This window comes from Syngnathus scovelli, chromosome 1 (genome assembly GCF_024217435.2).
Source record: "Syngnathus scovelli strain Florida chromosome 1, RoL_Ssco_1.2, whole genome shotgun sequence".
NCBI lineage: Eukaryota > Metazoa > Chordata > Actinopteri > Syngnathiformes > Syngnathidae > Syngnathus > Syngnathus scovelli.
The window spans coordinates 21,778,433-21,901,469 of NC_090847.1; the positions used below are offsets into that span (position 1 = coordinate 21,778,433).

At 41.6% G+C, this 123,037-nt stretch overlaps 2 protein-coding genes across 2 annotated transcripts in view; one reads left to right on the forward strand and one right to left on the reverse strand.

Moving 5' to 3' along the window:
• LOC125986536 (C-type lectin domain family 4 member F) overlaps positions 1-2,280 on the reverse strand; it is a 4,420-nt gene extending 2,140 nt beyond the window's left edge. Inside the window, exons 1-4 of the mRNA XM_049750165.2 lie at positions 1,598-2,280; positions 1,108-1,197; positions 429-530; positions 1-345 (exon numbers count right to left, since the gene is read on the reverse strand). The exon at positions 1-345 is cut by the window's left edge and continues 1,149 nt beyond it. Of these exons, the coding sequence (XP_049606122.1) occupies positions 1-345; positions 429-530; positions 1,108-1,180 (520 nt within the window). The 5' untranslated portion in view covers positions 1,181-1,197; positions 1,598-2,280. The remainder of the gene's footprint in view (positions 346-428; positions 531-1,107; positions 1,198-1,597) is intronic.
• Positions 2,281-10,627: 8,347 nt separating this feature from the next.
• fat4 (FAT atypical cadherin 4) lies at positions 10,628-90,035 on the forward strand. Its single transcript, XM_049750061.2, has 17 exons — positions 10,628-16,073; positions 48,582-48,713; positions 53,610-53,871; positions 54,481-54,831; positions 57,750-58,672; positions 59,930-60,104; positions 69,903-70,083; positions 71,811-72,061; positions 72,588-76,937; positions 78,296-78,400; positions 78,543-78,850; positions 81,021-81,106; positions 82,310-82,489; positions 82,790-82,914; positions 84,799-85,016; positions 85,780-86,041; positions 87,105-90,035. The coding sequence occupies exons 1-17, from the start codon at positions 10,992-10,994 to the stop codon at positions 89,006-89,008; spliced, it is 14,895 nt and encodes a 4,964-aa protein (XP_049606018.1). The 5' UTR covers positions 10,628-10,991; the 3' UTR covers positions 89,009-90,035.
• Positions 90,036-123,037: the final 33,002 nt, after the last annotated feature.

A 123,037-nucleotide genomic window follows, 5' to 3' on the forward strand; every position in this document is an offset into this window, starting at 1 on the left:
GGGTATGTAACACAGCATTCTCTCTATTTAGGAGACTGTAATTGGTCTGCAACTTATTATGCTCCTGCTTCACACTCTGGAAATTGGCCCTCAACTCATCTCTTTCGTCAGTCAAAACCACTTTGCTGCCGAGAAGGTGATCTCTGTCTGATGCCAAAGAATCGTAGTTGGTCTGCAACTGGTCTTTGTCACTTGTCAGGTTCTTTAACATCACTTCAAGCGTGTTCATATCGACATGGGCTCTGTCAGTGGGAGAGCTATTCTTGTAGAGATGGTGATCTGTCTCTTGAGCCTGGTGGTTGGATTTACCTTGGCTCTCTGTTGAAAAACCAGGCAATACCTCATCTGTGAAAATAGATTCAAAGTGTTGAAATCAGTGAAAACAATGTCCCTTACACTCATGCTTGCACATTTTGAGGGTGACGTACAGTTGATAAATTGTCCAATGTTACCGGCCAGTAGGACAGCGCACAGCAAACCAAGACACACAGTGACGCATCTGGATGACTTTTTTCTTTGTTGTAAGTTCACTGAATTAATTGAAAGGAAAGATATTGTGAGTTTACACCGTGTCACGGACGGAAATGGAACTGGGTGACCAAATGCAGCTTAGACCAGGGTTTATTGAGGGAAAACGTAGTTGGAAGGGAGGATGAGGGGAACAAACCAACAGAACCGACAAACTAACATAACTTAACGGAGACAGAATGACAGGGGTGACTGACAGACCAACTTGGAGAGGGACTAACCGAACCGAAAGACAAACCGACGAGACTGCAGGCGAGAGACGAGAACAATCCGACGGGGGAGTGAGGGGCAGACAGGACTTAAATACACGACAGGTAACAAGAGGCAGGTAACTGTGATTACATTGCTTGTGAGGTAACACAGGAGGGGCGACGCGTACAGAAACCATGGTAAGAAAACAACCAGGGACGAGTCGTGACACACCGAGGTTGGGCTATTGTTAAATCTTTTTCACTAAATATAGATAAATAAATGAATGAATAAATAAATACATATATAAATACAAAATACAATAGAAATAAATAAATAAAGAAATACTGTGTTGAACTGATTAATTTGTTGATTATTATTGTACATTACCTTCAGTGACGAGCCCCTGTATCGTTAAGTTCTTTGTTAAATAGCCGCATTCATCAAGTTCCATAGAATCCATGTTAATCTGTATTTTTTCTAGTTCAAAAAGGAGAAATCCATAGATTGATACAAAAAAAAGAATGTAGTCAGTTGTCACAGTTTTCAAACATTACTGACTGATTTTGTGATAATGGTATGATATGTCCTATTTAGTGACCATTGTAAAAAAAAGGTTGTAAACATTTTAAAATATAATAAAACCAATCAGTTTATTTAGCCTGAAAATTAAGACATATTTACTTTTTTTCACCTCCCTCCTTAAAAAAAAAAAAAAAACTCCACTTTTGAATGCAATAGTTTTTTTATGCAACAATATATTTATTAATGTTGCTGTTTCCTACTATTTCTTGTTTCACAATTACGGAATTGACACTTCATGTTTTACAATAGCTAATTTATGTCAGTGTACCATGATAAAGCCATGAAACGTCCTTACCTTAGATCCGTCTTGATAAAAAACTAGAAAGTTTTAGGAGTTCTGCTTTTACATTAAATCAGCAAGATTTTTTTTTTTTTTGCACCACAGGAATCATGAGTTTATCTGGGCTCTGATTGGCTGGATATGAACACATTTATATTGACTGTCCACAACAGTCCATGTAACTATGGTTCAATGACTTCTGGTCATCATTTCTAAGAAACACTTGAGTTTCTTTTTCCTTTCTTGACTCGATCAAGTCTTTCGCTTCCCTTTTTACCACACTTCAAATCTTTGCTCAGGTCAAGTGGAAAAAAAGTACTTGTTTCCCACAGATGAGCTACCATAGTCAGCTTTAACAGTCAACGTGTTACTCCAAGTGAATTATTTATTTTCAACAGTGAAGACAGAAACTTTGACAGAAACTCAAGATTCAGCAATAAAAAAATGATTTTGCAATAAAATCTACATTCTAGTACAAAAATTACAATAGCCAAGGTTCCTCTGAAATATTAATACTCTAGTCTACACTGTTTACGTATCCGTCCCACAGGCCATAGTTTGCCCATGTCTGGTGTAGAACATTGAGTGCGTTTGGAAATTAAATGGAGTGTCAGAGTGAATTTTCAAACAGGCCCAAAATGAAGTGAGAGTGCGAAGACAAATGGAGTCCAATAAGTTTTGAGGGTGGTGTTGAGATTTAACAGCCGGCTGTGTGGATCCTGGCAAAAAGACAAATAGGATTAAGTCACAGTTCATTACCAGATAGTGGAAGAAGCAGAATGTTTTAAATGCGGCAAGATGAGCCTCACTCCAGCACAGTAAATCAAATGTGGATCAAGGAGGAAACAGGCGTCGTGTTTTGAGTCGGACTTCAATCATCCCTTGATTGCAAACAGCCAACAACATGATTTAGTTTTCTTTGCAGGCCGCAATTAGACGCAGAAACATGTTCAGAGAAATATTCAAGTCTGAAGAAGATGGTTAAATGTTCCCTTTGGAACTAGGTTTATGATGTCTGTATCATTTCTATACAAAATTGTATTGATGAAGTACAAGAGGGATCCTCCTAGCGGCGATCTATTGTCTTATTTTATCCCCGAATTTGATATATTGTATAAAAGCTGGGTGATATGATGGAAATAGCAATAATTTGTGCGGGGAAATGACGAATAATGAACATGCATAGATAGCTAGGTATTCTTACTCCTTCAAATTACACAAGACGCAAAATAAATATTTTTGTATAGCAGTTTGTGAGTCTAAATTTGCATTGTCACCTCATCCAAACACATTGAAATGCAAGAATGAGAATCACAGATCTTTAAGTTATACTACGAATTGAACGTGAGAGACGGTTCAAAACGCTCTGATTGGCTGGATATGATCGGGACAACTTAGAACATTGTAGTATATTATACTGAATATATTTAATGTTTTGCATCTTGATTTTGACTTTTGAGAGCTGCGTAATAAATGTTTGTAACATCTCCGTTCCTTTAATCAGTTTCTGTCTCTTGATTCTTATTTGAAAATTGTTGGCTATCTACATCTTCTGAGTTTACATTTAAAAAATTTGTATTGCAGCACTACTAAATTTTTTTTTTTTTTTTTTTTTAGCTGCTACGGGTCTGTTTGTCCCCTCACAATAGTGTGTTGTGTTTTTCATAATAAAAAAATCCATTGTCATAATAAAGGCTATTTTATACATACCACAATAACAAAATATATCATGACATAATGATAGTCTTCTCAAATCTGAATATGGTTAATAACTGTTTGGTTGATTTTCTATTCCAAAACTCAAAAATAACTCTTATATTCCTATAGTTCTGGATATTATGTAATCTGCGTAGTCCCTCAAATTTCTCAACTTAGTTTTTTCATCACACGCTGCTCCTACTAATAAGGCTTTGGAAACTGCTTTTTGAACTGAAGGAGGACCCATAGAGTGCTGTTAGAACTCATAAAGGTTCTACGTGTTGTGATGATCATGTGACTCATGCGTCGTTCGCCTCCACACACCAAGGCTTTGTTCACCACATTCCTCCACTTTGATTGACACCTGTTGTCACTGAGTCACAGGTACAGGCCTGGTCTTAACATTCCCGCCACCTGCAGTCTCCAACACCCTTCAACACCCCCGCTCAGCTGGCTTTACAAAGAGGCTGTGGCGGTTAACAATACAACAGTTTCAAGTCAATGAACCAAATCTGCTTTGAGTCTTTTGTGTTTCTAGCAAGTCTGCTCCATCAAGTCAGTGAACCAAATCATCTGAGTCTGCAGTTTTTGTGTTAAATCTACGTACTTGAGTCAGTAACCCAATTTAACTTAATCTTTTCGATTTCTGGGGGTCCACTTGCTTGAATGTGTTGCCTGATTGAACTGAATCATTTGAGTCATCCATGATTCTTGTAACTTTGCTAAATCGAGTCAGTTAAGTAAATTTCGGCAGTGTTACTGGTGGGTCAGGTACTTCAAGCCAGTTTCCCGAGTCAACAGAATCAGTGGTGTTGAGGATGTTAACTCGAGTCAGTCACATGATTACACTGAATCATCGGGCTTTCCGGTAAATCAGCTAACTTGAGTCATTCACCCAAATCAACAAAATCATTTGCGTCTTTGGGGTTTGCAGGTGTGTCCACTAGTTGTTCAGATTTCTGATTCAACTGAATCAACTGAGTCAGCAGTGTTTCTTTCGACTCCACTAACTAGTTAGTCACCTGATTCAAGTGAATCACTGATTTCGCTGTTTCAAATGAGTCCACTTAAACGGATCAGTATACCAAATTAGACTTTGCTAACTCACCTTGTGTATTGTGATCTCATCAGGACCACGATTGTTTTAAGTCACGATGAGTCTAGTCATCTAAGGTAACTAACTGTTCAATGCCCAAGATTCACACCAGAATTCTTAATATTTGAATCACGGATGTAAATATTTGGGGTGCTGAATCCTTAGTTTGATTCAGTTACTTAATTGCTACAGTTCTCAGTTACTCCCCACCAAAATTATTCGGCCCGGACGTCTGTTAGCTTGGATTCTGCTGCCAAAGTAAGTGAACATGATTTTCACACTCCCACAATTACAGGGCTGGGAGACATAGCCAGATATGTTTCTCTTCAACCAGGCCATGCGCAGTCCACAACTTTTGGATTCCCAAGACAGGTTCAACAAGGGGCGTCCATTGGCTTTGCAAATACACAGCATCATTGGCAAAGATCTCACGTGTTGGAGAAAGTCAGAATTACCATGAAATTTGCTTACTAACTTATTCAACCAATCATAACGATATGATTGGTTGAATGAGGCGGCAGGTGGTGATGGAGGTGGGTGGCACAGCAGTAACCTGAGGGCCTTGGTTCTCAAAGCGGCCCCACCAAACGCTCCATCTGACTCATGATGAGACTGCCTCAAGGAGATCAAACACTAATCTCTCGCTCATCACGGAGGCCTAAACAACCCCCGTAAGCCTCTCTTTTAATTATCCCAAAACACACTGACAGTTACCACAGCACAGTTTTCTCGTGAGTCATTTCATAGAGCGGCGGCCGACTGTTTCGGCTTCTGGCCTAAAGGCTTCCCTCCACGGTGGCCCTGAACTGGACTGACAGAGGAATCATGTTGGTGGGTGGGCGAGAACACAATTTCAAACATCCAAGGTCGTTATTTCATCGGAGGGGCTGAATAGTTTCTTATGTGAATGTCCCACGATGAGCAGGAGTGGAAAGGCTTGAATAGATAAACTGTGTGACTAAAGATTGTTGGTTCTCTATGGGGAAGCCAACACCTTCAGCGTCTAAAAGTTTTAATACATTGGTTTTGGTATACAATTGTATTGCCCAACTTCACAAGCAAGGAAACCTTTGTTTTAATTTTCTTTTGTTTTGTGTTGCGTTTCAGATATCGTATTTTCCGCACTATAAGGCGCACTGGATTAAAAGGCGCACCTTCAATGAGTGGCCCATTTTAAAACTTTGTTCATATATAAGGCGCACCGGATTATAAGGCGCATAGAATAAATAACTCAACCTTGCTCAAACGTTAATGCAATCACAATATAGTAACACTCGAAATAGTGAAAACAATAACAATATATCAATAACTCAACGTTGCTCAAATGTTAATATCACACAACACCCAAAATAAACACGTAAAGCTTACTTTAATAAGTTAGTCCTCATCCACAAATCCGTATTGGTCCATATATAAGGCGCATTATAAGGTGCACTGTCGGCTTTTGAGAAAATTGGAGGTTTTCAGGTGCGCCTTATAGTGCGGAAAATACGGTTCTAATAATGAGGGCCACAGTTTCCGAGCGAATCAATCAATCAATCTGAGTTTATTTTTGCACAAATATTTCTCCTTCTCTCGTACAAAGAATTTGTATTTTTGCCACCTCATGCTGTTTGTAGCAGATGTACGAACCATTCCCTCCACGTGAGCCTTGTTAAAATCACTCGCATGTCCTCCGGCGTCGCACATCACGTGTATGAAACGGCGACCCCAGGTTATTACGAGTGTGTCAACGTGCAGAGAGCGCCTTCTGCGTCAGCCAAGCGTGGCGCATCGATCCGAAAAAGCTGGAAAACAAAAGATGAAACGTGATCGTGCCATCTTGATGGCATAGATACGGTAAGAGCGATGTTGCGACGGAGCGGGACACTTAATACCTTATCATGCTTGGCGGAGGGGGACATTCATCCCTGGGAATGCGGGAGTGATAAAAGTGGATTTATGGCCCATTACGAACGCTGCAGGCACACACTGTTGAAACATTATTTGCTTTTCATTGTTCATACATGCAGTAGGTTGCCAGCTCGTTTCGACTCATACACTTTTGCGCAGGGGAGTAATGAACCTTTAACTTAAAAATGAAGTGCACCTAATTATGATTGGTTATGTCTCATCCTAATAGAAGGGAAAGCCAGTGAAAGCAAAAGATTTTCCTGTCAGTGTCCAGTGGGAACTACCTTCCCTGTTTTTGAAAAACTTTACCCACAAAGTCTTGCTAAAGTAGGGCTGACGTCAGTGAAGTCACTTGAGACTGATCTGGATTCGAGTGCAATTTGAGTCGTGGGAGTTCATGCCCTGAACGGGGATAGAATTGGTACAGTCCCGTTCACTCGTTCAATTTACTCTAGAGTCTCCCTGTCTGTACTTTTTACTTATTTATCTCAATGTAGACATTATATGAAGATTACAAAAGGACATTCTGGAGAATTCCAATCTGAATTCTTTGGATGATAGAGAGATGAACTTCACAGGCCTTGAGATTCCATGTTAAGTCTTCTTGAGAGTGAGGTACCAAACTGGAAAACACAAAACGGAACAAGGCAGCAGCAGCACATGGTCTCCTCAGGGTTCTATTAAAAAGTCAAAATGAAGACAAGAGCTACTAAACTCCAGAGTGGAAAGCATGCAAAACAGATTAGTTCAGTGTTGGAAACTGCACAAATCGCGACCTCGGTAGAATGACCCCCCCCCCTCATCCCCAATCTTCTTTCCTAATGGAGCTGAGTGTGAAGGTTCTGTCAGAGCTTATAAGGAGATGGACGTTTTCTTTCAAAGCGGGTCTCCCCATAAGAAGGCTTTTTCCAAACATAGCTTGAGGCTCGAGTGCAGATTCTGATTTATGCTTCCTTTAGACGCTTCGCAATCAACGAGGGATTCGATACCGTAAACGCATCTGATGTTGAGTTTGACTTAATGCGTGCCTCGGGGATTCGCCTGCACCTCTACTTACCATTCGTGACACACGATCGCTAGATTGAGCGAGTCCACTCGGTTCCTTTGGCCCCAAGTCAGAGATTTTCTTTTACACGTATATTTAATGGCACGACGGTTGCACTTTGACAGCGATTATCTTGACAAACATGACATGATAATCGCAGCACCGGAGAAGATGTTTAAAATTTGACGGCTGAATGTAAAGAAATGATTTACATGCTTACAAGCCATCAATTTTCAGTAATGCATGTTTGTATTTCTGGGAAGTGTCCTAGGAGCTTTGATGATGAGGATCTTCAAACCTTTGGGAATTATTGTTAAACAAGCACACTGATGGTTCATTATTAGCCATCTATATACAGCCTTTATATCCTGTCTTCATATCTCCTCTCGGACTATTTGTCCCTTGATCCATCTTTCTCTCCATCATATTTCCAGTCTTCATTTGTCCATTCATAAATAAGACCTTTGAAATTCAACTTAAAAGTTAAAAGCAAATAAAACTATCATAAAACATCCAAATCTATTTTTAACCTAGTCCGTTCACCGAGTGACCTTTATCTGTCTGTCAAGTCATCTGTCTTTGTATCTGTCCCTCTGTCCATCAGGATACTTATGTGACCATTAGCAAAAAGGCACATTTTAAAAACTTTACAGTGCGGTCCAGTCACGACCTTCTTTGTTTTATTTACGTTTAACATTTGTTCTGTTCATGACTTCAAACTGTACAAAGACCGAGATGCAAACGGAAATGATGACGCTACGAGCGAGGATGTTTAAAACAATGCAACCGTGACACCTATCCGTCGTTGTTGGTATTACACTCAAGCGTTCTCGTTACGGTACCTTAGTCTAAAAACTTAACTATTATGTTATGTTGTTGAAATGTTCTTAACCAATTTACAGACCCTTTACAATGAATTATATCTTTATTTGTAATTGATCTATTAAAAAGAAACAAACAATGTTAAAAATACTTGAAAAATTGGTTGAATCAATGAATTAAAGATGTTCAATATAGAATCATATTTTGAACTTAATATTTTATAAATTAATTTATTTGAAATAAAATACATTTACTGTATATTATTTTTTTCTATCGATGACGAATCGGCCAGTAAGGCAATACTAGTGTTATTATTATTGTAATGATCATTTATTTATTTATTTATTTATTTATTTATTTATTTATTTATTTATTTATTTGATTGATTGTTGATAATCCCGCTTTTCAGGTTCATTTTCATACTGTACAAAACATTAAATCAGAACATAAATGGAAAAGGGTATTTTGATAATTTATTTAGCCTTTAAAATGAATAGTACTGTTAGAAAAGAACTCTGGCACTTGAGCGAGGAAGCTTGAGCTATGCCGTTATAATTTATGTTGGGAAAATAAACACATTTACAAAAATCACGACACACACACGCACACACATACACACACACGAAAGCACATTGAGAAAACCAAAACAAATATATAAAACAAAAGACTATTTATAAATAAATGAGGGCCATATGAGCACATTTCGGTAGCACCGCTGATCAGTGATAAATATCAATCATTGAAAAATTGGTCTCCATAACTTTCCGAGTGTGCAAAGACGGATTGACTGCTTACCAAAGTTACAACTGTAAAGGGAAAACCGACTAAAATAGGTCTGCACTCTTGTCTGGAAAAGATTTTTAGACTTTATTTACAGACCTGTTCCATCTGTTTTTATCGTTGATCCAACTTGTGGTCGTGGACCATCTATTTGTGTCTTTATTACTGCTTAATCATGTGTATTCGGGTCCTTGTTTCACTTGTTGGACCATCAACGCCATTGTTAATCCTTTTCCTGGATTCATTTTTATTATTTGTTCTCTACTGTTTCAAGTTTTTTTTTTCCTGTTCCTGACCTGTTCATTTGGGTCTTTTTTTTTCCTGTTCTCATGAACTGTTTGTGAAGGCTGTTTACTGATGTTGTCCTAAAATGATGCTTATTCCAAATAAAACAACACAAGCAGTCACTCCAGCAAAAGTGACCTGCCTTCCTGCTTGCGAGCTGGCCGGCTTAGTATCCGACTAATTCTTCTCACGTGTCCTGTGGGACATAATCTGCTTTGACGCTCTTGCCATCTTGTCTCTCTTCTTGCCTGTTTCAGTTCATCCTTAATTCAATTACTGGAGTTGACTCATGTCCTACTTTGCATCCAGATAGAAAGTGAGCTATCTCAACGCGGCACTAAAAACATTGGTAGCATTAGTACTAACACTACTATCATTGGTAACTTTAGTAACCTTGGTAACAGCAGTAACTGAGAGCATTAGTCATAACAATGAATTGTTATTTATACTTTTAATTTTTTTTTTTAAATTTCATCTCATTTGCATTCATTATTCATTTGGATTGTTGATCCTGTTCCTGGACAATCCATTTTTTAAAATGTATTATTATTTTTTTACATTTCTTCCTGTTCCTTCACCATTCATTCATTTTTTCTTGTTTCAGATGATTGCAAGTTAACTTTGAGATCAATTTATTAGCAATGTGACATACATTTAAATGTAACGATGGATTAAAGTTTTTAGTTTTCAATTCTTTTTTTACATTTTGATCATTAATAAAAACATATTTTCACCTTGATTTACATTTTTTATACCTGAAATACATCTCGATGTGATTTAACTGTTGCTGTAGCACGTTGTAACCGCTTAGTGGTGCTACTGATCAATTTTTAGAAGTGCCCCATGATCATCTAACCCTGCGTTTGTCATGGAAAATGTATTTTATTACTGGCGTTAAAAATATAAATAAATAAATAAATAAATAAATAAATAAATAAATAAATAAATAAATATTGGACAGATGGATGGTTTCAAGCTGTTACATCAAATTAACCAACCAATTATGTCGTTTTTCTTTGCACATGATAATTGCATTTAAAAAAATGCAACGTATTTTCTTTCATATTGTAAATTGTTAAAATGTGTGATTATTAGCAACATTCTTATCTTTGTTTCCTGCTTTAATCTTTTGAAAAGTTATTTATTTTGCGTTTTGTGAGTTTCAAAACACTTTACACTTTTAAAAGGCGTAATAATGAGTTGTATGAGGGGTGTAATAACCAGCGTGCAGCATGATTGACAGCTCCTGCAGTAGCAAGAACAGCGTGTGTGTGCGTGCGTTTATACGTGAGCGTGTCAGTGCGCGTGTGCATGTAACAATGGAAAGTGACGGAGGCGGTGCGAGCGCGCTCAGCTCCGTCCAATAGGATTGTCGCTGGGAGGGAGCTTGCCCCGACTCCAGCTTTGTTCTAACTTTTTCTAGTGTGACTTTGCCGAGTAGCGGCGCAATGTTGAGTGCAAGCGCAAGTGGTCCGTTATTCTTTTCCCTCCAGGGCAGTGCGCCGCTCCTCGCTCCTCTGATCCACTTTTACGCACGGATACTTTGAGTGACATTTTGACGCACCTTTTTGGAGGGGATAAAGGGAGGTGGGGAACTTTCTTGTATGTTGCAGGAATGCTTTTCACCATCCCGTGGATGTTGCATTGATGAGGAGCACACATCACTGCAGGAGTTGAGTGCTCAAAAGAACATCACCATTGAAAGTTAAGTTTCCACTTTCCTCGAGTTTGGATTATAATAATGGTCTAGTGTGGATGCTTCAAGCTGCACCGGGCTGGCTGACCTGACCATGGCGCGGCTTCACTCGCTCCTGCTGCTGCTGTGGACTCTGTCACGCTACTCGGCGTCCATGCAAGTCCGCCAAGAGTTCCGCGTGCTGGAGGAGCAGCCCGCGGGGAGCTACGTGGGTCAGATAGAGACCCGCGCTGGTTTCACGTACCGCTTCAGCGAGAGCCACAGACTTTTCGCCATCAATGGCAGCACTGGGGTGATTTCCACTTCGTCGGTGGTGGACAGGGAGCTGCTGCAGAGCGATGTCATCAACGTGGTGGTGCTCTCCAGCCAGCCGACCTACCCCACGGAAGTCAGGATCGTGGTGTTGGATATTAACGACAACGCACCTGTGTTCCCGGACGCATCCATCATGGTGTCCTTCAAGGAGGACGCCAGCAGCGGCCGCCAGGTCATCCTTGACACAGCCACCGACTCTGACATTGGGAGTAATGGCGTGGACCACACCACTTATAGAATCGTGAAGGGCAACCAACAGAGGAAATTCCGCTTGGATATTACTGTCAATCCCAGTGGTGAGGGAGCATTCTTGCACCTGGTGTCGACAGGGGGCCTGGACCGGGAGCTCACGCCCTCCTACCAGCTCCTGATCGAAGTGGAGGACAAGGGGGACCCGAAGAAATTTGGCTATCTCCAGGTGAACGTCACCATCCAGGATATTAACGACAACCCGCCTGTTTTTGAGCGTGAACAGTACCAAGCGAGTGTGTTTGAGGACGCCGCTGTCGGCTCCAGCGTCCTGCAGATCACTGCGTCCGATCAAGACGACGGGACCAATGCGGAGATCAGGTACTTCCTAGACGAGGGCACCCCCTTCCAAATCGACCCCAAAGATGGTACCGTTATCATAAAGCAAAGTTTGGATTATGAAAGTAAGAAGGAGTATTCGTTGACGATCCACGCGGTGGACAGTGGGGCGCCTTCGTTGTCTGGTAGGACGGAGGCCACCGTCAAATTGTTGGACGTGAACGATAATGATCCTGTGGTAAAATTCAGGTACTTCCCCACCACATCCAAGTTTGCATCTGTCGATGAAAATGCACAAATTGGCACAGTTGTAGCGCTGCTCACAGTGTCCGATTCCGACTCCCCCGCTGCCAATGGAAACATCTCTGTGTCCATCCTAGGTGGTAATGAGCAAAGGCACTTTGACGTGCACACATCCCCTGTGCCCAATCTGAGTTTGATCAAAGTGGCCAGCGTGTTGGACAGGGAGCGAATTTCCTCGTACAACCTAACTGTGTCAGTGTCGGACAATGGCAAGCCGCTGGCGCGCTCATCTTTTGCTAGTCTTGTAATATTCGTCAATGACATCAATGACCACCCGCCGATATTCCAGGAGGCGCTGTACAGAGTTGATATCAGCGAAGATATCCCCAAAGGCAGCTACATAAAAGGGGTCTCTGCAACAGATGGCGACTCTGGGCAGAATGCCAACCTGCGCTACTCGCTGGTGTCTGGAAACGCTTTGGGCTGGTTCTCCATCAGCGAAAACAGCGGCCTTGTTACCAGCTCCGCTTTGTTGGATAGGGAAGTTGCGTCCCAAGTTGTGCTTAACATTAGCGCCAAAGACCAGGGGCTTCAGCCCAGGATTTCCTACACTAAACTCATCGTGAGCATCACTGATGTGAATGATCAAGTGCCCACATTCACACAGAGTATGTATCACGTTTCCTTGGTGGAGCACGCCCCCGCTGGCACTGAGCTGCTCATGCTTTCAGCCTCCGATGACGACCTGGGCGAGAACGGGACAGTGCGTTTCTCATTTGATAGCGAAACGGCGCCTGGCATTCGCGAGCTGTTTCGCCTGGACGCCGCGTCGGGGCGTTTGAGCACAGCCGCAGAGCTAGACAGAGAGGATGAGGCCTCCTACTTGCTCCACATCCAAGCAGCAGACACAGGCACGCCCCCGTTGCACTCTGTTGGAAAAGTCAACATCACCCTGAGGGATATCAATGACAACAGGCCCGTTTTTTACCCTGTGCAGTATTTTGCAAATGTGAAGGAGAACGAGCCCCCGGGGACTTACGCCACTGTGGTTTCCGCCTCAGACCCTGACTTGGGAAACAACGGCACAGTTAAATACATCATAACGGCAGGCGACACCTCCAAATTTCACATTAACAGCAACACAGGTAAAATCACCACGCTGGCATCGTTGGATAGAGAAGTGAAAACCACTTATCAGCTGCAAGTGACGGCTGCAGATGGCGGTGGGCTGCGCTCGCACGCCCACGCTATTGTCACTGTGACTGTCATAGACACGCAAGATAATCCACCTATCTTTAGCCAGAGAGTTTACAGCTTTGTCATGTTTGAGAACGTGGGCACGGGAACTGTCATAGGGACTGTGTCGGCCACCACTCTAGATCTGAACTCTAATATTTCTTATCTTATCACCTCGGGGGACCAGAGGGGGCTTTTTGCCGTAAACGCAGCAGGTCAAATCACAGCATCCAGTCAGATAGATCGAGAAGAGCAGGGTTTCTATCACCTGAAGATCGTAGCCAGAGCAGGTGAGATCACCGGTGAAGCCTTTGTCAACATCACAGTTAAAGACTTGAATGATAATGCCCCCCACTTTATTCACTCTGTGGAGCATGTGAGCGCCGTGGAGAACTGGAGCACAGGTCACGTAATATTCCAAGCCAAGGCATCTGATCCGGATGAAGGCGCCAATGGTGTGGTGGTCTACAGCCTCAAGCAAAACCCCAGAGGTCTGTTTCACATTCACGAGAAGCACGGCCTCATCACCCTGACTGGACCTCTGGAGGTCACCACCTCGTCCTACGAGATCGAGGTCTTGGCGTCGGACACGGGGGTTCCCCGGCACACCTCCAGTTTGGTGCTCATGGTCAGCGTTTACGACGTCAACGACAACTCCCCTGTGTTCGGCCAGTTCTCCTACGACGTCGCCATCCTGGAGTCAGAGCCTGTCAACAGCCGCTTCTTCAAGGTGGAGGCCACCGACAAAGACTCGGGTCTCAACGGGGAGATCATGTACGACATCATTGGTGGCAACACTGGGGACATCTTTGGCATTTTCCCAGATGGGCAACTGTACATTAAAGCAGAGCTGGACCGGGAGCTGCAGGACAGGTATAACTTGGTGCTTGTAGCGACAGACCGTGCCGTGGAACCGTTAAGTGCCACCGTCAATGTCAGCGTGACCCTAGACGACGTCAATGACAACCGCCCCCTGTTTAACAGCACCAATTACGTCTTTCACTTTGAAGAGGAACAGGCGAGGGGCTCGCTGGTGGGCTTGGTCCACGCCGAGGATAAGGACTTTGGGCCAAACAGTGACATCAGATACTCGTTTGAGACTTCGCAGCCCAACTTCGAGCTGAACGCAATCACAGGGGAGTTGACGAGCACACTGCGATTGGACCGCGAGTCGCTCGTGAGACAACGAGGCGCCGCTGCCTTCAGCTTCGTTGTCATCTCGGCTGACCAGGGTCTCCCTAAACCCCTCAGAGACCAGGCCAAAGTTCAGGTTTACATACGAGACATCAATGACAACGCACCCAAGTTCACCAAAGACATTTACCAGGCCTCCATCTCTGAGTCGGCGCAGAACATGACCCAGCTGCTGCGCGTCTCAGCTTCTGATGTCGACGAAAACAACAATGGACTGGTCCATTACCGCATCGCTGAGGGGAATGAAGAGGGACAGTTTTCCATTGATGGCAGCTCAGGACAAATTACGTTAGTTGGCAAGCTGGATTATGAATCGACAGCTTCCTATTCTCTGAAAATAATCGCTGTTGATGCTGGCGTCGTGCCTTTATCCTCTTCCTGTATGCTTAGCGTGAAAGTGCTGGATGAGAATGACAACTCCCCGACTTTCCCCAAATCTTCACTGTCTGTGGACGTGCAGGAAAACATGAGGATCGGTGAGCTGGTGGCCTCAGTGACGGCAAGTGACGCTGACTCGGGCCCAAATGCCGATATAACGTACAGCATCACCGCCACAAACAACCACGGCACGTTCAGCATCAGTCCCAACACGGGCAGCATCTTCCTGTTCAAAAAGCTTGACTACGAAACGCAGTCGTTTTATAAGCTCAACGTCACGGCCAGGGACAACGGCCGTCCCCAGCGCTCCTCTTCAGTTCCTGTGATCATTCATGTGAGGGATTTCAATGACAACCCCCCCATTTTTACCCCCGGGGACATCTTCAAATCCATCCCAGAGAATCTACCCATCTCGGCCTCTGTCATGACCATCACAGCTCACGATACGGATGCGGACATCAACGGACAGTTGGAGTACTCCATTGTTCAGCAGGTCCCAAGGGGAGGCCACTTCAGCATTGACCCAATCTCCGGTCTCATCTACACCGCCAAGGAGGTGGATAGGGAGTTTTCAAACTTGTTCGAATTGACAGTAAAGGCCACTGACCAAGCTGTGCCATTTGAATACAGACGTTTTGCTCTTAAAAATGTCACAATATGGGTCACGGACATCAATGACAACATCCCCACTTTTGTGTCCCAGAATGCCCTGGTGGCTGAGCCTAACATTGTAATCGGCTCCATCCTGACAACAGTTGTGGCCTTTGACCCCGACGAGGGGGAAAACGGGGAAGTCGAGTACGAGCTGGTGGAGGGCGACTCGGACACATTCATCATGGACCGCTACAGCGGCGACATCCGCCTCGCTTCGCAGCTTGTGCCCTCTCGCCTCGTGTACACACTCACCGTGTCGGCCACCGACCACGGCAGCGAGCGCAAGACCTCCAGGACCGACATGACTATCATCCTCCAGGGCCTGGATGGCCCCGTGTTCACACAGCCCAAGTACATCACCATCCTCAAGGAGGGCCAGCCACCCGGCACCAACGTCATTTCCCTGGACGCGGCCAGTCCGAGAGCTTCCGGCGGGAAAGTGGAGTACTTCATCGTGGCGGTGCGCAGCGGTGGGAAAGCCGCAGGACGCCTCTTCACTATCGGACGCCACACCGGAGTCATACAGACGGCGGCGGAGCTCGACAGGGAGAAGGGCTCTGACCTCTACCTGGTGGACGTGTACGCCATTGAGACGGACGCCAAGCAGCCCAGAACGCAGCGAGCCGAGGTGAGTACACCACAAGCACTATTTTTTTATCAGCTCTATTTGTTGTGAGGGTTCATGAACTCATGCACTGCCATCTGTCTGACATATTAATGAGATCAAGACGCACACTGGAATCGGAGGAAGGCGACACACACACAGTCCAAGTCACACACACCAAAGAGGCCACTTAATGCATTTGTCCGCTCAATTATTCACATTCTACACGCAGCTTTTTGGTTAAATATACATTTTGTTGGTCGCCCTATAAGACGACCATGTTCTCTGCCATCGGTGTCACCTTATTTCCAAATAGGGATACGACTGATGAAAAACAAGTCCCAGTAGAACAAGGGTGGGCAAACTTGTGCCACATTTGATTTTTAAAAAGTACGGTTCGGGCTAACTATTTCATGGATGAGGTATAAAAGTAAAATGCCAATGTAATAATAATAATAATATTAAATAAAACAATAATAATTCAAATAAAATGTTCACTTTTTTTCATTTAGTTAGTTGTAATAAATATACATCATAAATAAATGAATAATACATAAGTATATTTTACTGACCAATTTAAGGATAAATGGCAAAATGAACACAAAAGACTACATACGTAACTCTTAATGTAATTGCATAGTGTGCATGTGTGTGTGTGTGTGCACCAGTTTTACTTTTGAGCCTTGGGGTTGTTTTGGCACTGGGGGTGGTCCCGGCTGGTTTCGTGATATGACTGAGAAGTTCTCCACAGGCAATAAGTGACCATTAAAATCGGACGACCTCTTAAGCCTTGCTGAGACTGTGCCGAGGGCAGAGAGGGTGAAACCAAAGCTTTGGCCTGGTGTTTGTGTTCATGACGCACCTTCTTGAGGCAATTGTGCGTCAGAATGAGAGACGATATGAGACGATATGTTGTTGCAATGCTCTGTTTTGAATCATTGGTGATCAATCTAACAATGTGTTTATTATTGCGGTTATAGTGTGACAGCTGGTTCTAATATTTACTGTATTTTGCGATACGAAGGCGGTCAAAATATTAGAAACAGCTGCTGGTATGATGCAGACTTATTGTCAAACCATAACTCCTCGGTGGTAGGTGACACTAATGGACCCAGCCTGGCATCCAAACAGTTGTAGTTGATGTCACAACAATTAGTGCGAGCATATTACAGGCTAACATGCTAGCTAATCAGCCTATGTGAGGGTTTGTGCATCACTTGAAATGTACAATAAAAATCAGATAAAAGCATTAATATAATGTAATCCAGCCTTGGTTTGCTGAATGTTTTGCTTAGGCCAGTTCAGAAATATCAAGTGTTCCTTCCTTCCCTTCGCCCTCAGGCCTTCCCGCTTTGCACACTCTGGGCTCTTAATGAGACGTCATTCCCAGACTTTCAAATTGGAGGTGCTTGAACTTCATCACCCCTGCTCGGCACGCCGAGATGACTTTACCTTATCCCGGCTCATCTGACCACATTACGAGAAGCGTGAGATCCAATAAAATGTCCGAGTATGTAGTTCACATGTGGAAATGTGCTCCGAATTTTTTATTTTTTTTGTCCCGCAGTTTTTTTTTTTTTGCAGTGTAAACCGTCCGACTTAGACTAATGTTTTTCCAGCGCAAATGTTTATATGGCAGATACTTGCTAACAATTGGAGAGAGTGGTGGTTGGGAGTCGAGTTGAGGGGTGATGACCTTGTCGCGTTTCCCTTCATTGATTGGTCACATAACGGGAAGTTGCTTGTAAACCTGCAGTACAAACTTTCTTTCCTTATTAAGTGTGTGCTCGGATTTGTCATTGTGGGTCCGTACATGACGTACTGAACAAATTGAAAAAAAGTTGGATGCAATGAGCGCTTGATTTACTTGCGCTATTTTTCCGAAGAATGGAATTTCATGTTGAATCCGAGTCTTTGTGCTGCTTCCTGGCAGGGCAGTTGCCTTCTTGGCTGTAATGTATCCATTGTTGCGGAATGCTTTGTCATAGTGTTACGAAGGATGTTTTTTTAAATTTGTTTTTATTTCGATCCAAGTCGACAGTCATCGCATCCTGAAATGCTGCGGTGGAAGGAATCGTGTCTTTTCGTTTGTTTGGATTTTGAACCTCCCCATAAAAATGAATGGAAATCATCCTTGCCATTTGTCATCTTCAAAGCCATCAATTAACTGCACAGTCAATATTTCAAAGGGGGACATACAGTATTGTGCGAAATGTATTGTATACAAATAGATGAGTCTCTGGAGTGCATTTCCAGCCATCAAGTGGGAAAGGGAAAAAAAACCAAGTAAATCTTTTGTTTGCTGATTGTATCTGAAAATTGCTTTGGTAGTTTTGTTCGAGTGCTGTTGATCTACACAGTATGGATGAGGAGGGATGAACATGTTTTGCTCTAGAGTGAATCTCAATGAGACTCTAATAGCACCATAAAAATTTGTCAAAGACTTCCAGCAACAATTTTGAAATTTGAACCTCCTACCAAAGTGATTTTTATCTACTGAACTTTGAACATAATAAAAAGCGAAAGTCTTGCAAAACACCAAGAACAAATCTAATCACATAATTTTTTGCGTAACTTTCCTTGTGAATTGATTCCCAGAATTTCAGTCATATTTTGAATGTTCTGACGTCGGGTCGACTTCTAATTTTAGTGTTGCAAAAAGCCAAAGACTGGGTTGCTCCTTTTGAACTGAGGTCTTGCATGACATCATGAATTAAGCTCGTTTAAATATTTCTTGCAACTTTAGAGGTGCACGATTTTCCCCAAAGAGGAAGAAGAGAGATGAATATCGGGTTATTTTCACTTCCTACTTTGTTCCACTTTGGCTGAAAAAGAACAAAGCACAAAATAACCCTCATTTGACTGACTTTTAACTTTAAGCAACTCATCAAGTGGACAAGTGTTTAAAATGAGGGAAAATTTGACTATGTGGATCATTTCCAATATTTTCCAGCATTCTGCGTCTGCACACACTTTCATATCCTGACATTCAGGCCTTTCCAATTCCACTGCTACTGATGTTTTTCCCCCCCTAACTAAATCTCGATCAAGTGGCACATCAGCTCGTGTCCCTCCTGCTCTGTAAGTCATTGTTCGCCTCCAAAGTAAACACAGCCAGGCTTTCCTTTTTGCCTCTGTAGATAAACAATCCAGCAGCAGCAGCGGCATTTTTTTTCTTTCCTTTGTTATGTTTTGGTCAGTGCCAACAGCGTCTCGACTTGGCAGATCTATGAGTAAAAAGAACATAGATAGATGTAGAACTTTTGGATGGACGCTCAGGCCTGGGTTTGAGCTGTGAGCTTGCTTGAAGAGGCAAAGAAAAGACTCTTGGAGTTGTGGGTTTAAAGGGGAAAGGGTGTGTGTGTGTGAGTGTGTGTGTGTACGTGTGTGAGGGAGGAGGTGGAGCGTGGCATGGAAACATTTTAGTGCCAGATGCAGACTGCGTTGCAAGGGATTGTGGGAGAAAAAGACAAAGCTAGCTTGCTATTTTTGTGTCATTATAGTCATTTTAATGCCTCTTTGCTTTGATGCTTAAATTCCTAGTACAGTAAAAAAGAAATGTGACAAACCACAGAGAATATTGTTGCAGTCCAACCTTGCCAAATTTCAACGATTACAAAAATTGCCAAGCGTAAAACGCAGCTTGTTGGAAAATTGCTGTGGACGTGTCCACTGAATGTGCTGCAATTATACCCAACTCAACTGTCAATCAAATACCAAAACTACAACCTGAAAAATGGATGCTACTTGGTAATATCAGTTTGCCGTGGAGCTTGCAGCAGCTAGTTGATTTGCTGGAGTAGCGAACTTTATAAAAAAGTGTCGTCATACCCCGGCGATGATTGATTAAAAAAATCCTACCTGCACATTACCATTCCCGACTTCTCATAATCAAGTTGGCCGCGCTCGAGTGAAAGCGAAGCTTGGTAACTTTAAATTACTCTTCTTGTTCTGATTGCAGAAACAAAGAGAAAAATCTCCTCGCTGCTTTTTTGATCAGAGTGCAGACCACAAGAGAAAGAAAGAAAAAAAAAACAAGGAACTCCCAGTGGAGATGAATTCTGTTTGTAAGAGGCAGGAACTTGCAGACTCTTTTACTGCCACTAAATGACGCGTGACAATCAAAAGTCACACAGGGAGAAAAATGCAGTGCTGAGCACGCATGTGTGTTATTTTAACCGCGGTTTAGCCCGCATTGACTCAGTTTGAGAAGCAGAGAGGCAACGAATTCAAACGTCACCTTGAATTCCACTCGGAATTGCTAGCCAAAGGAGCATTAGCGGCCAATCTTGATAATTATGTAATGTTGTTAACGGAAAGTTTTTTTTTCTTAATTAAAACGGGTAAAAGAAAGAAATAGAAATATTTGATTTGGATAAAGAGGTACTAAATATTGTTTTGCATCCATTTATCATTCCCCAAAAAAAAAGTCTTTTATTTTCCAGTTCACAAACGAAATGAGACCTCTTAATGAGACTTTCTTAATTGAGCTGTGCAGGTTATTATTAAGAAGCAGTAAAATAATTTGAAATGATGTCTTTACTTCTATTTCTTTTGTTTTTCTGACAAAAAAAACTTGCATTTCAACACTGAGGGGTGTGTAGACATTTTAGATCCACCGCAGGTGCAAATTTTTAGCATGATTAGAAGGGCCAGTCCAGAATGTACTGTGACAGCAATAAAAAAAAATGCACGGCTTCTTAATTTTACATTTAATGACTGAGGCAGGCCCTTAAAAAGTCACTTTTGCTAAATCCACCCCCCTTAAATAACAAGGAGTCATGTCATTGTTGTTTTTTTGCACGAGTTCAAGCCGTGGTCAAACGTGAGTGCCTTTCTGGCTGCGGTGGAACACGCGTGTTTATTCACATTTTACAGCCATTGTCTCATAAAATGGACGACCAGAGCCACTCCCCTTTACCGCGTTCATCCAACATGACCACCTAGCAGGACGCCACATGCCTCGCGACATCGGCATCCAGATTAATGCGTGAATTACACACACACATGTAGAAAACACGCTCCAGTACTGCAATTAGACCGTGAATTACAGCGCAGGCCTGCGCAGTTTCTTCTCCTCCAGTTCGTCTTATACGAGCCTTCTGAGGGACATCGTGTTTTAGTTTAAACTGCACTTCCATTGGACAAAGAACACAAAAACGCTCCACTTAGTTTGCCATCAGCACTTTCCACGGAGAGAGTGAGGTCAAACAGTCATTTTTTAAGGTCGTAAAAAAAAGTTCTCCACAAACTTATCATCCCCTGCATCTTCAATAACTGACTTGCTTTTTTTATTGTCTGCCAACCCCCCCATGTTGGATGATTGATGCCATCATGCCATTAATACAAATTAGTTGTTTATCATTATTTGATCTATTTAGTCATTTTTAAACAATATATATTTTGGGGAATTTTTAATATTTATGTTTAAAAACTGCATTTTTTTGCATTTTTCTTCCACGCAGCGACTTCCGTACCCATGCAACAATTCAAGTTCTAACTTTTTCCCAAAAATATAGTATATTCATATTTAGTTTATAATTATTGATAATGTAGGAGGAGCCAGTTGGTAGCTGGGAGGCCACATAGCACTAGAGAAGATCGACTGGCACCACAGGAGTGAGAGTCCATGTTATTGTATCACCCTTCCTCCCTCCTTTGCTCTTGTTTTATGAGTTTTCCAGAAGCCCCCCCCCCCCCCCCCCCCCAAAAAAAAAGCTCCCCCCCCACCCCGCTAGTACGACTCGCTCTCTTATGATTTAGCATGCACACGCAACTTGTGCTTTGTTTTCTCCTGTGTTGTTGTCATGGTTTTACTTTTTTTCTTCTTCCAGCTGTTTTCAATTGAAAAATGGGGAATGCACTATATATACAAAAGTTTTGGGTCACTTACAACAGATAATCTGGAAATTATTAATATGGAAATATTGATCTTTCTGTCTGTGTATTTTTCTGTCTGCCTGTCTGTCCGCCCGTCCCCCCCCCCCCCCACCCCTCACTTCTCTCTATCTTGCTTCCTCTCTTGCCAGTCTTTTATTTATAAGTCATTCAGAATCTGTGCAAAGCTTCCCAAATGTCACAACCCGCCGTTACGCTGTAGGCAGTTTCGATTGTTAATGATATAGCAGTACGTTTGCGTGAGCCAGCCAGTGTGGAAAGTGGAAACTGTAGAACCATTTAAGCAGAAATCGAGCTGTATCAAAGAAGCTGCTTTTTTTTTTTTAAGTGGCTTCCAAGCCAGCCGCATTGAGATCAATCAGTCCAATCAGACATGTGTGAAACTTAAGATTCCGCTTGAACTTTTCCACGCGACACCCGCCGTTGACTTTGCACGAGGAGGCGGGTGCGATGGGCCTGGGGCTTCAACCGTGCCAGCTGTGCTCATATGGAACCAGTTTGATTTCCCGCCCCCAGCCCACACCAACCCTCGACCCCACACCCCCTCACGTCTGTCAAAATGTGCCGTCCGGCCTTTTCGCTATCTTGTGGTCTCGCAGCACACTCGGGATCGACGATCTCCCTGCTCGTTGCCCCCTTGAGGCGCGGGTGATTAAGGGGGCAAGCGTTGAAATATGAAGTGGGGCTGATGCTCCTCAAGCGCAGCGCACATCTGCAAATGTTTGGTGGCTTCGGCGCAACAATCCCAAGAATTTACACGCAATTGTTGACACTTTGTTGGAAATTCTTGAAATGGGCTCCTCTTCTCAGGGCAGGAGGGAATGCTAGGCCCCTTCACACTGCCTGTTAGAAATAAAAATTATGTTTATTTTAGAAACATTAACTTTCCTTGTAATTTCTGAAAGGGCACTTTTTGAGAAAAAAAAAGAAAAACATTTTTCTATAGAAATGTATGGGTATTAACTATTTACAAATTTGTTTTGACACAAATGAATCCATAACATTTCTGACCTTATTTTTATGCTTTGGGGATTATTAAATTCCAACAAATAAGCTATGACAAAAAACTGCATCTATATTCAAAATGTAAACAAAGAAACAAAAAGGGAAAATTCGGGAAGAGGATGAAATAAGATCCTTGATCATAATAAAAGCTCTCCGCTTGCAAATCATACGTTGGCTTCCCCTCATTAAAGTTGCTTATTTGACTAAATCAGATTCATATCATTCATTAGGCCATTGTTGATTTTGTTTGTTTGTTGTTGTTTTGCTTTCCCCTCTCAGAAGCGTCTTTGATTCATTCTCGCAGCCAAATTAGTGGATTGGACAATTCCCAGGATGCTTCATTTGGGATGTATATGATTAGGACCCGCCTGAAAGATCAGAGGCGGTGTAGACACCAAAATAGCCCCCACCCACCCGTCCAACCACCCAACCTTGTTTGCCATCCTTTTCTCAGCCTCGTCCTATCTTTCTTGACTGTTATTAGTTCCGATCATAAGACCGACCCCCCTCGTGGACTTTGTGGAAATGAGGGCTTTCGAAATCTTTAGGGACGGTTGGAGCAGAGGGAGGAGACCCCCCTTTTGCCGAGACTCTATTTAGCAGAGATTACATCGTCAGCGGGTTGGCGGCTGTAAAATTTGCCGCAGAGGACTCAAAAGGGTCCTTTTCAAACCTCGCCATTGTGTGACAGGGATTATTCTTTGGGTTGTTATCCCATTACGTTGGAATAGTGGCGATTTTCTGCCGAGGAACTGTGTGCCAGAATGATTTGCAAAGGCTAGTTTGCTAGCATACCTTCACTTGGCGCGCCTTTTGTCAAAGAACGCAGGAGTTGATTTGTCAAAAGATACGACTGTATCAACTTCCTTTTCAGCACCAGTGCACCAGCAACAATGCGCTCGTTTTTCAAGAAAATATATGTACAAAAAATATATACATAGTATATGAAATATATCCTCCCAAAAAAGATGAATATTTAATTTTTCATGGTAGTATATGTATGAGAAAAAATTGGCATAAAAACATTTTCACAAAATATTTTTAACAACTATCAAGAAAAAGTCGCACATACTTCTAGTACAATTAGTACATCTCGTACATACATCTGACATTTTCGCCCAAAATGAATAAACGGAAATCAGCACTTTTTCTATTCTGGTTCGTCTAATCTGCAGCCAGGCTTGAAAGAATGACTCTATTACGAGACGTTTCCACAAGAACTCAGCCCAATGCAAGATTCTTGGAATATTTATGGTATTAATTTCTTCCCCGACGTCTCGCGCCTTTCTCGTTGTGCAACGTTAGACATCAACAAGGCTTTTCAAAGTAATGCTCTTAACTACTCATGTAGTTTTTTTTCCTTCTCTGTGCATTTTGCCCAAACACTAAGACCTTGTGTCTTTCACTTCTGATTAGTGACACTTTAATAAAGTCGTTTAAAGTTCAGTCGAGTGAATTTTCTACCTTTTCGAGTGTTTCTATGGACACGGGGGAAACGACCCGCATTCAGTCCAGCGCGCCATCTTTTAAATGCAAATGCTTTAAAAGTAACTGTGTGATTTCGTCTATGGGGGGTGGGGGGTGTCTGCCGACTTGGCGTGGAGACAGTGTTTTCCTTTTTAAATATAAAAGGCGAGCGCGGCTGTTTTTCTTTTCTTGCTGTCTTGATCTGACAGCAATTGACTGAGGCAGTCCTCTAGGCGTGACAAAAGCTTGGCAAAATCTTTACATTGCCTTTCCCTTTCCCGGACTTTTTCTTTCGATGGGCCAAGATGGACAAAGCCTGTCTTCTCTTCCACTTGATTGGGTCAGAAGGCGGGAGTTTAATGTTTAGTCCCAGCATTCCCAGCGTCAGCCCTCACGCTCCCGCCTCTTCGTGCCGTTCAGTAAAGGCCGGAAAAGCTATGTCGAATCGACCACAATCGGTTCATTAGAGATGGAATTTTAGACCGGGATATGGCGAAATGAGTTCTCCATTACCTTCGTTCCTGTAGCTGACTTCACGTTGGGCTTTTCTTGACAGCAAACTGAAAGACTGCAACCAAGCAGTACAAATCATTTCAATCAATTCCGCACAATCGACATAATTCGTAATGCTCGGTTACCTGATTATTATGCCACATTATTTGGCATTTAAAAAAAAAAAGTCCTTAGTGATCTCATTAATTTTCATTTATAGGCAGAACTTTACTAATTCATACAAATCTATGAAGAAGAATGTGAGAGACAAGCCAGAAGAGTAGTTGGCAGTAAGTCACATAAAAGTCCCAATTAAGTCTTGAATCTCAACCTACAAGTTTGAGCCTCGGGTCTGCTAAATTTCAAATAAGTCAGTCAAGACATTACTTGGTTTGCACGTCAAACTGTAAGTCAAGTTTCCAGCATAAAATATATTTGCAAGTTAGACAATTTGCACTCAGTACCTCTACTTTTTGCTGTAGTAGAGCATTACCAATCAGATCATTTTTAATGGTCTGAAACCAATTTTTTTTGTCTTAAATTTAACAGCTTAGTTAATGTTGAATCCGTTATTAGTAAGCTCAGCAATGAAGTTAACGTAGCTTGCCTATCCTTGCCGGAATTGTAATTGAAATGAACATGTCTTATATCTATTTGAAGATGTGACAAAATAACATTTCGAGTTTTAGCTGTCACCCTCTTTCCATGTTCATTGATTTGATGTTCCTGGGAAGGCTGATTGGGCTATTCAGGGTCTTGATAGGTGTTGTATTGACAGGAGGGGAAGAAGGGTCGGCTTGGGGGTGTGCACGCCGCCTTCATTGTGCCCTTCAGTGGAAAAACAAGAGCGCTCCTGGGAGACAAAGACGTGAAAAGGAACAGTAGCCCCTGTGTCCAACCCCCCACCTCCCACCCCGGCCACTGACTGCTGCTGCTGGGAGGCTTGCGTCCTCCATTGGGGTCTCAAGTGCAGTTCCCACCCTCTTTCAACCCCCCCCCCCCCCCCCTTTCCAACAATTCTCTTGCTGCTTTTTCATTCTGTCAAGTGGCAGCAGAGGTGTTGCCGTTTCGTTCTCTGACCCTTCAAACAACAACCCCCCACGTCTCTGGGTCCCATCACCTCTGAGTGTGGCGCTTGTGTTTGTGCTCTTCATTTGGACATGAGTGCTCTTCACTTGTGTGTCAACATAAAGAGACTCACTAGTGACTACTAGTGGCTTTCGACCGTCCTGCCGCCATCAACTTGACATGATGTCAGTTGGTTGATAGCTACAGTACACTCTTGCTCGCTACAGGGTCGAGATTCTGGATTCTAATCCAACGACTGTATGGAAATTTCTATCTACTGGCTTTCGAAATCCCTCGTGTCAGTGAAGACTAGAATGTCAGTGCAGATGCTTGTTTGTGTATATGTGCTTTGTGATTGACTGAGGACCAGTCTCTCACCCAAAGGCAGCCATTATAGGTTCCAGCAACACCGGGATCCTAATTAGGATAATTGCCGTTGGAAATGGATGGATGGAAAAAGTCATCTGGTGGGAAAGATAAAATCCACCGTGCATGTATCCAATGAACTGAAAACTAGAGTAGTCATGATTTAGTTATCTGTTCTTTCCGACATGTCTCTCTTAAAAGGTTATCAAGCCTCTCTTATCGAGGCGCTTTCTTTGATCCTCGTTCGGTTTGCCTCTTGATAAGTATTGTACGTGGGCTGCATGTGGGGAGACTTTTAGTATGTTTAAAGGGCTGTTTTTGGTCGTATGCCACAAATAGTGACTTATACATTGATACAGATTGCCAAAAATACATCAAAACCATGATTCAGCACCCTGAAAAGCAAAAGTGCAGAACAGGCAGTCAGTCAAGCAAAGAATCTCAGGATAAAATCAATCTATGGTCTTGAGGACAGATTAAGGAGAAAATGAAATGATTTAGTTACAAAATGCAGGCCTTTCAGAGGGGGTTGAACAATGTAGGTTTTACCCAAGCCAGCCAACATTTTTTTTCTCAGATAGTCACGCAAGTAGATGTCATGGCCCAATTCATAGCCTGATGTTTGATTCCTTTCGAAGCCAAAGAAAACTAGACTTTTGCCATAATCTTGTACCATAAACCAAAACAGCAGCACCTACTGAGGCAAGTAAACAGTCTTCCAGACAAATTAGTCTTTCTTACTTTTTTTTCCAAACTCATCCTTAAGATGGGGAGGGAGGGGGGTGTTCAAGCCTTGTCGGTTTTACGACCAGCAAGAAGAATTACAACATCAGGGGCTGCACTTTAACCTACACCGACTTGCCGTCTAACCTTCTGAGAGCACTTTTTTGACCTTTAACCTTCGAGTTCTTTGCTCTAACCCAGGAAATTGCTGCCTCCACTAGGGTCTTCTCGGCGTTTGCCTGAGAGTCTCATAATGAGAACACAATGAGAGTCAAATGCTCTTAAATCAAGGTTGTGAATCCCTTTAAATGAATTTTTGGTTTTCAAGGCACTGGACCATTTCGACTGTCTTCAAAGAGGTTCGGTTAGTGTCTCAATTGCCGCTCGCATTCTTTCTCTTGGTGACCTCAGTAAGTTGGCTTACTTTGCAGAGGGACTCCATCCTCATCCTGCAAGAACCCCCCCCCCCTCAACCCGCCTCTCAGTCTAATGCTGCCTTCTTTTGAAGTGTGGATTTTCCGGAGAAGAAGTGCTCATTCGCCCCTCCCCGGCAACCCACACCAAAATCTTCTCATTGATGTATCAAGGCCCTTCGCTTTCGTACTGAGGGGGGGATGCAGACCCTCAATTTTGGGGCGTGAGCTCTTTATCGTAATATACTGTATCAGGGAGTGCTTCCCTCCTGGTATGTGGGGATTGAAAGGCATGGTCATGTGCTGAACTGATTAAGAAGTTGGTGGTGACCCGAGGTTAAACCCCACCAGAGAGAGAGCGAGAAAGCAAGAGCAAGGGAAGTTGGGTAGAAATACAAAAAAAGTGGTAAAATGGGTCACACAAACGTTTCAGAATATATCCTTGAAAAGTTCCCCAGAAAGCCAGTCCAAGGATAAAGCTCAGCCGCTTCTGCCAAGGAAAGCGGACGTCCTGAGAAAGTCAAGATAACCCCATTAAAGGGAACCTCCTCTCAATTGTCACCTGGGCTGACTGGAGTAAAGACACTTAACTTTTTTATCAAGTTCCATTCATCACGCATGACCTCACGCTTGTCTTCGGACCCGCCTTGTGAGCTAAAGCACTTTTTTTTGTAGGCGGTTGATGAAAAATGTGTTACTTCATTTTGTTTAGTAGATTTACTGTATTTCCTTAAATAGTGGTTGCCCGCCAAATAAACACCTACATTTTCCCATCAGGGGAAAAGAAAGGGCAGTAATAGAATTTGTTCTGCACAGTGACATTACAAAAATGCTAGGCCAATTTGTACTCTGTTGCTAACCAAAACAGCAGCACTTATCAATGCATGTAAAACATGTGGAGTCAGTAGACTGAGAATTTTGAGCCTCCTGATCTATGTTAGGTGTATAGACACAATTATTGGTGACATTTAGCCTTCCCGTAGACTCTTGATAATCAGTGCCTTGGAAGTAGTCTCTTAAAGAGCCTTTGTGAGTCTTGAGATGTCGTAACAAGGAAGCAGAGGTGGCGGTGCCTTGTGACCTTATCGAACCCAAACGGCAGGTCGGCACACATGAGATGTCTCAATGCTATCTTTCTTTGGATGCTCTGTCACTCAGCACTTCCTGAAATAAAAGCGTGCAAAATTCAGCTAAGTTGAATTAATGAGCAAATTCTTACCCCTGGGCACTTTCCCCCATTGTTTGCTGAAGGGAGTGTTTCCACTGGAGCCCTTTTGGCCTGGCTCGGGGCTTGCCAAGATTTCTTAGGCCCAGCCAGGTAATTCCCAGGCTTTTCCTCTTGTTTGGCTAAGAGCGAAAAAATCGAGCCCACCCATTCTACCCATCAGCCCATTTTAAAGTCATTAGGTCGTTGTAAAATAATAATAGAGGCGGTTGCATGCAATAGGTAAGGGAAAGTTCGCATTGTGGATCGATATGTTGGTGTACACTGTGCGTGTCTTTCAGCTGTAATGGTAGACACATGACACCGCGACGGTGGACTTCAAACTTCCACAGGTTTCAAGCCTTATCTCAGATTCGATGAGGTCTTCCTGTTTGGGTCTTGTGATCAACGAGACGGTACATTAAGAATATTTCAGTCTGACTTCGGACAGTTTCTGACATTTGTTTTGGAGCCTGACAACAGAAATAAGATGAAAACAGTATGGGGCATAACAGTACCCCAAAAAACGCGGTTTGATACATGTTTTTAAAATTATAGTATGATAAGGTAGTGTTTTGTGTTGAGTCACAGCCCACCACCATCAATCGTCACATTTGGGCATAATGCCGTTTCAAAGGTTTCACTAGTCAGGATGTCTGTCCGCTAGTCAGAGGCTGAGCTGTACTGTGTTTGTCTGCGGGTTCAACACATATCTTATGTACCTCAAATAATAGGTTCCATGTGGGAACTCTGTATGCCTCCATACCATCTCCTTCTAATAAATCTGAATACATGTGCCATTACAGCCCTACTTCATATGGATTCTATATCAGTGTGTGTGAGTGTGAGAGCTTTGTCCTTTGTGGGACTTAGTTGGGATCTTCTGTAAAGCCTAGTGTGACATTGAGTCCAGGCCTTTTTAGGATTTCTCCAGGGCCTAATAGGCAACTGTGATAATTCTGAGGGTTGAGGCTATCCCGGTGGTCTCCCCCATTGGTGTCTTGAAATATCTATATTGGTAATTAACACTCAAATTATCTTCCCTTCAATCAACAACAAGACACTGTTGCTCCTAATAGGCTGTTAAAAGATAGGTGCATTCACTAAAGTTGTGGTTACTAACTGACCTTAAAAGCCATACACACTCAAAGTCACAGTTACCGCAGTAAAATATTACAATGGAAAATATTTAATAGCTCAAACGCAACCTGCCATGTATGGGAGTCATTATTTTAAAGCAAAAGTCATTTCTATTTAAGGCAGTTCTTTTGTTCCGACAAGTGAATTTTTTTTTCGATGTTACCTGCTGTCAGTTTCAACTGTGTCTCCAGTCTTCCTCAGATGCACAAGAACTGCCTTATTTTGTTTTCATAAAGTGTAGTATGTGAAGGTTATGTTTAATTGTCTCTAGGATTGTGTAAAGGGATTTGGAAAATTACTTTCTCTTGAAAAAAACAAACAGACAATACTCTTAAATATTCTTATCTCAACAAAGTAGATGGTTTTGTAAAGATTAAAATGAGTTTTTCTTGATTTTTTTTAGTATCATTTCTCACAAAAAGGCAACATTGCATTAGGTCTACATATGGAATTTAAGTTTAATTGGCATTAGTTCTGTGAGAAGAAAAATCCAATATAAGGAGTCCCTGGGCTCAAAATTTTGAGAACCCCTGCACTGAAGCAGATCAGCAAGTAGAGATAATGTCACTTGTCAATATAAGACTGAGTGTTTATTTTCCATTTGTGCAAGATAATAAACTTGCAGCTGGAGTTTGAGGTTTGCAGCTGGTTGAAGTTTTCAGATACAGCAATATACATTTCAACACCTCCGGACACGCTGAGTGATGTGTGAGGCCTCAGGAATTTGGTGTGGGATTCCGTGTAGCCTCTGCTCGGACGGGGCATTAATGCCATTTTAATTTGGACTAATTCACCGTGAGGTTAACGCAGCTTTGCTTGCGCAATCATAGCAAAGCATCGCACTTGCACGCGTCTCGGAGCTCTCGCTCATCTGTCAATTTACGTCCTTATTAGGCTCCCACTGCGGGCTCCTTTGCAAGTCTGGCTTATCGAACAAAATGCATATTTGTACAACATTTTCTGCAGGACCATAGTTGGATACTGGTGAATCTGTGTTTTTTGTAACGCCTTCTAACAGGATGACGACACCCATTAAAATGTAACCTAATGTATTTATTATTCATAATTGAACCCAGAATTTTATTTAAAAAATCAAATTTCTACTTAGGGTTTGCATATTAAAGAGGAATTCATCAATTACAATTTTCTACATTTTGTAGGCTCAGGACAGAACATATCAAATTTAAACAACCACAATATTAAAATTATTTTTTACTTCAAGGATCTTACATTCACAATTAAATAAATATAAATGATCACTGTACTGAAACGATAGTGCAAGTAATAACCAAATTATTATGTTCATTTGAAATATTGAGAAATAATAAGAAAATTGAAATGATAAAGCACCTGAAAGGCATTACATAATTAAAATAAAATGACTCAAATTAATTCATTTAGAATTGAAGAAAAAAACGATAAAAATTAAATTTATTTGTAACATTACATTATTGAAATATACGCATATTTTTATATCAGTGGAAGCAATGTTTAAATGTTAATGAATAAATCATAATTGAAATAATAATAATAATAATAATGTAAGCAATCAAAATGAATAAATAAAATGCTATTTAAAAATATTTTTTCTTTAATATACCTAATCCATTTGAAGTTTACAATACTTTATGCCTGCAAATAAATTTCTAAATCAAAATATATCAGGGGTCCGTAAACTAATTCCAATGATGTTCCCAACTTCTTCCAGCAGCTAACATATTTTGGCAACTTCAAAAAAAAAAAAGTCAATGTGCATACTGATGCATGTGATGAGCGCCCCTCCTTCCCTTCCTTTTCTGTTCATCCCCAATAGAAAACAGGCGGCAATGATGGGGAATGTGTATGGTGGGCAGCAACCAGGGCCGACAAATAAAGGCCGATCCCGTGAATGGCGAGGTTCTGCTTCCCGTGGCTCTGTTTGCAGCGCCGACCCCGGAGGCCGCAGCCCCTCCGCCCGGGGGGTTGTCAGTTACTGATGGCGCTGTTGTTTGCAGCGTGAAGGCTGGGGGGATGCGGGCGGACCGAACTGAAGAAGGTCCACCGCAACTTGTTAAAAAGCGTGAATTAATGAAGTGGCCGAGCTGGGAACTTCCTAAAAAAAAAAGACGGCTACTTCCTTTGCATCTCTAAGGCCTCTCCCAAACTTCTTTTTATTCTTTTGCCATACCCCCTCCTGCCCTCCTCACTACTCTTCAATCCCGCCGGTTGCCCAGATCCTAAAAAAGTCCTTTAATCCTTGGGATTTCGGCATAGTAGGGAACAGGGACTGATAAACCGCCAGAATAGGGAGAGAAACAAAGTGCGATATGTAAATGGGAGCAGTAATCACGAAAAATGGAGATAAATGTGTATCGGAATGTTTGTGTTCCCCTTCCAAAGTACGATATGGGGTCCGTTTTTAAAGACACAGGCCAAAATCTAAGAATAAAATTAAACAAAAGCTCAACATAACTTGAGTCATTTGCTTTTCAATATTTGCCTGCCAAAGCAATAAAGGTTTTGCTTGGTGTCTAGGAACTTTGTTGAAGTGAGTTGCGGAGTTTCATGTAGTCATTGTATTATAATACGTTAAAGGACTTTTGAACACAAACGGTGAAGCAACAAATATAGACAAACAAAACAATACTCTGCGTCTCTGTAATATACTGCCCCCTATTGTGCGTGATAGTTTGAGAGACAAGTGTGTATTTGCAAAAAAATATTCTCACCTATTTGTTAAAAATTCAACTGTATATTTTTGTGCCGTTTCAAAATGGCACCAAAGTCCAGGTTCATAGCAGAATGGTAATCGGTATCAAGGAAGTAGATATGCTATATATGTGTGAATTTGAGAGCCCTTAGCTTAACATAATACATATTGTTCTGGTTTTAGTGTGTTAATAAAGAAAATGATGCAGATATTAAAGCATCCTTTTTTTTTTCTTTGAAAAAATGCCACCCACGTCTCATGTTTCATTGTATGTCCTCGTCTTTAAATATTTTTTTTCATTTTGTTTGAGTCGGCAAAACTGCTTGAGCAGCACGACGTCGTCCCCCCACGGTGCGGCAGGCTCCATTTTTACTGCCTCTCTATATTTATGAAAGCCTCTCAGATTTAGCGGCCGGCTTATTAGTTTTACGTTACTTACGACGTCTTGTCTCTCTGCGCGCCGCTGATTTAGAGACGCGGGTGGAAGACGCGCTAACACTTTTATAGAACCGTAAAGCGGCGCAGTGATGCTGATGGATGGCGGTGGGAGCGCCTTACGTCTGGCGTTGCACGCTGGGGGTCAAACCCGGACACTCCATCAGCCAGCAAGTTTATCCTCCCTCGGGTGAACTTTAAAAAATGTGCGCTTGCTTTTTTTTTTTTTAACAAGTGTGTAGTCTCTTAAAACAGGTTTTCGCAAACATTTTGAGACCCCTTACAGTGTAAAGATGTTTCCAAGGACCCCCTGATAATCCTAATGCTGATTAAACATAACTACCACGTGTACCCAGAAATGCCATGAAAAAGTTGCTCACTCTGAAGGAAGAAAGTGATTTAGTGATGTTAATGAACGTATATAATGTTAGAGAAGTGCTGCAGTTTGAGAACCATTCTCTTAAAGGCCGCATTGGACCCATACTTGTTGATTTAATGCTCGTACATACAGACCCCCGCCCCTGCTTGTGAGAAGATTCTCATAGGATCCAAGCATGCTGACACTCCAGCTTTCATTTCGGGGCAAGTACGTCAATTTTATGGAGACGGATTGGCCTTTAGGCCAAGGGGCCTCACCTAGACCTGGCTCGTCTCAAAGCCTTGCGTCGCCTCCTTCCCCACACCCGCCGTCAATCTCTCAGTCGCGGCCGCTTTGCAGATAACGCTGACTTGGCTTATGTGGTAAAAGTCCCTCATGCTTATACTTTGCTTTTAATCGGTTATGAAAAGTACAAGAGTTGAGATTGGAAGGACTAAAGTGAATACATATACTGACAATTCGGCCAAATGTGAGCATTTTTCACCACTTCTGATTAAAGTTAGCAATGGCCCCGTTATTGACCGTCTCTGGATAATATTTAACTTGGACGAAGACTATCGAAGATCGTTGGTGTCTAAAGAGTCACCCTAATTCAAACCTGAACCCTCTCTGTAATACTAAGCCAACCAACCTACCCAAAACCTTGCTCTGATCATAACAGACCTTAGCCTATGCATTATCCTCAACATGCATACCGATAATCGGACATAATTTCAGTCCGATTCCTTCGTTCAGCAAGAATTTTTTGATTGATAGGTAAAAAATTAACCTGTTGGATTATTCAATACCCTTTTGTGTGGTGTGTGTTCTGTTTGGAAAATCTTTTTTTGTATGCCGTTTGTGTCCCTTTATGGCTGCCCTAGGTCCCCATAAACATGAGTGGCTGGGCGCTGTTTGTGTTTATATTTTATTAGGTTTCATTCATGTAATTCCTCTATGGGAGCTTTGAGAACAAATTCTCCCTATTGGTACAGATGAAGCCTTGACCAGAAAATCTTTCATCAGCTTTATGCTTTCTATGCCAGTGGACCATAATTCATATTTCTTCAATATAAAATGGACGCTCGCTTGGAATAACATTCACAATAAAATGCTCTCTCCAGAATGTGTCCTTCCTAAATTTCCATGAGAGATTTTTCCATATGGAGCTCCCCTTGGGCGGAGCACTTCTTCTTTTTGGAGAGGGCGCAGGATGACACTCTCCAACAAATTGAGTATGAAAAAAAAAAAATCTGCTTTTCTTCAAGTGGAAAGTGGATGTGCACAGTATGTTGTCATCCATGGCCTATTAACATTTCCATGCCAATTATGTCCCTTTTACTACCAGACAGATGAACAAAAGCTGCTTGAAAAATGACGATCAAATTTGCAATATAGCTAGAGGGTATTACAAATAAGAAATTAATCGGCATCACAAAATGGATTGTTTTCCACTTTTGAGGTTCCATTGCAAAGTCAAATGAAATCACTTTGTCATCATCTACATTACGTGGCTGCTTTTAAATTGGTGCAGCCAAACATAAAAAAAATAAATAAAAAATGTCTCCATCAGTTAGTGAGGACCAAAGGAGTTGCCACGCAAAATGTTCCATAGGAACATGGAAACTTCTCTATCGTCTTAAGATCAGAGCTTTTCTTGTGTTTTCCACTCAGAGTGGGATCGCGTTTTCTGCTCTTCTGCAGGAAAGTGGACTCGATACGACCCTGTGATAGTATCGACTTGGTGCTATGGCGTCTGCAGCTTCCGCTAAACCCTCGCCAAAATTACCCCTGTGCTATTTAACTGTCGTTTGTTCCTGTAGCGCCACGGTACATTCGAGTGTTTCCATCCAAAACAAACTCTGAGATATGATACAATCATATCACAAAATATCTACGCAATATAGGAACAAAAATTAAAACCCAAAATATGTAAGGGACCAGTGGAGAAAATATCAGACTTTGAATTCAGATGTGGGCTTCACAACACCCTATCTTTACAAAGTGATATCGATATGTGGTATCGGCACATTGGACCAATCCTTCACGCTGTAGAAGTAAACCTTTTAATATCACCTCAGCTTCCTCAGAATAAAAAAACAGGGTGGGCGAAGACTGACCCAATGCAGTCAAAGCCCTGTAAAATGACCATTTCCAAGAATCGAGTCTATTATCTGGAACAAAGACGTGGGAATCTACAGGTAGGGAAACACTACTAAAGCGTCTTGCTTAGAGTTGCGGGGGGTGGAGGAAGCGACAAAGCTAGCGCCCCTTTATGAAATTAAGCAATTAGGTCTGCCAGGCTTGTGAGATAGAGACAAGAAAGAACCTTCTCTTTTTTTTTCCCCCTCTCCTGTTTTCCATACAGACGCACACTGCCCGCGCTCCCGAAGCCCAGCATGGATTAATCACGGCGTCTGGCCGAATGAATGGCCGCTTCACATGGCCGAGGCCTGTTAGTCACTATTAACTAGTTTGACAATAAAACTCACGCCGCACAGTCTACTCGCTCCCCCTCGGCCTGCCCTTGCCACTTTGTCCTCCGGCTATTCTTGTTCATTGTTTAAGCATATTTGTCGATTTCCCCCGGTTTGAGTTTGGGCGCGAAATACGACCGTAGGTAACCGAACTGTTCGTAATACGAAGAGCGATGCAGTAGAAATAAGATCTGTTTTTTCTAATGTCAATGTGTTTTTTGTCTTTCTGTTTGTTTCATCCATTTGAGCTGCGGAAGTAGTGAATGAGCATAAGCAGAAGAAAAGTTCGAAGGCCATTAGAGCCCAATTGCACACTTGTTGTTTTTGGAGCTGCTTGAGTCAAACGATTTTGCGGGTAAACTCAATCTGTTACAGGCACAAGAAACAAAGAGAAAACAACAATGCGTGTTCGTGCAGAGTTGGCGTTTGAGCGCATTTTGTACCGCCTAGTTCCAATTGAAGTTTCACGTCCAGCAAATAGTTTCTAGATGGCCAGAGAATATTTGTCTATGTGGCAACAACACAAAGAAATGATTTCAAATGATAAAGCTTGATTTTAATGTTCAGTGCGTCGTCTCTTTTCCCAAAAAGGTGCAGCCGAAATAAAGTAGTCCAAGTCTTGGACGGCCTTTAAAGCACTTAAACACGAGAATTTGTACTTTTTTTTAAATTATAATCAAAGTAATTTTCACCTCATTTTGTCGTAAATCAAGAAATAAGATTCATCTAACAATAAAACAAACAGAACTAGAAAAGTCTAGGCCTTTTGTTTTCAATCATGTATTTGGAAATAAAATGACAAAACTTGGTAAACGTACTTTTTTTAGATCCTTGCTGAAATTGGCCTGTTTTAAGCGGGCAGTCCATCTAATGCAAATGAGACACAAATTCCAACGTTTTGCAAGAGTCTAGCGGTAAATTTTGTCTGAAGGTTTTAATTGTCCAAACGTATTGCACTTCCGCGTTTAATAAATCTCTGCTCAGTGTTTCAGTCTCAGCTGGCCTTTGTCGTTGGCCTGTCTCACTGTTTATTCTTACTGCAGATCGCTTTCATACGGTGCCATCTCGGAGGCTCCTCACTTACACACGTCATGTGTTTTCTCTTTCTCTTCCAAGTGCTTTCCGCTATAAGCCGCTTCACGTCCTTTGAGCGAATCTTGTTTGGAAATGGCGAAATTTAAAATCTTTGTTGGCCCCCGCTGGCTCCTGACATCATGCTACGCTGATGAGCGAGGGGCTTAATTTGTCAAGTAAAAACAGTCTTTTGAAAGAAAAAAATAACAAGCCAGATGTCTTTTTCTCAAGAAAAGCAGTTCATTTCATCACATCTATTTTCCTGGCGCTGCTACGACAAACTTTATTTTTTTTCCAAAGATTTCTTGACATATTGCGTTTTCTTAAAAGTTGCTTCTCCGGCTAAGCTAACAAGGCTTGCTCGCGATTACAGTTGTTTAAGTCGATTGCTGTTTTGAATGACTTAACATTTGCCAACAAAGGCAGCTGTAGGCAGCTTTAGGCATTTCGTGTGAAATCTGTGTGCATTAGCTTCTTGGCTAGCATTCTTAGCTAAGTAGAGCATAAAGCATTGGGACACTGGACACCTCTCGAAGAGAATAGAGCTGCCAGTGTTGTGAAATGTCAGCTAGCCCATAAATCCCATCAATACACGCTCATAAAAGCCGATGGATGCAGTCACTCACTTCTAAATTCGGACACGTTACAGTTTTAATTAGTGTCAGTGGAGGTTTAATTGTGTCGCTCATACGTTTAACAACACTGCATGTATTGAGCAAATATCGTTAAAATAGGATCAGTTATATGCTTTATGTCAACTGGAACTTCTGGTTCAAGATTGGTTCAACAGTGGAGGTTATTGTTTGTGCATGGGAGGCGAGTTTCTAGCCATCCAGACAAAACTCTTTGGACGACTCTTTTTGCAGCATCGAGGCAAGTGTTAGCTTGTAGATTCTATTGTCCATAGAATTAACTGCTGAGCCAGTTTGAATAAAAAAAATCCCATCACATTAACGCTTCCTTTGCTATTTTCGCTGGTGTAAAAATCAACATTTCACCACTCCATATGTTCCCCTTCTCACTGACAGCATCTCTTCATTAACTTCCAGTATTTGTCAGCTGTAGCAACAATTCTCAAGAGCGTCCGAATGGTTTCCCCAGCTGTTGATGCATTAATTGCGGGAGGCCTTTCTCATTGGGGCATTGGATGCTCATAGATTATACGTTGGAAAGAAACACATCAACCTCATTTTGTGATAAATGGCCTCTTTTTCCAAACACAGCTGTATTAGTAAAAATGTGTGCTCCTCACATAAGTGCAACTATTCCATTTCAGGATAACAAAATGACTACAGTCTGAGAAACGAGACTTTTGCTAAGTTGCTATTTAAGTTGACATGCACAAACAGGCCTCAAGAATGCACGCTTGTACTTTGCAGTCCCCTCCTCATATACTTTATACTTAGCGGTCTTCTGTGGTATGCGCTAATAGTGAGAGGAATTTGCCACAGCTTTTGATGCCATTTGTTTGCGAGACTAATCCGCATCAAAAAGCGCCTCGCGTTGGAACCCTCGCAAACCCGTGCGTGATTTATGAGCTGAACTACAATAAACCCCAAGTTATTCATGTGTAAATGCTCTAAGTGAGAGGGGGTTCGATAATTTAGCGCCATAGCTAATAAATACATAACATCCTACATGTTTTTGTGGTATTGCATAAAATAGCTTGTATTTCTTTTTGGGGGGCTTAAACTGCATTTTGTACACTTCATTCGCATTCAGGTAGAGTGAGACACCAAAAAAAAAAAAAAAAAAAAAAAAAAAAAGTCCCGCTGCTGCATTGATGTCATGAACGTAAATGACAAAATCTTTTTCTCAGGCAGGATTGTCACCACGGAAACCTATGTACAGATTGTGAATAGGATGGCGTTTTTGGCAGCTTGCTAATCATTACCTTTCTTGTTAAAATTCCCCCCATGGATCAGAGCCGCCGTTTCCCACACAAACAAACAGACACGTGATTATCACAAAAATTAGGGGGAAAATAGTCTTCACAAGGCCTGAGGCGGTGCGTTTGACGACCCCATTCTGCGTCTGTCTGATCTTAATCTGGATTAGTTGGGTTTTTTTCTTCTCTGGATTAACAACTCAAGATTCAATTAAATATCACGCAGAGCAATTGGTTCGAATTGCATGAGTGTTCAAAAAAAAATAGAAAATACATTGTACAACTTTGATGTTCTGGTTGTGGGAACTCAGACCTTGGGAGCCATTTGAGTTGATTTCTTTCAATCAAACTTTTTGAAAACGACTCAGGAAAAATATATTGTACAATAAAAACAAATTACTCTAACTTGGTCAACAAACACATTCGAGCAACTGTCGTAGAAATGAAAATAGTGCTGTTAAGCAGATATCAATTTCAACATATTGTTTTCTCATTTTGACCAGGAATGATTTCAAATCAAATTAATTCAGCCATCAGATGTTACCAAGTATGAACAGAAAAATTGTGACTATGAGAATTTTAATGGAGACTCTTGCTATTAGAGTTGACTTCTTTCAATGTCAAATTGCAAACTGAGTTCATCTCGACCATTTGACCTTTTGCCACCTGTTGCAACACAATTAGCAGACTCGGAACTTCAAAATCAAATCACCTTGAATCTTTTAATATATGACTGCCAGATTGTGAAGCACTTTTATGCAGGCTCTTTCATTTTCAGCTTTGCTATTGAACTTTGACCATTTTAATATCAATGAGCCATCTTCCACAATACGACTTCTGATTTCCTCTTATTAAAAATTACTGAGCCCATTCAGCATCACAAAGAGACTCATAAGGACTCTTTCATTTTCAGTTCAGCTCATGTTGTAGCATTTACAATGTACTGCAAATTAGCGCATACATACTATTTATTGACAAATTATAAAATGAGGTATTGCCTTCAACCATTAAAAAACTATTTTTGTCTGTCAGCCATTGCCAAGTAAATAGTTATAATTTGACTAAAAGCAAACCAGACACATCATAAACTCTTTTTCAAAGGTCCTAAAGCATTTGTGGGTGAAATTTTCTCACCCATTGAGGAGGCCAATTAATTGTCAAAGGCCCCATGGAGGCTTCCGTGCCTCCCTTCCTTTCTTCTTTCGTTCTTTCTTTGCCTCGGTCTCCACGCTCATCCATAACACCTTAAAGCTTTCCTCCTGCCAGTGTTTGGAGGGTCAGCTCGTCAGGTCAAAAGTTTCGCATTGTGGGACGCACAAGGGTAGAAAGGCCGGTTTAACACAAGTGCGTTTGTTCAATGACCTCTGCTGGGGCTTTGACAAATATTTTATGGATCAGGGGAGTGAAATGAATGGGCAGGGGTTAAAGGCTACCACTGTAGGGATGGTGGTGTTGCTAACGTTTGACGGAAAACCAATAGGAGTTCTACAAAATTACTGTTTAGAGGGAAAACAATGAAAAGAGCAAATCCGAGTCATTCCGCTTTGAACACAAATAGAAAAATTGAATATTAGCAAAACATGTCAATTCCCTGCAGCCCTTACAAAACAAAAATTTCATTGGCGTACACACAAAACAAGGTGACTTCACATATAAAGACAAAAAAATTAGTATTAGTTACAAAATTAGTACAAAAAAGTATTGAAACTTATTTTCCACACATACCAATATTTGTCACTATTTGTGCTTTAATAAATGGTTAATTAAATGTTTTAGGAAGGCTTTCCTGTCACTCATTTACAGCCAAACTGAATGCTTGGGTAGAGCGAAATAATACTGTACGTGTCAGTCTATTAACATGGTATCAGCATCACAGTATCGGATCATATTTTTTAGTATGTGTACAGATATTGCAAAGTACTTAAAAACGGTCACATTGTGTGCTAAAAGCATAAACGTGACTGGTCGGTTATCTTTCAAGTGTAAGAGCAAGGCCTCATTGTGTAGCGTTCCTGCTCCTGCTTCCTGTTTGAACAGGAAATTCATCGCATTGAGGAAGTAATCAGTCCTCCCGTGACCTTCTCAAGAGCACCAGCACTCATTCTTTTTGGCTGCTTTTTAACGTGAACCCTTTGTGAAATAAAAACGTTTACTGAACTTTCTCCCCGTTTTGCCTACATGTTTTAAATTCGATTGCCACTAGCACACCAAAGCTGTCTGCAGGTGCTTTATTTCAGTAGTTTGTGGTGAGACTGGGAGCTTAAGTGTTTTTCACAGGGGTGCCTCAGTGTTATTTATTGAAGAGGTGTTCGCCATTTGTTTTCCCTGTCGGATTGAAGGTCAAATTCTTAATGTCAATGTTCAAAAATGATACTGCACATGCATATTTTTTTGCGTGTAGATCATGTAAATGCAAATCGATCCATTATACCAATATTTATCACCAAAGATTTTGAAAATAAATAATGCTCATCAAATGTGAATTTGGGGAAAATTGTGCTCTGCAAAATTAGAACATTGCTACTCAAGTTAAATCATTCATGCTTGATTATTTCAATTCTAAGATTTTTTGAGACCTTCACTCTTAAGGTTTTTTAAAAAAAACTCTTTAAAAACAGTTTCCAATCCCATTAAAAAAATACTTATGTTAACAGTCCTTAATTGTGCTAAAAAAATTGACCATCCATTATTTTTTTCAATTTTTTGTTTTATCCACAAACTGTTGGGGATTAAATCATTCAAAATTTGACCCAACTACAAACATTTTCCAATGGAGTGGACTTTTACTTAACTATTTCTTCTTGATTTGGAGGACATGATACCAAGCCTGACAGATGATGTCTGAGTCAGGAATCCTAATCGATTCATTTCAGTAGCCACTGTCACGGCTCTGCTGTAAATCTCCAAGAGGCTGCCCCGAATTATGTGGAACCCCAAAGGAATGTAAAAGCAAGTTAGCGCTTGCTCCATTTTGGACCCTTAAAACGCAAACTAGGAATGAACAGAGGAAGATAATGAAATGTGTAGGCGACAGGGGGAGCCCATTGAGTTTTTTTTTTTTTTTAATCTGCTAATGAAGTCTCGGAGGCCTGTGATTATGTCTTCAGCCACGATGCTCCTTCCCATGCGCCCTGGAAGGGCATACAAATGGCTTGTTAATTAAGATGGATGGTCCTTCCAAAAAGGTCCATCTTCATGATAATGCCCCACATTGAACATGCAAAGCCTTGTAAGGCGTCCTTGTAGCGTTGACGGAAATGCGTACAAAAGGATGCATGAGATTGAAGGGGGGGGGGGGGGGGGGGGGGGGGGGGGGGGCATGAATGCGCAATGACTGATTCGTGCGCAACTTCTGATTGATTTGAGAACAAAAACAGGCAGAAATTCAATGGAAAGACATTTGACAGAAGGTGCCTTTTTTCCATCACATTGAAATTTAACATTTCCTAGTCTTTTCGTTCACTGACTTTATTTCAGGTTTTTTTCCCCCACTCCTTTCATACTGCCCAAGGTCATTTTTCACTGGGGTGAGTGGCACATTCTGACATTACCATTTGTCAGTAGGTACAATGCCAAAAAAGACAAAAAGGGCAAAAATGAGGTACTGGGATGATAAGAAATACTAAATCAACAAATTGGAAATCAATGTAAGACAAAAAACTGGCAAACAAAACCATGCGACAACTGGAAAAGGTGACAGCAACACGGCACAATGTCGCGACAAAGAACTGACAGGAAAGCGGGGAACTAAATACAAACTGATGAGACAAACACCAACACCAAGGGGCGGGGGCTGACGAGGTGAATAGGTGGGAACAATACCTTGACAAGACAGACGTTTAGCGAAGGAACACAAACCAAATTCTAAATGAAAACCAAAGAACTAAGACCATGCCAGTTCCTGTCAATAGCAAAATGTGCAAATAGTTTAGCGGAAGATGGCTATTACTTGACTCATTCCAAATTTATATTGTTTCCAGAATATTGATCTTTTTCTGACCCCCCCCGCGAAATCAATGACATAGTCCACTCACCGTTTCATCAGACTACCCGTCTAATCGCTAAACTTTTCCAAGGCTTTATCCTCCCCTTTTAGTTGAGTAATGTTGAGAATACATAAATGCAACAGGCAGAACAATGTCCATTATTAGGTAGCATTATTTTTTTAAAATATACTTTTTGTGTTTCATTTCTATGGTATGCCGTACGGATTTTGCTTCTGTAAAATGTAACACGACTCAACAAATATTGTGAAACAATGGTTTGTCAGATTGTAGTTTTGTATCTTAAAATCCCAAACAAACGTAAATATTTTGCTTAATAGTCTGAAAGTCAGTCTTTTAAGAGAAGACAAAACCTTTTGAGACATTTTTACTCCCTGTTTTGTGGGCTGTAACTGGAAGTAGTTGCGTAAGAAGAGCAGCAATATCACCCTCTAAAAAATACCTGACTTCAGGCAACAAATTCAGAAGAAAACACTTAAGAGCTTTCTCTCACATCTCCAGAGCATTCTCAAGCGCAAATTGGCTAATTATTTTTGTATTTTTTACCTTTCATCTCACAGGATGAAGAGTATGCTTATTTTTACGTCTCTCCAACCTTGTAATGCAAAGATACAGAATGTGGCACATTTTGGTGAGTTCGGTGATACTTTTGAATTGTGGTCGAGGAGTTCAAAATCGTCTCTAGCTTCCATTAGAGCCACTCCATCTTTGGGTTAATTACACTTTACATCTCACCCACAAAGGTAATTGAGAAGGGCCTATGTGGGTGTTCATTGCAGGAGATCTCAGATCAAGAAAAAAATAGAAAAAATTAAGAGTTGCGGAACGTCATGTATGGCAAGCCTTGCAACTCGGTTCCAACTATTTTGTGATCGTCAAATATTAAAAATCGTTGCAGCTTTAACCCAAAATTGTCAAAGACCTGTTTTGTTTTGGCTGTTTGTCCTTGAGACGTTTTTGTGCATCCAGCTATCATAGACATGGTTTGGTGTTGATTAGTGAAATTGCCAATTCCCTTTATTGAAGTTCGAATTACTTGTCTGGTCTCCGTTTGACATCCCCACCCCTTCTTCCTCCTTCTCGTTGGTTACATAAGGCCAAGGTGCTTGGTGATCCAGTGCAGAATCTGCTGTTATGTTTGTCGTTCTTCTGTTTTTTCTGCTGAAAAGTTCAGGGGGGACTTGAGGGAAATGCAATCTTCTATCCTGACTTTTTGAGACTTGAGGTTTGGCCAGCGTCCATCTTTTAGTCAGTGTGTGCGTCCCCATTTCCGGTGTGCCCCCCCCCCCCCCCCCCCCCCCCCCTCCACAAACCTCGCCAGAGCTTATGCACTTCAGCCCGAAGCCCTGATGGCTGTGGTTGCAAGATGAATTACACCGCAGGCTTTTGTTTGACAGAGCGAGCCGGTTTGCGATTAAATGCGCCAAAGACGCTTTACGGAAGAGATCCCTTTGACCTGTCTTGGATAATTTGTCAAGATGGCACTCGTATTTGCTTCTTGCTGGAGCCAATGATGAATCAGATATAAATGCAGACTTCAACCGCTTCAATTCTATTGCGCAGCGTGGCACTCTGCGGGTTCTTTGCCATACGGCGTTTGGATTTAGGAACGCAGACAGGAGGCTTGGGCTTCGTCGACGCGGCCGCTCGTATATTTCCAAAAGTGAAGAGCATGACATATTGTATCAGACAGCAGGGACTTTTTGAGGAAGGAATAGTTCCAACTTAAATTCGTTTTTTAAGCCATGTATTGGTGAAGAACTTGTGGGAATCAGTTTTTACAGTCTTTGCTGATGATGTCTGGGCGCGGCTCTTAAACGGTTGATGGCTTGCAGTCAGTAGAAAGAATTAGATGTAGCTGGAATATGATATGCGATACGTCTTCTTGGATCCTTTTTTTTAGATGACAAAATCGATTTGATTCTCAAGCTAATCTGCATTGCTTGGAAATGGAGCAGAAAGACAACTTGGTCTTGCTTCAAAGGAAAGAATTTTGCTTTCTGGTGGTTTGAGTTTTGCTAGTTTAGTAACATAAAATCGACTTGTTTATAAATAGTTGGGTCCCTGGGGTGCCATCAAGTATCATTCTATGTGTTAGAAAGTGAGACGTTCTGAATTCTTTAACCAAATTTACATTGTACTAACTCCTCACAGAGCTTCCGTTCATTTTCTTTTACACTGTCAAACACCGTTGTGTGAAAGCATATTACTGAGCAGATCTCCAGAGTTGCAACATAAGATTTGGCCTGGTTCTTGATGACCTCAGTAGAAAAAGTACTTGTCCTCAGTGGACATTAACATTAAAATTGTGACGGAATGGGGGGCTGACAGGGTCGGAAGTTGTGAGTGATGAAATAAGACAACAGGATGTGCGGGATTCCCAGAAGCAGGTGGAGGAGAAGATTTAAGCAATCCCAGCTTCCTGCTTGATGATGAAGTGTTGTATTTGGAGTTGAATCTATATTTGAAAAATGAGGCTGCTGCAGTACAAATTACTTTTTTACAAAGTCAGCCTTTTAGTGTTAAGAGGCCAAGTGCAAAAAGAACTTCCCTCTAGTCTTGACCTAGACTTGTCAACAGCTTCTTAAAAGAACTTGGATCCTCCTGAAATCATCTCTGCTTTATCAAAGTACGGTTTTCCCCCATCAAGATTTTCTCTGAAAGATGTGGATTTGGAATTTCCAAACTCGTCACGTGGAGATACGTGCCGGAATCACAAGCTCCACCCATTATTGAAAGCCATCAGTTTAATATGTGGATATTCTCAAGTAATATTATAGCTCCTGCTTAGCCAATAGGGAACGTATCCACATTTTGAAGAGGCCTCTTTCAATGTGAGGATCATATGAAAGCCTCCACCGTTTTGTAGCTCTGAGTAGGAAAATGACTCCAAGTGACATTATTATATATATTTTTTTACCACAAGCTAGAGCCAAGATTCCCAAAATGTTCCTCTCGCGTGGCAGTGGTAAGACGGAACATCAATTTTGGTATATTCCGTGTTCTGTCGTTTTAAGCTTGGCGGAATGTCGACTGTCAGCATTGGAAACTCCCAACACATTGACAATCAAAAACTTTGATTTATTGAGGTAGAAGAGGTCAAAACTCACCAAAAATACATTATTATTCCAATGTTTTTATTTCGATTTTCTGGAACAATTGATAACAAATTGCCACCTTGATCTAACGGGTTTGGGGAAAAATACACGTCACATAAAACATCAGAGATTTTAATTAGTGAAAACTAACCGTATGACCAATGACGTTAAGTTACAGAAATGAGATACACTTATTGAATTGACGCTTCACAGTGGTAAACCTTTTTCACAGTTATAAAAAAAAGTGTGATGAATGAAGTACATCTTAGCGTTCATACTTGCATTCACCATTATGTTTTTATTTACTTATCATTCCTGCTTGCCTACTTTATCACATTTAAGGAAATACATAATAACACATAATGGAGAGTGTAAAGGGACTACTTGACCGGTGAATCATTCATACTACCGCATCAATAATACAACTCTGGAGGTGGCATGCAATTTGAAACAGGGGTTGCGTGAAACATAATCATTTAGTGTCTAAACTCACGTATTTTACCTACTCTACGTAAGCTGCTCTCCAATCTAATATATAACCCCTACCTCTTGACTTAACTTTCTCTCTGAATCAACAAATGTTCTCCCTAAAGCACTTTGAAATATTCCCATCTTGCAAACCGCAAAAAAAAAAAAAAACTTAAGACTTAATTATTTCCCAAAAGCGAGCTTCTAACCTAATTAGGTTAGTCCTCTTGAGTGTGCCTTGCATTATTTACACATCAAGGAGATACACACACACACACACAAACACACACACGCACACACACGGATAAATATTCATTGTTTGTTGACTTAGCCACGTCCCCTCGGCTCGAGTCAAGTTGTGAGTTGCTGTCATTAGGGCACGTTTGCCCAACTTTTGAGCCAAGAGGCCTCTCATTCTGCTGCAATTATCACGACACTAAAATGTGGTCAGGAGCTTTGGCGGGATATACGGTGGGCTGGTTGCTAGTCAATTGCAGCGCACTTATAGACAAACACACTCACATTCATACAAATGGACAATTTAGCCTGCAGTGAACATAACGTGCATGTTTAGGGAATATGGGAGGAAAACGCCATGCAACCAAAAAGAGCACATGTAACCTGGTGATCCTGAAAGGGGGATCCTTCCATCTGTGGTCCCTTCTCAAGGTTTCTCATTTTCCCCTGCCAGGTTTTTTTTTGAGTTTTTCCTTGCCCTTTTGGGAGCTTAAGATCAGGGGATGCTTTGAGAATAATTGTCAATTTTGGCTATGTGAAGCCCTTTGAGACTGTTTGTGATTTAGGGCTATACAAATAAACTTGACTTGACTTGACTTGACTTGTAACCTCAAAGATTTGAAAACACAATTGTACAAGCGTGAAGCAGGTCGACCAACCACTAGTGCAGCGTGATGCCTAAAATGAAGAACGTGTTACTTAAAATAAATAAATAAATAAAATCATTGTGTCGTCAGTTTTCCCAAAAAGGAACATTGTGGAATCGTCCCTCTATTGTTGTTGCATGCGTGTGTCGTAGAACGCAGAATGAATTCCTGGCACTAGCCGGGTATGTAGAAACACGTCCTTGAGATTCATTGTGTGTTCACCGCATTCTGCAGGAAACTCTTCATAAAACCCAAACCCATTGTTGACATTCGATGACCTCTCTATTCCCCCATTTCCTATTTGTATTCCCACTCACACATTTATTTTTGTGGGAAGTAATGAAAGACTGTTTCATAATTATTATTATACTCCATATTCATCGAGGCATAAAACGTAGGAACGCCAAGCAAAAATGTCGGTTATGGTTCAAAAGCGTGTTGACCGACTTTGAAATGTGTATTGAGGTTAGCGTACAAGGCGACAAGGGGGGGGGGGGGGGGGGGGGGTCTCCGTTTGAATTGTGGAAATGTAATACGGCCACAAACAGACAGGGAACATTTGAAACCGCACACGTCTCATTTGCACTGTCTCTGAGGAGTTTTAGACATTTGCTAAGCTTGCGTAACAATTCGTCATTGCAAAACTGGTCCTTGCAAAACTATCGGCTGTACTTAAAAGCAAACGATATGCGAATTAATAAACAACAGAGGAGAATACACCGTTGTTAGTCATGGCAGCACACAATACTCAGTAGTCATCGTACGTGATGAAATGTCCAAAGGGGTATTTAATTATATTATTGGGGAATGCAATGGTGGGTTTACCGAGCGTGGCCTAGCATAAAATGGGGCGTATGTTACTGTGTATTGCATCATTTCCATAAACAATGAGCAAACCGTGCATTAAATGACGATTAGCGTAACAAGTCTCCGCACATGGCCCGAAGTTTATGCAGCCAGGGGGGTTCTGCGGTCGCCCGTGATGTGTTTATTTTGCTTTCTCAGACGCTCAAGTGAAGCAGTTCTTTACTTTGGTAATAGTGTAATGCATGTTGTTTTCTATGCAGCCCTAACAGGGGGGGTGTGAGGTTGAGCTGGAACCCGCATTGTGGTTCCCTAAACACTGCTTTGAGACAAGCCGACTGGGGTATTGTATCAGGAATAGTACATGCTGTAATATTGCTTTCTGAAACAGAGCGTCACTATTCATGTGGTATCAGCGGTTGATTTTCTGAACCCGGAGGAAACATAGCAATGTTTGCAAATGATCCACAGCTTCATTTTCAGTAACCGCAGCGTGCTATTCGTTTACTCATATCTACTTTAGGTCCATTTTGGCTTGGCTCGAACTGAAACTTTGGTGGTCTTTTCTCTCCCGCAGGTGGAGATCACGCTGCAGGACGTCAACGACAACCCGCCTGTTTTCCCCAACGACATCCTGGACGTAAGCATCGAGGAGAATGTGGGGGACGGCTTCAGGATAATGCAGCTAACAGCCACGGATGCAGACGAGGTAACGGCTCCCCAAGTTTCTGTTAGGCCTCCCAGTGCTTTTGCACCTGTTTTGCAATGCCCCTAGACGAGCTACCGCGGGAACCATTTGGATTCGGAATTGGCTCTGAATTTCAAATATTTGTTTTTGCACTGTTGAAACACCATCATACCATTATAAAGTTTACTTTTTAATTATTTGTATTTGAAAAGCTATAAATCTGGAGTGTGTTTCGACACATCCAATGTGAAACTAAACAACCATTGCCATCTCCGACTAGATGCCTCTTTGCAGGATAGAATTCTGCTCTGATTATCGTCTATGATATAGGGCGATCAGGAAAACAACATTTCCTTGAAACAACCATGATTTTCTTTCAAGGAATGTTGGTAGTATGAGTACAAGTCTTTAAAAAACAAGAAATGTTTGAAACCTTTTGATTATTCACGTTTACATTTGCAGTTATAATGTGACAAAATGTTGAATTGAGTCCTCTCAAACATTTGCCTGGTTCAAAGTAAGGAATGTACCGGTAAATCTGTGATTTAATGCTGCGCTGTTGTTAGCTTGTTAACCGAACTCTCAACATGAGAGCTAGCAGAATTGTGTCACTTGAACCACGCGGTGCAAATCCAGCCTTAGTGTATCGACATGAGTGGCTTCTTCACACCACTGCGACCCACCCGTGCCACTCGAGTAACAAAGCGGGATTACTAGCCGTGACAGACGCTAGCTCGGCACGGGTAAAATTAGCCACTGACCTTTGTTGCATCTGACTGAGGCAGATTACCCACTCTCGTTTGTGCGAGCATACCAACACCTTGACCCACTCGCGCATAATCCCCCCAGACACAGTGCCGACATGTGCACTTGGAAATTGTTACGATGTCTCACACGTTTTCAACGTTATCCGAGAGGTCCCACAGGAGAGTGTCCTACCCTGCCGTTAATCCCTCCTGCATTACATCACTGGCATACCCTGAGCAAACACTATATTAAAAAACGGTTGCTCACTTTTTTAATGTTTAAAAGCCCTACTAAAAAAACCCAATTTTGTTTTAATTAAATTTAGCATGAGAACAAAATGATGTCATATACCTCCCCGAGTGGAGTTTGCATGTTCTCCCTGCGCCTGCGTGGGTCTTCTCCGGGCACTAATTTAATGTCTAGTCTATTTATGAACCGTGATAACTTCACGGAGCACAATTCATTTATTTTATTTTTTGTCAAACTGCCTTAACTTCCCAGAAGGTAGGTACCTCAGAACTAATCTGAATTCATTGGTATTGGATGACATCACCAGTCTCTCCCTTCAATGAGCGACAGGTTCCCCGTCGTTAGCTGCAAAGTTACAATATGAACATTAAATCCAGGGGCAAAATCCGGCCATTGAGATCACAAAGACCGAGAATGGTCTCAAATATACGTAAATGACGAGGCCACACAACTTTTCAACGTGCAGCTGTTGGTCTCGCCCCCGCGTCGTGTGATGAAAGTCATAAAGTGGCACTTGTAGGCTTTTTTTTTTTTTTTTTTTTTTTTTTTTGAGACTCTATATATCGACTGTAAATCTCAGAGCCCAAGGCAGGTTTGAGAGCTAGGATGGAATGTTGGATTTTAGGGGACATTATTTGGCCTTTCATCTCAAAAGGCATATGGAATTGAAATTATGCTCACTTTTTCCTCATGCAGACTTAAGGGGGATGGCAGTCTGAGCTGTTGACCACAAACTATTTTTGTCATTAGTTATATAAAAAAATAAATCGCATCTAGCAGAGCTGAATTGAAAAACATATACAGGAGGTATTTTTTGTTAAAAAAAAAAAGATGCTAAGTGAAAGTTATACTCCAGCCAAGTTTGTTGCCCACATCCTTGCACAGGAAACCTAACTTGCACCGACACCGGGAAGTTGGAACGGATCGGAAGATTCCCCCTTTGAGGCCAAGCTGTTGACCAGCTGACAGAATGAATGCAGACATCATATCCCAGACTTAACTGTCGTAAAAATCTGTCTGGCTGGTCCCGTTTTCACCCCAGAAAGGTTGAATTTAAATCAGTGTTTAAGCCCTCGGACCAATACAAGTTAAAGCTCTTTTGAAAATCTTTGTCACCTCGTTTGACTGACGCTTTTTACAAGCTTTCTTAACTCCCGTGGAACATTTCACATGTGCATTTTTAATGAGGACAAATTGCAACAGCAGGTGCTCCAAGAGGGGTTTCTGCAACTGAGCGTTGAAATCAACATCACCAACTGGGAGCTTATGAAGCCTTCTCTTAGCTGACGTTAAAAAGACCAACAGCTGGTTTGTCCATTGATACTTTTCAAGGCTTTTCTTGACTTTCTGCCCAAGGAAGTGTGCCACAACTATTATGCAAATGCCAGGTCAGTGCAGATGTGCAGTCGGGGTCTTTGGTTATGCGCAAACCACGAGTCGGAAATTTTTAATTTGCGACTAACTAAAAAGCACTGAAAGTTGGAATTACCATCCCTGTACAGAAACAATAACTTTAAAACCTCTTTATAACATTCCATTATTTTCCACGTGAACACCTCGTGTGTTGGGACCATCCCTTGAACCAAACGAATTTACCAATCTCTTTAACATTGTGAAGCAAGTTCATCTATTTGTGTATAATTTTTCCGTGCTATTTGCCAATACAAACATTTCTTCTTTGCTAAGAGGATAATAGTAATCACTGTCACAAAAGTGTGTCTAAATGATTCATCTTAAATGAAAGATAACTTTCTATATTTGGGAGGGGATGTTTATAGCCTTGGTTGTTCAAAGGAGTCAACTTTTCACCGCATATATTCAAAATCAAATAGTTTGTAATCCATTATTTTTAAGAATAATGTGATCAAATGATATGTAAGTATTTTGGGCACATTTATGATTGAAACTACCATTATGGAGAATTTTGAATCTTTATCGAGTGGTTGGGGACTTGTACTATGTTTTGTCTCTTCGTTTTGCTGAAAGCATTTTTTTTATCCCTTCCTGACACATCAACATCACTGCCATCTTGGCTGCATTATGAATGGCAAACCAATAGAAGGCAAAGCTGCGGCTACCTCTTTTTTCCTGGATAGCCACCACGTCAAATAGAAACAGGTGACGGGTGTCAGCACATAGTTTTTCAAACGTCTGTGTTGCCCAGTTTTTTCTGAAGCCTTCGGTCTGTTAAATGAGTTTCCTTCTGCTCCTACTGAAAGGCTGCTGTTTAATTGGTTAACCCCCCACACCCCTCCCTTCGCCTGCCGTTCCCAATGATGCGTCTATCGAGGGCTGTAAAGCAGGCTTGAGTCAAGGTCAGGAATGAAAGTGCTGTTAGTGTGTAAGATCTTAATCACATTGGGTACTTTGCAAAAAAAATACTTTGATGGAATTTTATTTCTAGTCCTTTTCTCATGTCGTTTTGTCCCGCCTGCCAGGAATATTAATTGGCAAACCCACAAGTGTTAGTTTCCGGCCTACAGCCCAGGTTGCTGATGGGATTGCCAGAGCGAGAGACACTGATTGATGACAGTGGGGTTTTTAGATGAGTAGAGCCTCGCGGCGACTGCCTTCTTACTTTTTGGGTTTATTGCGCCTGGATCACAGAAGGGGTCTCTGGTAATCCAATAAGACAAGGTCAAGCCTTCAAGGAAAAAAAATGAAGATAAGAATTTATTGTGAATTGTGACTGGAGAATCTTGGAAAACTGATTAGCACGTTTGAATTTGTTATCCTTGTTTGGTTTTATTTGGTTCATTATGTCAAAGGGTAGCATTACAAAGTCTTAGTTGGCGCACCGTTTTCTTGCTGCCGTCAGTATCTTCTCGTGTAAAATTGTTTTTCTTTCTATATAAAGGCCAACAAAATCTGTGCTTAACTTACGAAGCATACCCTGTGCTTTGCTCTTGCTCTCCTACACCAACCCACAGAACAGGGTCGGTACAATACATTCAAGGCCACCATGACGTGAATACAATTGTCATCAGGCAACAGCCAGTAAATATGCTAATACACTTATCTCAACATAAGCCTCCCTATTGTCCAGGCAGGATCAAAAAGCACCCAGCAAACAGCCCCAGATACAACTGAAAGAGACTCTTCTTGCTTGGCTTTTAACCAGCTGTAACCAGACCCCTCGCCTCATCCCACTGAATGGCAGCCGCTTTTTGATGTCGCTTTTTTATTGAACACATTAAAAAAAAAACAGACTAGGCGAGACAGATGTCTGATCTCCTATTGTTGCCGGGACAAACCTGAACGTCAGACCTCTCATCAGGCGCTTTCATGCATCATATCGCATTCAGGGGCTCCTCTTCAGTTCCAAAGTCATGGTTGCAATAGTGGTGTGCAGCTTGTACCAGACGATCACTTAGCTTAGCTACACACGAAGCTAGGAACTCAATGAACCTTCAAACACAGAGCCTCTTCTGAATGGGTGGAGTTTGCTGAGGCTTAAAGTGTACAAGGCGTACGTGGTGTTCTTTCAAATCGCTGTCATAGATTGGTGTTGTGTATGAGATGACAAGTAGCACAACACAAGTCAGTCAACGGTCACACTTTGATCTGGAGAGGCCCCGATGCTAACATGAGTGCAAAAGTAATCTGATTTCCTCCTAGATAGAGACACTTTCATCACCAATCAATCCATTAGTGAAAATGTTTAACCTTTATGTGGCCAATTATACCACACTTTGAGACTGAGTTAAACAAAGTCCAATGCTGCAAAAGACAAGATTGACCTTTTCCTCCTGACTGTAGTTGAGTACTTGAGTTTTGCCCACAATTTGTCAACCCTAACACAGTTGATCTTATGTCCGCAGTCATTTGTGATACATTTCAGCTTCCCTGTAATTCTGAACAGATTAATGGCCAAAATTAGACAACAGCTATAAAATGATCTTCTATTCTCTCTACTTCAAGGGCCCAAATGCTTTGGTGACGTACACCATCATCAGCGGTGCGGACGACAGTTTCCGGATTGACCCTGAATCTGGCGATCTGATCGCTACCAAGAAGCTGGACCGCGAACGCCGCTCCAGTTACTCCCTGCTGGTGCGCGCTGACGACGGGAAGCAGTCGTCCGACATGAGACTCAACATCACTGTTGAGGATGTCAACGACCACACGCCCAAGTTTTCGCGGCCGACATACTCCTTTGACATCCCCGAAGATACCCCATCAGGTAAGGACTAGAGTGTTCATCTCTCAACTGAAGGTTGAAGGTTTGATCTTGAGTATCTATGATCGAGTGTTCTTGATATAATAGCACAGTGGCCGAGTCCTCAGCAAATCAGCCAAATAGTTCCGAGGTCAGAGATTCAAATCTCGGCTGCTGGTATTCGTATGGTTTACACATTGGTAGTCCAGCTTTCTTCGAGTTGAAGGTTGTTCGTCTATACATACGTTTCCTGCCAATGACTAGTGCCAGTCTAGGGTGTACCCCAAAGTAAGCCGCCATAGGCTCCAGCTCAGCTGCTATACCCTATGAAATCTGCAGAATATGGATGAACTACAGAAAGTGAAAGCCATTTTCGATGATCCAAGTATTCAGCATGCAGCCTGGTCATGTCCCATTTATAAATGGTACATTGTATTTATCAATGTCAATGATTGGCAGCCTGCCACAGCATTTAATTTGAAAAATCGTCCATTTGCGAGAAAGCGAGTGAGTCATCGGTATTCATAAAAAAAAAACATGCAGTGATAACCCCACACTGAGTTTTCATTTAATCGCATTGGCAGTGAAAAGAAAATCCTTGAAGGTTTTTTTGTGTCATTGACGGTTTCTCAGGCTCCATTGTGGCGGCGATCCTTGCCAGCGACTCTGACTCAGGGGTGAACGGCGAGGTCACATATTTATTGGAGGACGACGACGAGGACGAGACCTTCCTGCTCAACCCGGTCACTGGTGTTTTTAATGTGACGCGGCCGCTGGACTACGAGAATCAGCAGTACTACATCCTGACGGCCAAGGCGCTGGATGGCGGGGGGCAGGCCAGCACGGTTAGGGTCTACTTCAACATCCTGGATGTGAATGACAACGCTCCCACGTTTAACACCACCGTGTACAGCACATCGGTTTTGGAGAGCTTGCCGCCTGGATCCAGCATTGTTGTTGTCAGTGCCAGTGATGCAGATGATGGTATGTACATGAACAACAATGAACACACAGCAGGCATGCTGACACAAAAGATCACTTTTTTACACTTAGTCATTCTTCTGAGACACTTGTAGTCACAGGCTCTCTAGACAGAACATTAGCCACACTGCACGTATACCGATACGTATCTCAAGATGTTCAATATTTGACAACCATTTCAAGTAGCAAACCTCACATAAAAAACTTAAATAAAATACAAATAATTCTACGCTATAGAAAATGAATGCCTGAAAGGATGCTAAAAAATATATATGAAAATAGAAATTATACCAATATTAAAAGCAACATATTTTGTATTGAATTCCACAAGTTGCTGTGGGTGTACCAAATTGGAATGTCTGGTTGGTATTTTGGTATGAGCCAAATAGCTGGCCTGTGAGAAGTTCACCCGTGGTTTGGACCGTTTCTCTTATGGAGAAATGACGTTTTTTTTTAAAGCCTACTCAGTGCCCAAACAAACACTTCAGCACATTCAGCCACTCTTTATGGCAAACGTGGTATTCATAATTAATGTTCCAGAAATATAACTGAAATTACACAATCTGTCCAACTCAGATGAACAACCAAGCTCATATTCGAACTGTTCTCCTGTTGAACTAATAAACTTCTGCCGTCCTTCTTTAGTCATCTTCTGGCAATATACAACCTCATATTTCATCTCATGCATGCATCATATATCATGGCCGTCTGACTTCACGTCACGCATCAAATAACGTCTAAAATACAACACGCTGACCATGTGATTACGAGTGAGATCAGGTAGTGGCATTTGCCAAACCCGCTGTAATTACCGCTACATGTAGACCGTAATGCGCTGGTTGTGACCTACATTCCCAGGGAAATACGGCGTCCAGTCCTCCAGCCGGCCTCCTCGCCACAATCTCATAAACCTATAGCTGCCCGTTCCCACTGTCCAAATAAAACACCGCCATTGTTAGCACTTCCTAAGCCCTGCCCTTTGACTCGACCCCCTCCCCTCTTTCTCTGTGGACAACCCAGATGGAAGTGGCACTCATGCCTTTGATAAGGGATTACTTGTGTACTGTAAATATGCTCTGCCCTGGTGTGGGAAGGTAGATGCTTTCCACATGACTAACCCGTTGAGTTTAATTACCAATGGTCAATTTAAGATCATTTCAACCCCTTGAGTTCCACACTAAAGCTTTTGGATAGAACCTGATGGTCAAGTTTAGATCAGGGGTTCTCAGACTGTTTAGATTCTTGGATCATCATAATCCTACCAGCAATTTAACACAACTGCTACATACCTTTAAAAAAAGACTTTGGGTACTTCGTTTCGGTAAAAAGTCATAATGTCATCCGAGCAAAGTGACATTTTTTTCAAAGATACAGGTGTAAATTGATATTGAAAAAAGTCATTTTTATAAGTGAATTTGAAAAGTACAACTTCATTGGCTTGCTACATTGTTTATCCTGGGAAACATTATTCTCTAAAAATAGCACTATATTAAAAAAAAAAAAAAGATGATTCATAGCATTTGTCTTTCAATTGCTGCCTGTCGTGAGTCCTAGATTGCATCTTCCACTTTGCAAAGACAAGAACGGGGAGTTCCAGCTGTTGCGAGTCCACAATTTGTGGAAATGGATGCCAGATAATGCATTTAAGCACACTTAGCATATCTAGCAATGTCATCTAGAACAATGGATGCCGTGGTAAATGTGCAACCTTCGGCAATCCTGCAAAATGTCTTTGTTATCACACTCATTTGTAATACAAGGTCATATTAGAGCAGCACTTGCATATTTTCCGTTTATAAAACTGCATAAGTCAGTATTTTTTTAGCTCTAAATCCCCTCAAACAGTTGGTCTGATTAAAACACAATGTGAAACAAGAGGTATGCTCAATCGAATCTACTTGCTCCTGCATTGGTTTCCTCCAAATAAAATCAAGAGACCAGATTTAGTTAATTCTTCAAATTTAGGCCTGGAAGCTAAGTACAAACTCAATTAAACATGGCAGGCAGTAAGCACTTATGACCACATGTTGCATGTCCGTGTCGGGTACTCTTTGGTAGCATATCGTTTCCATTGGGCCATTATGTACTAGACTGTATGTCGTGTGTGGTTACAGTTCGACAGGTGGCTTTACAGTCCGAACTTATATTTTCACAAAGTGTCGTATTACCTAGCTTGGCTCATTAAGAAACAGCTGCATGACAAAGGGTTAACCTGAGAGTAGTAGCTTTTAAAACACGTTGTTGAAAAGATAAAACTTGTTTGCAAACAGGAAAAAAACAGCACGTCAAAAACAATGTTGTCTCACGTCTGAACATGAAAACAATCGGTGGTTTCCTGGTTTCCGCTATTTTTTGGGACGCAGACATCCACTTCCCATTCCGATCCTTGTGAGCTATTTTTTGTCATCTGTCCTAATGCTCTTTGTATAAGATTTGAAAATTGCCATGTCAACACAAGTGACCACTGTAAAAAATGACCCCAACTGTTTCTATGTACATCATGGGATCATTAAGAGTTTTAGCTTTGTGTCGTTCATGTTCATATTGACATTCAGACAAACATAATTTAAAATACTTCTCGTGTTTCCTAATATTATTTCTGTGACATGTTTGTAATTATTACACCCCCAGAAACAAAAACAAAACACTTTATTATCATTTCTGAATTCAGCTTGTTTTGAGGGACAGTCCTGTCTTCAACCTGCCCTCAACCTGGACCAACATTATGACTTTCATTACATTAATGAACAGCGTGAGCTCCTACCACTACCACTGTGAACAGGCTAGCTGCTACAACTAGTCTAGAGTCTGGGGTAGAAAAAAGAAATTTCCCATGTAGACAACAAAATCATTTTTACTTATGAAGCACATTTTTTGTCCTATCTAATCCCTAATTTGTCGATCGGTTATGTGTCTTGCAGGTCCCAATGCACACCTTCTCTACAAAATTGTATCAGGCGATCCACAGGACCACTTTGTTATAACCAAAGAGGGTGTGCTACAAACCAAGAAGGCCTTGGACAGAGAAACACAGTCTTTCTACAACCTGGTGATCACAGTCAATGATCTGGCTCCACCTCCAATGACCCGGTTCACTAGCACCGCCCAGGTGTCCATCATCCTTTTGGACGTCAATGACTGCCCACCGACATTCGTTTCCCAAAAGATGACGTACATCCAGGAGAACACGCCAGTGGACACATCAGTGTTCAGCGCCCTGGCTACGGATGCCGACAGCGGGCCGAACAGCTACGTCGAGTATTCTCTCAAGGGACCCTTCGGTAACAAGTTCAGCATCGGTACCATAGATGGTGATGTTAGGTTGATTGGAGAACTGGACAGAGAGGAGCTCGCTAACTACACTCTGACAGTGGTCGCCACTGATAAGGGCGAGCCACCGCTGTCCTCAACCATGGACGTGACCATGTTGGTTCTGGATGTCAACGACAACACGCCGAGCTTCTCCCAAAATATCTATGACATTGAGATCGAGGAGAACACCTTGACTGGGATGGACATCATCCAGGTGTTTGCCACCGACTCAGACGAAGGCACAAATGGGCAAATCCGCTTCTCTATCTCAGGGGGAAATACCAACAGAGACTTCAGGATGGATTCGGTCACAGGGATGGTATCGGTGGCCAAGCAGTTGGACCGGGAAGTACAGTCTTCCTACTCACTGGTTGTCCAAGCGTCTGACCGTGGAAGCAGTCCAAGGGTGGACCACGCGACGGTCAACATTGTATTGCTGGATGTCAACGACTGCTCGCCTGTGTTTGAGCTCTCTCCTTACACAGTAAATGTTCAGGAAAACCTTGAGGCGCTACCGAGAAACATCCTTCAGGTGACTAGATCTACTTTGGTCTTTAGTCAAGTGGTTCACAGATTTAAGACGTTAGATCAATAACATTCACAGACAGAGAGTCTGAGAAGGCAGATTGTATTTTTGAATGACAGTCCGGAGACCTCAAATGAGATAATGCTGTAAAGTGATGTCTTTTACCTAACTCAATAAGGGCAGGTATGTGAGTGCTATAGCTGCCACTGGCGTGGTGGCGTTTCTTCTAACCGCATGTCATGAGAAAAAAGCATGAGTGAAGCAATGATTTAATGATGGAAGACTACAATTTGTCTCGCGCAATTTAGGCTCCGCGGGATTCGACCGAAATATGCGGCTTGGCTTAAATGCACCACAGAAGTCATTACGGTCATGACCACCATGATGATTTAAATGAGCCGCGTATAAAAATGGAGGAGAACGACTAATTTCCAAAATCCGTCTTCTCTCGTCAGTTGGAAATTAGCGTGTTTTTCGCCTTGTTGCTGATTCCCAGGGAAAATCTGATTGGGCAAATTGAATAAGTGGTGAACTTCCTGCCCTCAATAATTACCTTCATGGTATCACTGTGATGAAATTAACCCCTCTGATGGAACAATGTTACTATTAAGTACTGAGTAGTCGACATAACACGTTGTTGCTCACAGTAACTATCAATGCAATGTGACAGATACAGATCGGCACAATCCCATCACAACCGATTGAAGTACGGCTGTATAGAAAATGTCCTCTCCTCTTATATTCGAGACCTTTGGTCCAAAACAAATCACTTTGTTTACACATACTCTGAGACGGCAAAGCAATCTTTGGACAGTCTTTAAGCAGACAATTTCTTGAAGGTTGTAGAAAAATCGGCCCCACACCAATTTAGAGTGGAGCCTAGATAACGTGAGATTGGTTCAAGTGTTGGCGCTCATTGGATATAGTTCTCTCGTAGCAAATACTAAACCCATTCAAGCACTCGGAACATCTTTCTTTGCAATTATTTTAGCACTACGTAGCCAAACCCACCATGCACCACCAACACACCCTTACAGTCTTGTTCTATACTGTTTCATAATGCAATTGTTCTCTTTTGCTGTTTTCTAATTGCTAGTCTCTTCTCAAACCTTGTTCTGTCTGACCCTAACCCAATTAAACATCCACCACAATACAAACAACCATCAAGAGAGAATATCAAGCTTCCCTGTTGCGGAGGAAAAAGGGTTCTGGCATAAATAGGAATACAGATACAGAAGAAACGTCGTTCTCCATTTCTTTCAGGTTGTCGCCAGGGACGACGACCAAGGCGCCAATGGTCAGCTCAGCTACATGCTGAGCGGTGGTAACGACGAAGGCGGCTTCAGTTTGTCGTCCAGCGGTCAACTGAGTCTGACTCACACTCTGGACCGCGAGGCTCAAGGGAAATACGTCCTGCTGATCACAGCCACCGACTCGGGTAAGGCGGAATTCTGAGGTTTTTAGCTACGAGGTCTAGCGTAAAGAGTGATTTTCTTTAGGTCTCGCAAGATCTTATTTCAGTTCCAAAATAGATGACTCATTTCGGCAATTGTACCACATTTTATTTCGCGTGATTGGGTTTATCTGGTTAGCGTTGTCTCTCAATGGTCACTGTTGGAATTTAGTAAGATGCTTCCAGATCAACCAAGATAGAATATAATAAACTTGTGTGCAGTCAACAAATATTTTGATTTCATGGTGTGTGCAGCGCTCGTTTTGTGTGGTCTGATAAACTAAACATTGGAGAGTTTTTAGCTTGCAAACTAGCGGGTGTTTTTTACGATCTGGTCCCTAGAAATCCATTGAGCGGCTTTGACTGAATAGCATCTCGGGTTTATTTGGATACAGCGGTAGGGCTTGTTTTAGTCAGATAAAAGCTTAACTTGTTATTGCTCGGAGGTCAGTTAATGTGCAGTTAAATGAATATATGCGTTGCCTTGTTGCAGCCAAATCACATGGTGTCCCGGCTAAGTATACGTCTGGGCCCCCCCTACCCGAAAGCCACTCGGGCAAAGTTGTCATGATCTATGAGTGGTTCTGTATCATTCCTAGACATGTGCTGCATTTTGGACGATGCAGAGGCGATTTGCATTGAATGGTCCCTGAAGTGTAGAATGAAGGAATGGAGGTTGAGTGTTTGGCTTTTGATCAAAGTCTTTGCTATGGCTGTTGATTGACAGTTGCTGGGGTCTAAATTTGCGTGACCTTACTATGACGCCATAAATTTAAAAGAACAAAAGATGGTATGTTGTTTTTACTCTTTGAAATGGCTGTTTTTAATTATGTCTTTCAGTTTATGCAACCGTTTTATCACATTGAATTTCTCCATTTGATGCTCCAAAATGGTGACGGCACATGAATAGAAGATATCAGTCAAAGAGAGAAATGGAAAAAAAAAACGTGTTCCACGGTCCAACTGTTGCCATCATGAAAACTTTAAAGACTTTCACAGCCGACACGTCACCACCTAACACAAATATTTCCCGCGCCAATGTTGACTATTTCACCAAACTTGTGTCACTCATAAAAATTTCTGAATGCCAACTCTTTTGGCTTTGACTTAATCTTGCTTTTGCGCATTAAAATGGTGGGTCTTCCCATGCCAAGCTGTCATGACTGTCATGAGGGCCGTATTATATATTTGTCGATCTCAGGCAAGTCAGGTTCCTGGAGAGCCGCTGTCTTGCCTGTTTTAAATGTTTCCCTACTTCACACACCCGATTCAAATGATCAGGGTTATTATCAAGCCTCTCCAGAGTTTGTTGATAATTTGATTTATTGAATCGTGTGTTGTAGTGGGAAGTACTGGAAAACAGGCAGGACATGGCCACCTCTGGTCGATCCATAATTAATATTGTTTCTACACGTTTCTATCGATTTTTTTCTTATTACACAGTCTGCGCCCCGATGGTTTCTTCATGTTATATTTAGGGGTTTGCTCGCTTGAAAATTGTGTTTAGAAGTTTGTGCCACATGGACAGAGCTGCCCGGCGAGTGAACATACTAATTTAGTGCTGGATGGCCTTTTTTGCACTGTTCACATGGAGTCCATATTTAGAGCACTTGACAGCGCTTCCAAAATATTTTGACAAGACATTTTCAGTACAATGTTGGTGAGAGGCAGCAAGAGCAACAGAGAGAGAGAAAGGATTTGGGTTAGAATATCAAAATATCAAAAAAACCCATAATCAAGAGCCCAGTCTAAATTATCCAGCAGTGTTTTTCTCACATTTTTGAGGCCTGGGCCCCGAGTCGGCGGAGGCGAATGTTTCTCCCAGGCACGATTTGGCACGACAGCCTGAAAAGGTGGATGCTGCAGACGTGCGTCTCTGCGTCTGCAGTCTTGCGCGGCTCGTTCCTGACCACATTTGACATTTCAAAGGCTGCCTTTATCTTCCCCCATGGTGCCAGATCTTCGCCCAGAGACATGCCGCGAAAAGACAAACAAGCCTGCTAGACAAATATCAGAGCCGAAACTACGATCAGAAGCTTCAGGCCAGAGTTGCTATATAGAATCTCTTTCAGTATGTTCCTGCATTTTCTCCACATCACCTGAGGTCATCACAGAAACTTTCTGCCTTATGATTACAGCGAATGTGTGTTGCCATGTCAATCTGATACCCTAACCCTTCAGGAGCGATAATGCTGGCCAATGTGACTTCAACTATATTTGTAATAGGAATTTTCTTCACCCAATCAGATTTTAAATTCATTCTCACAGGGCCAGGTCTCGGCCCTCAGTGAAGGCACCCTCCAGTTCTACGTCACAGGAATATTACAACTTTCAAGGTGGTATCAGAGGTGCAATTGCATGAAAACCCAGCCGCCGCCTGTCCGTAACGGTATTTGGCAGGTGTGTGAAATTGTAACACTTGACACACACTTCTCTCACCATGGTTTTTTCTGATTATGGGATACCATGTTGCGATGTGGAATCACACACAGTTGCTGCAACATCTACCTATACCACTGATGCAGCCATTTTTTAGGCTCTCTCTACAAGAACCAAACATGTCATCAAGAAGCAAATAAATGGTGGCCTCTGGAAAAACAGTCCTCTAATCAGGGGTTTCCAATCTTTTTGGGTCCCTGGGACCCTTTTCAAGTGATACACGTAATAATTTACTGCAATTCATTTTGCGGAGTCCCGCAGCTATAACACGCGGACCCCTGGAGTTCGCTGGACCTCAGTTTGAGAACCACTGGATTGTAGAGACATCACAAGTGGAACATTTCACTGCCTTTGTTTATGGGAAAAGCTTTTTGGAGCATTCCTGAGTAAACGACTTCATTTTATTGCCAAGATCTGCTATCATCTGCAAGCAAAATGCAAAAATACCGGAAAATTAATGATATACCTGAATCCTGCTGCAACAAAACATTACAGCATAAATGGACTACAAGGGCTAAGTAAAAACCATAATAACCTATGGAAAGGAGTTAAATGATGTTTTGGGCTCCTTGAGAGGGTTTTTGCCAGAAACTGTGTGTGGTGGTGAGAATGTCCTCAGGGCTGACATGCCCTGACCGCATTCGGGCACATTTATTAAAGAGAAGCTAGAGTAAATCTTTAAACCCATGCCAATTATGGTGGATCTGGTCACACAGAAAGCCCATGTTTTTATATTCTCAGTCTTTGTATATATACGTATTGCTTTTTTTTCAGTGGTGGCTGAAATATTTGGGCATCTTTCTCGGGTGAAGGAAGATGTGTTGAAAAGAAACAGTGTGAATTTTCAAGACTTTTTTCAATTTTTATTTTGATAAATAGGAATAAGAAAACAAAACTAAGCAGAACTCATTAGCTAGCAATGAGTTCAAAGGTGTTAATTGTCTCGTTGCTCATTATTAGGCTAATTGAATAGGCTACATTAATGCCCTGATTATAATCAATAATGTCTAATTAGAGATTTCACAAAGCACTCGTTAGCGGGGTCATGGAACCTATTTTTATTTTATTTCATTTGTTTTCATATCATTTAATGTCTGTCACAATTACTCTCTCTTGCTAACAGTTACAATAGCACAAACTAACCAGTGCTCATAGGCATGTTTGCAAGTCTTTTCTAAACAGATATTCTCTGTGGTTGCTCTTCGGTATGTTGGTTTTATGGAAATAGCTTTGGGCAGTGTACAAAATAAAAGGTTTAAGAGTTGGTTTGTGTGCATCAGCCTTGGCTAGGTGCATCTTTTACGATGTTTTCTCTGCCGGCCAGCACCTCACGTTTTTGCTATGCTAATTTTGTCCCAGCTAGTACTTACTCTTATCCACGAATGAATGACTTTTGATAGTAATCCAAAAGTTACAAGAAATGTTTATTCGTATGGTAATGGATATTTTGAGCCGTTTGGCACCAGCGTATGCGATCTTGTGGTGCCACTGTACATTAAAATGCTAAAAGGGGAATTTCTTGAGAGTCTACCACCCTGCAAATAACGTTGTCTTTGTCGTAAGAACATAAGAGTATAATCGTTTTATTGAGCTTTACCGCAAGTCTTAAAATCTTTGGATTTTGATACCCTTTCCTTGTCAGTATCCAAACCACTAAATGACAATTAATCATTATTATAATCAATAATCAAATTAGAGGTCTAATTTCGGATTGTTGAGAAGTATCGTCTGTCATACCTATTTTTTTCTTTGTTGCTGAGCTTGTGAGAAAGCACGCGCTTACTTCGTTTGTGGTGTTTGGCACTGGGGACACCTCTCAGCCTGAACCCAGCTGAGGCCATTCACCGGGGGTTGCTGTGGACAGGGTCACATTAAAAGAAGCTTTGTCGCAAGGCAACAGGTTCTCAGAGGCAGAAAAATGTCAATTTTGCCTTGTCCGCGGCCAATTTTCTTCTACCGAGTCATTTATTTACACCAGCCCTTAAGAGCACAATCGAGCCGCAGTCCATAAAACGTAATTAAACGTTTAGCCTTAAACTTCAATCCAAAGATGGGCCATCTCAAAATTTACACACACATCTATCAGCCTGTTCCCCATTTAATGAATGCGGTTGTTTGAACATCTCAGTTTTTCTGTGTGCATCTCGGCTTAACTTTTTTCCCCTCAAAACATCACTCGGACACATATTGAAGGCACGGATTATCTCCTGTGCCAGGAGAGACACCCAAACTTCAGTCTTAACACAGCTTAGGCTGGCCAACTCAGGGCAACTCACAGTCTTTCCCAGGAGGTGGGAACCTCCATTTCTTCTGAATCAATGTCATATATCAGCATGCTCTGTAACAGCAGCTACAGTATAGGAAAACAGTTCACTTAATCACCATTAACACATGTATTTATACCCCCTCCTGATCACAAAGTATGGCCATGGCACCTTCTTGGTGATTAATGTGATTTGTCCAGTGGCAATGGACACTAATAAACTAATAAGGTGCTTAGAGCCTGCCATATGTTTATACAAGACAATGCTTTTTGAGCTGAGAGGCTTACACAAGAGTGTGTGTGTGTGTGTGTGTGTGTGTGTGTGTGGGGGGGGGGGGTCTTTAGAGTGGAAAAGGAAGCAACAGATGGTCACATGGTCTCGTTTAGTCTCGTAGCCCTGAAAGCTTGTTATTTTAGACACCGAGTGTTTGGAGTTGCTCCGGGTTTCTCCATATGAAGGTGCTCCGATATGGTTCAGCAATTAACAGACCACATGAAGTTAAAGAAACAGCCAAATTGGTTCTGGATTATTTTGAAATATCAAGCAGACGCCTGAGTTTGGACATGTTTGCCCCTGAAGTTGAATAATATACATATATATGTGCATGGATTTCATCCACAAGGTTTGAAAATTGACTGGAAATGTGTCTGAATGGACGGCAAAAAATGTGTTTAATTTTAAATTCAAAAATATTTTTGGTGACCAAATGACCAAAACACTTCTTTCAATTTTTGTACTGGGTGCATTTAGAACTGAGTTACAGTACTGTTGGTAGACCTACTCAAGGAAATCTGTTGGAATCGGAAGCAACTGATGGTTAATGTAGACCTTTTATTAAAATAAGACCTGAGTTAAATGTTTGAATTAAAAAATATGTCTGCAACAAGTGGAAATCCAATTGTCTTCCATTCAAATTTAGGCTGACTGATGGAAAAAAAAAAGGAGCGTCAAATAATGGTGGTTTGTTTTGTGCGATGACTGCCAGACTAACCCCACTGAAATAAGATTATCTTTTTTGGACCAACATTGTGTTAATGTATTTATCACTTGTCTAATGGGCAATCTACAAATTAGTGGAACAATGATGGGAATGCAAACATTTGAGTTTGTCACGCATTTCTGGGCATATTGCATATAATCCTATGATGTTTTATCTGACATTCTTTTAAACAAGGATTCAATTCAGAGGTCATTTGATACGCTGATGATGATGTCAGTAGTTAGTGAGTGTCCAAGAAATTAGGGGAGGAGGGAAGCATTTAAATTAAAAAAAAAAAAGAGGAATTTGCAACATGAGCAAACGTTGGATCTGTTTCCAGACATGAATCCAAACTCTTCTGTTTGTTGTCAGGCGCTTGCAACCACAATTTTTCATTTTCAAACAGCGAGTCAAGAGTGTAATTTCAAGACCGCAACAAAAAGAACTGTTTTAACCCGAACCATGCTTCTTCCTTCAACCTTTATTTGTCTGTCTTGTGCCTAAAACAAAGTGTTAACCCCAAAGAAGTCAGTCATTGCGTTCTTTCAAACAGATGATTCAAATCAATGTAATTGGTGATAAAAATGACAATATCACCAGCTTTGTGTTTGGAATCCAGTTGCCTTGCTTGAGAATGTGATTTGGCTTGGCGACAGAACTGACGCCACATTAAAGTGTCGATAACACAACTACTGCACAAATAAGAAGAACAAAGGGCTTGGGGTGGTGGGAATTGCAGACGGAAAAATAGTTTTGTAACCACCGAGACAGCTGGCATTCCTGCAGTGAAATTTCCAACAGCTCTCTTTCCGTGACAAAAAAATATGATGTCATTTGCTCGATGCCGGACTCGGGCCGCCGAGCTGGCACCTGCCTGGACTGCAGTCTTAATGATCAAGGACAGAAAGAGTGGATGTGACGTGATTGCAGTTTTCAAAATCATCCCAGGATTGTTTCAATTATTAGAATAAGGATCGGCAAAGTATGGCTCACGTGCCACAAACTACCATTCTTTGTTTGTTATTATAGTACACACAGCATTGCCCTCTAGAGTTGTTGCCTTAATTTATGACATGCACTCAAACCAACAAAAGAAAGATTGAGCGTTTAATTCTATTTTTTTCCATTTAGTAATGAGCAGGACTTGACAGGTTCTGACGGTTTCTGACCAAAAAGCAGAGAGAATTAAAATTTTTGTAAGAAAAAACATCTAGCAGAACAGTGACTTTGAACCTAATATTTTTTCGCATTTGGGACTCCTCAAACTGGGAAACAAAAACATGACCTATCCGACTTAGCGCGTTGATATTTGTCTTCCTCATAATCGGTGTGACAAGCCAAGATTCATCCCCTAATCTTTATCTTCAATTAAGAAGATGAGATCTAATTTATTTAATCCACATATTCATGAGTGGCTATGAATGGTTGGATTCTAGTTGATTGATCTAACCGTCTATGAAAAAAAATGATATAATAAAATACAAATATGTTAATATTTTATTTGCAACAAATGAATCTGTCAATGTTGAATCAGATAATTGAAAAATAGTTTTCATTCACAGATTTTATTCAGGAAAAAAAGGCTGAATTGATCATGTTAAATGTTGATGGGTAGAAATATTATATCATACAACATAGCACCTCATATTTATTGCATGTTGCATCTCACACTCCAAAAAACATGCATGTTAGTTTCATATGTCAAGGGCTGTTTGTCTTTGTGTGCCCTGTGATTAACCCCATCTCTCAACCAAAGTCAGCTGGGATAGACTCGAGCTCACTCACAACCTTCTGGCAATAAGCAATACAGAAAATGGATGATTAGATACATTTACAAATTTTATTAACCTAATCTAACAATGATGTGGTCCATCTGTTTTTAAAACTCAAATGTGGGCGTCAATGTCTGCCCACCCATTAACTGCAACACGCTTGATCATAGGGAGTAATTGAAGAATCGAAATTGGATCATATACTGCGGCTGCCGTGTTGATGTTGATGTTGATTTATCAAGCATGTTTAGATCGTCTCACCTTGAGCAAAACAATCATAACGTCCATTAACACGCGTTCGCATACGTGCCAAGATATCCGGTTCAGAGACGGCTAATTCTGTCGGCCCACGCCATGTAACAGGATCGATGTGAACTATTCGTACGTTGGCGAGCACGCCCGGCGGAGACAGCTGCCGGGGGTTATGTGATATTGGAGGGCTCCGAAGGGCTAAGACGGCACGTCTCGAGGCTTTGGCCGAGCAAAGAGAAGCGATACGGCCGAGAGAGATGTGAGAAACGCTTCCCGTCTGATCCTCGCGCCTGTCGACAACGTCGGGGTCGGCACGGGGTCAGGGCCGCTAGGGGAGTGTGTGAGTGCGTTTTTCGGTGGGGGCGAGTGTACGCTGCGCTTACGGAGGATTAGCCTCAGCGACGTCCCCGTGCTTGCAGTGGACGAGGCATTTGCAGGTCAAAGGTGGCGCAAGTGCTTGGTGAAGTAGGTTGGCTGTGTTCTCCCCAGACGGTAAACAGGTTGTGACATCACATCCTGCGCCCGGGGGAGTCGAAAGCATTGAGCGTGTGTTTGTGTGTGTTTCCGATCTATATAGGGAAACAATGCTATCGAAGTTATTTGGAGGCTTGTGGATTTGATATTCATCCATGCATTTTCTAGATGAGCTGATCCAAGTCTGGGCCATACAACTTGTTGCTGTACAGTGTATAGTGACATATTGCACCCCATAAATTGAGATAAGCAAGAAATCGTCTTTTTTTGGAGATTGCCGTTGTCCTGTTAGCCTCTGAGCTCTTGTGAGCACTAAGCAGCTCATCTTTGATCAACAACAGCCTGACTGCCAAACACACTTTGGCTGCCAGTATCAGCACTAAAGTGATACAGACACTGGGATCAATTAAAGAGGATCAGCCCTAATCCGTTGCCAGGCAACCACATGAAAAACTGAATGTAAGTCACAAGACAAGCAGATTGACCATACCAAACATTTTTTTTAACCTCATTTGTCAGCAAACTTCCCTGTATAAACGGGCAATAATTTTGGAATTACACGCGTTTCCGTATTTTTCTAAATATTTGTAAAGGTGGCAACAAGCCATCACCTAAAAGTCAACATTGTCCATATTTAGTAGGAAACGGAGATCCTAAAGTGGAACAGCGAGGAATATGACTCATTTCTTGGTAACAAGTCAATAAAAGATGTTTCCTCTGGTTTCAGGGCCTTTTTGGGGAAGCGGATCAAAATGTTTACCGTTACCTCGTATTTTCCCCGCTGGAACTCAGCTTGGTATATTCTAATTACCACTCATGTTCTGAGCAGGAAAGCCAGGTAGATTTAAGGATGAATATCTGTTTATTAAATCAAGCCCAGCAGTGTAGGGATGTTTTGAGTAAAGCAAAGCCCAGTAATGCCCAATAATGTTGCGTTTGATTACTTTAATTGGCTTTTTAGCCTTTGTGTTGCGTTTGAACTCTTAGTCTAATCTAACCATTGATAGTTTGCTTAGTTTTATGATCCATTTTCTGGTATCTCACTGCCAGTTGTCAGGTAATAGTAATATACTGAGCATACTGAAATTCTAATTTACTTTTTTGTCATAAAAAGTACCCGTGGACAGTAACTCAGACGCAAACTGCTACTGGTACACACAATTTCAAAGTAACATCAAAATGACTATCATGCAGAAATGTCAAAAAACGAGGGAGACTGGGTGGAGTGTCCTACTGTTGCTCCTTACAAAGTAGTTTGAAACAGATTTACCAAGTGTTCCATTTCAGGGAGGATTGGAAAGTTCAAGCAATGCAGACGTCGGAATCCCAAAGTTGTTACTGTTTTTTTAAAAGTTGATTTTCATCTGTTTTTCATTTAAAATTCGTTCTCTCAGGACCCGACGGGCACGGCTTTCGTCACCCACATTGTTTTTTTTCACCTAAAATAGTCTTTCTCCCGACTCAAATTCCACAGATGACGGTCCGTGCAATGCACCCTCACATAAGAGACCCTGTGAAAGACATCTGAACGATCTGATTTCAAGTTTGAAGATTTTTTTTGTGCTAGTCCAAAACTAATGGCTTTTGCTTCCTGCATTCTCAGGTTCTCCTTTGCTGAGCGGAACGGGGACAGTGACTGTTCTGGTGGACGACGTCAATGACAACGTACCAATTTTCTCCGCGTCTACCTTCCACACTACCATCACGGAAGATGCCCCCACTGGAACCGACGTGTTGCTGGTGAACAGTTCTGACGCAGATACGGGCCTCAATGGTGTCATAAGGTACATCTTCGAAACTATGGATTCTCAACTACATTAATATGCTGTGAGATATTATCACTGGACTGGTTGCTCGCCAAATCAAAAGCCCAAGTTTCATTCGTCTAAAATGCCAACGCCAGTTTTAGTCACCCCCGAATCCTTCTTACGGATTTTGTTTTTCTACATTAAATCTTTGCCCTCATAAAGGGATTGTTGCCCCCCCTGACTCTCAAGCCGGACGTTGACTCAAGTCTGTCCCTTCCTTTCTCTCGGCGAATCATATTGGGTACGCGCTGGGGGGTACCACAGTGTGCTCCTGTTTCCCAAAACATTGTAATGAGGATGTTAATTGTCTATGACAGTACGAGGTGTACCCATCAGGGGGTTCCAGGGGCCTTTAATAGAGACCAGTCAGTTATTAGATGGGATTCTCACAGTCCATTAAGATGGAGTTAAGGTTAGGGACTTTTAAAGGACCGCTGAGCTTCCGTGTTGCCTTCCTACTTTCTTGTAAAGTTTTTGGGCAGAAGGGTGGGGGTTGCTTTCAGAAGAAACATTTCAGAGTATGCGACGTCATGTACGTTTATACACCGGTTTATATTTGTGTCTGGGTCCGGTCTGGGTTTGAGACAGAACAATTTGCAGCCTTGACTTGTTGATGAGTTTGTATGAAAATAAGATGCATGTGGTTTTACCTTGTCCTATTGAGTCATACGTTATACTTTAATGGTTCTTTTATGGGTTTCGATGTTTATATTGTATTTTATTAAAGGCCAAGAGTGCATATTAAATAGAGGGAAGCGAGTTTTACTTGCTGCAGTTAAGGGATGAGGCAAAGCAAAAATATCAATAAAGCAAATTGAATGTCAAATGAAATCAGTTTGCTAATATGATTTTAAAAAACTGATGCTGAAATAGAACAATTACAATTTAATAATTTGATTTTTTTTAAAATATATATATCTACTGTATGTTATTGTACTTCAGTGACCTCTATAGACCGTACTTTGGCAGGATCAAATAGACTCAAACGTATGTGGATACACTCTTGCACACGCACATACTCATCGCTTATTGTGTGAAACAGATTTAATACATCTTAATTACTTTGAATGGAACAGAATTCATTAATCGAGCAAAAATGTTTCCATTTACATTAAAACATTTAAATAAATTATTTTTTTTTTTTAGAAAAAGGTAATATAGAGGTAAATAAACAGGTAATATATATGGGAAGATATTCAAATTAAATTTTATTCAACTATGTGTTCATTTACTTTATCTATTTATTTATTTGTTTTAATTTGTAGGTGTGTTTTAAGTTTTTTAATGATTTGTATTTACATGAATCAATTCTTAATTTAATAATTTATCAAAATATGTAAATAAACTTGTCTAATGTATTTATTCAAGACATTAAATTAATTCAGAAATCATTTTGCTGTGTAATTTAGTGTTTTTATTAATTATTTTTTCATGGGTTCATTAATGTATGTATTTATTTAGTCAAAACCACCAGTTTCTATAAAACAATAAAATACCTCACAGACCTCAGAGCATGTTTGTTAATTTGAAAATTTATTTTGGGAGACATCTTTTATAATGTAGAGGATTGTGTGAGAATTATGTGAGAAGTATTTAATAATTTCAAATTTTATATCCTGGACATCATTTTCATTCTGCTTTCATTCCTTAGTTTTTGTTCAATGTAAATTCCTCCTCAAATTCCTCCTTTTCTCCCCAAACAGCTACAGTTTAACTGGAGGCCACGGACAGTTCTCCATCAACCCGGCAACCGGACAGATTATCACCAGCTCTCTGCTGGACCGAGAGGAGCGAGCCAATTACCAGCTGCTAGTGATGGCGACAGATGGAGGGCTGCCGCAAGGCCTGTCCAGCTCAGCCACCGTGTCCGTGACAGTGGCCGACATCAACGACAACCCACCGCGCTTCCATCACCACCCTTATGTCACCCACATCCCCGCCTCCACAGCAGCAGGTAAACATTTAGACACTCTTTTGAAATCCATAAACATTTCCAAGGATCCCCTCATAATCTTAATGCCAGTTAAACATAACTGAAATATGAAATAGGATTCACAAATATGCATGTTTTTTCAAGTTGAAATGTTAGTAAAAATTCACAAGATTTTTCAAAGAAAAACCAAAACGAATTTAAAGAATAAAATTGTTTTTTTTTTCCAAGAAAAAAATTTGTCATAATATTTACAAGGAAATTGCTTTTAATTGGACAAAAGCTAAAATACAGATCTGTATTTTCTAAAATTATACAACTTAGTAAGCAGAAAATGTATGGATATATGGAGACAAATGTACAAAGTAAAGTGAGCTACTAAGAATTATAAAGTGTCCAACAGTGCAGTAATACAAAAGTGTGCAAATAATAATGCCAAGAGTTAATGCTGAAGGCAAAAACTGCAACTCTAGTACGAGCCCGTTCCCTACCAACCACCAGTCTAACCGTTTTATATCCTTCCTTGTAATGAGTAATTCTGTGTGTCCAGGTTCCTTGGTTTTTGCTGTTACGGTCACCGACGAAGACGCTGGATCCAACGCCCAGTTACACTACTCCCTGATGGGACACAATTCTGACAAATTCAAGATCGACCCTGTACGAGGTGCCATCACTGCCAATGAGAAGCTAACGGGATCCTCTGAGGTTACCCTCACGGTCCGGGTAAAAGATGGCGGAGCCAACCCCAAAACTGACACGACCACTGTGACGGTCCGCTTCGTCAACGGAGGCAACTTCCCTGTCATCAAGTTAAAGGAGCATGCATTCACCTTCCCTGAGAGCCAGCCAACCAATCACCTTGTCACAACCGTGACAGGATCTTCCAGGAGGGGCGGGCCGTTGTCATACTACATCGCCAGTGGTAACCTGGACAACGCCTTTCACGTTGACCAGCTGTCAGGCGACCTAATCATCAGGCATCCTCTGGATTATGAGCATATTCAGAAATACGTTCTCTGGATTGAGGCCAGAGATCAAGGCTTTCCACCATATTCGTCATATGAAAGAGTGGACATTACTGTGCTGGATGTGAATGACAATCACCCCACATTTGATAAGGACCCCTTCCATGCTGAGATACTGGAGAATCTGTCGCCCCAGCGGGTGCTGATGGTCTCTGCTGTAGATTTGGATAATGGACCTAACGGGCAGCTAGAATATGCCATCATGGATGGAAACAAGGACAACAGCTTCAGCATCAGTCGAGCTACCGGTGAAATACGAACCACCAGGCCGCTTGACCGTGAGAAGGTTGCCCAGTACACATTGAAAGTCAAAGCCACGGACCGAGGGTCACCGTCTAAAAACTCTGCAGTCAAAGTGAAAATCAATGTGTTGGATGTAAATGACAACGCCCCCCGGTTTTCAAAGATCTTTAGCGCTACTGTGGCCGAGAATGCACCCGTAGGTTATACGGTCACTAGAGTCACCACCACAGATGAGGATGCTGGAGCAAACGCTATCAGCCGATATTCAATCACAGACACCAGCCTTCCATTTAGTATTAATGCATACACAGGAGACATAACAATAAGTAGGCCACTCAACAGGGAGGACACAGACCACTTCATTGTCAAAGTGTCCGCCCACGACTCCGGCTGGACAGTTAGCACAGATGTCACCATATTTATAACAGATATCAACGACAACGCCCCTAGATTTAGTCGTCCATCATATTACCTTGACTACCCCGAACTGACTGAGGTGGGCTCCTTGGTGACGCAGGTGTCAGCCACCGATCCCGATGAGGGTTTCAATGGAAAGCTATTTTATTTTATTCGGTCCCAGTCGGAGTATTTCAGAATTAACGCCAGCTCTGGAGAGATATTTGTGAAGCAACAATTGAGATATTTGAATTCAACAGGCGCAAGCAGTTTGAACATCAATCGTCACAGTTTTATCGTCACGGCTTCAGATCGTGGCCTCAAACCTTTGATGAGTGAGACGACGGTCATTGTGAATATTGTCGACAGTAACGATAATCCTCCCGAGTTTGATTCACCAAACTACTTTACACCTGTCACAAAGAGTGTCAAAGTTGGTACCAGACTTTTAAGAATTATAGCTCTCGACAAAAAAGACTTTGGCCTCAACTCTGAAGTTGAGTACTCAATTACAGGAGGTAACAGCTCTAGTAAATTCAAATTAGATCAAATCAGCGGATGGGTTACTGTTGCATCACCCCTCACATCTGACATAAATAAGCTTTACCTCATGGGTGTCACAGCCAGCGACAGAGGAAATCCGCCTTTGTCGGCACAAACAACAGTGCGAATCGCCGTCACGGAGGAAAACCATCACACACCCGAGTTCTCGCAAAGCCAAATCACAGCTACGGTCCCAGAAAGCCTTGTTGTGGGAACAGCAATAAGGACCCTATCAGCCAGAGACAAAGATAAAGAAATGAATGGCCTCATCAAGTATAATATCACGTCAGGCAATAGCAAGGGGTTGTTTGCACTTAATAGTAAAACAGGTGTGTTATCCTTAGCGCAGCCCCTGGATTTTGAAGAAAACCAACAACACGACTTGAGAGTTTCAGCCACAGATGGTGGTTGGATAGCAAAATCCAGCTATGTCACTGTCACAATTCACGTGACTGATGTAAATGACAACCCTCCCATGTTTGATCCAGATGAGTACTACCCTGTTGTCCAGGAAAATGTTCCAAGTGGCACCACAGTATTGAAAATGAATGCCATCGATCGCGATTCAAGAACGAATGCGGTCATGGCCTATGTCATACAATCGTCAGACAGTGATCTCTTTGTTATTGATCCCAACACAGGCACCATCACCACTCAGGGCTTCTTAGATTATGAGGCTAAACAGGTCTACTATTTGACAGTGAAGGCATTCAACGTCCCAGACGAGGAACGCTGCAACTTCGCCAATGTCAACATTCAGCTAAAGGGAGCCAATGAATATGTACCTCGCTTTGTCTCCAAAGAGTACTACTTTGAAATCTCTGAAGCTGCTCCAAAAGGCACAGTGGTTGGGGAAGTTTTTGCAAGTGATCGTGACCAAGGTGACGACGGATTAGTCTACTACCTCATTTTTGGGAAAAGCAGGAGGAAAGGTTTTGGCATCAACAAGAAAACCGGACAGATTTATGTCGCAGGTGTGCTGGACCGCGAGAAAGAGGAAAAGATTTCACTTAGAGTGTTGGCCAAAAACGCCGGTGCTATCCGAGGTGCGGATATTGATGAGGTTTTTGTGAACATCACAATACTTGATGCCAATGATCCTCCTGTCTTTTCTCAAGAGTTGTATGACGTGCAAGTTAGTGAAGGTCTCGCACCTGGTGGTCTGGTTATGTTTGTGAGTGCTGAAGACTCTGACTCTGTCCCAAGTTGGAGCCGATTTTCCTACTCAATTGCACCAGAGTTTGATAAAAAGGTTTTCACTATTAACCCCAAAACCGGCCAAGTGTCTGTTGCAGCTGCGCTAGACCGAGAAATAACGCCTGTGTATAATCTAAGCATTCTCGCTGTGGATACTGGCACACCTCCTTCAACTGGAAGCGCCATGCTGATTGTGAACCTGGAAGATATCAATGATAACGGTCCAAGTCTGACAACCACGTACGCTGAAGCAATGGAGAACCAGAAATCTGGAACTGCGGTCACCATGTTAACAGCTTCCGACCCAGACTTACCACCAAATCAAGGACCTTACATATACAGTCTTCTCAGTTCTGGCTCTGCCAACAGCTATTTCAATCTAAGTCCAACTGGAATGCTAACCACAAGTCGGGAGATTGACAGAGAACAGATTAGTGACTTTTATCTCTCCATCGTGATCAAGGACTCTGGTACACCTCAAATGTCCTCCACAGGAACCATACACGTCAAAATAAATGATCAAAATGACAACCCTTCAGCGCCGAGGTCAATGGAAATCTTTGTTCACTACTTTGGAAATATATTTCCTGGAGGTTCTTTGGGAGATGTTAAACCCCAAGACCCTGACATTCAAGACAGGTTCCACTGCTCCCTCATTCCACCTTCCTCAGTGCTGTTTAATATTCCTACTGGAACATGCAACCTAAATTCAAAAGCACGTTCAGCAGATGGAAACTTTGAATTAACCATCCGAAGCAGTGATGGTGTCCATGGTCCTGTCAGCAACACAGCCCGGGTTCTCTTCATGGGTTTCACAAATGCCACAGTGGATAACAGCATTCTAATCCGTCTCCAGTCTCACGGAGTCAGAAACTTCCTCACCGACCACTACCTCAGCTTTTTACGCATTGCCAACTCTCAGTTAGCCGGACTGGGCACCGGGGTCCTGCTTTATGGTGCATTTGAGCTCAACAACCAGACTTTCGTGATGGCAGCTATCAAACGAGGACATGGACAATATGTGAACCCCAGTGGTGTAGCCACATTCTTCCAGAGTATCAAAGATATCTTGAATAGACAGAGTGGTGTGCAAATAGACGCTGTGGACCACGATCCATGTACACGTAACCCGTGCCAGAACGGAGGCAGCTGCAAGAAGCGCCTCACTGTTGGACCCGATATGAAAACAGAAGAAAGCATCCCGGTCATCCTGGTATCCAACCACCCGCTGCCACCTTACGCTTGCAGCTGCAGGCCGGGATACACAGGAGCTGTTTGCGAGACTGACGTCGATGAATGCCAGCCGTCGCCTTGTCACAATGGCGGCACTTGCCACAATCTGGTAGGGGGATTCTCCTGCACCTGTCCTGAAGGTTTCACTGGCATGGCGTGTGAGAGGGACATAAATGAATGCCATTCCAATCCCTGCAAGAATGGGGCACTGTGCCAGAACTTCCCCGGCGGCTTCAACTGCCTGTGCAAATCCGGATTTGCAGGTACTACATATACACAACAACACACAGACACAGCAGTCATGTTTTATGTCAGACCACTCCGTCAGTGATACAGATAAAAAACATAGGTGGGACATTGGATACACTCATGAAATTTAAACAGCTGACAGCTCACACTCCAAAGACAATATTTGCTTTTGAGTCTGAGGTGTCACATTCCGATAGTTGCCAGAAAATCTTTAAGATTGTTTGATGGGTTGGGTATCAACTGAATATCAGGCAGCCATGTTTGCTTTAATAAAAAGGAAGCTGTGAAGCTGACCCTGCTCCAGAGTGGAGGCTATTAGTCCGTATCGCATTGCATCATGTGCCTACACAGAGCTGACCACACACACCGACGCAATTATCCGACTGTAATCTAACTTTGTACTGTATGATCTACTAATCACCGATCCCGGCGCTTGACAAATTGGCAGCTTTATACAAGATCCAATCAGGGCTTTATGTTGGAAAATTAATGACCACTCAGACTTGTTAGCTTGGCTAAAACTGGGAGCTGATTTTAATTGGCGTTACTTAGGACACTCATTTTGATAGGGGCTCATTGTCCAGTTGCCACATCTGAAAGACATTTTCAAAGCAAGGCAATTTTCCCCCAGTCTAGTCATTACTGTCCATTTTTATTATGACAATAAAAAAAATGAGCACGTCTAAGTTTCATCAAGATAAATGAGCCTCCAGAGGAAATGCACCTATTGACTTACAGTAGTTTGCATGCCCGCACCGTGAACTTTAGTCTTCCTGTTTTCCTGAGCTGGATTTTTGGCAGTCGGCTCGCTCTCCATTAAACAAGTTTTCTTCAGCATTTATCGCTGCAAGCGTACTCGCAACCCTTTATCGTCTGCCTGTTTGCCACGCACCATTCCTGCCTTGGCCATGTCTGAGTCCCATTGGTGTTATCAATGTCACATTCCTCATATTTTGATGTTCATTACGCTCTCCCAGCCCGTTTCGTTTCAACAACTCGTGTTCATTTTAGATGTTTGTCTTTCAGCACTGCAACAAATTCACTTTGTTCTAGAATAATTTGATCTTGGATTGGGCCTCCCAAAATGTTTAGTGTGAAGAGTCTGCCAATAATGTGGACTTTTCTTCCTATGAATATTTCAAGATGCTTTGGCTCAATTTGAACTGGGAATCATAATTTTAAATGGGAAAACGCACTTGAGTCAGTAGGATTTTACTTTTATGTCACATACTGTATATAAAGAGGGCAAGCTTATTTGATCAACACACAATCAGGTAATGGAAGCTTTGTGTCGAGCCTGTGTTCCCATTTATTGTTTTCCGATATTTTCCACCATTCCATCGTGTTAATGCGTGTTGTCTTGTGAACCCAGGCAAAACATGTGATTCCATCATCAATCACTGTGAGTGTAACCCATGTTTTAATGGCGGCTCCTGTCAGAACCGGGTGGATGGATATTACTGTCACTGCCCATTTGGTGAGTAACAACGAAGGCAACTTGCATACGTATTAGAAACCCCATTCCATTGAGGCCATTTTCCATTCATCAAATATCCTGTACTGTCAACGTAACTTAAAGTCATCCGTCAATTTCTTATTTGTTCTCTTTTACTCCTCAGGGGTTTTTGGGAAACACTGCGAATTGAACAGCTATGGCTTCGAGGAACTCTCCTATATGGAGTTCCCGTCTCTGGACCCTAACAACAACTACATTTACATCAAGTTTGCAACCCTGAAGAACAATGCCTTGCTCATGTACAACCACGACAACCAGACTGGAGACAAGGCTGAGTTCTTGGCCCTGGAGATCTTTGAGGGACGGATGCGCTTTTCCTTCAACTTGGGAAGCGGAACATACAAACTGATGACCATGATAAAAGTGTCCGACGGGCAGTTCCACACAATCATCGCCAGACGGGCTGGGATGGTAAGGGCGGACGCTTTTATGGGACATGTTTGAGGTTTAAAGAAACAGCTAAATTGTGTAAAAGGAAGAGGAATGCAGAATAGAACACAAGTTTATGTCCTGAGGTTTCCTTGCTCAAAAGCAGCCAGCTTGTTGTTTGCACCATCAGATAATTGCAGTCTCCCAGACCACTGGTAGCTTGGCTTCCAGCTTCCATGGTTTGTAATTACAATTCTATTGCTTGTTTGTGAGTTACCATATAAGGAGTTAAAACATAGAAATTGTGTCTCTTGAATGAGAAGCTTCACCCTGCCAGACATTCAGCGGCAAGGAAACTGTGAGAAGAATCCATCCAAGCTTTTATAAAATAGGCGTCCCACTGGACTGCAAATCTCTCCCACAGAGCATTGGGAACGTCACTGGGGGACCTGCTAGAACAGTTAATTTGTTGGTTTGAGTGCTGACTGATAGTTTGTAAAGTAATATGGGGACTGGGGAAGTGAACGGAAAGAATAGGATCCTTCAGTTTTCAGATCATAAGGCAGTGGGCCAGTCGGAGATTAGCATGAGAAGCTAATGTTCTCTTGGAGTAAGGGCAAAACTCCAAGGTTTGATTAATTTGGGCATCCCAATTCTTCTAGCCACAACTGAAGCTGCAATCACAATCTTGTTTAGAGAAACAATGAAACAAACAGGTACAAAACTTAATGCTGAATGACTGGTCCAATAAATCAGTATCAACAACAAACCCCCCATATGAGCAAGTAGAGTTTGACGAATTAGCCCTCGGTGCAACTCATTGAACTCTTGATTGCTTGGACTATTAGAGCCAGATTAAAACGGCACGTCCAGCACCTCCGCTATAGTAGACACCAGCGCCACTGGTTCTTCCAAAAACAGCTACATTGGAGCTCTCCCCATATTCCCTCAGCCACACACAAAAGTACTGCGGACAATCTTTCAAAGCCTTTGCGGAAAAAGAAACAACAAACCTCTAGACCGCATTAAGACAGGATAGTGAGTAGCGTTTCTAAGGCTTTACGGCCTTTGATTGCTCGAGGTTCGTACAATGTTCATGTTGTTCGGACATTTTTATGGTGCTTCAAAAGGGTCATGTTGTTGTGTGTGTGCCTCATGTGTGGCGAGGAGAGAAACGCATCGGGGCTGTGGATGATTTGTGTTCTGAGCTCCAAGGCCAGTGTGCTCCATGTTTGCATAAGATCCAGGAGGGGTGCAGTGCAGTCCCCTCAATTTTGTGATTTTTCTGCACTTTCACACAGTTTTGGGAGCTCATTTTTTTAGCAATTATCGAGTAATTTTCTCACCCAAGCACAGAGCTGTGACCATATCAGTTTGACAGCTGAAGAAAGGTTTCCTGTCCATTTTAATGGCACCCTCCTACATGCATTTGCTGGATAATCACTTGACACCATTCTGAACATTGGTCCTCAATAGATGCCCCCTGAATAAGAGCCATGTCATTCAACCACTTTGTCTTCTCTGGTCAATATGGTCAGAAATTCACAGCAAATACAATTCATAGCATTCATTGAAGCCACTCAAATAGCTTCCTCACGGCAACTGTGTAAATTGAGTGAGAAAGACAAAGAATGACTCTCAGTAAAATACAAAACGCAGAATTTGGAAAAGGTTTGAGACTAAATTACAATGAGACGGATGGATTTGTATGCGATTTTGTTTTACAATCGCTTGCATTTCTTTGCTGTTCACAGCAGCCGCGTGGGAACGCAGATCGCCTTTGTACCACGCCAAAAAATTTAAATTTAAATGGACCCCTCCTTCATGATTGTATGAAACGTTAGATTACATACCTAAATTGTGTTTCAACCTCAAAAAGTGTCCAAAGCAAGTGCTCAGGCTTGGCACCTTCATTAGTCAACTCGTACTACTGCGTTCCATAAATATTCATCCAGACCCAAGTTCAACTGAGCTGTGTGTGGAATGCGACGAAAGTTCTGCCTGACCCTAATTATCACCAGTGAGAAACTTGCTGACAGGCTGTTTGTACTTTTGACGGAGTAACAACTGCTGCACACAAGGCCCGATTGTGCGATTCGGATTCTTTGCAACTTCCAAAACTGTTGGCATGTGTACAAAGTGGAAACTTTGGTTAATTGGATTTGTCTGGGATGAATCCCCGCCACGTGACCCACAATGTGCTGTCCCGCAGGCCGCCTCATTGACCGTGGATCTGTGCGGCGACGACCAGGAACCAGGCTACTGTGCCGTGAGCAACGTGGCTGTTCACACCGACTGGTAAGACAAAATCACACACACATGCTAGAAGTTGTTTTTTTCCATTCCTCTCCTCAGTTCAACCGTATGCACTAAAATTGAGTTGACACATCCAATTCCTCAGCTTGGAAAACTTAAATAATTATAGCAGAATCCAAATGTTTTCTTCCACCTGTTATGATGTTTATTCTGCTGTGTAGCACAGTAACTCACCCCCCCCAAAAGAAAAATATAAAATCCAATGCACATTTCCCATCAGCACATGCTAGCTGAGCATTTGCCAAAGTTTTGTCAGGATTTGCGTGTCTGTCGATCGTCATCGTTTAACCAAAAACGTTTCTGGCCTTTATAAGAGGGACGTAAAATTATCCCGCCAATAACAGCGGCAGCAAAATTGCCGAGTACTCAAGGAACGACTTAGCAGTGTAATTTTTGTGTGGTGTTAATGAGTTTTCCTTCATCCTGGCTCGGCTATTGTCTCGCAACAGCTCATAGTCGCCGTGCCGAGCGCCACGTCGGGAACAAGTGAGGTAACCGTAGAAGCGCACTTGGCTGAGGTCACTGTGGCTAACCATGCCAAGTTGTCCTCAAATAAAAATTTGGAAAGGTTTTTCTTTCTTCTCAACAATATGTTTGTTCCAGCTTGAACGTGAGCTCATTTGTCATCCTTAAGGAACACAACGCCTGAGAAATTTTGTTTGGAACAACTTTTGTGCTGGCAAGTTCATGATTAAAATCCCATATACCTACTTCTTTGAGGAAAACCAAGACCTTGAGAAGCTAAGACTTTGAGCCATTGAGGATATCTCAAGACAAATTCTTGGTTAAAACTTAGCGTTTGAGGAGTTGACGAATATGATTTTAATTATAGTCTAAATGTTCATGTGCAAAGAACTTTGTGAATGTTTTGACAACAGTAATAATATCGTCAAAGTTTCGAAATAACATAATACTTAAATGGGTCATTTAGCCACCTGCTTTTGATCGGAATGAATCAATCAGTAAATATATGTTTGCCGTCAATCGCTTGCTTAAAACATGACCTTCATTATGAAAGGTTGTCGACACTTGGAAAAAAAGGGAGTTTGCTTTTCCATTTGCTTGGCTTCAGAAATGGGGAAGACGTGGTCTGAGTGAAGGACAGTTGTGTGGATACTGATTTTGTGTTTATTGCACAGCCACAATATGCCAACATTTGATTGTGGATCTCTTTTGTATGTGCAGGATCCTGGACGTGGAGCCCAATCGGCTCTCAGTAGGGGGCGTCAGGTCAATGGAGTCCGTCCTCCACCGCCCCGGTCAGGTCGCCACTCATGACTTTGTGGGCTGCATCATGGAGTTGGCTGTCAATGGACGCCCGCTGGAGCCCAGTCAGGCGCTGGCATCACATGGCATCCTTGACAGGTCTGCACCCCACCCCAACTCCCTTCAGTCCTAATTTCATCCTTTCTCCATCTTATAGCGCTTGCTCCCATCTGTCTGTCTTGCCTCTCGCTGTGGGACATCTGCTCGGCTTTTGCAGACATTCTCTAAAGCTGTGCGATACCAGAAACCGGTTGCAGATTTTTTTCGTAGAAGCGAGGGGAAATCTTTTATATGCAAATCAATCCGAATTTCGTTCCGGGAGTGTGCATCTGCCTCTTTTCTTGGAGATTCTTTTGGGCCTGTCAAACCGACAGATCTGATTGTCCTTTATTATTTTAGATGCCCAAGACTGGAGGCAGCCTGCACCGCAAGCCCCTGCAGACATGGGGGGACCTGTCTGGACCACTGGTCTTGGCAGCAGTGCCAATGCGTGGACGGCTTCACTGGCAAATACTGTGAAAAATGTAAGTCAATGTGCCTTTGAGGTGTCTCCAGAATGAATTTAATTATGCTTTCAATATTATTAATGGTTCCCCCATTGTATGAGTCATTGTGTTGGTCATGACGCCAGCTGCCTCCATCTCAGCTTTGTGTCTTTAATTAGAAAAGTATTCACAGTGACGACTTACAATTGTAATGCCAGTGACTTTTTCCGGGTGCCGCTGTTCTGTGTCAACCTGGCTATTTTCCGGCGTTGCTGCAGTAGCAGAGGCGGGACAGGCTTGTCATTTTGGACACTGGAAACATACTTCTGAATTTTAGGTTATCAAATGAAGGAAAATAGATGCAATTTTGCAGGATGATGGTGTCGTCATGTTTTTATGTGAAAGAAAGAAGAATCTTGTTAATTTTAACGGCTGGCCTAGATAGCAAAAATCATTCAAGACATTTTTTCAAACTGTTCAGAGCTGTTTCTGGACACTAAAGCAAGAACACTGTTAGGGGTGCCAAACTTATTTATGATCCAAAAATCGGCCATCCAAGATTACTGTGTTATTATACTATCAACTCAAATGTATGTTGTTGCAAGCAAAATGACTTTTGTTCTAGAAACAAGAAGTATTGACATTATTTTTTAAATACACAATTGGGACTGTGATTGACTGGCAAAAAGTTCAAGGTCCACCCCACATGTCTACCAAAGTCAACTGGGATAGGCTCCAGCGCACCAGAAAGACACTAAAGAAAATAGTTGAATAGATAAGCAGTTGGAGGACGCCTGATGGGATAGTCTATAACCATGCATTTGTGGATAAACACAAGATTAATAGGGTATAAGGAGTATAGGCGACATCACCACCTATCAAATTTCAAGGGTTTCAACAACCCTGCTGTTTTTCTTGCACGCAACTCATAATGTAGACGACCAAGATGAGGTTTATTAAACTGGGTGTTTGACAGCTGTTTGTCTTATTCTTCTGTCTTCATAAAAAAGACCCTGAAGAAAAAAATGTGTGGTGCAGCTGTGCATCTTTCAGCACCTCGGAAGGTGAAGACAGAGTGATGGTGTTGACATAGCTGGTGGGAGCAATCCTGCCTGGCATTTCTGCAGAGGCAACGTTATCACAGTGGCATTGTTATAGATATTATTGTCCGTGGAAGACCTGAACCTAGAGTACATTTCGTAATAGAGGATATATTTCCCGAAATAATTAATCTGTTCAAGTAAGGTCTGTTATGTACTAACATTGTAAAATGAAGGGAACCGATGTAACGTTAAAACAACAAAATCATTGTCAAGTCATTGATGCAGTGACGAACTTGCATGAGACGAGATAAAAAGATGCCATGCCACTCACATTCCAGCGTATTTCATGTTATAAATCGTAGTAAGCAACCCGGACAGAGACCTGTGACAGATTTCATATCCGATGACGACTTTGAAAAATAAAAGCTGGATTTGTAGTTCTGGCTGGTAAGGGGAAAAAAACACTTGAAATAAATATCCAGTTGAGAACAAGGAGTTAAGATTAAGATATTGAAGAGTTAAGATTAGATAAGGATTCAACGTTGAGGAATTAGAATTGAGATTGAATTCCAAATATTACAACATTCCATGTCTACTCAAGCAACACTTTGAGGCACTTTGGTTACACGTGTACTGTACTAATATTCATCTCACTGACACATGGGACCCTCTTAACGGCCTGCATACTTCAGTTTGGCTTTGGTATCTGTAATTATGAGTGAGAAATGGAGGCCCAATCTGTGGTTCTGGCTGTTGAATAAGGAAAATAACTGACACATGAGTGCGCAGCAGCTGCAGAGTGAGTAACGATTCAAAGCCACTGGAGAACTTTGAACAATGAAACAGATGATGAAGATTCTTTGGCCCGTCTGTTTTGCAGATATCACGGCTGACACTGCGCTATCCCTGGATGGGACCGGCCGCCTAGACTATGCCTTGAAACAGGGCCCCAAGCGGGACGTCCTGCTCAGGCGGTCATTGCAGGGCGGGATCCATGACCCCGTCATGCCTAGCCGTCTGGAGGTCAAGTTCAGGACACGTGGCAAGAGTGGCACATTGCTGCACGTGCAGGAGAACAGTAACTACACCACTGTTAAGGTAGGAGCACGGATATTTTCTCATTGTAGCAAATAAACTCTGCTCTCACCTCCTACTTGTCCAGTACTATAAATGTATGACCAGCCATTTCCACGCATGAGATCCATGTGAGTAGCAAACAGGCTGTTGCTTCAGTTAAACAGCATCAGATTGATCCGACTTATAAATAATGAAACACAGCAGCTCTGGAATCAAATGTTTTCCAAGGGAAGTTAATGCCCCTGAAGTATTGAAAATGATCACGGGAGGAAGTCTGGAGTTTGACTTATCAGCGCCAAGGAACAAAACGATCATTAAGAAGGACGACTGAGTCGGCATTATGTGAAAATCCACTTCTGTTGGTGTTTTTCAGGTGGATTATTAAATTAAAAGACAAATAGAAGATCCACTTTTCCACTTCTTGAGTTAAGACTACATCAAGAACAAGACAGATGTTAAAACCATGGTTTTTGGAGATAAAATGAAAAATGTTGTACCCAATTTAAGCCAAGTTAATACCTTAAGGAGTTAAAATTATGACAAGATTAAGACTTTGGAGAGTGGAGGGCTACAACAACACAAGAGTTTCCTAAAATAGAGTTTGCGATGATGACACCAAAACTTTGAGGAGTAAAGAGTAAGACTCAAGGGATTTAAGTCTGTGACAAGTTAAGACCAAAACTAATTGTTCAGTTAGTTAAGAATGGATCCAGAAGGGCGCTGTGAGTTAAGGAAAGACTCAATTAATTGATAGATGGCCAAAAACTCTGTTATCCTCCCTCAGATGAGAAATGGCAACATCCACTACATCTCGGATGCAGGCGTGGCAGGCAAAGTGGAGCGAACCATTGGAGACGTGGTGCTGTCTGATGGTCTGTGGCACACCCTTTTGCTGGTGAAGAACAGCTCCAACACCTTGATGCAAGTGGACAACAGCCATTCCCGCATAATCCAGCTTCCTACCCAGGATTTTGGAGGTCTTGGCGTCCTCACCATTTCACTCGGAGGGATCCCGCCTGGTCCTGCACAGCAAAAAACTGCGGCAGGTGAGGTTCTACAAAGGGTCTTTGACTGCTGCTTTAGGGATGTCCCCAAAATTCAGATTTTGCCATCAAATCATAATTAGGCACTTGGAAATGCAGTGCAAATCTCACCTCATTGTGGTGTTTTTGGATTATTGATGCAGTACTACAGTGGAGCCTGGTGTCTCTTATGCATGAGCACACCTAAGTACATATTTCTCTTGTGTGTTAGGCAGTACTTTTGTTAAATCAAATACATGAATGTTGTTCTGATTGCCAACCATATTTGGTGGCCAATTTATTGAAATTTGACACTGCTAAAATGTGCCTGTTTTGAATTTATAATACTTGAGGAAATGTTGCTTTGTTAAATATCAGTAATGGGGGGGGGGGTGTTTGTCTTGTTTCCTGTGGTTTTGACCTAAATCATGGTTCAGATATCCCCTAAATTGTGTTAGGGACGCTTTGGAAAAGGTGAACCAGAGTATTTCCAGACAGATGGAATGTGGCATAGTACATTTTCCATTTTTCTGGGGACGGAAAATGAATCTAATGCCACAGACTAATATGGTAAAAATCATGATTTGTTAAGGGAGGGCATTTTTCCGAGCATGCAGACTCTGTCAACTCTGACCTCAGCAGTGCAGCACATCTTCAGTGTTTTACGATCAAACACAAAATGGCCTGAATATGCACTGCAATGAATTTAATAATAAAAAAATATATATTAACATCACTGAGGCAGTGTTGTTTGACAACACACAAAGCCAGAGATTAAATTACATACAGACGAAGTTATCGAACACAGATGTATGTCTGGAAGCTACAACAGCTCAGACAATAGACTCATTTTTTTTTTTAATAGAACACTTTCCATTTTTCTTTATGTAAATCCACAAGCTAAGCATGTATTTTTTCTCTACCAATTAGCTATCCAAACAATATTCCTTTTGTTGTGAGTCGAGCTCCCAGTTCCTGTTTGAGAGAAAGTGAGCAAGCATCAGCCCCAGGAAATCACTCAATTATATCACTTCAGAAAACTGTTGCCTCTATCAGCTGTTTATTTTCCCTTATTTTTTGTCCGCAGGTTTTGATGGCTGCCTGGCCTACGTGAAATATAATGGCGAGAATCTGCCTTTCACTGGAGAACATGGCCTTGTTGCGTTAACCAAGACCAGTTCATCAGTCAAGATGGGTTGCAGAGGTCCAAACTTGTGCGAGAGTAGCCCATGCTGGGATGGCCTGATGTGCATCAACCAATGGTACACGTACCAATGCGTCCCACCAGGCGACTGTGCCTCCAGTCCTTGTCAGAACCACGGGAGCTGTGTGCCAGACTCCCATTTGGGTTTCACCTGCGTCTGCTCTGAGTTCTACACCGGAAAGACGTGCGAGACCCAGGTGGCCTGCCTGGGTGTCCAGTGCCCTCAAGGGACCACCTGCAACACGGCCAACAACGGTGGTTTCATCTGCCGTCCAAATCCCGCAACGGAAGCCATGGTTCTCCCTATTTGGGCAGTACCCGCTATCGTGGGTAGCTGTGCCACAGTGCTAGCTTTGGTTGTGCTCAGTCTCATCCTGTGCAACCACTGCAAGGACCGCAATAAAACCAAAGTGCCAAAGGATTCCAAGGAGAAGAAACCCAAGGAGAAAAAGAAAAAGAAGAAGGGGAGTGAGAACGTGGCATTCGATGACCCAGACAACATCCCACCATATGGAGATGACATGACAGTCCGAAAGCAACCAGAAGGGAATCCCAAGCCGGATATCATTGAGAGGGAAAATCCATATCTGATCTACGATGAATCCGACATTCCTCACAACAACGAGGCAGTCCCGAGTGCTCCTTGTGCCCCTTGCAATGGTCCCGAGGCCGATATTGAGCACTACGACATTGATAACGCCAGTAGCATTGCACCGTCTGACGCAGACATCATCCAGCACTACAAGCAGTTCCGAAGCCACACTCCCAAATTCTCCATCCAGAGGCACAGCCCGTTGGGATTTGCAAGGCAGTCCCCCTTACCACTCGGTGCCACTAGTTACTCTTACCAACCTCAGTATACTCAAGCGCTAAGATCCACCCCACTCAGCCACGCCCACTCAGCTTGCCCCACGCCGAACCATCTTTCCAGACATTCCCCGGCCCCATTCACCAAGCCGTCCTCCTTTTACAGAAACACCCCGACCAGGGAGCTTAACCTTGCTCGCCGTGAGGGCAGCCCCCTCGACCTGCACAATGACATGTGCCAGCCACCGCCCATGTTCAACTACGCCACCCGGCTGGGGAGGCGCAGCAAGAGTCCACAGACCATGGCAAGCCATGGCCACACGTCCCGCCCGGGGAGTCGGCTCAAGCAGCCTATTGAGCAAATTCCCCTGGAGACGGCCCCTCCCGTAGGACTGTCCATTGAGGAAGTGGAGCGGCTAAACAATCCGCGTCCTCGCAACCCCAGCATCTGCAGCGCCGATCACGGGCGCTCCAGCTCAGAAGAGGACTGCCGCCGGCCTCTCTCACGGGTCCGAAACCCTGCGGACGGCATCCCTGCCCCAGAGTCCTCTTCGGAGAGTGACTCACATGACTCCTTCACCTGCTCAGAGATGGAGTATGACCGGGAAAAACCTGTTTCTTACAGCTCCCGGGTCCCCAAGCTCTCGCAAGTCAATGAGTCTGACGCAGACGATGAGGATTACGGCGGGAGGCTGAAGCAGAGGCGGTACTCGACCCGCCGGGCGGAAGGTGGTCCTGGCACGGCCCAGCTGCCGCCTACTGAGCACCACAACACACTGGCTCACAAACTGGGCCCGCCAGCTGGGGCATTCAACTGGGACAACCTCTTGAGCTGGGGTCCCGGTTTTGGACATTATGTTGACGTGTTCAAGGACTTAGCAATGCTTCCTGAAAATGCATCTGCAAAGGACATTGAAATGAACAGTGGGGATGGCTCTGTCACCATTCTAAATGAAGGAGAAGCGGAACAATACGTATGAGACTATTTATTGTCACGTTGTAGATTATGGCGATGTTCTCTGAAAAGAACGTGGGACTATGTGTTTTTTTTAATTGAAAAATAATGACGACTTTCAATGCAGTAAGGCAGTACCAACGGCACCTGAATCCACCTTGGAAAGGTTATACCAGTCTCCGTCCAACTGTTCCGTCCTGCGTTGTTTGCACCCTTTGAAGAAGCTTACGTCTGAATTCAATTGACCTTCATACATGTTATCTCTCTGAAACCTTTCTGTTCCTTATTACTTATATTGCCTCTCCCTCACAGCCTGAAAGATAAGACGGCAGATTAAATTAACACTCCCAGCTGTTGAACGAAACAAAACTCCTGTTCATACGTTGTTCGTAGACTTTTAATTCCACTGCAAAGAAAACATGTGCGTTTTGAAGGGACCGCACCTGCAGACACCGCGTGAAAGTAAGCACACACCGATTTTCACCTCGGGTTTTGTTTTCTCACACAAGACTGGCTAATTGCTCCAAGAGTGACGATGAATCAAGTCGTCTGCCTTACACACATTTGAGGATTACAGCATGGACAGTAATATGTTGTTTGTTTTTTGTTTGGGTGGTATAGTTTGCATTTCAAATGCTTTGCCATTTTGATTTTCAATCAACATGGTGACAACCGAAGGATTTTTTTTATTTTTTATTAAACGACCCAAACAGACAAACAACGACTGTGTATATTGTTCCCACAATTCAAACGTGGAGTCATTTGTCATTGGTGTCTTTGTCCATTATGTTGATATTATGTTGTAAGGTTGCTTATTTTTTTTTGTACGTTTTATTAACTTAAATTACTTAAGCTGTGTTTTTATGGATATTTTTTCATAAGCCGAAATGTATGTTCTTACTTTCGGGGAAAGTAAGGTTTAAAGACATATTTTTTACATGTGTTACATATGTAATGTCAGTATTTTCCACTTTTTATAAAACTATAACATGTTGTATGCTTTGTACTTGTAAAAAGCCAATAACATAATAAAAAAAAAATATTTATTTAAAGCTGCTTGTTGATTTTGTTGCCAACCATTTAGACAAAAGTCAGTGCAGTCGATCAGTACTAATATGGAAGTTGCAAAATAGAAAAACATTTTAATGATATGTACTTTTGTCCATAACACTGTAGAATTTAAATGCTCTTATTTTATGGGACGAGTGGCTATAATTAGATGAAAATAGCTGTGAAAGTTGTGAAAAGTAATGAAAAGGAAATTGAGAGAAGAAACTCTACATCAATTTGACAACGTTATATACTTTGAAGAAATATATGAGAAATATTCTAATATGGAAAAAAGCTACATTAAAAAAGCCATGGTAAACCAAAACTGTAATATTATTATTTTTTTAAATTTAAAAAATCAAAGGTGCGACTTCCCCTTTAGTCTGTTACAAACAATTGTGCAAATAATTCTTAATATTGACTTTTGAATAATGTTGACTTTATACATGACCAACTTGATGAAACCTGAAGAGGGACTTTTTGTCAAAATATCAAGCCCAGTTCTACGCAGAACAAATTTGAACATGATCAGAAAAAAGAATGCAATCTGGAAAATGTCTTGCGACAACCGAAAACCATACAGATGCTAATGTTTCCCACACTATATGACGATCCTGCCAGCTGACACACTCTTTGAAGATTTTACAATCCATGATTGAAGGTGCGACCGAGGCACCCTTCAACTTCCCATAGATCTCACGCAGCGTTTTCCTACCAAGCCGCAAATATTCATCAAACGTCAAATCGCCGTTCAAATGATTTCCATGTTGACTTAAGCAGTATTTTTGAAAGGATGTGGCACAGGAGCTGCTGACATTGGCCTCTCAGAATAAATAGTTCAACCGCCACCTTTCTCCAGGGAAATGCTTATGAAGATTGATGATTATGAGCCGCATCTATAGCACCTCCTTTAGTCTGCATTTATTCATCCTTCCATCGTTTAATGTATTTCTGACTGAGAAGACATGTCCCGCATTTGACTATAAAAAAAAAAGCAAGGATGGTGTGTAAACAAAACTTTACTTAAACTCTCCAGAGGACTAACAAGTAAATCAAAAGCAGAGTTTGTCTGCTGTTTTATGGATTTACAATCTAATTGCATCCATTCTGCCTTGAGTCAAAGCTTGGATGCAGCTCTGAAAAACAGCCACATTATACAGTTTATTTTACCTCAGTAGGTTCATCCTCAGTAAAAAACAAAACGCCACATCCGGGTTAGATTACTTGATACTGTAACAATGGATGTACCAGAGTAAAGTGTAACTTTCTAACATGTTACCAACATTACTGCCAATTAATTAGTAGTTCAGCAGAGCACAAAAATAGTGGCTATTTGTACATTAATTACTTGTTTAATTTATACATATGTAACGTCATGCTTTTATAATCAATGTATTGTTAGTTTTTGTTTATTTTCTTTATAATTTAGTAATAGGTAAACTAACAAAATGAGTTGCCATGAATAAATGCCAGACCCCAATATAGGTCCCAATTTAGGCAAAGTGCATAATAACCAATAAATAGACACATTTAATAATACAAAATATTACTTGTTAAACTTGTATTCAACTTGAAAATGTTTATACTGCTATTAAACATCAAATTCAATCACAAAATAGATCTAATATGTTACAGAAAAATAAAGGGCTTACCCCCAACGCTATCTAGTTGAAAAAAGTACTATTACTAAATAAAATAGCGTTCTAAAAAGATCAATAAAATAAACACATGGGAAGCATGTGTATTTATTTATTGTATCACTTATTGTATACACTCATATTTATTGTTCATTCATCCTATAGTATTTATTATATTAAATAATGATACATCAAAAATAAAATACGACCAATAAAAATAACACCTGTAATTTACTTTACAGATAAATACACATATATATACACATGTGATCACCCATTCCTTTCAGGTTAATGTTAAAAGTCACTTCCGCTTGAAAACCTTTCAAGGTCATCTTTATAGATGCCACATCTGCTCCACAGGCTGTGCGTGTTGTGGTTAGGATGTCAACCTTAACACGTGGACACAATTAGGCACAGTAAAAGTATTAACAGCACCACGGCTATTAATTGGGGCATGGTGTACAATTAAAGGGGAGGAAATTATTTGATATTTACACTTTAAGGACTTCTCATTTTAATGGGTGTAAAAATAAATAACAGCATATGTCTTTATTTATGCTTTTTAATCATAGAATTGGAATGCTGAATTTCATTGAAATCATCTTTCCATCCATTTTCAACTCCACTTATCCAGTTAAGCCATTGTGATGTTCCATTGTGAACACATCATCCGCAAGTGCAAGCCAAATTAGCAACATCTGTTGCAAGCTTTGCACTTTCCGAAGAGTTCTGGGTAGAAATACCAAACCAATGATGACTAATTTGTCCTTGAAGTTTGCTTAATGTTGGAATTATCGGACTAAATCAAATTAGGGCACGGCCGTGAAACACTGCTAATTGGGACCCTGGAGGAGTCCACCCCCCACCCCCCTAAGGATGCATAATAATAATACACACGCTGGTCATGTATCTTTCATGCATATTACTTTTCATGTGGGTCAACATGTAAACAACAGCGATTAGTTTCAATGGATTTACACATCGCTTGTCTGCTTGAGTGCACCCACTCGTTCTCGACTCAAAACTGCTCTAAAGAATGCAATTTTATTGGCTTGAATTGTGTTACGTTTGGAGATAAACAAGTTCATGCATGTGATGTATTATTGCTAAATAAAAAAAAAACCAAGATGAATAGAATAGGCCTATTTTCTTCATTTAGTAAAAGTTACATACTAACTATTATACTATTTAGTAAAAGTTACACACTAACTACAAGTGCTCCAATGAATCTTTTTTTAAATTAATTTATTTGTTGATTGTTTTGTTTAGATTCATAAATAATACTTATCCTTTTATTCCATTGGTTTGTCTCAAAATGGACAAAAATGAGTTTTCCATGAAAACAAATATTTGCAAATGTCTTATTTTGAATTAAACATGGTATCAAATGATTTCCTCATCATCAAAATATTTATCTTTAATTTGATAAGTGATTACATTAGAACTATTACAAAAATGTAAAACATTATAATATGAAAAAGTATATAAATATGTTTTCTTGATAAAAGCCAATATGATGTCGAGACAAAACACTAAACAAAATTCATTTAAAACTATATGTTTACTTGTATGGCACGCTTTATCATTATTAGTAGCTAAAAATTTGGACAAAACATGAACCGCCGCTGGTACACCAATATTAGCGTACTTAATCGAAGATTTATTCGCGTATGCGTTGAATGGTCCCAAACGATCTAATCCAATAAAAACAATACACTCTCATTGTGTGACATCAATCGGCCGTCCTTGAACGTCAGCGCGAGACGCGGCGCATGCCAGTGTAAACCCACTTCACCTCCACACAGGATGCACTTAGCTTGAGCGAGCTCCAAAAACAGCTGCGCAGCGCCCTTGTGTCAATGTTCCCACCCTGCCCCATGCTCAGCTTGACTTGTAGGCCTTTAAATCAAGCCCTGGTAATGAGTCAACCTGTAGACACGTACGTACTGGGGAAGTACGACTGTTTGCTGACAACATGACAGCTGCCCCAATGGCAACAAAGTGGACAATTTACAATGATGTTTATATTAAGGGTGCGGCCTATTTTTGTACAAAGGGTTTCAAATAATGTTTTCCCATAAAACAATGTTGCTTAATTAAAATGATGGAAAAGGCTTAATGTAACTCAATGTAAGATTTGTCACAATTAAGCATCCGTTTTTCATCTGTCTCAGGGCGCTGCCATTTTGTCTTTTACCGTCCTATCACTGTCAACCCGAATTGATATGAAATTGACTTCAGACCCGCATTGCGAATGTTACGAATGACTTGGTTTCTGGTTTTTTGGTCGTGTGATGTTTGCGGCAATATTTAAAGGGTTGCCACATATTGCAGATGCTATTTGTTAGCTTCTCTTTGTCATGTTATCATTTAGCTAGCACACTTTAAGACAAAATTATACGTTTATTTTTATCATGTGTTCAGTTTGATAAGGTCACGGTTCAAATTGCCCAAAAGGTTCACCTGCGAATGGCAGTAAACAATTTGAAGCCTCTTTTTTTGAAATAGTTTACAATCTGTGAACGATGTTATGCAAGTGAGTAAAGCCAAAAGCTGTGTGCTAAATTTCTTGCTGGCGCAACAGTTTTCGCCACACTTGTCGAACATCATTAACCGATGTTTTGGTGTGGTCGCGGATGATGACTGATTGTTTGTCGGACGTGCGGTCCGGCGCAGGCTAAAAGCGGCGCTGCCGACGTCAGCGACGCCAACCGTGGCAAGCAGAGAACTTTTCAAAAGTGAGACGGCAGCAAACAGGCGCGCCGAGCTGACCGGCGCAAACTGTAAATCAGTAGCTTCTAATTAGAGCGCAATATCGCTGAAGTAGCATAGTGTGACGGGGCATCACAAACACATGGCGTGGCGCGGCAAGTCTGCGGCATGAGCTTGTGACGACAACGCTTGCGCCATTCTGGCCTCCACATCTCAAGCCTCAAAGATTGAAAGTTACAACTGGAAGAGAGGCCAAATAAGACGGGACGGTGGAGGCGCAACTTTCTTCCGACAGCTCCTGAGGATCGCTTTCATGTGTGTTGAAAGGCTTGAAGCTGGCCGCACTACACACACAAATGCAAACACGCAATCACACAAAGCTACACAGCTTCCCCACACGTGTTAGCAAAGACAGAGGCTGCTGATCATGTGTGCAGCATTAAGAAGCATTAGAATGCCTTCAGGGGTGAATCTATGCAAATATCGCGGTTGACACTACAATGACAGAGAATCGAAATGCGCACAATGTGAATCAACTTGGTAATTAAGTACATAGAGTAGTGCTTTGACGCACAAGTGACTCAAGGTTTTAGATCCATTTTAGGCTATCGTGAACAAAAGGACACGGGAATGCGGTTCCAACTTGGCAGCTGAGTGTAAAGCACATTCATTTTGCATGGAGAGATAAAATGAAAAAATGAAAAACAAGCTTCATGACTTCATCGTGCTTCGTTTTGCTCATTGGTTCACTTGAGTGGTGGATTTTCCCATGCCCTGCTATCTGTTCTCAAGTCTTAATCTTCTCACTTTGTCTTTATAAAAGGCTCTAGGCTTCATGCTAATTGTCCCTCAATGGCCTGGTTACCTCTCATCTACATAATGCACCTTGTTTCCTTCTCACCCTCATTCGCATTCAACGGAGGAGCAAGCGGGACTGTAACTGCCCCGGGCGACGGGCAAACAAAATAAACTGAAATCAGAAAGGAAGATTTTCAATGAGAGTGTGAAATGGGAGGTTCTCTGCTAATGACAAGATTCAAGTAAAAAACAAAAAAACATCTTGTGATGCATTTGAAGTTTGAATGCTGCAAACTTAAATTAAATTTCTTTGAAATGTGTGCTTTAAATGCCTATTTTTGGAGTTTGAATTAAGTGACATCATTTTCAGTCAGAATCACAAATTAAAGTCACTTTCTTCACAAAATGTAGTCTTAAGTGCTTTTCCCCAAAAAGTTTTTTCTTTTTTAGAACATAAACGTCATTTTTGGGGACTTTCTTATTTATTTTTTAATTAAAAAATGCCACAGAAGTGACATTCAGCCATTTGAAAAATATATACTTTAAAAGTCATTTTACTTTTCCCCTATAATACACAATTTTTAACTCACAATCGTGTCAGTTTAAAAACAAAGATCTCAGTCTTGATCTTTTTGTCCAGTCTGTTAATTGAGGTGTACCATTGCGACTGGTTAGTAGTTTTCTTTCTCCTTTGTATTTTTTGGCTTGGACCATCTGCCATCTGCCAGCATTTTCTGGACAAAGGACTTTGATTTGGATCATCTGAAACACTCAGAAATTGACATCTTTACGACATGAATTTCAAAATAGCAGTTACAAGTTGCATGTTTGCCCACAAAAATGTGCTCATGTGCTTCCATTGTTTCTTAGGAAAATGCGGCGCTTTTCCTGTGCGCAGTTCAAGCCCTCAACTGCTGAGACAACAGCGGCCGTGCGCCCTCCACATCAAGGCGACGCTTTCATCGTCTCTGGCGGAAAATTCAGAACCAACAATTCAAATTGGAGTGCAAATAGAAGCCTAATGAGCAGAAATTGCTTCCACGTTGCCGCTATTTTTATGTCCTCAGACCGTTTCATTCTAGCACTAAATCGCTATCCGAATATTTGCTTTTCGCTCCGGTATGATTTTTATCGAGGAGCTCGTCTATGTCACTGTGATTCTGCTTTTATTCAGATGGACTTTTGACGTCACTAGCAATATTCATGCTTTCCTTCCACTGCATTGGCGAGTGGGAATGTCAAACTCTTATTTAAAGTCAGAATTTGCTGTTGTTATAAAGACAGGGATTGGCAGTATTTCCATTCATCCATTATCTGTACCGCTTGTCCCCACGGGGGTCGCGGGCATGCTGGAGCTTATCCCAACAGTCATCGGGCAGTAGGTGGGGGACACCCTGAACTTGTTGCCAACCAATCGCAGGGCACACATAGATTAACAACCATACGCACACACCTACGAGCAATTTGGAAAGCTCAATTGTCCTACCAAGCATGTTTTTGGGATGTGGGAGGACACCGGAATTCCCGGGGAAAACCCACACAGGCACGGGGAGGACATGCAAACGCCACATTTGGAATCGAACCCGAAGTGTGAGACGGATGTGCTAACCAGCGGCCCACCGTGCTGCCCTCTCAGAGAGTGGTAGTATTCCTTCTTTTTTAATTTATTATCATCGAACTGCCAACACATCTTGCTAATGTAACATGAAGTATCGACGTTAATTTGGTGACAATGTACAGTATGTCAAGTGTATCTAATTTTCTGACGGCAACTATAAAATTGTATGAACCTACATTATTTGAGATTATTTGTTTCTAGTCTGGATATCATTTGAACGCTTTTCCCACTTCAGGAGTTGAGCCTGTTGAGCATTCCCAGCTGGTGATATGACGTTCCGAGACTCTGCCTTAATTGGGCCAAATCTGCTTTGGCAAAAAGTGTGTGGGCTCAGCACACTGCCTTGCAAAAACCTGTGTGGTTTCTCCGTGAATGAGGAGGAGAGCCCCGATTGTTTAGCCCTTATTCCATTTGGTGTTGACTCTTTGGTATCACACGCAGCCTCGCATTATGGCCGAATGCATAAATAAGAAACTGACAGCGAGGCATTGCTTGCGTTGGCCGCCAGTGTGAATTCTCCAAGTTCAGCAGAGGGTCAGCCGTTGATGGGAGCTTTGGAAAAAAAAAAAAGCTTCAACTCAACTGTCTCTCTGAATCGTTTTCTCCCTGTCGCAAAGGCCCGTGTTTGGTGTTTTCGTGCGACAATAATGACCTTGACTCACCTCCACACTCACTCCACCACTGCGGCACAAACTAGATGAAGTGGTCTGAGGACTGCTGACCATAAAAATGATCTCCTTCATGTCTTTTTAGATATTGCATAGTGACAGTTTGATGCCTTCCATGCAGTAAAGACTTGAGTTACAGACTGGTGGTTGCAGGTTCAACATTAGTAAAAGATCAAAATATAGTCGCCATCCAAGAATTTATTGCAATGGTTTTCCCCTCAAAACAACTTTAACCCTGACTCATCTAATTTGAATACTCTTCGGAATCTAACCCTAACCCTAACCCGAATCCTAAACCCTAACTCATAACGCTCACGCTTTATTATTGCAAATCCATTTTTAGTTATGACGTGATGACAACTTGTTGCCTTCCTCATGCTATGGACTTGAGTTACAGACTAGAAGATTGCAGGTTCAACGTCAGAAGATCAAAGTAGTCACAATCCAATGAAAAGCATGTCTCCTCAGAAACAACCCTCGTGGTGCTTTGACTGGCGTTCACTGCGGCGTAGCACGTAAAGACAACGGCGGCCGAGCTCAAGCTTTCAATATATATTGCAGGTTGCTAAGCAACCAAACAGGAAGTGGCCCAGTCCCTTCTTAGGCTGGAATTCAGCAACATGTATTTATCGCCTGTACAACAAAAACAAAGTTTATTTTTACTGAAGAGGAGGAAGAGACGACAATCTGCAGTGGAATGCATGTTTCTTCCAGAACGAAGTAGAATATTTTTATATAATATTATTTTCCATCAAATATGTTAGAATGTATCAGTCACTAAAAGTCTGGCTTCCACAATTGGAAGAAAACCTTTTAACATGCTTGTGGGGAAACAAAAATCCTTAACTGCACTTGCATGATATTCTAGTGACGTTAATTGACAACCTTGTCACAAAGAAGAGCCAAGAAAAGCATCACAAACACGGACTTCTCACCACATGCACGCATCAGTAACATCCACTCAAAGGTGGAGATGACAATGAAGTCATTTCTGGGTACGTTGGCGAGTGAGGGACATTGACAGTGACCAACTAAAACAGACGAAAGGAGAAGGTTCTTATTATTGTAACCTTCGTCCGAGACTGACAACAATACGCTGGAGAGGGATGAATCGGTATAAAAACACCGCAAGAGAACAAACGACTCCTTGGATCTTCAAGTGTGGGAAAAGTCGAGGACGATGCTCTCAGCAAGAACAATTTCAATATGCCTCATGGTAGCATAAATGGACAGAGTGTGGGGTCTATGTAATAAGATCAGATGTATTTAAATTGTGTTTTTGAAGAAGTCTTCAAAATAATATAATTTGACTGCCAGAGGGAAGGTGGCAAATGCAGGTCCAGAATGTAGATTAGGGTAAAGTTTGGCTGTAGGAAATATCAACCGGCAGGTAAAGAAACTGAGTGATTCGAAGGACCTGTTACAAACTGTGGCGTTTGTTTTACTTTCTGGACTTGGATTTCGAGCGGCACGGTGATGCATTGATTAACAGCTCACAGTCCAAAGTTGAGGGTTTGATTCCGGCTCTGCCCTCCGTGCGTGGGTTTTCTCCGGGTTTTCCAATTCCCTCCAACATTGCAAAGACATGCTCGGTAGGTCGATTGAACACTCTGAAGCAAAACCCAGATGCCTGGGAATTGAAGATCGAGTCAGTCATGCCCAAACCGTGTGCCACGAATAATTATCCAATTTTACTTGATTGGCCTGATATGCATTACATATGATAAAAAAAATACATGACAAAGACAATCAATGAATGAAAAAAAAAATTTTTTTAGAGGTCTGGAAGAGAATGTCTCTACCATTGTGAACTAAAAACCTCCGGAAACCACTTAAAGTTTGGTAGCGATCAGGAGAATTTCCGAGGAGGAGTTTAAGTATGATCCCAGGAAATGTCGGAAATTTCTGAAAAAAGTACCTTCAAACCATAATGTCAATTATTGGTTCTTCTAGTCATGCTATCGAGGTTATCTGAGAGCGTCTGAGAGCTCACAGGTCAGAGACATCGGCTTTTCCTGAATATTTCCGTGCTCTCAAATCCAGTGGTCTCGGAAAGTCTTGTGAACACCCTCCAAACGCTGCACCTGGTTTGTATTCCACCCTCGCAATCTGCTTTCTTTGGACGCCGCATCTTCCTCTACTTGGGTTTCACCTTCTCAAGATCTCAAATACGCTACAATATTGTGGTGGGACCAGGGGGTGGGGGGGAGCTGGCCTTTGGAGGGGGGGGAGGGGGTGTCGAGGTGAACCTCCAGTCCATTTGGAAAAGAGATTTATTGGAATTTGGCAGCAGATTCTGTCTTGTCAAGAAGACGTTGAGCAGCTGCGAAGGAAAAGGAAAGCAGCAGAGTCTATAAAGGAGCAATTATGGGACCTATTAATGCTTTTGTTGTACCCACCACTTCAACAAGTCAATCTTGGATCACTTTCAAGTATTTTTATGAGGCTTCTTCAAAGGAGAACCACGTTCTCTTCACGTTTTTCCCGAACAGTGTCAGCGAACACGTCGTCAGAACACAGCCGCACGCTCCTATCCCGGGCCGTATTTAGTTTGACAACTTAGCAAACAGAGGCAGCTTCGAGGTTGCGCCGGCTATTATTTTGAGCGAGGGCACATAAAATGAAGCATGATGGTTTCACTCCCAAAGGTTCCTCCGACAACATCATTCATCAGGGCCATGGACATTGTCAGCACTGGTATTTCAAGCTGGACAAGACGATGACTGGACTGAATTTTTGGAAATGTTTTAGCTACGGACTCATCCTGGGCTACTTCTAAACATTTCTGTGTGTTTTGGGCCTTTATCCTGTTGGAGGACCCATGAGACCAAGTTATCTGACATTGGGCAGCACATTTCGTTCCAGAATGCCTGGATAGTCTCGAGATTTTATTGTAACCCTTACACCCTGTACCGGTTCTATAAAAGCGGCCCGGGAAGATGATTCAAATTGCTGTTTCTGTAAACACGGAGTTAATGTGACTTACCCCCCCCCTAAAAAACAAAACTGTCTTGTCTTATTTGTCATTCGCCCACAAGTTTTGTGGCTTGTCAATATGCATTTTGGCAAATTCCAGTCTTGTGGCTGTCAAGTTTTTTTAGTGACCACTGTAGCTTTTTCTTTCTATAAAGGAAGGGCACCAACAATTTTCTGTACAATTGCAGAAAGCATTTGTCAACTAACAAATGAAGGATGGTCTTCATGTACACACTGAAGGAATACACAATGCCAAATACAAAGATAATGGTTCTTCTCTTTTGACCAAATGGACCTCAATTCTGGGATCCTTTCATATGATAAAAAAAGAGATGCCAGTTATGCACTCACGCTTTCTCTGGACTAAGTGAGAAAGTCATTAGATCTTGTACAAAACCACATTCTTAAGCTGAGAGTGGCTCCACCTTCTGCCAGGTTAAAAGACATGTAACAGTTAGAGGTCAACCACCATGCCTGTCCGCAAAGACGTGGTCCGCTACATGAAAATACCTTGGCCAGCACCCCCGCCACCAAGATGATTTAAGGGCGGTTTTCCCACAAATCCTCAAGATTTGGCGCCGGGCACGGAAGGAAGTCTGCGCTCCCATTTACTCGCATGGACCAGTAGATCAAAAAAGTTGGAATCAGCTTGTTGATGAGGTGATGAAATGTTTCCTGTCTGGACGGTCTATTTTTTTTTTTCAAATTCAGAGCCAGAGTGTTTCCCAGGTATAAACATTTCAATTACACTCAGCTTTGGTCAAGCAGGTGGCTTTTTGAGAGAGTTGTGTCAGATCAAGATGCTTTTGTGCCAACCTGGTCAGTGGTTTGAGGCACTTCACCAGAAACTCAATGTGTTTGCGGTTGGACTGCTCTATTTCTTTCTCTTTTTTTTAAAGTGTGTGAAGTTTCAGGCAAGCATAAAGCAGGTCATTCGAGAGCAGCCAAAAAGGCTTGGGTTTTCCTGGCACACAATGGCAGGAAGTGCCGCCACACACACTATGGATGGAAGCGGGAATAGCAGCAAAGGCCAGTATGCAGCAAGGCCAAGTTTCTAACTGTAATAATTAGAAGGAAAAAAAACAGCATTTATGTACATTGGAGTCCAGCTAGTCGTGTTTTATGCAATATAATTTAAACATTTTTAGGATTCATTATGAAAATTGATATTTGTGGTAGCATTTCAAACTCGAGCTCTTAACAGATAAAGGAACTTGACAGACATGACCTTTACTGTTGCTTCAAACTCAGACAAACCGGGCCTCTACTCCTTTCGACCAAGTCTAATGTTATATTTAGTCCTCACCCTGAAAACTCAAATTAAAAAATTAACCTTTACCCTGAACAAACACTAAGTTCAACTTTAACAGATAACCCTAACACACCCGAATTACTAAACCTCATGCATGCTGTTTTTCCACCATCCTCTTGAGTTTCTGCAAATCAAATCCCAATTTTTTGCCTTGGCAATGATTATGCCCATAAGAATAATTGGACTCGGTCCGTGTATTCAGAATCATAGCCTTGGAATACATGAATATTCAACATTCTTATTCTGGTATGCACAGAACTTTAATTATCTCTGAGGGTGGAAACTGGGTCAGTTTCTTTCAAGAACCCCAGAAAATCAACCGCAAATTCAAAAGATAAAGGACAACAGTGATGATGATGAAGATGCCACAGGTAACTATTTTCACTATTTTCACTTATTGGTGTTTCTGTTTTATAGTCAATGTGCACAACCTCTGGAAGCCATTATTTCATTAAACCTCGCATGTCCATCTCTGCCGCCATAAAACAACCTCACTACAAAACATGTCGACTGGAGTTTCGGGCTTCATATATTCTGCGTTTGCTTGAAATGAAAACGAGCTACTTCTGGATTATAGTTTAAAAAACCCTCTGTCCCAAATAGTACTCATGTAGCGGCAAATCAGACATATCTAGATCCTTATCCTATCATATTTTCCACATTGCCTCTCGTAGTGGCCTGTAATACAGATATATTTTTATTTAAACACCACTTGACACTGAGCATATAGCATTTCAATCAAGCACTGTAGAAACAGAGTAGTCCGAAACTATTGAAAAAAAAAAAATACTCCTAATAGAAAATAAAAGACCTTTCTTGGGAAAGAATATTATAACAATAATGTACTTATTTAGAAACTCATCCAAGCACACTCAATTGGAATTATTTTTTTACTTTGAAAAAATCATAAATGCTTTTGGTTGGAATTCAATTATGTTAAAAAATTAAAGGGAAATGAATAGGGAAAATAATTTCCAGCATCACATTGATTTACCTGTGGAGAACAGCAATTATACGATCAGCGGGACGCAGACGATACTTCTAATTTGTTTTTATAACTCTGCTTCATTTAATTTGTTGACATGAGTCACAGTTGCTGTTTAATAACGTTTTTCTTTAGTCCTGTCGATGTCAATCAGACCATTTGCGATTTTCTAAATCTTTCAAACAATTCTACAAAGGCAACCGGTTGTATGCATATATATAAATATATGAATATATATATGTGTGTGCGTGTGTGTGTGTGTGTGCGTGCGTGTACGTACAAGTGATATATGAGCATGTATGTATAACGTGGAATAAAAACATGATGGACCAGCTGCACGGAGGTGGCTGACGCTGTCTGTATGACAGATAAGGTCAAAAATAAATACGCCGCCTCTATCTTTGACTTCTAATAGATAGATTCAAGCGTTATGTTTGGAACGTGCACCGGTGCATTGGCCGCAAACTCAAAGTTTTCCAGGCTTTCTGTATAACGTTTTGAAAAGCTCTCTTGCTTGATATGCATTTACCCTTGGGGCTATGCATACAGATATGCATCTATTGGACATCAGTGAGATGTTTGTGTTTGACTGGAACCTAGCGTGGAATGTTAAAATGCACAAAATCCAGCAAAAACTCCATTTTTGTGCAGCTACTTTCACCATTTATTAATTAAAGGGTCAGATGTTCTGTTCCAATGGCGGTGACATAATCCAAATTTGTTGTGGCATTAAAATGGCATAAGATGCCATAATATGAAAAACAGTAGGCCTTATTTTGCTATGTGACCACATACTCAATGACTATTCCCGAGTTCAACTTTTATAGTTCCACTCTATGCACACATTTTTGCATTGATGTATAAATAGAAAGTAAGTCCACATTGTGAGGTCGTGAGGGTGATGATTGGGACGTCCAAACACTAAAATACGGGCAGCTGTCCTACTCGTGCTCGTAGCCGCAGTTGCTGCGGACATTTAAAATAACTGTAGACTTTTGACAAAGCCAGTGTGTTTGTAGTGTTCCAAAACCTCATCCGTAATTATATTTAAAGACCAAAGATGTACTTTATTTAAGACGCGGAAACAGCCACCGCTGACCATGCATCAGTGGTTGATGAGTCGGTAATGGCAACATGTTAACGTCATCTGTTAAATATACCGAAGCCCATCCTCTGATGGATCTACCACTCAGACGAGTCTTCTAAAGCAAATATGCAAGGCCCTGTTTTAAGTACTTTAAATGAGAGCTGTCTGCTATGTGAAAGATAATTTGGCAGCCCACTCTGACTAGATTAAGATAAATGACAATGCAAAGGAGTTGCCAATAAAATGAACAGGCATTGTTAGTTTAATAAACTTTAATGTAGTACAGCGTTGGGATTTAGTTTTTGAAAACGAAGGCTTTGATTTTCACTCTGGCACAGGGAACTGTTGGGAACGCAACCTGGAATGTGTTTTTATTGAATTAAACTGGTTTTGATTAAGAACCATGCCTGGGCATTGCTTTCTGCGCATAAACAACAATCATGTTTTCGTCTATTTTAGGAGATATCTTGGGGCATGATACAAATTGAGTGTGTGAGTCTTACACGGGGCTTGGAATGATAATTGTTATTATAATGGTGTGACTCACCCGAGGCAATCATTAGCTTTTTGGCCGCATGCACCTGTTTGCATGTTAAAGGATAATTCGTAAATCTTTGAATGCTGCACCGTGTAAGGAATAGATCCTAACCATTAAACCAGTCCATCTGGACAAATACACATGTTTAGGAGAATTTTCTAGGCTTTCCCAAGTTCTCACTCACTCTGCTAAATTAGCTCGATAGCACTGAAGCTGAAAGTATACCGTATTTTCTGCACTATAAGGCGCACCTAAAAACCTCAAATTTTCTCAAAAGCCAACAGTGCGCCTTATAATCAGGTGCGCCTTATATATGGACCAATATTGAGCCACTACAGCAGGCGTGTCCAAAGTCCGGCCCGTGGGCCAAATGTATATATCTTATATATGGACAAAGTTTTAAAATAGGCCATTCATTGAAAGTGCGCCTTATAATCCGGTGCGGCTTATATATGGACAAAGTTTTAAAATGGGCCATTCATTGAAGGTGCGCCTTATAATCCGGTGCGCCTTATAGTGCAGAAAATACGGTACCCAAAACTTTGCTGAATGACGCGAGTTGTATTGTTAAATCAAATTCATCCAGGTCGATCACTTTGATACCATGTATTACCCAATCATCTCCCGCCAACCCGTTTGTTTCTTTAAACCAATGGAATTGTACTACTCAAGAACGTCAGCCCTAAAACTTTTTACGAGGAAAAACTTACCACGTAACAAGTACATCTGCCCTCTAATGGAAGAGAATGGCAGTGACTACCTACAAGTTGCCAGCAATATTATATTCGGACTAATCAAGTGAAAGGTTTTCCATTGACACACTCACTCACAACACACTGGTTGAGAATCCTTTGCGTGTAGGTTTGAATTCTCTAGCAAGACAATTGATTTATTGACGATAAAAATGCTGCAGTTCAAACACTCCACAAGCTTTTTTTTTCCTGCCCCAAAATCAACAGCTCCCATTGTGAAAGTAAAGCCGTCATCGCGCAGCAATACAGCATCGTAGTACGCAGCTGCCAGTTGATGATTGTGAAAGTATACCGGCACTTATTTTCACAGATGACTGAGCTTGTCATGGTGACGCTTTTCACTGGCTTCAATCCGTCCGCTGCGATGAATAGCGACACAAAGCGCCATCCGGGCTCAATAACATGGAGTCTGGCCACAAAAACAAGCTTCAAGCAACGGTTCTCACACAAATGCCAGCCCCAGAGGTGACATTTGTGAATTGATCTATAGATTGAAAGCCCAAATCCTCCCCACCATGCCAGTTTGGCCCGGAAGAAAGAGGCAATTAGCTCAAATGTCCATAGAGATGCACAGTCGGATGTTCGCCAAGAGACTAGGATGCTAGGTTTACAATTTGCTCAGTGCAGCTCATGTCTCAAAGGCTCCTAATTAAAAGGTGTATTACATCAGTGGTTCTTAAACTGAGGGCTGTAACTGGAAGCATACAGGATGGCAACGTGGGGCAACAGACAGGTAGCATAGCAGCTATCAAACTGACTGGTAGGGCAACAGAGCAAAATGGGTGTGCGGGTTTTATATAGGGCGGCTAACGAGTTGGGAGCAGGGGCGGGCAATCAGCGTAAATGCTGCTGACGGGATGGGAGGGGCAGGAGAGATGAGCTGACCAGAGTATTGGTCATGCGGATGTATGACATTATCGTGGTCACTTGAATGTGTGCGTACTTATTATGGGAACTGGCACGCCAATAAGACAAAAATAATAAACCAATTATTCTTCACAACACTAGATGGGACCTGAATTAAAGCTTTGAATAAGATGATTCAACAGCAAATATAACGGATATAAATTCAGATTAATTTGAGAACAAAAGGCTTTTTCCATAATGTTTTGAAAAATATTTGTAGGACATTTTTATTACTTTTTGAAAAATACGACTTTTTATCCAGAAAAAAATTACAAATCTTTGTTCTTGGAAAGATTACAAATTTTATTTGAATTGAAAATAGACAACATTTAATGTTCATTTAGGAGTATGAGGGGTCAGTAGGCAACATTTAAAGTTCAATTGGCATCAGAATTATGAGGGGTCCTTGTTGGAATAAAAATAATTTAGTGGACCCAAAAAGTTCCATCCAATTACATCATTTTTCCTCCTAAACATGTCTTGAGCTAAATGAGGGAACTTCTGCTCACACTGCAAAACCGAAGCGACCCAAAAGTCTCTGTTCCTGAAATGGCTCGGACGCTGCGGGACCCCCTCTCCCAAAGTTGAATTTGATTGCGCTGATCAAACGAATCACTGTTTGCCAGAACTAGAGCGCCCTGTACTTCAAAGGCTTTGCACTAATCCTATTTGGATTATTTCATTAGGAAACTCTTGGAATATCAGAGACTAAACAAGACCTGAGTTTGTCATGTCGCCGGACGACCTTGTCTGTGGTGTGTTCATATCACATGCCAGGAAATGACCAAGGTATTCATTCATCCAGATTGCATCCCACAGGATGTAAACACAAGTGTTGTTAAATGTGCATAAAATGCTGCTGCGGCTCAGTTGTACATGTTGGCAATGATTTTGCTCGAACCATTTGGTAAGGTTCATTGCACAGGTTTTCCTTTGTTCATTTAATAGTCCTTCCCAGGGAACATCCCCCGGTCTGGTCGGGATTAATTCAACACGTAGTGGAAACAAACGTGAAGATACGATCATAACTGGGACCGCCGCCACAATTTTCTTGCGTTAGAAGTAGAGGTGATCAAGCCGGGCTTTTATTAAATGTGCTTTTTGATGGCCAATGACAAAAAGTTTTTTTTGTTGTTGTTGTCTTTAAATTTACCTTAATTATCGAGTGGATTATTATTATTTTTTTTTTACTTCGAACGGACAATCATTAAGGCCCATCAGTAGCCTTGAAAACAATGTAATCTTGAGCTACGTATTTTCCAACCTACATTCCAGAGTAAAAGTAAACACGGGAAAATGTTGGAAATGTTGCTTATATAACCCTAGACAGTTGCGACGATAAATCAATAATGTACCCCATTAAAGCCCAACAGGATATTTATACAGCATAAAGCGTTCAGATAAAATGCATTCTTAAACTATAGCGCCGACGTTACATCTAATGTTTATAACCTGAAGCCCTGCTAAATTTAACGATACATCACACAACTTTGATGAAAAGTTTCTTTTTGCCTGCTTAATCATTAATCATGCCCTCGAAGCAGCAAACTTTCTCTAACGCAATGCAGAGATAGTCAGAGGATGTCGACTCATGTAGGCCAGACAGACGCCTTCTGGAATTTAACAAAAACAAACCAAAAAAAGACAACGATTGCAGTTTGGAGGGTTTGATGATAAACAAAGGGGGAAGTGTGATGAAATTTTTATGCTGCTTTTATTCCTCCCGCTCCCTCCTAAATATGGATTACTGCAAAACTGCTGTTTGCTTTTCAACACTCACAGGTAATTCATCAAAAAGTTCAAATGGATATTTGACAAGGCATCCGTTTATAAGCAGAGAAAAGCAAGTTACTTGCAAAAATCGTTCACTCACACACACTGACAACCAATCAGTTCTGTTGATACAATTGATTAATAATAAATAAACAAAAAAAATTAATGATAAGAATAAATTAATAATCAATAATTAATTAATAATTGACAGAAATTTCAGTCCAGTGATGCGTCAACACTTGCTGAAAACTCAGGACGGACTAAGTGTTTTTTTTTTTGTGGGATTCTTTGAAATTTTTAGTGAGATGCATTTGTACTGGTTAGCACATCCCCTCACATTTCAGAGGTTGTGGTTTCGATTCCGGCTCAAGCCTTTCTGTGTGGAGTTTGCATGTTCTCCCCCTGCCTGTGTGGGTTCTGTTCGAGTTTCCTCCCGCATTCCAAAAACATGCATGGTAGGCCGAACATTCCAAATTGCCAGTAGTTAAGTGTGAATTGTTGTTTGTCTCTGTGTCCCCTGCGATTGGCTGGCAACCAGTTCAGGGTGTCCCCTGCTTACTGCCTGATGACTGAAATAGGCTCCAGCGGTTCAGAAAATTGATGGATGGATACATTCATTGAAAAAGACTGCTATACAGCCAAAGGTTTTCATTGTTACGCTCAACATTATTACTGAATGTAATAAATATTTTTTTGTGAATGGACTTTCGTTCACCCTTTGACACACACTGCAGTTTCCATAAATGTACTTTACAGTTGAATGTGGATGGAGCAGAAAGCCACGAAAACACATTTTGAATAAACATCAATTGTATTTCATCGTTATCTTCATTGTCATTGTCTTTTTAGATTCAGTATCTCCCCCCCTCAGGGCACTCCAACAACTTCACAAAGCCACTGACACATTTGGAATCGTCTCTGTAATGGTAATGTGATTAAAACTGCCGCTTTTGTTTGAAGTCTGTGGATTTGAGGAATCAATTAACAAGTGCACAAAGATTAATTTGCCTCATTTGCACTCTCGGAGTGTAAAGTCGTGCCAAACACACACACACGCACACGCACACACACAATCATTTCCCAGCCCATCAAGAAGAACCTGCCAACGATGGTTAATGTTTCCACCTGTTCACATGATGACAAACATGTCCCTGTTTCCGCTGTGTGAAAATATGAAAACACAGGAACAACTGTCCTGCTTCCTTCCAGAATAAGGAATAGGCTTCTCTCAATAAACGTTTGCAAAACTGGAGATGTTGTCATTTTCACCACCAAGCATCCAAGCGATCAGTATATTCGACCCAAAAACTTTTCAAATTAACAAAAGCTTCTCAGGACCTAAAAGACACACATCTACTAGAATAATATCATAAAATAGACATCTACCGATTTACAAGAGTTTCAACACCCTTGGCTTGTACGATGTGAAATTTGAAGAAAACCTTCAGGAAAAATGTAATCTCTTGGATTCTTCAGCGTATACTTCATAGAGCCTGTTTGGAATCTGACCAACATATGAGAAAAAAATACACCTCGAAAATCTCAGTTTGCAAAAAGTCCTCAAGGACAATTTCTGTCATTTTTGCGCTTTCCTGTTTTCAGAGTATTGTTGCTCCAAGTAGATAAAAAGAAGAATGTCTGTAGGCACCACTAGGTCAGGTCAAAGGTTGAGAGGGAGCGACCTGTAATTGACTGTGAACCTTGTATTGTTTTGGTTCACCCATTAACCACCGGCCCCTGCACGACCACCCTCCGCCCCCCGATCTCACATGCACACACAAACAACAAAAGACGAAAGGAACATTAATCCTGTAATTTGACAATGGGATTACGGTGTTACCAAGACATTGGCATCACTCTCCCGCTTCCCCTGGACTCTTTGGAGAAGTCTTTGAAAGGACGGAGTCCATTGTGGCGGCAGCGCTCCCACTGGGCTCGTCCTCTGAACTGTACGCTGATGGCTAACTCGAGCCGACGGGTTAACTTGGGCAAGAAAACTAAGTCTGGAACCCCGGGAACAGATAAACAACTATGATTTGACCGCTTTGTTCGTCTAACCGCTTGCTGTGGGAGTGAGTTGCTTTTTAACTGAAAAGGTTGAGAACATTGTTTACATGATTGTGTTTTGCGTTTTCAAAAGGCAAATATTGGAATAAAGATCTCAAAGGGAATGGTTTTGAAATGAATACTGTCCAAACACAAGGAGGGTTATTGGGGGGTCTAGACATAGACGATAAGTCATGACAACCCATTATTCAAGGGTGTATTCAGACCTGACTGTTTGGTCCACTTTAAAAGGACCAGGGTTGGATTCTAATGCAGGTCCGGACCTATTGTTCAGGTGTGAATACAGGATACCAGTATTAAAGAACCTGACCGAGACCCACTTTTTAAAGTGCTCTCGGTTCACTTCCAAATGAACTCTGGTGCGGTTCGCTTCAGGTATGAATACAAACAACCCAATTACGCAGAGCCGGAATGCAGCACGTAGGACTCGCATGTTTTCCTCCATTTCCGGGTCTGTGCTCTGTGTCCACCCTGATCATTACTGTCCAATGGGAGCACAGATCGCCACAAGTTTGGATGTGTAAATAAAATACACTTCACTTGCAAAATGTACAGTCTGAATAGGAAACCGCACCAAATGAAAACGCTTTTGGCCCGGACCAAACAAGCGGACAAAACGACTTTTCTGGTCTGAATACACCCTAATGACCTATGACTTAATGATGACTCAATTAATGGCCTATTTTTTGTTGACCAGCAACTTAAAACCAAATACTTGAATACAAAGACTGAATTATGTTGCTAAAAACCTTTAAATACCAAATGTTGTACGATGAGTTGGCTGCATTTCCACCAATACAAGCAATGACATGATCACTGTAACTACAACGGAAAGCCCGTTTCTGCCATGTGATCAATTTGGCGCAAATGTTTTAACATTTGTTCTTGTTGTATTGGCGACTGGATTGTGTCGTCTTAATCCTTGTGAGCAGTACAGAGACGTCTGTGAAAGGAATGGAAAATAAAATTTAGAACATGGTCTTTAGGTTTGTACTTGAAGGATCAGCGAGTGTGACAGCAGCACATTTTTTATCGCAAATGAAAATAGAGTGACTAATGCGGAGGGGGTCGGAGGGGGACACATTTAGAAGGAATTTTGGGCTCCAGACAAAAGCTACAAAGTGTTTCCAACATTGTCTGCAAACAGTAACTCACCATATACTACATATGTGCGTCATGTAAAGGATTACTGTTTTTGCTGTTAAAAATGTGCTTGTGAATGCAATTTGGATGTCCACAGAGACAACTAAAAATCACTTCAGCGACTAGCGAGGACAAAAGAAGGGCTAATAAAACTAAACCAATATGAAGCATGAGGTTTTTATAAATACAAATATTTGTGACTATTATAATGCTCGACAACACTAACCAACCAGTTGATGACTGATTGCTTGACTTGAAGACTAATGTCTTGGGAACTGCTGACTTCAAAACCAGTAACCTAATATGACTTGGTGACCAATCACCTGTTGACATTGATTTGGATAGCAATTACTTCATGACTCGTGACTTCCCATTAGAGCTTTGAATGAATTGGCGGTGATTGGAATGGCCATTCAAGTGAGTTTCTCCATCCAATAATGGCTTTGTGTGTTTGTGAATAGCTAGTTGGCCAGCTAATGACCCTTGAATCAACTGTTAAGCCGCATATCACGCATGGCAAAAAATGTCTCCTTAGCTGGTTAGCTTCGTATGACACAAATTTATTTTGTGAACTCAGAAATACTGTAGGAATTCACAATAACTGACCTGGGTTCTATCTTTGGCCACAGTTTAGAGCAGGACTAAATTTCGTCATTTTGAACTTTTCATATTTAAAGTGTTAAAATAGCAGCAGGCAGCCACCATCTTAATTTTCATCTCTGGACTGCAACTGTTTTTTTTCCTCAGAAAAGCTCAAGATGTGAATCGATTCGAAAGTCATTCACTGATATAAATACGAATGAAGATTTTAGTTGTGTGTCCGAGCTCTACTGTTGATTAAATTGACGACCAATGACTTGATAACAATGCTTTGAGGATCAATGACTTGACGACATATGACTTGATGACCAATGACTTAATGCCACTAGGCTTGCGGAAGTTATTTTTATTGCCATTCTAGTAACTTTAGAAGTTTACACCCAGACTCTCACTCATCAAAGTTCATTGCGACGACAACGCTCTCCGGCGTGGCTTTACGGCCGACCTTTCTATTTTCGATCCACACAAGATTTTCAGTGTGAAACAAGAGCGGTGTCAGTGTGTCAGTGAGAAATGCATCCAGAGAGCCAGGCATCATTTATCAGTCTAGGTTGGAGGCCTCTGGGAGAAGGAAACTGGAGCTTAATCCACACAGGTGTCTATGTGTAAACCAGCCAGCTGCTCTTCAATTGAGAAACCCATGAAGCGGACGAGTGTTGTTCAGAGTAGCCAAAATTCCACATTATCAGGACTAATTTTGAGCCATATTTTCATAGTTCATAAAATTCTGCAATTAAAAATATACTTCTTAACAAATGCCATCTTTTTACACTTATTTTCTTCAATCATATATACCAGCAAATTGAATCTGACATTTGTCTGTCATTGGATTTTTTACAATAACAATGACTCAGCTCATTTAGTATCCATTAACACTGCCAATTAATTTGGCATTAATTGTCCACATTATCAACACATATTAGTTTGACTCAACGTACATGGCCAGTTTGTTCAACATCAAATCAACTTTGAAATGATCCTGTTCACTTTTCATAATTTAAGAACCATTAACCTCCCATGCTCAGATTTGTTGTTTTGGGGGGATTTACTGTGGCAATTTAAAATATTTTTTTAATAAAACAATAGTCTATTGTTGCTTATTTAGTATTTTTCCAAATGTATTAAATTATTTAAATTATGTACAATTATTTTCCTGACTTTTCTCTCTGGGGATCCATACATTTCCCTGAGCATTAAAAAAATAAATAAGAATCAAGAATATTGTCTACTTCCAATTACACTTGATTGTTCTTTTTTTGTTTGTTTTTTTACAATACCAGACAACCAAGATCTGATAAATCAGTTGATGAGGCAAAAAATGCCAAAGTAATTACATATTTTCCTTTTTGTTTTGCAACAGGCCCATTTCCTCCAATGCAGTGTGGTGACCTCCTCCGACCCACCTTCAGTGCTGCTCTCTATTAACAGCAGGCCGGCCCACACGAGTCGGAAGCCCATTGAAATGGCGGAATGGCAGGAAGCCAGCGTTCCCAGCTGCTTCCAACTTCATTCGTCCGACAATTCCTTTCGACAAGTGTCATTTGAGCGATTGATCTGTTCCAACTGGTCGCGATCTATGACTAAAAGCGGAAGGCAAAAAAAAAAAACAGAACAAACAAATTCAAAACATACAAAATAATGTATGACCTCATGTAGGTGGCGGAAAATATCCACATCAGGTTTGCCCTCTCGCTTACATGGGACATGTGGGCTGAAATCAACCCAGACAATGCAGACATGAAAACTGTCACGTAATCACGACAAACAACAGTGTCCAAGGTTGTTGTGTTTTGCCTGAACAACGTGGGAAAACATCTATAAGCAACTCCAATGAGAATGTATACAACTGATAAAGCATTCCCTTGACACAAAAAATAGTGGGGATAGAATGTGTTGAGAGTCTTAATCCTTTTGTTTAAAAAAAAAAAAGCCTTGTCACCAGAAAGTCACTAAAATTGAACAGTGATATAATTTACAGCCTGATACTCCCAAATACTATTGGTATTGTTTTCTAGTCTTTAAATTTAAACAGTGAAATAAAAGCGAATTTGTTTTCCTGTGATTGAGCCTTCCTGCACAACAAGCATGTGTTTCAAATCGCTTGCCTGCTCTTTTTTTCCATCCTCTGGAAAACGTCTCATTTCAAACTAAGCCAGTAAGTGTGCCACAGCTACTTTTGTTCTACTTAAATTGCATTAAATGCAGTCGTGCCAAATACTGGAGCGGACAGTGTGCGTGACGTTCAAAAAGACTGGTGCAGTCTCAAATAACAGCACCTCGTCAATTATGCAAAAAAAAAGTGTAAACACGAGCAGTGGGGTAATGATGATAGGAAAAAATGTGCTTTTCTTGAACTTAAAAAAACATCTCTCAATCACACCACCAGGCAATTTGGTGCGGTCAATAGGCCTACCATGCATGATTTGGGAAATGTGGGAAGAAACCAAAGAACCCGGAGGAAACCCACACGGGCACGGGGAGAACATGCAAACTCCACACAGGAAGGCCAGAGCGAGAATCAACCAGCAACATCTGCACTGTGAGGCGGACGTGCTAATCAGTGAAACACCAGAACGAAAACCCTCAATGAAACTCATCAGTGTCCAAACGTGGACACAATCCTGTCCCGGATATTGAAAACAAAAATAATCACATGAATCTGACATAAATAGTTTGTTTTGGATATTAAAGGAATATAGTCCTATTGTTTTATTAGATGACTCGAACGTTTTTTATGTATGATTTTCAACATTTTCCTCGGAATAGTCATTGCTTAGATTCCTTTGACATTTTGCGGAAGCCAGGATCGTAAGATAGCTATCACTTAGCTTGAGTTATGAGGGGGGAACTTGGAAATTTTTCTCTAGTGTCAGACAAAACAAAGAGTCAAGAAGTAGACTTCCCCCCACAAGCCCTGAAAGGCCTTGAAGCAAATTGTTAAAGAAAGGCTGCCAAGAGGCCTCCAGCTGCACATTGTGTCACAAAGACCTTTTTACATCCTGCGATGAGCGATTGTAATGAATTGTTCAAGCCACATTTGAGAAGCTTTCATTATTCGTTCACACTAGGACAATTTTTCATAAAGTCGGTGAACACACGCGATGATAAGAACACTAGGAAATACAAGTTGGGGGGGGGGGGTTTGATGGCGGTTGTTGGAAAAGCTGTTAGCATATAGGCATGAAACTAAAGATGACTAACATGCGCAATGTCAGAAGGATGTTGCCGTTCCAAGCGATCGCTGTAAATTGGATGCACGTGTGCGGCGGAGGGTTCAGCCAAACGTCGCTTGGCACTCGGTACCAGTTATGCGCACAACAATCGTATGGGCTACGCAACATGCGAGATTGCACAATACAAAAAAAAATAACACACACGAAGCCAGAGGTGGAAGAAGTACTCACACTTTGCACTAAAGTAGTATTGCAGATATTAGTACGAATAGTAATTTGTGGATTCATGAGGCTTTACTGATTTTATGCGTGAGGCTGATTGACCACTCCAAATTGTTCGTAGGCGTGATTGTGAGTGCCCTGCGATTGGCTGGTAACCTACTTCCCCCTCAACTTTTGTTGCATTCTTTTCTTTTCTTTTCTTTTTAAATAAAAACAATAGCGGTCAGGTCAGCAGTCAAATTTTCTGCATACCTGCTTATTGTTTACGAAGACTAAAATGGCATAATTGAATCTTTTATATGTGATCGCCATCCATATAGTAGAAAAAAGTAAATAAAATAAAATATATTTTGATAAAGTAAGAAGTAGTATACAGATATCAATTTCTAAATGTAGGGAGTAAAGGTGAAAAGTCATCTGAACAATAAATACTCAAGATACAGAGTCTGAAAATGTACTTAAGTAAACGCAGTGACCCCCCCACTAAAAGAAGGAAACTCCAATTGTGCCAGAATGTTCTTTTTAAACCCCATGGCCGTTTCCTGCCATCACCGTTTGTAATGAACCACATTGAGTGTGTCCCTAATCACTGTATGAAGTCACGACATCAGTGAATATGAAAACCACATTGGCCCACCATCCCGCCGCAGCCGTTGTCCCCCTCCCTTCTTTCATGAAGACGGCAGCTTGTTTCAGTCTGCTTTCAAGCAAAGGAATGAATGGTGCACATTCGAGCCCAGATCTAAAGTCAGGGCCACCGTGGACGCTTCCAAGTTTGTCCCGAGACGGGGCTCGCTAAAAAGAAACAGAATCAAACCAAATTGTAAGAAATCAAATGTTCCCTTGACTTTCTCAAGAAAACATTCAATCTTATCTGGAACTAAATGTGTAATGTGTCATAGTGTGCAGTTGTGATAGTGTCATGTTTTGTATTTTTGTTTTTCCAGTTGCTTGAGCTGGCGTGATGACCACAAGCCTAGCCACAATGCTCGGTGCAATACTGGTTCACTCTTTTTATTTTTTCATTTTGTTGAATTCCTTCCTAACTTGGAAAATGAACCTGCTAAAATTAAACTGTTGTTTGTCCTTGATTGTGTAGTTAAGATGTAGGTAGTTATTTTCTTCACTAAAGTGGCAGTTTTCTTTTATCGTGGCTTTGTCCATCACTTTCAGTTAATTTACCAAAGTAAACTTATTAGTTACAGTAAGTCAACCATTTGTGGACTTTAGGTTTAGTAAAGTTCCATGTATTTGCTCAACCTATCTTGAGTGCTTTTGGCTTCAATATTCTTACAAAACAATTGGAATTCAATCCTTAGGTATCATATTGGAATTTTTTTGTGCTCTACCAGTTGCAATTACACACTGATTTTCAAAAGACGACTCACACTAACATGCGAGCAGTGGTTACTGCAAATCAATAGGATTAATTACAACTCAACCCTGAACCAGTGTGAACATTTGTTGCACTCTACCTGATCAAGTTGTATTTTTACATGCTGTCTATCAAAGCAAGCTTTTTTTCCTCTACTAAAAGCATCAAAACAATATTTGCATTGATCAACATTAGCACATTTAATGTTCGTCTTGCTGAAACGCACTCAACTCTTCTGTAGATTTACGATGCACATCTGGTTCTTTCATCCCGATCTTAATGCCTTCGTGCCCGAATTGTGAGCAGCGTGCTTCCTCGTGAATACTTTTAGCAGCAATCTTCTCGAAAATATCTGCGTACACTGTGCGGATGTACAATTCTGCACCTGTTCCCCAGGAAGATGGACTGTAGTTTGTACACATACCGCACCGATATATTTACATTATGATGTGCTGGACAGGAGACGGCTGTTTTTTTAAGAGGCGGAAGTCTCAACAAAGACAAGGTCAGCTGTCAGAATCCAAAGAACGCTGTGTATGCATCCCTCTGCGTCAGGCAAGACAACGCCAGAACGACGCTTCCGGATCACAAGCTGTTAGCAACACTGTGGGTAAAAATCGGGTCGAAACCTTGGCTCACACCACGAAAATGAGTTTAAGTGTGACAGTTGCGGGAAGACATCACGATAATGCCTTTCATGTTTGGTATTCCTGAGTGTGTGGACCGCAACAATTACACAGAGAAAAAAAATCAACCATGCTGTACAATTGAAATGTTTTCAGACCACAAAATGCAAAGATGATGAGAAGGCCCCCATAAATCCCAGTTGGAACGTCAAAGCTAGTTCGTCTTGACTTAAAAGCTTGCGAGTTGCTAGTGCATCCAGCTGCATTTCAAACACACACACACACACACAACTGAACAGACCAATTTTCCTCGAGATTGTTTGAGGGGTGTAAGCATGAGCCGAGGGAGAAAATATTCCGACTTGGCATCGGACCTCAGAATGTGGGACAGATCGGTTTCACATCTGAGAAAGCAAAAATAACATCACGGATTATACGCTCGTCAGTTTGCGCTTACATGAGAACGAAGATCACTATGTTGTCACCATGATGTTTAAGTGTCATGTCGAGGAGGCAACACTACATTTGTCCTTTCAGTAACTTGCCCCAAAATTGTTCAACTAGTGAATAAAGTCATACCATTTTCCACTGCATGCCAGTCATCCACTCGATTAATCGTGTCTTGAAGCAATTGAGGAAATTGGGGTGCGCACACTTGGCCACAACGTGGAGAAGCGCTGTTGATTCACTTGCAAGCAGTTTGTGGGCTGGGGAAGAACCACAACTAAGGTTTTCTTCCGTGCAGGCCTCCAACACTGCCATAACTCCATCAGGCTGCATTAATATTGACGGCAAAACATGAGTTCAGAACACTCAGTCTCCATTCGCTAAAATGGAAGCTTAAACATCAACAGGGTGCGTCTTCTGCCTAGAATTCTGCTTTTCAACAAGCGTCTTACTGCAACAATTTCCTTCTTCCATTTTCTCTCAACTTCATAATCGCTTTTTCCATCCATAGACAGCTTTATGGTTTTCAGGTTGGTTACAGCTCTGTGAATACAGGCAGCTCGACAAAAAAATATCTATCCAGCCATCTATTTTCTATCACTCCAATTTTGTGAGCCTGTCTAGTTTACTTTGGGCAAGAGGCAGGATACACCCTGGACCCGTCCTAGGTCAACTGCAGAACACAAACAAGCAGTCACACATTAACACCAATGAACAATTTAGAGTCTTTAATCAGGTTTTTGGGGAACATGGGGGAAATGCCAGTGTACCTGAAGAAAACATCCGAAGATGACAGCTTCTACTGTCTGCACTGTGGCATGAGCTTTTGTGAGCTGGTTATCACCAGACAAACTTTACAGCCAAGTCAATCAACCATATTGGAGGGACTGCCAATATTAACCCAATCGGCCAGGTTCAATGGTTGTCTCACTCTTGCAATCAGAAGTGCACTGGACCGGATTATGCACACAAAGGGTGCTATTGCCAGAGCTTTCAATTGTGAAAATAAATAGTGAATAAAGAGCACACTATACATTTTGTGAGCCAGGCTTAGACACACGTAGTCGTCCGTCTCGGCATGCGCACCGGTGAGTGTTTGCCTTGGAGGGAAGCCACCTCATATGGTAGCTGCAGGATTTTCCCCCCCACCCACCAACCCGTGATTTTTTTTTTTTTTGTTGCACGTGAGCAGTTGATCAAATTCATTTTGCACACGCAACCTGTCCTTGTCAAGGATGAGGCCTGTGCAAACATTCTGATTGTCTCAGTGTCTGCTAGAGACGTTTGAGTGGAGGCTGAAAGAGCAATCACAAACTTGAGTTGGGGGGGGCGGGGGGTGAGAGGATGTGAGGCCACTCAGAGGAAAGAGGCAAACAGAGCACCTGGGACAGGTTGATTTGGATTCGGGGAGGGAAACTTGTCGGCCGGCCAACATTCTGTTTCTGCACACAGATGACAAGATCTGACACTGTTGCACAGTAGTAGAAAGCGGAGAGCGAGCGCAAGTTGGGATGTCAGTGTAAACACTCGCGGGGCATTTGGAGGATTCCCTTCCCTGTTGTATGTGTGCTTTATCCGCTGCAGAGTGGAGCAGGTCCAATAATCATAAGACTAATATTTAATAACAGCATGAGTGAGGAGATTGAAATCTCTCTAAAAAAAATTTTTTTAAAAAAGGAGGCTCAAAGTGTTTGGTTTAACGGGTTACGGGAAGGGTTCTAAAACATGATAGTGAAGAAAATCACAAATGGCACTAGATCTAAATCAGTGCATCCTTGTTCAGAATATATATCAGCTATATAATATAAAATCAGACAGGATAGATAGATAGATAGATAGATAGATAGATAGATAGATAGATAGATAGATAGATAGATAGATAGATAGATAGATAGATAGATAGATAGATAGATAGATAGATAGATAGATAGATAGATAGATAGATAGATAGATAGATAGATAGATAGATAGATAGATAGATAGATAGATAGATAGATAGATAGATAGATAGATAGATAGATAGATAGATAGATAGATAGATAGATAGATAGATAGATAGATAGATAGATAGATAGATAGAAAGAAAGAAACTGGAAATGGCATGTCTCTTGTGAGCGATTCTCTCAAAGAAGGATGGAGGTGGAAAGTATGTACTGTACATATGGTGATGTGGAAAAACATTTAACTTAAGTATTGGCTGGAGATAATATGCAACACGCTCAGCTCACCAGGGTGCCATCACAAACGTACGTCATGTTATTGCGTTTTTCGGCATATGGTTTGTTGTATTGCTCAGCATTGTGCCAATCAATGATCTCAATCAATCATATTCAGTGACAAGTTAAGGCTGGTTCTTGTTTTGGCGTAAATGATGCATGTTTTATTTTTGCCGACAGAGAAATGGATTGATGGGTTTTTTTTTGTTGTTGTTGAGTAATAATGCCACAATGTAGTGTGATGAAATTCCAGACCTTTCCAAGGGCTATGAATAGCCAAAGTGTGGATGGCAGTCATTAAAGTTGCATGAGCTTTTGGGAAAATGAAATAATTGTTCACGCTTCCAACTCTTTTTAGGCATTTTGTAGTTTCTGAACAAACAGGGAATTCTTTGCTTGGCTGATGTGACCCCAAGAGAGCCTTTCAGTGGCGTGTATTGGATAGATCTGAGGCCAAATAAGCTTTGGCCAATGCATGCAGACACACACACACACACACGCACACACACACACATACACACACGCGCGCTTTTACAGCCTGCATAGTCATTGAGCGCTAGTCGCTAATCGTAACCTTCACCCTTGTTGTATGTTGAAGGTGAGGACTGTAATTCATTACAAGAGCATCAATTTTAAAACACGCTCCGTCAGGATCTTGTTTTTTGGCCAAGCCGGGTGCGTAAAGAATTATTGTCCCATGACGACCCATGAACACAGTCCCACATGCACAAAAAAAAAAAAGAACTGTGGAAACAACCATATAAATTTATCTAAAATCGTGTTTCTGCAGCTCGTTTTTTTAGCCTAAAAATCAAACACAGCTGTGGACCGTCGTGTCAAGAAAAATATGCACGGGCGACAAGAAGCCGACTGTTGTTGTGTGCGTGTCTGCGGTACGGGGCCAAGCTACCATTTTTTAATGCTAAAATATCATAAAGTCATTGTGTTGTTACATTTCCAGAGGCACGGTAACAAGCTTTAAAAGTTGGGACTCTATGAAATATCTTGACATGCTATTTGCTTCCAAAACACACAGTTTGTCTCTGAAATGTAGCAGTGGAGCGTTAAAAGTGATTAATCCCCTGAAGAACCCAAAGTTTTACCTCAACTATTTTATTTGCAGGTTTCTCTCAGAACTGCCACCAAATGTCATTTTGATGTAGCGCTAGCGGAGCACATGTTCAATTACTAGAACCGTCGATGGCTGAATTTATGAAGCGGTATTAGCCTCGCTGATGTCGTAAATCAGACCTGTACTTTCCCTTGTCGTGATGAGTTCTATGCGGATGCTCTTGAGATGGAAGGGGGGAATATTAATCATATTTCATCTCTCACTGGGGTCAGGTTACCGAGGTTCATGCAAGCTCTCCAATGTTATTTGTTATGATTCTTTTCCCTAAAACTAAACCAGATAAATGCTGACTCGGGGTAAAGCATTTCATCAAAAATCAACAGGCACACCTTGGACTTAACGGAGTTGTTTAGTTCAATACGACACTCTTGCAAGGTATTTCAGCCAAGCTACGGGCTCCTAGGTGCAATATTTGTACAGATTCTTTAGCTTTTTTTTTTTTTTACTTTTGAGTCAATGGAAAAATTAATGGCAAAGTTCTCACTAAATGTAACCTTCATTATCAGCTCAAAATATTTATCATTGGTTCTGCACACTCCATAAAGTATTAACAATTAGATCTTGCCTTGGTGTGATAAGATGAGCCTAGTTTAGGAGGAGCCAATCATTAAAAACATTTTCATTGGTCCGTTATGTATGACCAGAGCATAGAGAATATTGAGAATGTCAGAACTGTGCCGTGAGAGATATCAATGAGGCTTTCCACCTGATATTTTGTCTCACGCCTACGCAGCATTGCAGTAACATTAATTCAGTTGCATTTTTCTTGATTTTTTCCGCATGAAGATGGAAAAAAAAAAGTTCTCTCAGGGATGCATACCATCAGATCAATCTCTATGGAGCTCATTCCACTGACATGGTTGACAGCTGGAAGTCAGGGTTGATATGTAGAGCCTCACATGAAGGTCGCTCTTATGTTCATGTCAACATGACTGCTTGCACTTTGATAATTTACCCATAAATGATTGCAGTATGTGGCCTTCATCACTATATGCCTCTCGCCTGTAATCTTGGTTTGAATGACTTCATCCTTTTGCTATTGTGCTTGAATCCCCTGATTGAAGAGCCATTACTATTGTCCTCCACACAAGTCCCAGCAGATTGTTGAGGTCTTGGTGTTTACCCTCAGCGCGCCAAGATGAAAATTTACAGGCTTAGACGGCCATCAAAATGGTGATGAAATAATCCCGTCGGGCAATCCCCTTTCACGAAATGGAAAGTCGGGTTTCCCAGCATTAAGTGTCAAAAGTAATCATAATGGTCCTTAGGCATGACCGTTGAGTCTCACCGAGGAGCTTTTTAATAAGATGCAGGCGTCGCGTTTCTTTTGTTTGGTGCTTTAAGAGGGTGTGGCGCAGCAAGTGACTCACGTTCACTTTTTATCAGGAGTACAACGGAAAACAGGTCAAGACTGCTGAGTCACAAGAGGATTAGGCGCTAATTGATTTTAAGTACAATAACATTTAGAAAAAATGTTATCTTGATTGTTTCACAAATACATTCTCTACACCAACAACTTCTACAAGCTTTAATTAGAAGCCTGCAGAAAATAATTTCCGGAGTAGACCTGAAATAACCGAACACATAGTAGCAAAGGTATTCCTGAATATCAGAGTGAAACTCAAACAGTCTTTTGATTCTCCTTTTTCGCAGTTCTGACTTGTAACTGGAGGACAATTTAGCTAATCGGAAACAGATCAGAAATCAATCAGAACGAAGCAAAAAAAAAAAAAAAAAAAAGACACCAATGGCGCGTGTACACCAACCACAAAAATATAAAGACATGTCAAACCTTTTCATTATACTGAAACTAGCGATGTGGCTAAGTAACAAATACTAACAAAAATAATAATTGTTTGCACCTTTCTTTAGATATTTTGATAGCAAGTTAACAAAGCACCAAACCAGTTTTTCAACATACACAACGCTGAAACCTGACACTCATAAAATCTGGCCCCAGTTTTCCTAAGAAAAAGTTATTAGTGACCTTAGCATGTGGACAAAAAGCCAAATACAAAAGAAAAAGGCATGGGCAGTTTCAAACATAGCATTGTCCGTCCAAGGAGGTTTCAACTTTTGTACCCAATATTTTAATGTAGTAACATTAAAAATCATCTAGGCCAGGGTTCCATTTAGGAGCTTTGGTAACAGAAAGTGGTTCAACACTGCCAAAGCAGCCAATGCGCTCTTTGTTTGAGGTCCACCCTAAGCTCCAGCTGTGCATCGTGATGCTCGTCGCTT

What these genes read in the sequence shown, in the direction of transcription:
- fat4 (XM_049750061.2), top strand. Translation starts at nt 10,992, where the DNA reads ATGGCGCGGCTTCACTCGCTCCTGCTGCTGCTGTGGACTCTGTCACGC. An exon ending in TCGCCAGACGGGCTGGGATG is followed by an intron (nt 78,851 to 81,020) that starts GTAAGGGCGGAC and finishes GCTGTCCCGCAG; the next exon opens with GCCGCCTCATTGACCGTGGA. An exon ending in GTGGCTGTTCACACCGACTG is followed by an intron (nt 81,107 to 82,309) that starts GTAAGACAAAAT and finishes TTGTATGTGCAG; the next exon opens with GATCCTGGACGTGGAGCCCA.